This window comes from Gallinula chloropus (assembly GCF_964237585.1).
Source record: "Gallinula chloropus genome assembly, chromosome: 8".
NCBI lineage: Eukaryota > Metazoa > Chordata > Aves > Gruiformes > Rallidae > Gallinula > Gallinula chloropus.
This window is the reverse complement of record NC_140093.1, coordinates 10,520,726-10,664,904: the sequence shown is the minus strand read 5'-3', so window position 1 is coordinate 10,664,904 and position 144,179 is coordinate 10,520,726. Positions and strand designations below refer to the sequence as shown.

Sequence of the window (144,179 nt, the reverse complement as noted above, 5' to 3'; positions counted from 1 at the left end):
ATGGCTCCATCTGCTTGCTTTAGGCTTAGATGTGACACACCTGCTTTAGCATCTGCATGTGCATAAATTTTTAGTGTGATTTAAAAGGCAGAAATTTAAGATAGCCAACAACATTTGGCCAGTGAGTTCAGGCTGCCACAGTGTAATTGTGTGACACACCTCTGAAGACACTGAAGGGCAGCAGTACATCTCCAAGGAGGAGCTGATCCACATGCAGAGCTTCACAAACCACTGCTGTTTAGAGCTGCTTTGAATGAGCCCCAGCTGCCTCTACCTGGCCCCAGGCTACTGGGCTGAGGTCTGAGCCTCACACCAGTTCTGCAAGATAAAGATGTCCAGCTTTACTTAGGTTCTCACTGGTGTTTATGTTTCATTCTTTCATGCATTATTAAAGATCAGCCCACTACCTCCAGATTTCCCTCAGCATTAGAGAAGCTTGTTATTAAACATTACAGAAACATTTAAACCATTAATAGACTCTCTAAAGATATATCCCCTGAAGGGGGGATACTTTCCCTAGATCGTCACATTCAGTTCTTTTATATATAACTACTACTTAGATCATTTCCAGAACAGTAGTACCTGAGGGAACGAATAGAAATCAGGACTGAAAGTGTTAAGTATATCATACATAGACACAACATGGGATAGTACTTGTCAAACATTTACCATCTCAACAGGTAATTAAAAAACCCACCTCATTACACATCAAAAGGGACAGGAATCAACTAAAGTCACAAAGAAAGTAAATGGAGAGGCAAGACTATTACCAGAGTTGCTCAAAACCACCCTAGCAACTTGTTTGCCTTCCCCACTCAGTTTCCAACCTGCTGAACTTGACCTTAACTATAATTTCTTTGCAGACCTATCTTATTGATGCAAAAATATTAACAGTAAGTGGAGCCTGCACCACAGCTGCAGTCATCAGACATTCTCCTCAGCAGCTACAGAATGATTTGTCACTCCTGCATTCACATTCATTTAGGATCCTCAGATGCACAAACGTAGCCCAAACAGTAGTCACTCATTCACCATGTGATCCATAAATAGACTTGGGTTGGCAAGAAACAGGTCACCATGAAAATGCAATTCAGCAGACTGAACCAGCGCCTACTGCTAGCCCCAGAAACCAAAGTCACCCCGTCAACCTCAAATCAATGGATCTACAAGAATCACCTGCCACTGACTTGTACATTGTGAATGCACTTTTACTCATTATCTCATCTCCATTGTTTAGGACCCAACTCAAAGTCATTCTACAAATCTTAAGTACTCAATAGATATTTTTCTAGCACAACTCAGAGAAGGTCTCCTTACACATGGGGTTATTCCTCACACACTCAATGTCTATGCTAGATCAACTGAATATTGTTAGAGCTGCCATCTCAACTCTGCAGTGTTGATACACAGATGAGCTTTGAACTTACTTGTGTTACTTTATAAATGGCTATGTCAATTTAGAGCAAAAAATCACTATTCACATATTGCTTTAGTTAAGCTAATTTGCTACCAGAGATAGCTCAGATAACATTTGCCATCAATACATCACATTAGTTGCAGAGACAGTGTGGTAAATGGCTGCTGTTGTAGCCAAGTTAATAAGTTTATATCTTTTTATAATACATATGCACGTATAGACATACAGGCTTGTGTAAAACCACATAGTATGTACATTGTTATCCATAGTCACTAGACAGAGAGCTGTTTGGTACTACCAGAACAATCCCTATTACAAGAGGACAAAGCAATGGCAAGCCCAGAAGGATTCATCAAGGTACCTTCCAGCAGTGGTGTGGAGCACTGAAACAGCTCCCTGTACTTCTGATGCTCTTCTGGCATCTCCCACAGCCAACAGCTGGAACTGCTGGCTCCCAGGAGCTCCTACAGGGAAAGAGTGCTCCCAGCTGGCTTTTGCATTTAAAAGGGGGGGGTTTGGTCACAAAATGCCTTTTAATTGAAGCTTAATTAAAAGGAGCAATCTTGATTAAATTTACTTGAGTAAAGGCTTCCTCAGGTCTATGTTGGAAATGGAGACTAATACTCTGAACAGATGGGAATCCAGGTATCCTGATCAAAGATCATTTCACTCTGTGTAAACAAGGAGTGGGAAAGCATCTATAATACAAAAAAAAGCTGTGGGGAAAAGCCACATTGATTTCTAAATGCCAGTACAACAACTTACAGAGGTTGCTGTGTACATGGATGCAGACAGGCAGCATCAGTTCCCAAGATCTTTACTTGGATTTTGCAGACAAGAGACAGGCATTTGTTTCTTCACTCACCAAACACTCAAGGAGCCAGAAAACTGAAAACTGTGAAGCATATTGTTATTATGAGGCTACAGCCTGCATGGCTCTGCTGGCCAGGGTCCCTACTGACAGGGTGAGTTTGGAGTACTGGCTCCTTGATTTGGTCCAATCTTCTAACACTGCAGCAACTGGCATGAAAACCTTCCTACCAGGCTGCTATAGAGGAAAGAGATTTACACTTGTCATGTACATAAAGAAATGTGGACCCATCACACACACTGGTGACACTGTGCTCAGATGCAGACTATCAACAGCTATTTTAAGCAGAGGTACAAAGCATTTCCCAGACAGCTTTTATCATTTGGGCACTAATCTCAACAACTTTACCTTCTACTATTTTCCTTTTTTTCATGCACATGACACCTCCAGGTGATACCTGTCAGATTAATACTGTAGATTTGTTTTAGAAACACCTGATTTTAACTTGTGACTAATTCCAGCACCACTCTATATTGTATGCTAGGAAGATGGCAGTGTTTTCATGTGCCTGCTGTGTCAGCAAAGACACCTGGGGACCATTATAAGTGCCCTCTACAGCAGGTACCATCCAAAAGTTCAGAACACTTCATAAACACTAAAACCTTAAAGCATCCACAGTGAAATATTATCACCTCTGTTTCACAGATGGACACGCTGGGGTTGATCTGCCAGTGGACATGGTTCCTTCTATTTCTGCTTTTGCAGCTTACAGAGCACCCTAGCACAGGTCACTGCACCAAACACTTCCCTGGTGCAGGAAAGTCCTTCTCCCCACATTTCCTAAGACTTGCACCCATGTTAAATGATCCTGCATTTAACAGATATGGGAGTAGGAACATCAGGAAAGGGGCTTGACATTTCCTGCAATGACTTCCTTAAAGGCTGGTGGTCTACAAGACTTCTCCTGGAAGCCTGGTGTCCAGGACTGTGTTTAGCTTTCATTTGATGTATCCAGCTCTCAAAGTCAAAAAGGAAAGTTTAATTTGCAGTCCATAGGAGAGGCATGCATGTCTAAGCAGAAGTGCAGCAGTAAAACCCCTCCTGAATTCGTCTTTGAGGCTATCAAGCACTTTTCCTCATGTTAACCATCCTTGCAATGCTGCTAGTACCAAGCTAGAGACACAAGACATCTATTAACAGCCATTCTTCCCATAATTAAGTGAGGGGCTGTACAGAGACATGCAGTTACCAAAGAGAAGCACTTACCACATCTCAAAGCTTATTTATGCTCACCAGCTTATACCCAGATTTCCTTCTCTGCTACAAGCTGTTTAAAAAGTTACTAACTGAAAATGGAAAATGGCATTTTTTGAAGCATTAACAAAAAAAGGTCTCAACAGAAAGCTTCACATGCCCAGCACGTCAAGCCAACACACAGAGCAAGAGAACCGAAAAGCAGCATTTTCTTATTCAGTTTCCTAACACCCTCATGCCTCTGGATAGCCTTCCATCACTCCTTACATCCTCCTCCTGCCTACAAAACCTTTATAAGCCCCTCAAGCATTACCCCAAACATTGCTGCTTTGCTCTGGTGGGCCAGTAGCCTGCTGGAGCCTAGCATTCCCAGAGGTACACAGAACTAACCTGTAGCTTGCTGCCTTCCTTTTCCCAGGAAGACAGATGTTGAGTGTAGATGAAGCTATTAAGGAAGACAAACCAGGTTTCCATGGTTATGGGAGCCTGAGCTTCCCATCTCAGAGAAAATGCAATGCACGAACCACTGGTAGGAAGAAGCAGAAACAAGGCCAGACTTATGGGCAGCTGCGTGCTACAGCTCCCTGATATCTTACACACAGGCACCAGCCAAAAAAAAGCTTTTCTTGACAGCTTGGAGATCTGTGGGCTTAGCAGCAGCGCTTCATACCTGTTGTACTGCGCTCGTGCTGTGACAGCATTTGCAGGAGGTGTATGGACAGGCAGGGCTGTGCTCCCTGCTCACCTGGACAAGCATCGCTCCCCTCAAAGGGGGTCAGTGCTGCAGGATGAGGCACAGACTGCCGATTGATCTGAGCTGCCTGTCTCAGGAGCGAGATGAAGCAGGTGCAGGCTGCTCTCTGGGGCACGAATAAAGAGCTTGTGCACACAAAAGCCCTGGGAAGGTGGAATTTGCAGGTGTGAATTTACAAGTCTGCCCCATTAAGTTAGATGGTTTGGCTTCAGCATGCTGCAAAAATACACATACAAAGCCACAGCCCTCTCTCTCCTCTCCTTCAAACAAAGCAGAACACAGTTTCCTTCATGCTGTCCTGAAAGTGAAATGGTTTATGATCAAAAGCCCATGCTGCTTCAAACCGAAATACTGATGAGGCTGAAGAAGATGCTGATACAATGTGGAAGTGACAATTGCAGAGCCCCGGCAGATTTCTGAGGCAGTGACTCTCCAGGGCACAGAACATCACAGCCTCAATCCTACTTGAGATGCTGGAATAGCATCACAACCATGTTAATTCCCAGGCAAGTTTGTTCTTTCAGAGCAGAAAAAAAAAAAAAAAATTCAGTCTTATATTTTGGGATTTCAAACCAGAGAATCAGTTGATGACATTTCTCCCATCCCCCTCCTATATTCCTCTCTACAGCACCACTATAACTGCCTGTCCTGACATCAGCCTTTAAATCAGAGCTGCACAGGCATAGCCACACCTATCCCTGGTAATCAAACTCCTCCAAACACCACCTTGGAAACACGCAAATCCAGGGCTGGCAAATCCTACCTGAGCAGCAGCCACCCCAGACTGAGGTCCAGCACCTCTTCCCAGGGCAGGTAGCATGTACTCCCATCAGCAACAGGCACTGCCCACACACCCCTGCCAGCTTGTGTCATTCCCCAAAGCCACTGTCTCATCATGTAACACAGGGTACCAGCAGCTAATAAATGCTGGTACAGAGACACTTGTCCAATATGGAATCAGATCAAGATAAGCCAATTACTTTTCCACAGACAATGTCTGACCCTGATCTGCAATTAACAAATCAATTAAAATATTATTTTCCCTTCTGAAAAAAGCCAAACTGTCACCATCAATAAAGCTGCAGCCTAGTCCCTGGGACTTTCTGGAAGAGCATAAAATGAGGTTTGAAGGGAAGAAATTCAGAACCCAAGAACAATCATGGCATTTCTCCTTTATTTCAGGGCATCTTTGGTTGGTTTTGACCACTCAGGGATGACTTCACTTTCCAAAGAGTCACTTGTGGGACACTAATCTATTTGAAAAATGAGGAACTGTGGGGTGTAAAAGCATGCAATGCCAAGACAATGTTCAGATCCACATTAAAACTCCCAAGTGCCTGCCTAGCTAGAAAACAAGCTTTTACAGACCTATACTCTGTAGGAGAATGATTTTGTAATGTCTTTGACCACACCCTACCTTGTATTGCAGCACACCTGAGCAGCCTCATCATATCCACACAAAAAAAATTACTGGAGCTCAACATGTGCCCACCAAGGTGTCTTAGGCAAGGTGCTTGCTGAGGCAGACAGTTGAGGCTCTACCTAAAGTATATTTGCCTTAACAAGGGTTATTCCTAAATGCTTCTCACCAGTCCCCTCAAGGCTGTACATGGTTTGTTTAGCTCCTGTAAGGCACGTGAAAAGGATTCAGAATGTCTGCATATAAAACTTCTAGGCAATGCACACTCAGTGTAGGGGTTTGATCCTGTTCTTCCTCTGGTTACCTCAAGAATGGTCAGAAAGTCATTGCTAAAACTCTGTTGGCCAAATGCATCTAAGAGCAACTTGTGAGCTGCTCAAGCTGCACAGCAGCAAATACATAGTGTTGGGTTTTTTTACATTTGTCCAGCCTACCATTAACTGCCATGACTTGGGTGCTATTAAATCTCAACTGTTTGATCTTCTCACCCCTCAGTCCCTGAAACAAAAATGCAGTAATTCCTGCCCCTTGCAACCAAAACTTGATCCCTCTTCTCTGTGCATTCAAACCCAAGGACATTTTAACAACAGCTCACTGGTAGCTCCTTAGGACACTCAGACATATATGCTGGGATTTCTTTCCCCCTCTTAGGCAGATAGAAAAGGCAAGCCACGTACACAGAGCTCTTATGAACACTGCTGCTGTGAAGGGCTGTGGGTTCTCATATACAGTAAGAGAAAATATCCCTTCTACTGGTTACAACCCTCAACACAGCTTGGCTTTGGTCACTCCAGAACATCCAAAGGGCTCTGGATGCCATGCTGGTCCCACACCTCAATAAAACCTGGGCTGGGAAGAAACTGTCTTGAACTGGATGGATAGGGATACTAAAAGTCTGTGTCCCAGCCCACTGGGCACCCCTATTAATGCCTGGCACACTAGCAAGCAGGATGGCCTACAGATGAGTGAAGATTTGGGCTGTCATGCTTATTTCCTGAAATGATATGCAAAGACCCTGAAAGCCTCTAGTTCTATCAGATGCTTCTCAATATAACCCTGCCATGTAATATGCTAATAAGTAGTGGTTCAAAATAAATCAATATCCCAAGTAACCAAAGGAAGGGATTTCTTAATAGCAGAAACATCCATTAATGTGTTGTTGATTGAGCTTCAGAAAAGGCTTGGTAAATCCATAAATAGCTAAATGTAGGGTTTCATATTCCAAAATTAGCACAGGGATGAATTACAGAGGCAAGCTAACCTGTAGTGGTGACACCCAGCGGCTGGGAGGGCTGGCACCCTCTTTTCCATTCACACAGGGCAGCTTTTCTCCACAGCAGTCACGGTTTGTCTGACCAGGAATGCAGATGCAGGAGGAGGTAAGCCCTCCATAGCATGACCCTAAATCCAGCTCTCTCACCCAAGACTATGACAATTCTAAAGCCAGCCAGCATCCCCGTCTCCCACCTCTGCTGCAGAGGCTCCTAACCAGGTACCCCCTGAGCAATGGGGGCTGCCAACACTACAATAACATTCCCATGTCCATCCTGGGCTTCTGACTGGTTTCCAGATGGAATTTAACACTCAGCCAGTTTTGTTAGACTTTACAAGAAACAGCCTGTCACTGGGGCAGAATGCTTGAAGATAACCAGCCAGCAGGACAGATTTACACAAACTTAACAAATCATTTCTTCTGGCATACTTTGCTTTTTTGAAGGAAGTGCACACTATAAAACAGTCCTTATCTTGAGCCTTTATTGTCAAATGTGGAGAAGAGTCTTCCCACTTGTTCACTGCTTTTCAATACTATTCAAGCAGAGATTAGACAACAGCTGATATTGAGAACACTCACATAGATCTTTGAGAAACATCCATCTTCAATACAGAGCTATCAACCACTGAACAATTTGAATGTAGGGTAAAAGCAAAAAGCAAACCCACCCAGATGTATCTTAGTTTCTGAATGAAGTCTAGGCTTTCTAAGAAATTACTAAATTGCTACATTTCATAAAAACTGGGCTACCACGAAAGTTATATTCTCTTTTTACAAATTATATCCTCATATGTTGTCTATATATTTTGATACATCCTTTTCCATAAGACAGCAGCATCACATCTAGATATTTCTGTATGCTTCCATTACTACTAATTTCTTGGGACCCCCGGTCCTACCTACTGAAAAGCACATCCTAAAGTATGTGCCCTCACCTCAAACACAGAGCAGCTCACACCCATCTCTGGGAAAAACACACATTTAAGTCTGAATTGTGTAAACTATTTCCGTGGACTCCCCGATTTTCCAGCAGGTAACGTGTCTGAAGGCTGGCTTTGACGGCAGGATTATGCCTCAGAGCACAACCCCAATGCTCACCAACCCAAACAAAGGCATCACTTTGTCCTCAGTGCACTCTTCTATTGTGTCCTATTGCTATTCCTTCAGGGAAGCTGATGCTTGGAGGCAATCAAAAACTTTGCAGGTAGGGCACTGAACTTTGGTTTCTTAGAACCACAGTAGTCCTGTGAGAATGGTTAGGATGCTGGCAGGTGGAGCAAGAGAGTGAACACCATAGAGACCTAGCTTTCTCTTAACTGCAAAAACATTCATGCAAGATTAACAAATGCATCTTCTAATCTCTCTCGATACAGACAGAAATATGTACATATCTAGACCAATAGCAGGAAACATCTCAGTTGTTCAAAGCCCCTAAACCTTAGGAATTGTAAGTGTCAGAAGTGGACATAAATACTGTGCTGACTTTCTGCTGTTCCAAGCTGACCTTCCTGCTATTTCTTTATGTCAAAGGCAGGCAACAATGTCATCCTCAGAGGGAAATCATCTGCTTATGAAGCAGGTCCACAGATGCTCCCTCAACAAGCCCCCAGACTTTCTTCATTACCAGCAGCAAGAATCATTATTTTGATGCACACCACCCCACCCCCCAAAGCAAGAAAACCCCCTGCATTTTCAACAGTGATACAGTCTTATCAGGATTACTGCAGTGAAGTATCAGAGTCAAATAAGAACATTCTGCCATGTTCAGCTAACCCAAAATAGTTGAAGATTATTTTTAATAAGTTGAGCTGTCCTTCCCTACTAACACACTACTTCAACTTGTGGCACATATCCCCATTCTCTCCTTGAGAAAAAGTCCCTGGAGAATGACATCTCCCACAATGCAGTAAGTCCTCTCTCTTTCATTAAGGATACAGATTTTCTGATGTTCTAGCTCAGACTATCATGGAAAAGGTGTTTTATTGCTAACTGTGCTAGAAGGAGTTACCTAGCACTCTGACCTTGAGCAAATTGCTTCTACTCTGCTCCTCATTTTCCTTAGATAATTCCCTTGGCTTCCTTTTTGTAGCACTGATAGCCATGAACACAAAGAGCTATGCATCAACTTCATGTTGTATGTTACAGAGGCTGGCATTTCACCAGGCAGGCTGACCTAGGGAAGGAAAGAGGGGAGTCCAGCTTCCAGGCTCAGCTCCAGAAGCCCTGTTTCATTAAGAGAAAATACCAAAATCAACAAGAATGAAGCTTTCGGGCTTTTTTGGCAAAACTTTAAGTATCACATGAACATCTGTCACCTTCCCATCCTTAAGATGTTGAGCTAGATTTGAGCACAAATATTAAAACAAAGCAATTCAGTATTGCTGAACTGACTTCTGCCTTATCCCACAAATTTCTGACATTAATTTCTCTGAGCTTGTGCAAAAGCTAATATTGAGACACTTGAACTGCCCAGGAGATCGGTCTTCCAAGAGTTCTTAAATTCTATACCAGGCCTGAAAGGCTTTGGCTTTGCCAATATTTCTAATTGGCTGCTGGGAAAGTTGCTGAATATACGAGGTGAGCCAAGTTATCCCAGAAGCACTCCAGCACCATAAGGAGCTGACACTGCTTGTTCCTGGCTGGCCTTTGTAGCAAACTACAAAAATTGAACACTTTCAGAAAAGGATTTTGATTTCCTGGGGCTCCTCCCCTGTCGTGGTGAAATGGCTCCGTGATTCAGGCAGGCAGGATCAGGTACAGAGCGCTGCAGGCACCTTTGATACACACTGATACACACAACACATGCTTAAGAGCTTGAGATGTTGACCTGAGATGTACCAGTTCTGCTGACTGTGCCAGGACAGGTATCACAGCAGAAGTTACAGGGAACATGACAAGGCAAATACAGGAAAAAACACTCACTGTTACAGATGCTTATTAACTCGGGTCCCTTGTTCCTCAATGGTGAGCACACACTTTTACACAAGTACCTCTAACTAGTCACGTGTCCTCAGCAGAGTTTGGTAACACAGTCTCACTGAACTATCAAACAGTCCCAAATGCATCCACCAACCACAAAACCAAGCCAACTAGTACCTGAGATATCTCTAACATTAAAGCACAACTCCTAAACCCTGCTATTCAAAATTCCTAATCCCCTTCCCTCACAGAAAGGTGATTAAAACTAACTACACAGATCCACACGTGGTCCTTGCTATTTTCTTCCAGTGAAGATCCACAAGGAAAAGAAAGGAAACAATTATATGAAGAATAACATTCGTTGATGCCATTTCTCCATGTTGCCTTTCCTATTACTGCAAATATTTGTCTTTGAAGATCTTTTTCTGCATGAAAAATGAGATTTACCCTGCATGGAAGCTTTACAGACTATTACTCGGAAGCAACTACATTATTTCAAACTTAAAATAAGGTTGCTACAATAACTTTATAAAACATATGTAGATTTTAAAAACAAGAGGCAGATTATATGTGAGATTAATAATCTTTATAGAGCTATGAAAATGTTATCTGGCATTTAGAAGTATGGAATGTTTTATGTAAGGTCTCTTACACTGAAGGACTTGGATCCCACCAAAAAGTGCCTACCAACCAAGCTTTATCAGTAGGAAAAATATTAGAATTATCTTTTAGACAGAAGCCTAGCATATCCTGAGAAACAGTTCAAACAAGTGAACAAGTCCTTCAGCTACAGCTAATAGAAACGTTACACATGCAGGGTAAGATGTGAAGAGGGCAGTGATGCACACGGGCATTTGATCACATGCCCTTGTAACTTCATTTACCATTCAAGGTAATTTCCATCTTCTGGGTCTCACAGCAAACCAACTATAAAGCAGTTATGGGATCCAAATCTCCTGCCATCCCAATGAATGTGAGATTGTAAAGCAGGCATTGGAGTTGACAGCACAGGAGGAGAAAAAGCAGTCATGAAATGCCAGATGATTAGCAATTGTAACAAAAAAAGTAACAATTACATGGGCTGCTACTTCAGTCCCTTCATCTTTGTTTCTATAAGGATGTCCCTCTGGGACACAGCACACAGATCGGTCTATAAGATGCAGCACACAGTCACAGAAATAGTTCTCAAACCTCTTTTTCCCCAATCACCATCTTCACTAGGGATGAGGTTTGGGCCTTTGAGACATAGGAGGGATGTTACCATCTATCCACACCAAACTGCTGCCTAAACATACAGGCCTGACAACAGCTGAGTTGGGAAAAGCACAGAACAAGGCAACACACTGCAGAAGCAATCACATGGAAGAACAAGATCCACAACACAGAGGTTTCTTGATGTCCTTGCCTATCCTGCCAGATAGATCAGATGGGCTTCCATCCTTCTACAATCTTTGACAACTATACTTTTTTAGGATGCTGCAGCACTACTGTGTGTCTCCAGGCCTGACACTATGCTCTTCCTTCTGTTATTAAACACTGCTGCTCTATTTGTTGCTGAGGTGCTGAAAAACTATTAGCATCCACTCTAAAAATAACTGGTAAACTTCAACTTTGGTAGCCATCATCACAGCTGGCATGAGATGCATCTCTCCAGTTAAACTCATCCCTGATGCTTCAGAGAGCATCTTTGAGCCATGAACTTTAGGAAAAGGAAGAGAGGGAAACAGCACCCCACTAGGCTAGAGGTAAACAGATGCTTTCTCAGTAAAACAGCTCAAAACAAAGCATCTGTGCTCTGGTTTCAGCACTGTGTTACTTTACCATCACATTCAGGAGCACAGATAGGGTTTAAAAGTTATTTCAACCCATGAAAATTCAAAGATAGGATTTAATCCAGGAGTCCCCCTGGTCTGCACCATCCACTTATCACTGTCAAGACATCCTTCCAAAGCCCCTTAGGGTCTCTGAATCCAGCCACTCCCAAACTGCAAATGCCACCCAAGAAATGTCTCAGATCAGGGTAAGACACTAAAACCACATGAGGTTCCTAAACCAATTTTGACATAAGGTAATGAAAATACACCTCAACCACAGAGTGTGCAGATGAACACATACTGCCCAGGCACCAACCAACCTCCCACCTAACATAAGTTAGAGCCATGCTGACATACAATCCCCATGACAATAAATCCATTAACCAGAGGTTTCTGTACCCATTGTCCCACTGTAGAGTACAGATATAAGGGGCTGAACCCAGATGATTTTCAAGCTGGTCTCTTGGACTTAGTACAGCTATGTGAAACTCTGGCTCTCCATCCCCACACTTCTTTTTTGCCAGCTGGGGCTGAGCTGAGCGCCAAGGGGTTTCTTTTCCAGAGGAGCAAGAGATGATTTACTGCCTCATATAGCCATAGCTAGCCTCTCCAGGAACAGAGTTGACAGTCCAATAGGTCCTTCAGTGAAAAGTAAGGATCCAATACTAGACCCATTCAGTTTTATCTTGTATCAATGGAGCTCACTGCCCATGCTTTCCCTTTTCCAGATTGCTCTATCATCATATAGGGCCATAATTAGAGATATTCTGATTTCATTTTTCCCCTTAATGGGGTATATGGGCTTTTCAGTTCATTAGATGCAGGGAACTCAGCAGCCATTGGCACCTTGGTCACTATTTCTGTTACCCCTCAGCATCACTATAAATTTACATAGTTCACAGCTAATGGTGTCAGCTGGGGCTATTCTGGGACATGGGGTGAAAACACTGTGGTTCACAAATCAAGTCAACATAATCTGGTTTTAGTGATGCTTTTTGTAATCTACAAGATACCATTTCACATGACCTAGGCATGGCACTCAAGACAGTAACCACTGGCAAAAATACGGGCAGAACATTCGCAGCTGACACCTGCACAGAAATACTTGATATAGTCAATGGTGACACTTGCAATTTCATGACTAGTTCTGTTGAACAGTCCTGGGAAAAATCTACCACAAAGTTTTAGAGTTTAAAGTGAAGCATTACTGTTTGTTCTGTTTAAAAAGAAAGAATTAAAAAAATCAATGGAATTATTTTTTTTAATTCCATTTAAAGCATGTTACTTAAGACCAAAATACAGTATTTTTTAAAAGACAAATATTCACATTTTCCCAACAGCACTGATTCTCTTTTTACAGAAAAAGTTAAAACAGAAAGCTTGAAACAAATTTTCCACCATACCCCCACCCCCCAACTTAACCTCTGTACTTCCACAAATAGAAGAGCTAAAAGGTTGATTAAGGAAATACTACAAGAGCTAAAAACAACTATAAAGCTTTATGGTCCATATGTATGTGCACCTGGAAAAGCCTTAAAAGTATCACATGAAATCCATTAATCCAGAAAGAGTATTGTGATACCTCCATACAAAACCAGCCCACAGTGATAGAGTTTAGCTGAAAAACCACAAGTGTGGAGTCACCATTGTGTTGCTCAGAGCCTCAAGTGTTGACAAACTCTCATAGATCCAAGGCAGGACCTACCTGGACAATGACCTTAACATGCTTTAACTTTTGGTCAGCACTGAAGTGGTCAGGAAGTTGGATTAAATGATCATGGTAGGTCCCTTCCAATTGAAGACTTTCTATCAGTAATTCGAGAGTCCAGAAAGCCCTTAAGTGGTCCAAATGGTAAGAAAAAAGTACTGGGTTCAATAAAGTTTCAAGAAATTAGATTTTCTGCAAAATAAGAAGTCAGGTTTTTAGGCAGCTCGTTTGCTAACAGGAGGGAGAAGAGACACATGCTTACACTGGAACTCCTGTCAGGCAACAGAAAGCCCAGAAATATGGTCTATTACCTTTTGCTGGACCATTGACTACTACTCCAACAGAAGTCTTGACACTAAGGAGGACTGCTCACAAGCAGGTATTCCACAGGAGGCCAAGCCTTCACACATCTGAGGAGTCAGGGAGAAGGTCAAAGCACTAAGAGCCTCCTGGGTGTCCCAGCCAGGCTTCAAGCCCAAATGCAATTTATAGAATTGATATTAAGCTACAGAGGAGAAACAGAAGTGGGACATGTCCTTCCCCACATGGTCCTTCCCAGTGTTCTCCAAGCCAGCAGCTCACCACAGCCACTTTCAAGAGGAGATGAAAAGCTCCGTTCAGAGCATGCGCTGTTTGGTTTGGATGACCGAATTGCTGTGCAGCTTCTGGGTAATAACAATGACTTGAGGAAGACAAGAGCAGTAAAGTAGCTGAGCACCAGCCTCGTGCCTTTGATATTACTGAATACATACTCATGCTCCACGTGAGCATAAACTCACTGCAGTGGTGGTGATGCCAGCTTTAATGGTGCTGAGATTCAGCGAGACTCTTCTGGACTCGCTGTTCCTGAAAACCTTTAAATAAAAAAGGAACTGCCTGTGTTTTCATATGCATAGCAGCATGTCTATAACAGGCCATCAATCCAAAAATCCCTACCATTTGACTGACTTGCACAGGCACAGCACAGAGCTTTGCTTGCACTAGAAGCTCCCTGTTCATGCAAAGCTCAACATCGGCTCCAATACCTTGTTCTCAATTTCACAGACAGCAGAACGCAAAGCTAAATTCTGCACTAAGTTCTGCTGTTGTAAACCTTAGGGTGGTACCACAGAAGGGACAATTTAATCAAAACCAGTATTTTCTTACTATAAATAATTAAGAATTTAAACACATTCTGTTCTTTGTCTCTGTATACTGCCCACGGCTGCACGCTTACATCGCTTCAGTATGTCAGGCTTGTCCTCACTATTTCTGGGAACCTTCTAATCAAAGGAGGAGGAAAATTCAACCCTAGCTTTTTTTCTTTTAAATAAAAACACACCAAAGTCTTGCTATTCCTGGACGTTGATTTTTTGGGAGGCGAGTGCACTATAAATACAGTTTAGGTAGGAAAGCCTGAAATGCATGTTACTGAGAGATGAATCATGCAAATAAAATTGACAGGTAATTTTAGGTATCTGGTGCTATGTTCGGTAATAACGGCAGAGACATGTCTCAGCATAGAGCCCCTTGTTATAAGTGTATGTAATAGTAATTTTTAAGACGACTTCAATATTCTGACTTTTGAAGATACTACATAGCAATCTTAATAGCAGTTGCTAAGACAAAAGCTTCAGAAGTATGTAATTTGTGCCAATAAATACCTGCCTTCAGAGTGGCAGGAAGAAAGTCAAAGGTAAACAAGCCACAACTGTTTGCTATTTTAGCATCCCCTTGAACCAATATAAAGCAACTTCTTCAAACCTTTTAGTACTTCTTAAGTAGCGATAATTAAGGTCTAAAGGCACTTAACTAGAACTTACACCACATAATCAGTATGAAAACACAATGGAAATAAGTTAGGTAAGGTATCAAAGACCTGGGCTTTTCTTACTGAGCAAATGATGTATTTACCTACACAGGTGCAAATCCAGAGCAGCTCCACAGGCTTTACTTTAAATCTTATCTGGAAGAGGAGACTCAGGACACTATTTTTTCAACTTCTCTTCCGATTTCTCCCTCACTTCTCATATGGCAACAAAATGGCTACAATTTGCAGTATGTAATTTCTCCACCAGAACACACTAATAGGAATAAAAAATTTAAAAATTAACATCTGAGACTGCCTGTTAACCAATGCCATACGTTATCAAGTTACTGCATTGACAGTCTCAGAATATGAGGAGCACTGGTCAATAGAAAAGGGAGAATAGGAATTTAAGGCTAGTAAAAAGAAAAAAATCTCAAAAAGCCTGATGCAGCCTTCAAAGAGATCAAATATGCTGAAGATATAGCAGAAAGCAGGTATTGCTGAGGAAGCTTATTCTATTGTCAAGCAAGGTATGCTGCAATGGCTTGTTAGTATCAAACCAGCAAGTCCAAGACATCCTTTATGTACAAGTAATTTGTTTTTCCCTTCCATGTACTAGAAGGTGCTGGATTCTACATTTTCCCCTCATTTTGTTGGCATTGCTGCCTGTTTCCCTCTCATCGTATGCTGGAGCCACAAGCATTTCTAAGACTGAATCTGGGGATATTCTAGAGAGACAGTGAAATGGAAACTTTTGCATCATAGAAAGATCAGCATGTGCGAGGAGTCTCAAGTAAAGAGTGAATTCAGGCTGTACCAGAAATTCAGAATTTCTGAATTCAGACAGTTCCAGAAAACTAAGGTGAATCTCAAAACTATATTGCCTATGAATAAATTCTGGAAGTCAATAGCATTTGGTGGTTTGTGTTTGTTTCTTACCATTCTAGAGCTACAAGTGCAAGATATTCTTAACTGAAAGTCAGTCAAGTTCTGTACTTAGTAAAGCCCTCTCAAAATACACATTCAGATTGAAGCTCCAAGGGCTGTACTTAAAAGGCAGAAGTTTATTCTACTGCTGAATCTCATACAAGTTTGATCTTTCAAACTTCACAGCCACCTCATCTGTAATTTCCTCCTTGTTTCCCCAATAAATCGCAGCCCAATTCCAGCCACAACATCTGGATCCAGTTCTTTGTGACCCAAGTAACAATTAGCACTCAGATACAAGAAGGGGACACAAACCAGTATGTGAATGGGAGAAGGAAGAGGGAGGATACAGAATTCAGAACCAGATTTAGTTCCAAGTAACCAGGACTTCAAGTTCTCAGTAGGGTTATGTCAGAACCCAACATCAGCTCAAAGAGGACTCAAGGTTTCTAGTCCAACATTTGCTTGAGTAGGGACTATCACAACACTCGAGTGTACCCATCCCACCAATAGCCTTTGGCTGGCCAGGCTCAGAGACAAAAATAGAAGTGAGTGATGTTGCTTCATGTTGGAATAGGCATGGCGTAAGAGATTTAGCAACCAGATATGCTTCAATCTTCCTGAAGCTGGTCACCCTCTTTTGGAGATAGCATTAAAATCAAGGAAAGTGTTTTTGCATTAATAATACATTCTCAGTGACTGAGAATCAAGGCAACTTTCCCTCATTATACCAATAAAACATTCAGCACTTCTTGCTTTTCTTCCTAAATCCTCCAAGTAGCTACGTTCAGTAAATTAACCTTACCTATTGAAGGCTGACGGGGATAAAGCTGGTCTAAATCAGCTTCCAACAGAGGGATGAAGCACAAGAGGAAGAATCACAGCTCAAGAGAAACAATTTTCCAAATTAGAAATGCTAGTCCGTGCTTTCCTGATTTCTTGCTTTGCACATGCTATTAAAAATAGCAAGTAAAACGCCTTTACTTCTGAGAGCACCCATCCTGGTGCACGCACAGCCCTCCCTCGGCCCCGCCGTCCAAGACACGCTGCAGAATCGGTCCCTCCCCACTCTATTGAGCAAACAGCCATCATCTCAAGCCACAAGATCCCTACTGAAATATGACGACACCGTAAATAGTTTAACTCAATCTGAAGAAAAAAGCCATAGCTTTCAGTGTTTAGCCTGCATAAATATCAAATCATAAGGTTCATCCAAACCTGGGACCCGGGAGAAGAAACTCAATGAATTAGCGTGATGATTTGTACTCCTATTGAGTATAAAGAACACTTAGAAGAAGCAGGGATATAGGGGCTATAAAAAGGAAGCTTCCTTGTATCACTGACAGGAAAATAGCAAGGGGTTTTTTTCAATTATTTTAGTATAAGAGCATTATTAAAACCTTCATACTTTGAGTGAGAGCATTAATTGTTATGCCCATCAGTAATATTTTTCACTGTCAAAATGCCCTTTACCATGCTACTAAACACCAAGGTTTGCATGTTAAAAATTAATCATGTTACCTCATTTATAGGTCAAAAGACACAGACTAAAATAGTTTCTGTAATTCTCCCTAAATAACTAGCTTTTGCATATCAATTTGTATGGCATATTAGAAACATGCAATTCAGACAGAATTTGAATAACTGAGTAGCTACAAAGGGAAAGATAAGAGCAGATAAGAAAAATCTAGCAGTAAGCTAAGTCTTTTGAAAAAACCTGCTTAGAAATAATCAAGTTTCTTAATTTCTGGACCCCAAATGAACTAAGGATGAAACAGCTGCATGCAGGTCATTACTCATAGTACCCACAGATTGCTCTTCCAGGCACTATGCATAGAAACAGTATGTCAGAAACAACTTAATACATTTAAAAAATAATTTAAAGTTACTCCAGCATCTCATTCAATCTAAAAGCAACTTCCACAGCTCCCACGTAACTCATGGAAGTGGGGTGGAGAAATTTGTCTGCTTCTTGGGTATTTTAATAATAGCCAGATGACTAAGCCCTCCTCCCATTTTTATAACATTTAAGGCTATTACTATGGTCCCCAATTGTTTTAAACATATGGTGGGATTGTAGATAGGAAGAAATACAAGCTCAGCTACCTTCCCCTCCTCATTATGAGGCCATTAGAGCACAGATGTGCTCTGGGTTCCATTCCTAATTCCCCCAGCATCAGATAGGCTTGGGTCATCTTCTCATCCAGAAGTTGTGTATGACTGCAGTATTTCAGCAGCTGTCAACTGATGGTTAATAAAGGTATTGGACTGTTATCTGCTCTTGTATGTGGCAGCACATAGCCAAGGTTTGCTCTTTTGCTAGTCGCACACAACAACCTGAGCTCTCACTGCCTTTGAGCCTTGCCAGGACACAGCCGTATTTGTTGCATTTAACGTGATTTCTAATGTAAGAGGAACAGACATTTCCCTCTCTTTCTGAAAAGCATTAAGGAAAAGCATGCATGAGATGCCAGCTTAGTGCCTTGTGCTCCCCTCCTGCATCTTTCAGCAGAGGCTGAGTGAGGCACAGGAGAAAAGTAATCTTCACAGCCCCTGAAGTGCCTTAGTGATAAGGTGTTAAGGTCAGGCAACCAGTGTTCCCCTGCTATACAGAAAGCTGATACCCATATTGACATGCACAGCCTGAGGAGGGGGTACTTAAAAAAAAAAAAAAAGAGGCCATTGATACCATCAATACCATTGATACCAAAATACCATCCCCAAACATGCTTCTCTGTATAAGGCTTCAAGCAGACAGTGTGAGAACCATTGGCCTCGGTAGCACACCCTGGGTCCTGCACAGCACATCACTATGTAATGCAGAGAGCATGTAACTATCTTCTCTATGGAAAATGAGCTTCTTGGAGAAGCCTCTGACCACCTCGACAGAGATGTAAATATTCCCAAAGAAAGGAACGGTTTCATAACAAGAGTGACAGGGCAGTGACTTGATTTCCATTACAAAGTAGTAACCAAGGCATGCCTGACACAGTGTTTACCAAAGCAATCTACATTATTTCAACACACAAACATTTGTAAGTAGGTAATATGTGCTGCAGACTCACCTCTAACACACACAAAGTGTCAGGAAGATGCCTGATGGGATAGGATTTGACATGAGCTTCCCAAACATCTTCAGGACATGAACTACAGCTGAGATCACCAAGAGCTTTTCTTTGATCGTTGAAGAAAGCCACAAAGGTGGGAACAGTCCACAGCAATCTCCAGAACTGCATGTTCTCACTTGCCACCCTTTCTCACCTTGTCCACAAAGCCTGTCTGTGATCCTAGAATTCGTCAGCTCTTGTTGGGTTTTGATCACAAGTTCTTCAAGGTGAAGATTCTGTCCTTTACAGACACAGCACACAGAACTGTGCAGAGAAAGCTAGCCCACATCACTGAACGTGGCCATGGAGGCTTCAGAGCAGCACCAGTGGGGACGGACAGATCAAACCACCCCACCCGTCCCCATATCCACAAAACAGCAGGATGCAAAATGCTCAGACCTGTTTGTGAGTCCCAGAAAGGACAACTCTTCTGTGCCCACGGTAAATTGAACCTTACTACTGCTGTACAGGGCCTCACTGGAAAGCCTGGATGTTGCACGTCCATGAACAGCAGCATTGTAGCTTTCCTGCAAAAGCAGAAAGCCTGCGTCCAGCATTTGTGACTGGGAAGAGAACATGACTCAGATAGCACCACTGTAGCAGCATCTGCCTGGGACAGTCACTCTGCAGAGATGTCCTCTGCAGAAACGTCCCCAGAGCCCTGCTGCTTTGGGACAGAGAGCACCAAGAACTGGCTGGGACCTTGCAGAAGAGCTCAGCAGACAGCATGACCAACATTGGGACATCAAGTCCCCGCTCCCCACTACAGACAAGGTAAAAGTAGTAATGTCTTCTCTCCCTCACTGCCAGATAGGGGTTTTTGCCTGTGTCTTCAGGACTACAGACAAGTATATAGCACCTATGGAGGAAGGGAACCCTCCCTGCAGCAGGGCCAGGCTGCAGTCCCTCTCCGCTCCGTGTGGAAGCCCAGGGATACATTCCACACTGTGCAGCTTGACTCTTGCTTGGCCGATTTCTTTCCCAGCCTCCAAGTCTGAACATCACTGTGTGACGTTCCTTCCCCTGCTAAGTGTCTTTCTGACTGTGACTGAAGAATCTGGCACCCAACCAACTATTCTTTAACCTCCACATTAACTATTGTTAGCTTTGGCAAAGCCCAGCTCCTGGGATGCCTGGAGTGGTATCGCTTACTGCTGCAGCCTACAGGAACTGCTGTAGTGGCGAGATTCAGAGAACAGGGATCAGGTAGCAGATGCAAAACAGAGTCCTCACCCACAATGCCCTCCCTTCCCCCATTGCCTTAATGAGCTTTGGGAACAGCTACAACTTTCAAGCTTCTCATTGCTGGAAACTGTTTGGAGACAGTGAATGTGCAGAACAGACCAAGTCGAAGAAGCTGAAAGTTAGACAAGGCCAAACGTTACTTTTAGACCACCGAGATGCATTAATAACATTGCAGATCCATAGAGTGCTACAATTATTTATCTCTTAGAAGTCAAGAGGAGAGAAAGATGTTCATTTCTAACCATATTTGACTGTTGGAAGGGGGGACAGGCTGCACTCCTCCTCAGTCTACACCAGGACCCTCTTGCCTGCACTCTCACTGCAGCAGTCCTGACAACGGTAAAGTCCTTAGTCCTGCACCCCAATGCACAAAACCTCAAAAACTACTGTATGTCCTCTCCCCTCATTCTCATCAAGGAGTCCAACCAGTGTAATCATTTACAGCTGCTCTGAGCAGTGCCAGAGATGAGCCTTCAGCTTATTTGCCACCACCACCCACCTCCCCCTCCCAGCTTTTATTAAGAGGACTGCAGGCTTAGCAACGCATCAGCACCATCCACATTCAGGCAACCAAGTTGTCCTGGGATGGCAAATCTTAGATAGAAATGTCCACAGCAGTCACTAGGGATAGCCAAATTCAGGGACTAGAAGGTACATTTTCTTAAACAGACTTCATGTTGCTTAATATAGCACACACTCTTCTCCAGCATCTGCATAGCGCTGAGTTTGAAATGTTCTAAAATTTGCACCAAGGAAGACTGGAGGGGTGGGAGAAGGGCTACAGGAGGAAGCATTTAAAAATCTAAGGCATGACTCCAGAGAAGCATCGTATACAAGCAGCAATCTCTTAACACAGGACTTGCAATGCAGAGGCTTGGCTAGTATCGAAAACAGAATGTAAACAAGCCCTAGTAAGCCAATGCAGCTGCAAGTCCATCTAGGATTAGTCACAAAAGCTGAAGATGTGAAGGGTTTGGGCTGGCTCATACCTTCCCCTCTGGGTACACATCCTGCATTGCATCTATATACACAAAATTAGTCTGCTAGATCCATACACCACAGGCCTTTTCATGCTACTCCAACGTTAAGCAAGTTTCAAGAATTACTTCAGTGCCAATGCAACTGGATCCCTGCTGTGATGAGACTTCACCTGCCTTCTCATTTTCCCTTTGAGGTGCCAAAGTTGCTTGTGTATTCCCTCTAAGGTCATTGTTACTTCAGACCTGTCCCATTCTAGCACCGTGATTTTCACTGGTTTGATCTGAACAGTCATTTCCCTGCAAGGATAGAGGAAACCCAGAGAGCGTTTCATCCCCACCTCTACTCCATCAAGGAAAACCTCTAGTAAAACCAAACTGCTGAGAATTTCTTGCAAAAGACAAAGTAGTACTGACTCCAGGTTGTCTCACCCCTGATAACCCTTTCACCAAAGCCAAGAGCCTGGGAACATGGACTGCTGCAGAGCCTGTCTTGAAACTAATAAACCCAAGTACCAGCAGACTGAAAGGCTGCCTTGTGCAACTGCTCATCACCAACTTGGGCACCAACTGCATTATAACACTTGCTACCTGTTTGCACAAGGTAGGAATCTGGTGACCCTCTCCCATGCTCTGCTTTTGCCACCAGCTACCTGGACTCTTACTTTATTGCAGATGTTACCTTTCTGGCCTCCACACAACTCCTCCAGCTACATGATTTCCACCAGAAGTTCCACAAAAAGCCTTTTGCCGGCTTGTGTAGTGCATGACAAGGCACATAATGGGTTTTACTGAAGTCACAGTCTATTTGTTTCACATCAAGATGTGTACCAGTAGGACATTCAAAAAGGTAAAGGTGTCCCATCTCAGTTTAACTGTGAAAACTGTGAATAGCGAAATATATATATATGTATTTATATATCAAGGCTAATATGGCTGCTATGAGCTTTTAATCTAAGTCTCTGCAGATAGACTTTTTTAAAAAGGTACTTACCTGCCCTCAAGCCCTGGTAATTCTATTGATCACTGCCCACAAGGAACTGTACTTTATAGGACATACTGCCTCCATATGATTGAAATAGCTTCCTTCCTTAATCAGCATATAATCAGATATTCCCACACAGGAGAACTATAGCCCTGATTGACAAGATAGTTATAAAAATAAACCTGAGGTTTAAATATAGCTTGCTCGGCTCCCTGGAAGGTATGTAGTATTGTGTTATACAAGACTACCATCATTTTCCTTGAATTAATATGGTCCATATTCTCCCACTGCCTTGGTCTCTATCAATTAAACATCTACCAGATTGGTGGTGTACAGGAAAGCTGGCAGCTAGGGTTAGGCGAGAATGGCAAGTAGCCTCTCCTCTGCATGGACTGACTTACCATCAATATTTCATTGGCAATTAACGTGTACAGATTTTGAGTTCATGTACCAGTTGAATATGTGATGTCTGATGCAACTGTATAGGTAGATAGGTAAACAAACATGCAGGACTACACAGCTACGTATGGAAACAAAATATATATGCCCAACACGAAGGGATATATTTGGACAAGGTATGTGTCTCTGCATGCAAACACACAGGCTAGGCAGGCGATATTTAATGATTTCCTCTTTCTAGGGTGGATAGTTCAATAGCACAATACTCATTGCATTTCTCCCAATCTATCAGGGTGTTCTGATGTGTTAAATGTGCAACGTAATGAGGGCAGAGCTCTATAGTTCTGTTTGTTTCATTTTGGGGAAAAAAACGGGATTTCTTTTAAAAACCATTCTAATTATGAAACGCTTTTCATCTCTTAAAAGCCTCCCCATTGCTGACTGACTAGAAACACGGGACAGACCTCATATTTATTATGCAAATCCTCAGCATTAAGAAAACAAATCGCCAACTAACATCTGTCTCACGGCGAAGGAAAACAAATAAATTATAAAAATCCCGAACCAGCCCACCACCCTTCCCCTCACTCGCTACGCAACTGACCGAATACCACCCGCCGGAGCGGGGAGGGAAGCGCCTCCCGAGCCCGCTTCCCTGCCGGTGCTGCAATGTACCTACCACAGCGGCACGGCACGGCTGCTCCCGGCCCCGTGCCGCGCACCCAGCCCGGCCACTGCGGTCCTTTCTCCGCCGCTCCCCCCGCACACACCCCCCCTCCCGCGCTCCGACCCACCTTTCCCTTCCATCGCGGAGCCTTGCGAGTGCCGGGAAGTTGCCGGGAAGTTGCCGGAAGACGCGCTCCCTCCTCAGCAGAAAGCCCCGAGAGCCCGGCGGGCAGAGCCGGCCGCCGCTGCCTGCTCCGCGGTGGGGACGGCGCCGTCACAGCCTCGGAGCTGCAAGCAAGCAACCACCGGGGGAGACGGGGTGAGCCGCCGAGCCCCCCCCCACAACCCACGCCCCCGCCGCGGGGCGCGGAGGAAGCGGCGGGGAGCGGAGCGCGGCCGCGGGGGGAGCGCGTTACCTGGGCGCCGGCGGGAGCTGTCCCTGGCGGAGCGGTGCTGCGGGGGCGAGTGGCTCCGCGGCCCGCCGCGCTGCCTGGCGCCGCCCGCATGCGCGCCCCGCCCGCGCCCCGCCTCCGCGGCCCGCACCGCGGCACCGCCGGGCCCCCGGCTGCGGGCTCCGCGGGGCGCGGAGGAGGAGAGGAGCCCGCACGGCTGGGCCGGCCTGCCCGCGTCCCCGCTCCCCCGGGGGGCTGCCCAGCGAGGGGGAGCGCTGGGTTATGCAACGCGGGAGCAAGCACCCGCTTATTTATTGCGGGAGTCCTCCTGGAGCCCTCCTTCCCTCCCGAGCTGGGCACATAAATCGCCTCCTGGGGACGCGGAGGTGGCATCCGTGCAGCACAACACAAAACACATCCCGGCTGCTGCATACACACCGGCTGCTTTCAGCAGGTGATGGGCACAGCACACATGGTCCCCAGACCCCAACACAAACTGGCCAGGGTCAGAGGGATCGCTCCACTCACCCTGTAGCCTCCCTGTATCTTCTTGGCCAGCCTGAGGCCACACCACCTGCAGACCCAGAGAGGATCTCTTAAGGAGATGCCCAGTCCCAGGTTCAGGCCTTCTCTGGATATGTTGTTTCAGGATTAATTATGCTGATTCATAAAACATCCACCTCATGGCCAGTTTGTGCTCTCCTGCTTTTACATCCAGCCACTGGATTTTGTTTTCCCTTTGCTTACAAAAAAAGATCAGTCCCCTGCCAATGAGGGGTTGATAAAACATTCATACCAGGATCAAGGCACTTCAGAAAACACAGATTAAGGTACTTAAGTTTGTCTCTGTAAGGAAGTTTCCACACACTGGAATTATTCCTGTAGCTCTTAAGTTTCTTCAGATTTTTCAGCTTTGGTATGAAGGGGATGTAAAACCCAGTTCTGTGCTTAATTTTTATGCTTTGTAGCACATGCAGGGGGATAGATGGCTCCAACACTCAACAGGCTTCTAAGCAGAGAAACAATAATTCCCCACTCACCCTGTTTCTTTGTATATCCTGGTGTTTAAATCCACCTTCCCACCTGCAGCCCAGTACTGGCAAACCAGCAGTGGATACATGGGCTGAGCTACTGTAATCCATCCTGCAGATGCTGCCTACAGGTTTCCCCATCCCAAAGCACAACCCTGAATTTGGTTATGGACGTGAACGTGGTGCACATGATCTCATCTTAGTACATGATCCAAGCAGTCCTGAGCAGGTTGAGATGGTCTATTAGTGCAAGAAAATATCTCAAAATTAGCTAGAAACAGCCCAGCTGGATGAAGGACCACCATGTAAAACTCACAAGGTAACTGGTTCATACCCATTTACTAAGTCCTACATTATCATGATAAATAACATTAGTTTCATTTTCTCAGGACTGAACATTTGGGTATTGAGGTATTCAGCTTTGAGTCAGAATGCCCAACTGACCAGACTTTCAAGGTCAACCTGTGTGCTTTTCCTGAAAAGCAATGAAACAGTAACTCTTTCAAGGTCTATCAGTCCTTGCAAATGCCCCAAAATGCAATCAGAATATACACCAGAGCACTCAATAACCCCTCAGCAAATTCTTTTTAGAAAGTCTTGGATAGAAGTTATCAAATGCCAAATATTAAAACCAGTCAAGCTCTCAGAGAACATTAGAACATTGCTGTCCTCTAAGTTCAAAAACAACTTTCAACAGGAAGAAGTGAGGGCAAAGAAACAACCTAACTTTTTATGTTTCCTTTCCAGATCATTAAACCATCACAAGACCTTAAGATGCATGTTCTTGAAATAAAAGGGCAGCTTGAGGAAAGAAGACAGAAGCCCCTTCCTGTGTAGAACACAGGTGAAGCCCCTTCAAAGTTCCTTTCCTGTACACAAAGAAACAAGTTAATGGGAACAAATCCAGTGGATATTTTCCATCCCTTGCCAGTTACAAGCTGTGTTTCAAGCTATTTATCAGTAGTAACATTGTAACATTGCCTGTGCTCTACTCTACACTTCAACTGTACAACCTGCATTAAGGTATCAAGCAAGCTGGATCAGCTCAAATTAGACCTCTGTTCTTCCTCTAGCCCCTCGGGAAAGTCAGATCCATGCCTGCTGCAGCTTTGCAAGTAACAAGCATAAAATAAAGATACACACATTAGTGACATCTCAGTAACGCATCAAGTTGATCTCCAAACCACAGTACGACAAAGCACTGCAGCACTCAGGAGATGCAGATGTGCTGAGCCTGGACTCTCTCCCAACCACACCTTTGAGCCAAAGTGGAAGAAGAGCTTTTGAAACACCATCCTGTACCAAGTCCACAGGGGTGCCAGCTGTGCTTCACCCACTTCTCAGCTGTTTGCTTTGTACATCCAAAGCTTTTGTAGTCACTTGGAATCATGGTACAAATAAGAAGATGGCTCAGTCCAAGCACAAAACAGCTTGTGCAGATCTTCTTAATGTTTCAGTGTGTCCTTGGGTCCCATCATGGCAAGACCTTCACTTGGGAAAGGCAGAGTTATTCACTCTTGATGTTAATCCTGAATGGTTTCCATAGGGCTGCCAACACCATTGTTTTATCAGCAAGACTCACTGATGAAGACATGCTCACACCACCAGACCAATTCACTTTAACAGCAGATCCTAGAGCTATCCCTCTCCCCAGCAGAAACAGGACAGGACCTATGGAAGTAAGGCTTCTACTCAGCAGAGAAGAGCTCAGCCTGAACAGGTGAGAAGGGGCACAGCAAGGGCTCCATTTGGCTGCTCTCACACGGTGCTCCAGAGATGGAAATAGTACACAGGTCTCCAGTTCCCGAGGAACCTACTACTTCCCCCATTGACAGGGGATGCTGGGCAGAACCTTCTGCCTGTTGCAGTCAGTGCTGCCTGACCCCTTTCTGCAACCTGCCTCTGGAAGCAACTGGCTAAGGAGTAACCCTGCACACAGGCATGTTTGAGCCAGGCAGCCATTTTGGCATTGCTGCAGACAGTAAGCCCACGTGATGATCATACATGGTCTCCCAGCTGCTGCTGCTCCTGCCCATCTGCTACCCTGGCACAGTGCCTCCTTCTCTATAGGGAACCTCCATTCACGAGGGCAGAGGCACCAGCCAGTCTGCAAGGTCACGCACATAGCCACACGTGTGCTGCCATGTCCACAGGGAACACTTCTGCGTGAGGCTGGATGTGCCAGGAGGCAGAATCCCACCAGTGGTGGTATTTCATCTGCTCAATACCATGTTATGGTAAAAACCATCCAAAAACCAAACCCTGACACAGGGGCACTGGTATCTCAAGGGCCAAGGGACATAGCCTCTGTCCCAAGCTCTACACAAAGCTGGTCACAAGCCAGCTTTAGCTCTTTACTTTGATTTCCAGGGATTATGAATCTAGGTGCCAACGGCTCAGCCTGTTCCCAAACTGCCCAGAAGCCAACTTCAGTGCCCAGATTAGGAAACTTCCCAGCTAGAGACAGAGATGGTCTCACAAAGAAAAAGATACTTGTCCTTCCCAGAGCTGCAGACAAAGTTGTTTAAAGAAAGTTGTTTCAATCAGAAAGGAGCTGCACTGAGTTCTGACCAAAGGGGAATAATAACTACTAACCTTGATGTTCAATATGAATCTAACCTTGAAAGCAGCTACAACAGGGAAGACTCAGTCAAGTCTCAGTCAAGTCCGTTTTTTGGACTCTGGTATCTCTTCCCAAAAAACAATGGGCATCACTAACTGCCTTCATCAGCCAACAGAACAGACTCCTTTAGGACAGAAGAAAAAGACAGCTCTGTACCACACCAGGTTCAGAAGATGTCCATGTGCCACGAGCTGTGCTCTGATAAGCACAAGCCAAAGCAGCAGGTTCCAAGGAAGTAGGCCATGACACAGCAGCAGCAGGAAGGACCTCTAACACTACCAAAGAAGGAAAGAACACAGCAAGAGAAAGGAGGAGTAAATGGGGGGTGTAAACATACACTAGAAGTTTTAATGACATAGGTAAGGTAAAACACAAAGAACATTATACAAGCTGTAATCCATCAGCGAGGATGATGTACGTGGCTTCTGATTATGAACAAGAAAAATAATAGCTGTGACATCATCAGCTGATGTCACTGCCTCGCATCATCCAAGTAGTTGTAGAAGCATAGCATAAGTGCATTGGGAGCTGGTGTGTGGAACAAAGACCCAAGCAAGCCATGAACTTTGAGCAAGGACAGTCAGTTTAACTACCTAAAATTATGATTTCAGCATTTGATCAAGTCAGCCAACTTAATATCAATAAAGGAAAAAGCACTAACAAAGTCACAAAACAAGGGAGTAGCTTCACAATTACTTGCAGCCAATGTAAGAAAGTACTATGGAAGGAAATCAGGAAGAGAGGTAACTATCCTTGGGTTCACTCAGAGGAAGGTCCTTCTGAGCACCAGCTTTTTCTGCTGCTGGTCTTCATACCAATCTGTATACACAAATTAACACTAACAAGAGTCTTACTGTTGACTTTAGTGGTGGTTGGATCTGACCCCAACAGCTCAACTTCAAATTTTGGTTTTCTATGGGGTACTGAGCACCCTGAACTCCTCAAAGTCCAGGAAGCTGAACTCAGTCCTTGCAGGAAAATGCTTTGTGTTTTCAGGGCTGGCTCTTGGATCCTCCGAGCCCCACCACACACTGCTGGTTATTAATTTAGTAAGTAGCTTTTGTCATTCCTCTAACAAGTGGGAGCAGGGAAGGTGCCTGAAGTCAGGTTGTTAGACCATTATAAAAGCTTAAGGCTTTCATGTAAAATGAAAATATTAAAATAAGCTGCTGAATGGAGCTACTTAAGCACCATCCCCTTTTTGACTTGATTAAAAAGGTAATTACATGCATTCAGAATGCTTTACACAAGAAAAAACACTTTACAGGGCAGAGACAGGAAGGAGCTTCCTGCTGGCAGCTCAGCCCTCCTAAGAGCCAGGTGCTCAAATGCTCACAGAGAATGGACTATTTATCTTACAATCCTATTTGCCTATGCCTACTTCCTACCATAAAAAAAGCCTATTAGCTCATCACTAGTCTAAAGCCATCAAGGCTGAATAACATTCATACTCTTTGTCTATTACAAGAAATCCCAGCGTTGACCTCTGCTGAGGCCCACATCCCAGGAGGCAATGTCTTTGCCTTATTCCTACCATGTAAGAGCCACTTCTAGAGCACTGAACTCTGCCCTCAGACCCCAATCCCATGAGATGCCCACTGAGGTGGCTATTTAGTACCATCTGATACCCACCAACATCCTAAGCATGTGACAGACTCCTCCAGTGCCCCTGAGGAAGGGGACAGGCAGAGCCTTGAGCAAAGAGTCATCTCCTCTCCAGCTCCAACATTTTTTTCCACTTGCCTACATTTACCATGTTCACTTTAATGATATGATTTCCAGAACATTAAAAAATAACAAATGCAATAAAACCTGCAGAGAGAAGACCATTAACAGCAGGGCATTCATAGTGCAACTTGCCGGTGCCTCAGGGTATTGGATCTCTCTGTGATAACCCAAGCTGAAACTCAGTTTTTCCAAACATGAGTGACAGGTAAATGCTGCTTGATAGTAGCAACGCTGACAGCCATTTGACCAGAACAGTTCATAGCCTGCATTCTCTATCCTTCATTATATTTGCCAAATATTATTTGCCAAAAAGAAGGGAAAAACAAACAAAAGTGAGATAAAACCCTGGTAAAAGCAAAAAAAAAAAAATATATATATATATATATTCACATGCTTAACTCAAGAACTCATGTGTTTTGCTAGGAGAAACTGAGTAAAAAGCTGGCTCAGTCCTCCACCAAAAGTTAAATCCACAGGGACAGCATCCATAGAGCACCTTCATCCCTGACAAACAGCTGCAAGCTAAATAGACAGCTCACCATGCTTGTAGGAGAAACTTGATGCCCAAAGTGAATATTTTAAGTCCTACCTTGCCTGGGTGAAGTCTGACCCCTAAACCCATTTTAACCCACACCCGTTTCCAGTAGCTCTATAGTACAAAGACAGGATGATGCTTTTTCCTCCAGTGTCTTTTGAGTGGTAAATAAACTATGTGGTGACAAAACTAACCCTTGGGACAACCTAGCTTGAGCTGCAAGGACACTTCCCTTGGAGGCAGAGAAGTCTGCCACAAATGGGAACTTAGGAGTCAAGCCCAGTTATGCAGGATGGCTCTAATTTAACGTTCAGGGAACCCCAGGTTCCAACCAGCACAGCATCCAGAAATGGATTGACCTGCCACCTACCCCCAAATCTGCCAGACACTGGGGACAGGAGGTCTTCAATGGTGTGTGTAATAAGGCTGCCAAGATACTGCCTGCCTCTGCTCTTCTCCACTGAGGTTTTGCTTATAGGAAAGCTCAGTTGGTTTGTTTGCTTTGATTATATACATAAATAGAAACTTCTTTAAGCCTCACTTTCCTTGATTGATAGGATCTCATTGAATCCATCCCAGAAGTCTGGGCTGCAACCAGCCCAAGCAGTATGAAAATCAGCATGCCTGCCCTGAAAGGATGAACACCATTTGGAGGCTCATGCTTGCTCCTTCCTTGGCAGCATAGCCAAGAGGAACAGAGGACTTCAGCTGCATCACCCATCCGCACAACAGAACCACACACCTTTAACTCAAGGCTTGCAAAGGAGCTCACCTCTACCTGGTGAATACAACCCTCCTTCTTGCCATAAGTGGAGCAGACAGACCAACCTATAGTATTTTCTAAACATTGCAGTGGCATCTTCCAAGTGACAGCAAAGTATAGATGTAGGGCATAGCAGAGATTCAAGGAAGAATCCATATAGCCAGCAAGTTACTTAAATCCTGTTTGCTCTACAGCAGTTCTCCATCTCTGGTCTCATTACAGACCTTTCAGTAAATGAAGCAAGACTGAGATTATGGGCAGCATTTGTGACCTGCTGCCAGTTAGATGTTCAAATGGACTGCAGCAAGCACAGCACTGAGTTGGAAGAACCACATGCTCCTGTGCAGATTCTTCCTTTATTCTCCAGAGACCAGCAGATGTTAGGTATAAAAGGTTGGTTTTCCCATCATGGAGATCTGTCCAGGTTGGGGTTCAGAGGACTTTAAGAACCAAGTCCAGAAAGCACTCAATTTACCATGCAGATGGGATCAGAAAGCCTTGGGTTTCTCATGCATCCTCACCCTTGAAGATCTTGCTCTGTCCCAGAAGCTCTGGAACTGCTGCACTTTTTAGCTGTGCCAGTGCTGCACACACCTGCCACACAGACCAGGGGGCTGGCCATGGCAGCCAGCTGGGAGCGTGTGTCAAAGAGCACAGTCCTGCCACTAGCTATCCCAGCCATGCCCAAAACTGATCTCCATGTGCTTCAAGAGTGTCAGAATGGCATCACCACTGCCCTTTCCCTGGACCTCATTTTCTTCTTCGTATAAAAATCAGTTTTTCATCCCCTGCATTTCTAGAGCCATTTTCTTAGCTGGCTGATGAGGCAAGAGTGCATTTGTTTCTTAATCAAAATGGTTATCTTTTAAAATTAAAGTACCAGAAGCAAGCAGCAGCTCTAGCAAGCAGTGCTAAGAGGACACTCCTCTCTTCTCAGAGGAGCAGCTGCACAGAAAATGAATGGTGGGAAGAAAACAGCTCCTTGGGCAGTTTTACAGTGTTTGCTGCATTAGTGATTGGCTTTGCAGAAACACCAACTCCAAGAGATGTTTTCCTGAGCTAGTGAAAAGACCACCTTGGAAGCAACATTCTGGATAGACAGGAGGAGCCTGATATCACCCCCATCTGGAGGGGGGGGGAGCATTCCAGTAATGGAAAAGACTCCAGAGAGGGTTTGTGTGGTGTGGGAGAGGCAACCTTACACAGTAGCATTAAACAGCTGTGACCTAAGAGTCCAGTGACATGTCCAAGGCAAGAGACACACGGGTTGAGGGCCTGATGGCAACATCCATTGTGACTGGAAAAGCAGGGAACAGGAATGGACTGAAGGTGAGAGTGAAGAGCTTTTCTATAGACTGAGCAAACATAGAATGGCATGGGTTGAAAGGGACCTCAGGGATCATAGAATTCCAACCCCCCTGCAACAGGCAGAGACACCAACCTCCAGGCCTGGATCTACACAAGGTTGCCCAGGGCCCCATCCAACCTGGCCTTGCATGGAAGTCTTCAGGATGCACCTATTTCCTCTTGTTTGCAGACTGAGAAGAGGTGACAAAGCATCCACAAAGGCATTTTGGATGAGATTGGTCAAGTAACAAATGAAGGGAGGAGAGAAAGGGCCCAAGGACAGAGTGATGTGTGACGCTTCAGGCTGGAAAAGACCAAGGGAAAGAGCAGCATCCTCCAAGCAGATTAGTTGAAAACAATCTAGGGAAGGATGAGGAGGAACATTTCCCAGATAAGAGTAAGGATATCAGGAGACAGAAGGGCTGACTTTGATAAAAGCACTTTGCAAGTCAAGGTGCAGAGATGGGCTGTATTTAGAGAAACATGTGGGGGCTTGAATAGCAAGTTTGTTTTGTAAGGAAGAGCTGCCAGAAGAGAGGGTGGACTGAAGAGGAAGAATAACAGCATGGATAGGAATAGACACAGAGAGTCTTGGAGACAGCAGAAGGTGCCTATGCTCACATCCAGGAGACAATGACAAGAAAGGAGAGCACATCGCCTTGCATTGCTTTTTAAACTTAGAAGAGGCAAAGAGATTTTGGTCACAAATTAAGGCAGAGGAGGAATGTTTGGACTGACTCAGAGTGGCATGAAGCCAGCTGTGACTGAATCCCATTCTAGAAAGCAAGACAGAGAAGTAAAACTATTTAGTCAGCAGTGTAGCAAAACTGTAGAACTTCAGCACAATCAGCATGGTGATATGGTTTGAGACCCTCCAGGTAACAGGAGCAGAGGAAGCCAAGGCTGAAGCGTACCAGGACCTTGACTCAACAAGCTCCACTTTGCAGTGGGATGAGATGGCAAGAGGTTCAGGGCCACAGATCGGCTGTAGAAATCAAAAGCACAGACAGTAAAGTAACAAGATGCAACGTCAAGGCTGAGAGCAGCAGAAACACCAAGTGATAAGATGTGCAGCCAACTGGCAGCATCAAAAATAAAGCCAGTAGCAACAGCAAGTGGGAAAAGCAATGGAGTTGTTTTCCAGTGGGATGATGTTTTCCTGCCAGCATCAAGAAAGCACCAACTGGCAATGGCTCCAAACTAAAAGCATTTGCTGGAAACACTTAGTTTGATCCTGAAAATTCCTCACATCACAGGAGCAACAAAAATGCAACCTCAGTGTAGGGCTCAGGGTGTCACTTTGGAGGGGACAGAACCAGGTAGGAGTTACGTTGAACTGAAGCATCCTGGGCCAGCACGTGCAGACTCCTTCCCAAGGCAGTCCTCCAGTCTGTGAGCTCCAGCTAAGCTGTCTCTCCCATTCCCTGGCTGCAGCCCTCCCACACACACAAAGCATCGCGATTCTGGCATCTGCACACAGACACGAGCCACGCTTGCCACATGGAGGAAAGCTCTCATCTCCCTGCCCAGCACCCAGGCTTGCCACTGCCACCCACTGTTCCTCCCCTCCCTGCTGTAACCACTCTCTTCTCCCTTGTTTTCTTCATTCCTCCTTCCCTAGCTTTAGGCTTCTCACTTCTGCTCATCCCCACGCTAAGATGAGCCTCTCCCCAGGCAGGCAGAGCCTTCGGTCTGTCTCGCAGCTGCCCCTTGCTCTGGCAGGAGAGGGCTTACAGCCAAGGTGGTGTTTCCTCTCCTAGATCACGACGTTGGAGCTGTAAGCCCTCAGCGCCGTGGCAGTGACCATTAATGCTGTCCTTAAGCCCCAGCAGGTTCCGAGGCCACACGTGGCTGCGTAGGAACCTCTGCCCTCTCCTGGTTGGAACGAGAAGCGTCGGGCTCTGTGCTTCCCCCAGCCCCGGCGCTGCCACACAGCGGGAGCGCTCCCCACAAGCCCGGGCTGCCATCCCAGCCTTACTCTCACAGTCCTTGCGCAGTTGCGAGCCTGCACAGGAGACACGTTTTACACCTCTAAGCACATCAGCATTGCTTAAATGCCTTTCCAATAGATCACGTATGCGCTGTAGTAAGAGCCCTAAGTAAACTCTGGCACAGCTGTGCCCAGAGCTGCTCCCAGTGCACCCATCATCCTCAACCCATATCCCAAATCCTAAGGCACTATCCTTGAACAAGGCTCTGCTTAGCTAGGGTCAGGTTCATAGAGTAAACTATTTTATATTCCCTCAAGCAGTGTTTATTCCTGTGTGGACGTGCTCATGTGGGTCTCAATAAGGTCTTCACTCATTTGAGATTTGGGGAAGCTGGACACACTGAATGCCACTTTTTTCTGTAGAATCTGGAGCTCCAGGTGTCAGGAAGTCTGAATCACTACCTTTGGATCAAGTTAGATACCATGAACACAGCCCCTCTTTAGGCACTTCTACAAACACATACCTAAGCAACCTCATTCCCAGCCCACGCTGGAGAAGCCTTTCCCAGAGATGGGATCAGGACACAGATCACTTCACTCAGCCTGCCCATAGCAGGAGGTGAGGAGCTCTGTCACTATCCGACAGGCAGGTTAACACCATCTGCTGATCTCAACGGACTGAAGCATTTCCTTTGCCATCCCTATTTGTTTATATTGGTGTCACATATCACTTGCCTCCCTTTGCAAGAACACAAAGAAAGTAAATGCAGGAATCCGTGTCACCCCAAGCCACTCAATAACTGACTTCTCACTTACAAACAGTGAGAAACAACAGGAGACTTCAGCTGCAATGCCAGGGGCAACACAGCACTACCGCATACATTTATTTAAATGCATTACAGATACTGCCACACACGAGGAGTTCCCAGGATACAGATGCGCAAGGGGGCAATCACCCATTATTTCTGCCTGATCCCAGCCCTGCAATCCCCAGCCTGATTAAATTGCTGAGGGTAGGATTATTGGTAAAATAATCAGATGCAGTGTCTAATCTGGATAACCCAGCATTACCGGGCCCCACAACACAGGATTTCACTGACCACCCTGCCAGGGTGTTCCAGAGCATTACATCTCATTTCCACCACTTAAAGGATTCAAACCAAGGGGCTGAGGCAGAGGGGAAAGCTAAGGAACAGATTCACAACTGCAGTCAATGCAATAGTTTGCTTAACTGCTGTGGTTCTAAGAGCCCCCAGATGGAGCACAGGCATTCACAGCAATCACTTATGTGAGCATCTCATTGTGTATTTCGAAGCTCCACTACATGCATCTTTGGGTTCTTTTTCATTTTGTTTGAGGGTTTTTTTTAATGAAGTCTCAAGATCTTAACCCATCTATTAGAAGCAGGTAGGTGCAGATTTGTCTGTCTCAAACTGTGGCACTGTCCAATGAGCTTTTCAGTCTGGATAATTTCCTTGGCCTTAGCTCTGCCAAACAACATACATGCTTGTAGACAGCCATGAGGCCACACGAGAGGGACATCTTGAGGAGACCCTTGATAATCCTTACATCCGGATCTTGTCCTTATCTTGCTCTTGGAGGACTTCAATATCATAACAGAAGAATTGTCAAAATCATTTGCCCAATCGTTTGCATGTGATCCTTCACTCCCACCCTTGCATCTCCTCAGCTGAGACCTTCCTCCCCATGTTTCTACAAGCTTGTCATTCTGGACCAGAAGGTAGGAGTTCAGTGATGCTTTGAAAAGAAGGTCCAGCATTGGGCATCTGAACCTTGGCCAGCTGCTGCATTGCACAGCAAGCAGGGATTTGTTCAGCAGCAAAATGGTCGGGAAGGGGACAAAGCCAGAAAAGGCACCTGATCTTTCACCAAGTCCTCCATTGTTCCCAGGCAGCATGAGAGGGTATTTTAAAATCTCTTCTACAGACCTGCACAGCCTGAACTCCTGTTCTGCTCAAAAAAAGTGAAACACTTAGAGGCTTTCATCACCTTATCAAAGTCCCTAGTGGCCTGCCCTCCCATGAAGAGTTTGATCTTCTTTAGGAAGAGGATAAAGCTGCTTTTCAGTGAAGTATTGTGCTGTTTTTGTGAGAACATCAGACACCTCCAGGTGTCCCTCAAACATGTATCTATCAATAGTTGCAGCTCAGATTTTTTCCAAGCAGCTCACAGAAAATAGACTGTAGGCATCTGACTTCTGTTTGAAGGGCACGTTAGAAATGCGATTCACAGAAGAGATGTCTAGATTACATTTCTGATCTGCATAACTATGTGGCTCCAGCTTATCTCCAATTACAAGGGCAAACAGGGAGAAGAGGACTGGGAAGGAAGAAGTGGAGCTGAGAACAGATGAAAATGTTGCTGGCTGCCATCAGTTCATACTCACTGCCAAAATCAAGGTCATACGATACTATCTTCCAGCATTGTTAAAAATCTCGAAGGTAGAAGGGCACTATCATATCAGGAATATACATGGCTTCATGAAACAATCTGATCTGCCACCATAGATGATGACTCGTTGCCCAGGAAAACCAAATCCTTCAACAGTTAGGAAAATCCATAAGATCTGGAGCATCACTGCATCTCCATTTGGAAACCAACATCCCTCATATGCTAACCATCAGGGACAGGAAACAGGAACAGCAGCTGGATGGGGCCAGCCACTGGGAAGTGGGCACAGTTACAGTGAGTCCCTTCATCCTGCAGTTATACACATGAGGTAAAACAAGAGCAGATGAAGAAACACCCTTCCTGTTAGATTTTTAGATTCATTCAGAGCTTGGATGCCAGAAAGAAAGAAACTCCTATTCTACCACCTGTGATGGAAACTGGTAGGTAAGAGAAATAACTTTAAGGTACCCTAAAATGTCTAGAAACAGCTGCTAGAACCTCAGGAGAGGAGAATACAGCAGAAAGGAGGGGGTGGCTTTTCTTTTCATACTCTCGTTAAAACTCTGAAGGTGAGAACTCTGACATCCACCTGTTTCCACTGATGTGCTAATCAGGCTCTGCAGAGCACAATGAAAATGCAGCCACCACCTGTGGCTGAGACCTGCTTGAACTTCTTACTTCAGGATGAACAGAACCAGCCTCTCCAGCAATTGGTGCATTTACTTCTGATTTACTTTCAGAGTTCTGTTCAGTTGCTACTGCAGCATTTCCAGCAGGGATAAACCAAAGTCAGTGTGCTGACACACTCCTCAGGTAAGGATCTAACCAAGCTACTGAATTTGCTTGACCAAGAGAGCTTGGCTGTCCTCCCAGCTGGGGCAACCTCCTGGCTTCACAGCAAGCTCCCCAGTAAGGCTAAGTGCATCTCAGCCCACTGCACCTAGAGACAGCAGAAACAGAGCTCTTCATCCATACCTGCACCCAAATGTGGGGTGTTCAGGTGAGCACACCACAGGACAGATATAAACCACACAGACAACAGGGCTTGGGAAGCTTATGCTCCTTCAACTCAGTGTTGAGCAACACACCCTTCTTAGCAATTTGACACATAAGTCAAGGGAACACTTCAGCTTTCCTCCATAACACCTTATAAGGGTTCACAACCGCTGATAAATCCCTCCTGGCATCCAACTTACTAGTGATAGCAGTAAAAGCTGATCATGTGCCAGGATCTGTCCTTTCTTTACAGTCTGACCACATACTCCCAGCAGATGAACGCATGCAGGCACTGCTGCCTGAGGCAGTGTTATCACACATCTTCGGATGACCTGAGCATTTCCAAGGCTCTTTGCCTTCAAGAACAAGCAGATCTCTCCTGCCTAGCTCTTCCCAAACCAAACTCCTCCAGAGAACACATCCACAAGTCAGTCACACTAACAACCTCTCCTTGCTTTGTTGTCTTGGATTGTTTCCTAGGGAAAGAGCAGGCAGCAGGACACTTGCTGCTTCAAGTGCCTGTACCATTGCATTGCCTCAGGCTCTCAAGGCTCTCTCTATGCTCTTGGCATACACAAGCAAACCCCAGCCTTTCATCTTACTCGGCTTAAAAGTTTGGTTGCAGCCTCACTATTATCTCTGGATGATGGAAAGAAAAACTTGAGAAAGGTGAGAGTGCACACACCCCAAAATGAGGGAACACTTTTTCCACCATTTCACAGATCAGGGCCTGCCCAAATCTCCTTGGGGAGCCAAACCCAGGACATGGAGTTGCTTCCTACTGTACACACAGGTTTACATAGTCCCTTGTAAAAGATCACTTACTTCTTAATGCATCACTGACCATCCTCTGACTGCAGTCCCCATCCAACATCCTCTCCAAGCAGAAACAACCTTTCCTGTGTCCCCCTTTCCTCCTTTATAACCTTCTCTGCCAAATGGCTGTTAACGTACATCCCTCTCACCTGGGCTGCTGCTTTACCAGCCCTGCTGAGCAGCAAAATAGCTGTGCTGGGCCCAGCTGGGCCGTGTAAGCCTTCCACTCACAGCAACGGCCAGGTGTGCCATGGAGGTCAGCACTACTGTACAAAGAAATCAGAAAACTAAGGGGTTTTTCTCCTTCTCCTGTCCCACTTCTCCATGTGGTGCAGAGGGGAAGGAGGTCAGTACTGCTGGGAAGCTCAGTCATCACTGTTATTACTCCAGCTTGCAGATGGAGTATGAAGGTGATCCCAGACCCTCAGGGCCCACCTGTCCTGACAGTGGTCTCCCTCCATGTATCAGCTGTGTGCTAACAGCAAACCAACTGGGGTTTATCATGAGTAAGTTCCATGTCTAGCAACCTGCAACCCTGAGGACAGGCACATCCTGTCAAGTTGGTGCAAGGCTCAGGTGCTCAGCTACTTGAGCACTTGGTCCCAGACTCAGGCTGAGCAGCTGGTTAGCAAATGACGATGTTGGATGGGGTGTGGGGGTGCACAGGAGCTGTGCAGAAGGATATAACACCCATGCACTACTTGTCCCTTGAAGCCAAGTCAGGGAGGTGTGTGCTCGTTTTGGTCCCTGTCAGGATAAGGATTGGTGGACACTAAGGAGATGAGGGTGGTAGAACCCAGCTAGCTGTGTCCTGATGTGCTTGGAGATAGTCCACCTGCCCTCGACTGTGTGGGCAACTCACACTTGTTCCAAAAAGAGGTGTTTCTTTCTTAACTCCAGTTTCAGCAACTGTTTGTGTTTCTTCCTTAAGATAGGCAAACCACAAAAAAGCCCAACAGAAAATATTGGGAATCATTTAGAAAATAGAGCAGTCAATCTTGTTTCTTTGCTGATTTGAGCAGGCGTGCTCTCTGGTGAGCGTTAACGTTTGCATAAGGAACATTAGAGCTGCACTTAGTGGTTTCAGCCGCTGCATTTCCCACTATTGATTGCTACTGTTCAAGCCCAGTTCTAATGCATGTCAGCAGACATAAGCTAGGAGGCAGCTATGTCCCCACTGGGAGCAATGATATATTATCACTCTCTTCAAATGAACCTGGAGAAATACTAAATATATATTTAACAGAAATTCCTCACTCTAACTGTCTGCAAAGGAATGTCAGTGGTTGCAGAAGTGCAAATCAACATAATGTCTCTGTGACTAGACTGAAAATCAGCTACTGAAAGTGAGTTAATGCGTGCAAGAGAGTATTTCCCAAACACATTCATTAATTTGTGTTGCTGTTCTAGCCTCACACCCCCTCCCTCAGGCTGGCAAACATGAACATTCGCTGAAGTACTGCGTGTAAAATTGAAAACACCGAATATTTTCCCCATCATCACCCTGACCCTCAAAATAATGTTTTATCTTGCCAGAGGTGTGAAAAGACAAGGCCACAGGCAGACACCACCAGGTTTCTCCAGTAAGAACTGGGAGGCTGCAATCCTGCTGTGAGCCATTATTCAGCTTTCTAAGCAGAGTGGGTATTTCCAAACTGGTGAATGCTGTGCAGTTAAGATACCTGAGCCAGCTCTGACGGAGCTCTTCCCAGGAGCAGGAGCTGTATGTGATCTAATCAGCATTGCTGAAGGAAAGAGCACATCGACTCCTGTACTGAGCTGCCTTGCCTGTGAGTGCTGGGCTGGGCTGGTGCGGGGCTGTGCCATGCAGGTGCATCAGCTCTGCCCACTGAATACCACCCACCATCAAACACCTAGGCCTTATTCCCAAGCCAAGCCAGGGACTCTGGGAAGGGGAGACACAATGCATCCCCTCTCCTCCCGGCTGGCGATGGCCCTTGGCTGTACTGCAGCTGGCCAGAGCAATTCAGGCTCCCAGGGTGCCTTGCTGATGCATTTGCTGGAGAGTGGTAACTATTGAAGGGGAAATGGCACTTGGATTGGAAGGACCTTTTTGCAGTCAGGTCATAGGAGTACACATAGTTACATGTGGCCCTAGACAGCTGCTGGGGAGATGGCATCGTGCCACTAAAAAAGCAGTTAAGGGACCAGGTCTGTGCCAGCAAGGACCAGCGGTGCAGGAGGTGAATGACTTAGATGTTCAACTACTTCGCTCAGTTCTTTGTGATAAGTAAATCCTGCCCCCAGTCAATAAACCTCAGCAATTCATAACGCCCCAGCTTTGTTCAAAGATTCACTTCGTTCTTCAAGGCATATGAAGCCATCTGGCCAGAGTCATATTTCATGCCTGAAATAAAAGGTGAGCACCTGACAGGGTTTGGCCACTGGGACAGCTGGACTCCAAACAGACACAATCATCCAGACCAGCATAGGGTTTTTTTTCTCCATGAGGAAAAAACTTCCAGGAGGTGTTTTTCAAGGGAGAGGAAATATTTTTCTGAGTGTATTTTTTAGGTGTCCACAATTGTGTGGGCTTACATCAGAGATCAAGTAGGATAATTGTGCTTTGCCTTGAGAAGGGAAGCAACAAGATCTGAGCCAATTCTCATCTTTCTTAGCACAGCCTGTTTCCCAAGAAACACAATGACTCCTGCTCATGCCATGCAGCTCTGAAGCTGATTTCAGAGGTGAGCAAAATAATCATCATTGCTCTTTTGTGCAGTTCCAGCACTGCCCAGAGAAACACTGGTCTGGGCTTCCTACAGACCTTTGTCTCCTGCAGTAGGGTTCAAACTCACTCAGCTTCCTCAAGGACAGAGCCATGGTGTCCCTCCTACTGTAAGAACAGAGGAGGAAGTCTACAGGAATGCATGAAGGATGTAAAGGCTACAGCTAGGAGCCCGCCTGGCTTTCACATGTGGAGAGCTCACTCTCTTCCCAGCACTGATTTCCTTTATTCATTAACATTTCATTAAGATTGGGCTAGGAGACAGGCCATGTCCTTTGAGAGGGGCCTGGCCTGGAAGCACACCCATGTCTGTTATGTTCCAGCATTTAGCAGAGTTCATAAATCGTCTCCCATCAGCATCTGTTTGTCTACTCCTGTTCTGGGTGATTTCAGGGGAAGATACAAGTTCTTTTCAACCACAAACCATGGCAGGCTATGAAGAGATAAAGCAGGCTGCTGGCTTACATTGATCACATCTCTCTCCTCCAGAAATCACCATAAATATTCCTTATCTTTTGTTATTCTTATTATTTTATTTCTTGAGCTGCTATCCAGAAATGGCTTTCAAATAAGCACCATCTGCATTCAGTCAGTAGCACAGCGTAAAGTTGTGCAGCTGCAGGTGCCCACGTTAAGGTAGAGCATCCCCAGCCAGATCCCACCAGCCCGAGTGCACTGACACTGCCCACACACCCTGCAGCCCCCTCCAGCCCTCCACACACTCACACTGCTGTGTTTCCACCTGCTCAACGAGCTGGGGTTTTCTCTGTAGCTTGCTTTTACTTGGGAGAGCACGATTTCTGTGCGTGCTGGACCAGTATGCCCTGGCTGCCCTGGGTAGCACTGTGTATCAGAGCGACAAGCCAGTGCCTCTGAATTATTTACTCCAACTCACATGAACTTGTGTTTCTCTTCCTTTTTTGCACAGTCACCATGATGTTTGCCGCTCCATGAGTAAGCCGGAGAGACAGATGACACAGGCGATGAGGTTGCTCTAGGTGATTGTAACAAAATATGACAAGGCATTTATCCAGCTCCTTTCAGCAGTATTTTATTTCATTGTAATTCATTACTGCGTAGCAGAACACCTCTGGAGAGCTTATGTAAAGATGCTTTGGAGAGGGGCATGGGGCTGGATGCAACAGAGAAACAGGCTGGAGAAACCAGCTGAGCATCATTCGCTTTCCTGGAGGGTGGGTTTCACCTTCTGCCTTCAGTGGGTTTGAACGCTGAATAGAGCCATGCCTTGGGGAAAGAGCAAGAGAGGAACTAGCTGTGTACTACTGACCTGGTAACAGAGGCCGTGGTGGACACAACAGCCCATCAGTCACAAAAAGCTGGTGCGTTTAAGAACTGTTGCATTCAGTTTTTAGAGTTTCTTTTAACTGATGGGCTTGTGCTTTTCCTGGAGGCTTTCCATAATGACCTCCCACCAGCATTTCTTCTATTTTAGTTGGAGGCAAAGATGATGTTAGTGCAACCAGTTCAAGTACTGAGCAACATAACACCTGTATGTACCTGCAGCAGCACAGGGGTTAAAGATGACACTTGCCAATCTCAATTTTGTCACCAGTTAACAAAATAATGCAATGAATATAGCACTGTGTACATCAACCAAGACTAGCCAGAACCTTTGGCAAATAGAAGGTACCTCTTCAGGAAGCTAAAAGAAGGTTGCAGCTTTGAATTTTTTCTTGCTACAGCCCTTCGCCTGTTACAGGGCATTAAGAAGTGCAGGGCTGGAAGTGGACTAGACATTCTCTGGAGCCTAAACATCAAAAACACTGGTGGGAAAGGGTAGACTTTGCAGAGGCCTCCCTGCAGAAAGGGTTTTCTCCTCCATGAGGTTTCAGATCAGCCAAGTGGAGTTTTCTCTTGATGTGGCAGTTGTGGGAAGCTGTCCCCTGACTTGCCATCATCTGTGGATTCAGCCACAGCTTGTAGCCTGCAACTACAACCAGCCAAGGTCTCTGAAGAGCACGCTGACTGCAGATAGCAGACTTGCCCTGCAAGGATGGCCAAGGCCAGGAAAGGCAGGTGGCTGGTTTGCACAGTAGAACTGTGGCCTTCTCTCTCTGATCAGCTGAGGCCCTCAGAAGTGGCTGTTAACATGGTGTATGAGAGCCTTGGCACGCAGGAAGTAGGAGAAGCACACAAGGTCACTAGCCCTTCATGAAAAAAGCCCATTCCTTTCGTCACACAGTTGTGCTGTGAATTGGATGAACAGATCATAAAACCTTCTTCTCATCTTGCTGATGTCATGGTGAAACCACGACACAGGGCGCAAAGCAATTGGGAGCCCTGGAGATAGGGCCATTAATGAATGAAGTGTCTAACATTCTTAGTCAAAGCTATGATTTGTACCCACTGAAGTGGACTAAAGCAGCTCATATATCTCCTCTCCATCTCTCCAAAAGCAATCTGAAACCAAGGGGTCAGAGGGGCTGAGAATCAGAGAGAAAAGTGGTTGGTTAGGCTCAGTTTTAACTTTGTAATAGAGCTTGCTTGACTTCAGAATCGCTTTTGTCTTCTCTGTACCTAGCAAGACCTCAGTCATGTCTTCCACGTTGATATTCCTAACACACAAAAATTGAGAGGGAGAGACAGGGCCGAGTCAGTTTAAAGAGAGCCTGGTGTCCCCGATATGCACCCACATCTCTCTGCTCAGCAAATCAGGCTGTCTGGAGACTGAATGAGAGCATGTTCCTCTACCACAGAAGGTCAGCAAGATAAAAATAACCCCCAAAAGCCTACATTCAGCTTGGAAGCACAGTGCTGAGCCAGGGACAATGATAATAGGAAAACACAATAGTTCCTCAGAGCAGCCCTAAAATAATAGATTATAAACGGGCAAAGGGGGAGGAGAAGGGATGGAGTGCTATTTTATCACTATTCTAAAAGCATTCAGAGGAAATAAATTTGGATCCATCTGACAGTTCTCAAAAGCCGAAATGTGCTAAATATAATGCTGAGCTTCCCTAAATAAAAAACATGTCAGCAAGAGTCTCTGGGCCAGCAACTTTTTAATATCTGTGCTTTTTTGCCCCCCTTCCCTTGCTTAGCCTTTGCCCCATGATGGTTATTTGCCTTTCTGGAGAGCCTAATCAGGAGCTATTAGAGACAGTCACTCTCTAAGCTGTATAATGTTAAAAGTCCATTAGCTCACCCTAAGCAAGGCTGGCAGGAGGGAGATGATGTACTTGCTGAAGTTGAACGAGCTATTTGCATGCTGAATATCTGTAATCACTGAGCAATGCCAGGAGAACCGGAACGCTATCGCACGCAGCTGCCCAGCCACCTCCCGAACACACTCGCTTTAACACCAAGCAACGTGGCCAAACCTACCCAGCACTGAACCTGCAGAAGGGGACAGATGGATGTTTTTCAGCAATTCCAGGCACCAACTAGGCAGGCTTTAAAAAAAAAATAATTAGAGAGAAAAACTATAATAAGTAGAGAAACAGCAGCCCATCCTGCCCTTCCCCTCAGCCCCGCTCCCTCCCATTATGCATGGTTGCTTGTACTACACACGGGTTAATGAAATATGACAGCTGTCTGCTTACTTTGGGTTTGATTGCAATCAGCTCGATCCAGCTAAGTGCAGACACTTAGTTTCAAGCATATTTTCAAGCCCCAGTGGACGTACCGGAATTTGGGTCCTGCCCTGTGACCCTCCAGCCCCAGCCATCACCTCCCAAGTACTTTTGGTCCCACCACCCGCCTGCCTTGTGCATTCACTGCTGCGCAGCGAGCAGGTTGGCCAGACACTTGAATAAACCCTCTTTACAGAAATGATTGCAGAGCCTGCAGCTGAGTGGAGCTGGGTCTAAGCACCAGTCACAGCCTCTGGAGAGCAGAGCAATGTGACCTTCAGGAATCTCTGGCCTTCTAAGGCTGTTAGAATAGTCTTTTTTCCCTGTATGCCCAGATTTACCAGAAAATTAAACCCAACCGGTTGGAGACTGCTAGCTACTGGTGGATGTTTGGCACCGGGACAGCATCTTGTGTGAAGTCAGTGACCCTGTATTTGTTTTAGAGCACCGTACCCACAGAGAGTTTGGGGATCATTTCACGTGGCCCATAACACTGGCCAACAGAAGTTGAGCTGAGAGCACATCTCACGCCAGGTGACTGCTCTTTTAGTGCCTGTTTTAGTCACTAACGTCTTAATTTGTAGCAGACACAAGCCTGTCTCACAGCATATGGTACCCTCCATGACGAGACCAAGAAGTGGAAGGCAGAGCTTGGATGTCCCTGTCGAGCCCAGAGCCACCATAGCTGAAAAACAAGGTTGCTCTCCACTGAAACAAGTCAATCAGGGACAGTCTAAGAATGTAGATCAAAATTAGATCTATTTCTCACAGTGAGAGGAGGACAGAAAAAGCAGACCATTAAAAACCAGCTCTTCCAACAGCTTTTGGGGGCTGGCTTCTATTCTGGGCATTGGATAGTTAAACTCCTGCTGAATTTTGCTGAACCTCCTGCAAAGAGTGACTGGTGCTCAGCTCTAGTTTTCTCATTAGAACACCAACCTATCTGCAGGCTAGAGTATCGGAAAATGTAGAGAAACTGATTTATCACAGCCAGCTAGAAGTGACTGAGGCTTCACATAACATGCTTGAAGGAGCAGAGATGGCAGGCTCTCACAAAACTCTTGGGCTGTTGTTCCCTTCTGCTCTAATTTGAGTACTCCCCCAACACAGCACAGTACCCCACCACCACTGGCTGGTGGTTGTGCCAGCTTTGCAGCAGCTCACGTGTCCCCCAAAGAAGTGATGGGTTCTTTGGAGTCTCCCAGAAGTGACAACTGGAACCGGTCAAATTAGCTGCTCCTCACCTTGTGCTACTGGCCAGAAGCCCTATGGAAAAAGCAAAGGCAAAATCTTGGTCCAAGAGTAGGACCTACACATTTTGCAAGTCTATCCCAGCATATACTTGAAGAGAGGACAATGGAAGAGGAAAAAAACACAGCCTTCAGTGTTCTCTGATACACAAAGCACACATCCCCTCTCTGGGCAACCTGCTTCTTTAAGTTAGCTACATTCTGTGGAAAGGAGCAAATGCCAGACCAAGATTCAAAACCAACAGGAGATTTAGGATTCTGCTGCCCTGGAAGACAGCCAGTCCAGGCAGAAGATACAGCGTTCTCTCAGACCTACCTGGGCAATTGCTTTCCAGTCCAGTAAATGGCCAAGCATCCTCTCCCCTCCTCCCAGAAAACCCCAAACCCACACACATTTTCCTCAAAATGCAGGAAGAACAAGATGGATACTTTTCAAAATGTTTTTTAATTAAAACCAAAAAAAAGGAGCACACACCAGAGCTTGACATGGGCTAGCCAAACTGCTGGTCATCAGGATGTTGACAGGAAGGCTGTGTTTCTGCATAACCCAGGAGCACTGGCACAGACAATGGGACTCCCAGGAAAATAACTCTGCCTGCCAGGCCACTGCTGCTTTGTGCTGAGCAGATCTCTCTCATGTGGTGATGGAAAACTTCATCCTGGAGCCCAGACTCTTTTTTCCAACAGACAGAAGTCCTGGAGACTGGGGAAAAGACCATTTTAACGAGTCTGCATTTTCCAAACACTTCTGGAGAGGATTCCCAGGCGGTTCTCTTGCCTCCCCTGGCAGGTTACACTGGTTTAAATGGAGACTCATCTTTGGCAATAGCCCCACTGGCAGCACCTGGTTCTGCTTCTGCTGAAGTCAATACGTGTCCTTTCCCAGACCATAACTGCAGCTGCACCGGGGCTCACGATCACTAGCCAATTGTGCTTTAAAGTTAAATCCTCATCTGCTCCACCTAGCCAGCAACTTCTGAGAGCTTCTTCAGGCTCATGTGTGTACCAGTAAATTCAAGTGAATGTGAACATCTTGGCTATGGCAATGGGCTGAAGTTTTCAAATATGCCCAAGAGATGAAGGAGCCAAAGTTTCATTTTAAAACATGACTTGGGCACTAGATCAGGTATTGAAACCTCCCTAACACCTAATAAAGCAGTTTCCAAAGCTGCTGGTGTGTTGCTCCACCAGCCTGGTTTCTTTAACAGAAAGGCTGGGCTAAAAAAGTGACACGTTTTTCATACACAATTTTTATCTGTTAAAATTTACTAGATATGCGCCTCATTTGCCTCAAATATTTAAAAAATACTTCAACCTGCTCTAATAATCACATTTTAAAACATGCATCAAGTTTGGATCAGAACAGCTTCTCTGGGATAATCGCTAAGCCCAAATTGCTGATTTAAGGCCTAAATATCAGTCACTGGCCAGCCAGCCACAAAAAGCCACTCCATCCTTGAACTCTTTAAAGTTATTTTTTGGCTCAGACTAACCCTTGTTACCATACATCTTACCCTACACACAAAAGGAAAGCGTATGTGTTTTTCAAGGCTACTCTTGCACCACAAGTTTACGTACAAACACAACTTCTGCAAACGTTGAGACCAAAGTAAGATCTCGTAGGTCCCAGGGTAAGTCAGAAAAGTCCACAGGAGTCAAGGGAATGGTAACTGCCATACAGGGATCAGGCATAATACATGCATTACAGAAGCAAGGTAGCTCCTTTGCTCGAGGTCTGGCTGATTCACTTTGCACATACCACTGCTTTAGCATTACATCCTTATCTAATGGTAAACCTGTTTCAACAACATGCAATACATATTAATGCAATATGCACTGCAACACACGATACGCACCCAAAGAAATATGCCAATGCAAAAGTCTGACTTCTCACACATAGCAGGGCTAACAAGGAAGAGCCTTTTACAGAAAGACAATCAAGAAATCACCTGAAACCATGAGCCCCGAGGGGCCTCAAGCAATCTGCAATACTGAGACCTAATAACAGATGCTATTTCATGAAAGAAACACAAACAGTGGGACTGAGGTAATGGCAGAGATTTCATTAGTGCAATTAACATTTATAATGGTATGTTCTTTAATAGAATTTAAATAAGGCTTTGAATAATTACACACACTAAAACTAACATTCCATAACCTTATTCCGCATGGAAAAGCAGCAGAAACAACCCTCTGGACTGTACAAGGTCCAATTATGAACAATTACATTCAAAAAGTAGATCAAAACAGAAACAATGCTTTCCCCAAAAAGCTGCATCATCATCTTTGAAGTCAACTTTCTCCCCTAGTGTGAGAAGTGTGAAGAACAGATGAACTGGGGTTCAGCCCAGTAGATTTGGCCTCATCAAATTACCAGTAGTGCTTTCCAACCCAGAGTCACTCCTCATTTCTTTAGGGTGATGGAAGCTCATGGAAAAAGAAGTGAATTTCTGAAGCAATGGGAAGTGAGTTCTCCCTTCCCCAGGCCCAAAAATGTACATAAATTATGGAAGCTTGAAGAAAAAAAAAAAAGTCTACATTACACTGTGGCATTTGCATCTACAATTCATGTTCTCCTTTATAAACTACTCACAGACAACGGGGCTGGGTGGGTGAAAAAAATCAAAGCAGCATATGAAATAGTAATATACTGTTTCAAAATCTGCACCGTCCTGCAGAACCAGGAATTATAATTTATTCAGATTGTTCTCAACAGATCCAATCTATGCTGGATATGTAAAAAACAAGAGACTAAGTTATCAAGGAAAACCAAACACAAAAAAAAACCCTGCACATGGCAAGAGTTTCTTAAAAATAAAACAAAAGGAAAAAAAAAATCCCAAAAAACTTAGATGAAAACTCAGAAAAATTTATCATCAATTCTGAAGTGGGGCCTTGTGACATCATCTGGGTTAATGAAGACAGAGATGGACTTCCCAGGGTTCTCAGTCACTAGCTGTTGCAACTTTTTGGCTAATCGGTCATCAGGCTGGTTGGTGTCCCCTCCATCTGACTGTGGGGAGGGGATGCTGGTGGTGCTGCCCCGCCGCTGGAGCTCTAATGTTAGTCGGTTGGCTGCTTTGACATGCTCGATGGCAGTTCGAAGGTGTTCGGCGGGGTCTGAGCGGACTGAGGACAGCTTCCGTGCGTGCAGCATGACGGTTTCTTCAGAGAGGTGCTCCAGCATGTTGCACTGGGGGATGAAATAGTTAGGGCACATCTTGTTAACCAAGCAGTGCTGGAGATCATCAATGAGGCCCAGGAGGAAATGGGCTGCGTAGTCCTCCTGGGCCAAATAGCTGGCTGGTAACCTGTCGCAAGCCCACAGCATCATGCTCCGCAAGTGATATGGACTAATGGCTTTGGGGCGGGACAACAATTTGATGATGATAGCTTTGCAGGCCTGATAGGCTTGCATGAGGCTGCTGGAGATACACTTTTTCAGCTGCACTTCACTTCTGGCAAACGACAGCCTCCACTCATTGTCCTTCTTCCCCTTGTAAGAACACGCAGGCACTAAGTAAAACCCACTTATGACTTCCTCCTCTGTGATCTTCCCATCCCAGAAGTGGTTCTCCATCAGCCAGCTCTGGGCCACAGCTGGCCAACCTTTGAAGGACACCACAGGGACGATGTCGTACAGCATGCGGCTGCTGCCCACTCCCAAAATGATGGATATGATAGTCCCATTCTTTTCTACCTTCTCCACCTTTGGCATCCCTCGCTGAGGCTTTTTCTGGATCTCGGAGAGGACAATGCTAATGGAGTCGTAGAACCAGTCTGCAACTTTTGTCGGAGAGAAGAAATAATTGGTAGCTCCATTGATATGGTCCACGATCGTGCAGCAGTCCTTCCACTTGCTGATAGTTCCTTCATCGAACAGGCGCAGGCTCAGCCAAGAGTGGCACAAAGCTGAGTGGCGCATGTCCAGTGTGACTGGTTGGTTGCGGTCATGCAGCTTCAGTGCAGGCACAAGCAGGGTGAAGTCCATGTCATAGTCTGTGCCTCGTGCATAAACATTCAGCTCATCAAGGTCAATGTCCACCACACCTTCCCGCACACCACCTGACAGCAGCAGGTACTCGTTGGCTACAGGCAGCTTCTGGTCAAGTTTCTGAACCATGCCTGCAAAAGAGAGAAAGAGAAGTCCTTTCAAGAGAAGGCAAACAGATCTGGGACACAGAATTTCACCAGGATTAAATCCCGTTCCATGTCTGGCAGGAAAAAAAAGCAACTAGAGGTATCTATCCCTGTTCATGTAACAGAAATGTCTGGCAGGCCCAGCATTCACCCAACCTTTATTCCCACCTGACACAGGGCAGGACCTTTCCTGCACTCCTGGGAATTGGTGAAGTCTGTCCTAATTGGAAAAAAAGCAGAAGTCTGTGGTAAAACACAGCAAAGCTACTTCCAGGACTAAATTTGACTTCTTGAACACCTTCTAAACCAGTTTTCCACCATATTGTTGCTCATTTCCATGGCATCCAAATGCTACTCCAACACTTCAAAAGGAAAATAGAATATTAATTGACTCACTATTCTTATTTTCTCTCTGGTGTAAGAGAAAAGCTGGGTCCACATCAGGGGGTTGGTTTGTGTGTGAGGGAAGGAACAGCTACAAACGCCAGTTCAAGCAGATCTGATTTGACAATCTGCTTTACATTTACTGATGAACGAGGCAACACAAATGAAGGCAATACATCCTCCTCCTATGGGGCAATGGAGAGAGGTTGAACTATCAGGCACTTACAGAAGCCAGCTCTGAAATTGGTTCTCCAAGCTCTGATGATATCATGCCATCAAATATCTGACCACTTCCACAGACAGATTTCTATTTTCCTCACCAAAACCAGATGCTCCCCTTCACCCTGCACTTCCTGCACAGGTTGCACAAAGCCAATTTTTTACCGTGTATTCTGCATATACCTCTGTACCCTGCCCACAGAACACCAACAGCAGACTGAGAAGGAACTCCACACAGTAGCTGAGATATTAGCACCTTGTTCAGTGTTCAAATCAGGCTTAAAATTGAACTCTGCACTTGGACTGCTCTGTAGTCTGCTTCTGCTATCTGGGCTGTTTCACTCCTTGTGTTAGTCTTGTGGCTAAATGCTCTCGATCCCTCCAGCCTGCATTCAGCCCTCACACCCAGGCCACAAGAGAACTAAGGCCAGTGACTCTGTACAGAGAAGCTGAATCTCTTACAAGTACTGCAAAAGGGGTACATCATTATTTCTTACAAACACAAATGCACTAGGTTTTGTTAGCATGTGCTGCTTTACCTTTTGAAAGGCACTGCAGTTTGCCTACATCAAGAGTGGTCAGGCCGTGACCTTCTATTACTGGGAGGCCAGTCTTAGAGAGACAACAGTGGGAATAACTAGCCAGAGCCGTGAGGAGGTGAGCCAGAGAGCTGGCACTCATACTCTCAGACCAGGAACCACAGACAGATGCATTAGGAGTTTTTCTTCACTAAAGTGCTAAGCCAAATGATCAGCACCCGAGCCTGAGCACCCATTCTGGCATAGCCCCAGGTACTGCAGAGCCTTTCCTGACGTAATGCATCCCCATGGGATAGCAACTACTCCTGAACTGAGTGGGTCCCCTTAGCAGAGTGCAGCAGCAGCACCCCAAGGCGCTGAGTGCTGCAATCAGCAGAGTGGAACTGCAGTGCTTTTGGAGGGGGTCACCCACCCTTTCCTGCATGCTAGGACAGGGCAAGGAAACACTGTCTGCATGCACACAGGTAAGCCATGACTAGAGCAGAATCTAAAGCCATACTAACACCGATTCCTTGGAAGAGCCAAGGGGACTGTAGGAAGAGTACTGTGTGGGAGAAGGAATGCATCTTGGGGCAATACTCAGGGTAACTGTGCAATCCCCTGTGTGAAATTCCTTGTTAAATACACTTTGTTTCATTACTTCCAAGAACACTGGACCCAGCCCATTTTGCTGCACTAAGCTGGGATGATTTTCCTGCCAGGGATGAAAGGGCATAACCCTTTCCATTTCATGCAGCTCCAAAGGCTGCAAGAGAAGGAAACAATTCTGGAGGAGTGCTAAGAAATTCTTCCTGCTAACTCTTGAACTAATCCCATTCTGTGATCTTGCCACATGCTGCCCCATTCATCCCTAAACCTTCTGTCAACCAAAAGATGTTTTCTGATGCTTAGATACACATTGATCTACATTACCCTGAGCCACGAAGTAGCAATGCCTGCACAGGCTTCTCCATCCCTGAGGTCAAGTAAGTGGCAGTCACTCCTTCACTGCACCCAGAAGGAGGGGATTTCTCATGTGTACCTAAATTGGAAACAGCACTGACACACTGCTTCCAAATCCTGTCCTTGAACCAGTGCAAGCAGCCATGGTGCTTGACATCTTGGTTGCGAGTAGAGTCTGGATCAATCACATCATAGGGACAGGGAGCAGTTGCACTTTTCCATGCACATAAGTCAGATCCAACCCTTATGGTGGGGCAGCACAGCTATTCAGGGTATGTAAGTGTCCTGCTGGACACTACCCTACAGAAGAAACTGCCCAAACCTATAGAATTCAATAAAGGATGTATTTTTCTAAATATTTTATTTTCTAAATATTTTTAAACTTGAAGGATGAAAAATGACCTGTGAAGTTCTGCAGTGCACCCTTCACACCAAAACTTCTATCCTATGGTACAGTCAGAGCCTTTGATTTGGAAAAATCAAGCAATGTTCTTTTTCAAAGCCAGAGACTGTCCACTACGGAATCTACTGTGGGATGAGTTGGTCTCCTTGGCTTGAACAGATCAGATCCTCCATCCTTATGTGTGAGCAACAGAGTTGACAGTCTGACTCCATTCAATCAACAGCAAGTGGCACTCAAGCCCTGCTTTCTAAATGCCCTGTGCTCATCAGCCTGGAAAACAACAGTGTGCCTGTATGATCAACCTCCAGAGTCAGAGGAGAGCAGGAGCCACTCCTGCAATACCAGTTCTACATCATCTTACATCACTCCTGCCTTCACTAACACAGCGCCAAGCTTGGTCTGGACAAAGCCTGCACAGCCTGCTCTACTGGCAGAGGGGTGACAAAGTGCCAGCTAGCAAAGAGAAGGCTTCTGCATGGAAAACCTTTTAAGAAGTACCAGCCTATAGAGTCAGGGACACAGCTCTCCAAGCACTGGCACGTAGGTACTCGAAATTCTTTTCCCCACAGCAGAGGAAGAAAAAAAGAGCACCAATTTCAAGCATCCTTGGAATAGGAAAAGCTCTCTGCAAGCAGGACACACTTTAAACTTCCTCTAGAAAGAAAACGTTTTGCGTGCTCACCATTAAGTCTAGTTTGGGGCTGAAGACTCCTGAAAGCAAAAGGTCCCATACACTGCCAGTAAGTTACTTTATATTCCTCCTATGCTGGACAAGGAAAACCAAGAAAGTTTAAATCCAAACCCTTGAGCTCTGCCTTGTGCAGAATTTCCTCTTCGAGGCCTTGGACCAGCAACATCTGCAGCTCTGCCACAGAGCTAGAGAAGGAATTTTTGCTAACGGATCATCGCAGCATTGCTGATCCAATTTAAACTGTGGAGCAGGGGGTTGAGATGAGGGCCCCTTGAGGAAAATATATTTAGAACAGGCAAGGAGTGCTCTATAAATAGTTGAGATGGCCAAATTCAGGATTTGCTAAGGCTTTAGGAGTTTGCAATGCGTTCAAACTGCCCCCACCCCCCCATTCATAAATCTACTTGACATGTGAAGGGATTTCAAGGAATCCCATTAGGCAACATTGTATGGCATACAGTACCCTGGCACAAAGCTTTCATCCCAAGTTTTAACAGCCCAAACACAAACTGACAGAACCATGTGTAAGTACCACAGAAGTAGGCACTCCAGCTCTGAAAGAATCTAAGTGCAAATAGAAAGAAGAAACATATCGATAGGTACTTGACCCAAGTACCTAAGATAATAGCATCAGTGTGCCATTTGAGTCCTCTTCTTTTCATTCCAGTACCAGGACCATCTGGGAGGAAGAAGGAATAAGGATTACAGATAATCTTGTGAAATTTCTAGAAGCCCTGTGGAGTTGTCTGTATAGACCAAAACCAGAACTTGTAGTGGGAAAACACATAAAATATTATCTTGGCTGAAGGACTAGCTCTCATAGCATCAGAGTAGGTCCACAGATATTTAAGAGGTCTCTTACTGCTACTAGGCAGGACACACAACTTGCAGTCATATCTTGTGTGACATGTTCTTTTGGAAATCTTGTTTGATGCTTTGCTAAGCGAGAGATCGGCGTTCACTTACCACTTCTGTCTAAAGCAAGAACTTGAACTTCTGTTTTCCTACCTGTGTGACTAGTTTAAGACCTTTCCAAGCTTTAAAACCTGACATCACAACAGGTAACTATGCTTACATGAGAGACACAGGGAATGTGAGAACCAGAAGCTGCACCTGTAAGCCCAGCTTGCTGGTTAGCTGACCCAACAGGGGTGAGCAAATGAGTTCTACAGACAGAATTTCATTCCATTGTTGTTCCTTCAGTGGCAGGAAAATAGGATTTATTTCCACTCCAAGCATTGTGATACAAAGAGAATAAAGACAAAGAAAAGAGATTTTGCTTTTATGCAACATCTAGATGCATCCTTGAATGAACTGGGACTGTGACGCACATGACACAGAGACTGTTCTTCCCACTAAACAAAAGCAATGCAGTGCTGCTCTCCATCCATTACAGAGTTTCAGATGAACTGATTGCATGACGACTGCAGTGCACACTGAGATCTGCTGCTGTTCCACCAGAAGCTCTGTGTAAGTAAGGAGCAACCTACAAGACTTTGAAGAAACTGACTGCAAGGAAAAAATGACACAAACCCTTTCTGCTAACACATGCTTTTCCTAATTTGGCATTTCTTCCTGAAGCTCTCCTTCCCAATGGTTAGATACAAAACAATTGCTACCAAAAGAAAATGTGAGCAAAGAAAGATGCCATTCCATTAGTCTAACCTGGTCTCATAAAACCGAACGGGGGAATGCTCAGGGCAGTCACTGAATTAAGGGACCCTTGCACTGCATGGGAACTAGAGAGAGGTCAAAGTAGCAGCGGGGTGCTCAGAAAGGCTCCGCAAAGGAGGATCTGCAAAACCTTGCGTGCAGAAGCGTATCATGGGAGTTATTCTGGGAGCCAAGCCAGACCCAGGCACTAGCTCTGTACTGCTCCTGTTCTCCAACTTAGATCCCAGCATCAGCAGTAGCAAATGCCTTGCTCACACTTCATACCAGCCTGCTGGGGAGGAGACAATCCATGCAGTGCACAGACTTGATTTTCTTCCTTGACCCCTGACTCACCCACTCCTCCTGCACAGCCTGCAAGGCTCCATGGAAGCTGCTGGGACCACGAGTTTCTGTAAAAGTCTTTACAGACTTTCTGTGCCAGGAAGGGTTTGCAAGCTGGCTCAGAAAGCTAATGTAGCCCCTTGCAGATCATCTTCAATCTAAGATTGCACATGTATTTATATGTCACCAGCACAGAAGGCAAGCAAGAGGCTACTAAACCACAGATACTTTGGCCAGGCTGCTGAAGACCTTTAGGGCCACAATGATGCCTAGAGGTATGTAAATGATGCACACAAGCTTGTCTGTGGGGTATACAGCCAGGAGCCTGCCCTGTGTCTCCAGAAGAAAAAAAGCCCAGGTCGATGGCAAGGGGCTGGCTGCAGCCCACAGGCAGCTGTGCAGTGCAGTTCAGCAAGTAAAAGTGATGCTGCCTGCTGCTCCTCATTACCGAGCCTTTCTGCTCCCCTCTCGACTTTACCATCTAATCTGATTTGAGAAGCAACACAAGCCTGCGTAACATCAGCTGTTAAAAACAGCTGCAGCGTGGAGTAAGCATTGAGCCCCACACTGCAGTTCAGAAGATGCCAGAGAAACCTCTCCAACCCTGCTCAAAGACCCAAAGAACTGTGGGTTCAGTCTAAGGACAGAGTGCTGTCTGTAAGTAATCAGAACTGGGACACTTGGATGCTTTACACACTTCAACACATGCTCATGGACAGAAGTGAAAGGAGAACTGGACAGAATTAGAAATATCGTTCTCCCCACTCCTCTGTCTCCCTCACACACCATGAGAAAGCCTATAAAATTTGAGATTTTTCTGTAGAGAAATCCAACACCTGAACTGGCATTCCCATTGATATCTTATTCCCCCTGTTCCTTCTTACTTTGCGGGTAACGATGTCCACAAAATAAGAGGTTTAGATGCTCATTTCCTCAATCAATACCAATGATGTGATGTTCTGGCACTGATCATCAGCTGACCTTGCATTTAAAGTGTCTAAACACCTCCAAACCATTAGCTTGTGCTCTAGCAGAAGCTTCCTGTTACTTGCAGCCAGCCTCGTACAGTCCTGACTATTGTCTTAAGCAACATATTTTAGCAATTGTACTGAAAGAAAGTGAGCATCACACTGCTGCTATTGCACCCCCAGCGCCTGGGAAGAAACAGAAAGTCCCCGTTGACATCAGTAGGGCTGTATGTTTAAATTCTTCCATTCCCAACCAGGGCCCAGGGGCAAGTGAACTCCCATGCAGGGAAGGTCTCCAGAGGGGTTTCATGAAGCACCCATGTTTCTGAGGAGACCAGAAATGCTGGGAATTGCTTTTGATTCAACAGATCTGATTTCCCTTCATTGGTTCAGCACTTCCAGCAAGAAGCAGCGTAAAGCCTTTGTAGGGAAGCTTGTCCTGTAGCACTACATGCCCCAGCTCCAGGCATTTTTTTCTGGGATATGCAGAAATGTGCCAGTGGGAAACTAACTGCACTTTTAGGGGATGCAGAGCCTGAGCCCAGGATCTAAGACAAGCTCAGCCCACCCAGGTTTGAAGGAAGTTGATGTAGCTGCTGTCCAAGGCAGGGATAGTGCCCATTCATCTTACTGGGGCAGCCAAAACCCACTATTCTGGTTGTATGCCCCCATCATTGCCTTCTGGCAGCCTAGGGAGCAGACATAGAGAAAGGTTCTTCCTTGTAAAGGTGATCTGTGATCACACACATATACCACTGCCTTCCTCTGTTCTACTGCTGTATCCTTCCACAGGATCCAGAATAGTCAGGGCTGTCGAGTTTTCCTCCCAGTTCTACCCAGTTTGAAGTGGATGCCTTTTCTTTCTTCTTTATAAAATCATTACCCTCCTGTAAACCCCAGAAGCTACGGAAGTCTGACCTTGTGGATGCTCAGAAAGTGGCTGGAATTACTCAGAGGGCACTAACCACATGCCGGATGTCATTAGCAGAGAAACAATTTGTAAGCTCAGGATAAATCTCAGGATCCTCTTCTTTGCTCCGGTAATTCTTACCCTTGGCTGCTGAGAGAAAAACATGAAACCCCAGCGAGGCAAAGAAGAAAAAGCTTTTGTGTTTTTTTCGTAGAGGCGCTAGACAGTCGCTCTGCAGTTCCTTGGCAATTCTGCTGCAAACAGCAGATCCTGCAGAAGAGGAAAGTTGTTCAAAGGAAAGATCCCGGCAGAGGCCTCTCCGCTGCGCCCGAGTGACGTGTGCTGAATTTCAGGGGCTGCTTTAAGGCAGGATGGGAGGCCGGCTCTGATGCAGCTGGGTTGCACTGATTCTTCTGTTTCCCTTGGTAATTGCAAATCTATTTATGAGCGGCACAAGTTTTTGTTACGCAGAAGAACTGAGAGAGTCAGCTCTTTAGGAGAGTCTTGAGTTACAAAGCACATTTTGAGAGGGCTGGTGGCGGAAGCAGGCAGGGGGTGGGAAGGGAGTGGGGAGACTGAACCCTGTGATACCAGTTCGGTCAAACCTGGGAGGCAAGCGAAGGATGCTGCTCTTTGCAGACTGATACACCAGTGTCCTACTGATGCTGCTCCTTTTAGAAATCTTGTGATATTGTGACAGAACACACTGCAGGGACCCAGCACCCCCCTTGTAAAAGAAACCAGCTTCTTTTTCCAAAGTCTTCTTTAAAAACAAAGTAGTGTCCCAGTTTTTTTTTTCCAGTTCCCAGGTGCCCTGGTGGAAGGCACCCAGCTAGCTGAAAGCCTGTATGCCAATGCAGAGGGGCATTTCATGATGCAAGGGGGAAAAAAAAAAAAGAAGAGAGATGGAAGAAGAGGGGAGAAGAGAGGAGAAAAAGCCCAGGCTCACAGTGTGTGCCTGTACAGCAAGACAGTGTTGCCACAAACACCCAAACCCACCCTGGCACCAAAACCAGCAGTGTTGTTACTGCAGTGACTTGCCTGGCTAAAATACCCATGTCACAGAGAGCACAGTGTCAGGGCTGGACTGTGAACTGGCATTTTCAGAGGGAGGCCCTGCACTCCTGTGCAACTCTGCTGTGGGCTGTAAAGAGTTTTAAGAGCCACCCTCCAAACTGTTACTGGGTTTCCAGCTTGCCAGTCTGCTTATCCAGTGGACTTATTCCAGAGTTAGAGTAGCCAAACCGAGATAAGAGGGTCTGGAAGCTGAAAGCCTACAAACAATATGAAGTGCAAGTCGAGAGGTGCTTTAGGGTCTGAAGAATATGTGAGATGAAGTCTGAGAGCAGCTGACAAGCAGAACAGAAGGAAAAAGGGGCAGAAAGTGTGCTTATAAGAACAGCCTGCTGCTACACCCTGCTTAGCACTGTACACTGTATCCAGACGGTGTCCATATTTTTAAGTGTGCATAAATCAAAAATTCCCTTTGGAAACGGCACAAGGTGCCATTTATCCTGGAACTGCAACCCCAGAGATAAAATCTGGCAAGGGATAGACTGCTTTATCAGTTTACCCTCTGGGTCCAAGAGCACATATTCGGCAAGGGCTACCCATGGTTTAGATGGGCCATTTCTGCTCACACCCTTCCAGAGCACTGCTAAGTATTCAGCAAGGTGTTCCATTGAGGGAGACTCATCAGGACTCTCCTGGATCTGCTTACAAGGTAACAACAGCAGACACAAAACAGGTCAAGCTTCTTGAGTGCAAACCAGCAGTTTCTTGCAGGAGAGGCTTTGCTGCCCTTGTTTTCCTAGGCCCTGCACTGTTCTGTGCTCTTTACAAGAGCAAAACAAGGAAGTAAAGAAACTCCCCTAACTATGACACCTTCCACAGACCACTCAAGATTTTGCACAACTTTGTCAGCTTTCCTCCACACTGAAAAGTCCAACTTACTTAAACTTTGTATACCCTATTATCCTTCTCAGCACTTATGTGGCCCCTAGTATTGCTACACCATACATGAAATGAGGTGGTCAACACTGCATGTCACATGAAAAGGTGACTTCTGTGTGGATTTCTTCACAGTCCTCTTGGAAATACCTCAGCAGCCCTGCTTGCTAATCTAGCCCCACGCCTCTGCTGGTTTGCTCACTGTAATGGAGTCCTCCTCCCCAGAATTTCGTTTCACCTTCAGGACATTCTCCCTAAAGAAGCCAGAACCAATCTCACTGCTTTACAAAGGGCGTTGATGATGCTGGAAAAGAACAGTGGAAATAGGACAGAAGGTGGTTTTGGAGGCTGTACAGGAGAAAAAGGTTCCCAGCCTCCCTCAAGCTCTCATCCCAATCTGACTAGTCAGCGCCAGGTGCCTCTCACAGAAGACACGTGGCATCTCTCCAGTGATGAGCAAAGCCATTCCCTTCCAGACCTGGGAACACATTCTCCTCTCGCTCCAAGTCAGCCAGAGAAGCACGTGTACATGTCAGACAGAACTTGACTCCAAGGTTGCAAAAGCACTTTGGGCTCCTCTGGGGTGGTTTTCTGTTGTTCACCTGTCCTGAAAGGGCTAAGCTGCCCTTTCATGTTCATATGCCAACAGAGGGTTATGCCATCACACCTTCACGTCCTGTAAAGAACACAAGCATACTTTGAGTTGTTCTGTCAAGCCTCCTTCTAGCAGTTATCCAACATGCTGGAAGTTGTCTCCTCAGCTGTTCCTTTGCAGAGTTGTTTTATGCAAAATCAAGTCACAGCCAGAGCAAATCACAGCACTATTCCATATGAACTGGGCCTGAAACGACCACTGCCCATCCTCAGTGCCTGTCTGTTCTCTTACAACAGCTCTACCTCACCTCCTGCAAAACAGCAGAATTGTCCTTGACTCAAAAATTCTCCACTAAATCATCCAGCAAAGATAAAACTTACACATGGAGTATACAGAGGAACAAACAGCCATCAAATGGTTGATGGATAACCACAGCTGTAATTCAATCTAATGTTCTTGATTTTCCCTTAAAATCCATCAAACTTGGCTCCTGGGGTCAGTGACATGATCAGAATGGCATCCCCCTTGATCACACTCATTCTCTTCATGTACCATGACTAAATCTATTTAGTGTTACACCATGGGGAAGGTCAGAAAAAAGGAGAGTGAAGGATAATTCCAGGAAACCAGCCAAGCCCCAAAAGTGTCTTGGATGCAGGAAATCTGTTCTCTAAGTGCGGAAGGAAAGCAGATGTCTTCAGAAGCCTTTCTGAGGGATCTGGTGGAGATGAAGACATGAAGTGAATCCTCTCTCCATCACCCAGAATTCACTGGACTCCATCCACACAGTCCTGGCCAACCCCTCTGACAGATCCTATATCCAAACAGTGGGGGAAGCGAAGACAGATAGGCCAAATATGGCTGAGACACCCAGTGCCAAAACCACAGATGAGCATGGAGTGGACTAGCAAGGTGAGGCAGGGAATGGATTAAACACTACAGCTGTGTCTGGGATCACCAAGCTAAGAGAAAGCTTTCCTGCCATTCTAAACAATTTGTTAGCCATCACCAACAACATTGCCAAAGCTTTGTGGAGCCAGATCAAAACAAATATGTTTCATATAGGTGACAAGGTCCCGTGTACAGCATAAGCTGTATGAAAAATACTGGTTGGCTTCAACATTCATGCAGAATTCCCCTTCATCCACACTGCCAGGGCAGAAGTTAATAGCCCAGCTTTCCTGCTAGCAGAAAACAGCAGCTCTGAAGCACTTCCTGAAGTGAGTGGCAACACTTGGCAGAAATTTCAAGGGCATTCCTTCTCCCTTTCCATGGGAGACAGATAAGAGGAAAACCTAAGCCCCCCAAACCTGCCTGGCCATGTCCCATTGTTCCTACCTCCTGCCCCTCCTGCTTCGTCTTGCAGAGGTCATATTTGACAGCGCAGAAAAGCCAGCAGAAGTTTCTAACAGGGACTGTTAGTCCCTAAATTCTCGGATTTCATAGCCATTTATGTGCAGCTGAGTTCTGTCATCTGTTAAAGAGCATAGCAGGAAGCACTGTGTGGATTTGATCTCCATCAAGCGCCAAGTCCACGGCCCCAGCAGCTGTCAAGGATCTCTTATCCCTGCAGCACAAGCAGTGGCCAGGAAGCACAGAGGCTGAAACAATCAGAGTAAGAGCCAAAGGGAAAAGCAGTCACCACTACAGCAGAGCAGAACCTGGCCCTCCTTGAATGAAGGCACACAGTAAAATGCCACTGGCACTCCAGCACAGAGCTCCAAAGGTGGAATACACTGTGATCTTAAGGAAGCAAGAGGTCACATAGCCAGGTGGCCCTACAAGATCCAGGTATTGCAACTACTCTCCTTCCCATATAAGGTGCACAAATTGGCTGGTGGGAGGGAGGAGCTGGTGGAGCTCTGAGGCTGGGGCTGGCAGTGTTCACAGATTGCTAATGCTCTGTAAACATCTGCAGTGGGACGAGGGCTGTATTTTGGGAATAGTTCTCTGTTACCAGGAACAGGGCTTGAAATGCTAGTAGCCATTCAGGCATGAAGTACTCATGGCCCTTTGCACGGGACTGTCACCCCACTTTGCCTGCTGGGCTCACTCAGGAGAAATTCCAGGAGAGCAGCCCCACACCTGTCACAAAGTGGTTTTGTGCTTACCTGGCATGAAACAAAGCCTCTCACACACATTTATTTAGAGCAGACCTACTGATCCCTCAGCTCATCGGGATGATGGTTGCATTATGAAGTGAAGGAGAGAAGAGAAAGCAAAATTGTTGCTGATCAAATACAAAGTTCACCAAGTACATTCCAGGAAGACATTCCCTCCAATAGCCTTGTCCCAAAGTCCTTTCTCATCTAAAAATCTAGTGGAGTATAGACATAAACAAAATTTGGGTCCAGGGAACTTTCAGAAACTTCCACAAAAAAACATGTGGAGCTAAATCTCAGTCTCATTTTGCGAAGGAAAGCTGATGACTATCAAAGCTCACTCTTCAAATCTCATTTCCTATCAGGGCTGCTTCACTCTGAAAAGCTCAGGGGAGCAGGATCCTGTCCACCAATCCCCCCAGCGTTTAGGAGGCAGTATGTCCAGCCCAAATATCCATGAGACAGGTCATGAAATCATAGCAGTATCTTCAACTTTCATTTCCTCCAGGTATTTTTGCAAGAAGGACAGAGGAAAGACAGCTACCTCTGGAAATTCAAACCCTCTAACATAGTAAGTTCAGTTACTTCATTTAGCTTTCCTCTGGAAATGTGAGAACTAGAACTGCTGTTTACACTTTGCTTTATTTCATAGAGAACTTCATATCACTCCAGTAATAAACCTTAAGGAAAAATAAGTGTACTGGTAGATTTTGTCCTAGCACGTGTGCTGCATTTGAAGTTTCTCTCAAAAATTAAACTACCTTACATAGTGCATAATCTTGAATTTTAAACCTACAAATTCCCTAATACACCTGCAGCAATAATGAAAAATGCTGAAAAGCTTTGCTCACAAGTGCTGATGAAGCTGGGCTTAGAAGAGGCAGGTACATGGAGAATACAGACTCTCCAAATCAATCCCGTAATTAGAAATCTCACCTCTCTTTTATAGAAGTTGCTGTGAAAACACTTTATACAAAGTTTCCTTGGGGATGCTCAGGTCCTGCAGGGCTTGCTATCCCTTGCACGAAAACACTTCCCAGCACAGCAGGAAGGGATACTGTTTGAATACAGCCCTGCTACACAGAAAGCAACAACTAACAGAGTCCTCACTGGTTGCCCACTGACAGCTGCCCCCCTGCCCTATGATTAATGGACAAAGAAGAATACAGACCTCCTAAATTTGCTAACGTAGCCTACAGAATTAATTGCACGAGGTAGAGGTGGGAATATGAGGGTGTGACCTGGCCCTTTAACAGGGATGTTCAACCCTGAAGTCAGACAAAGCTGATGCCCAGAAGACATCTGTGCACAATCCTACTTATTTGCTCCTGGCTGCACTTGGCGAAAGGGCTGGAAGAGCCAGAGAAATACTGATTTGCTGCTCAAGCCGATCAGCACCACAAGTCACACAGTGAGCTGCACTGCCTTTCTGGCTGGGGTTGTTCTGCTTGTGCCCACATAGACCTACCTTGTTTGGATGGCTGGGACCAGACCTGAGGCCCCAGCGAGTTCTTCTACCCAAGTACTCGCTCCTCAGCTCTCCCTTGCTCACAAACCAACCCACCAGGACTTCTGCAATCAGGCAAAAAGACCTCTCAGTTTTGCTTCCCACCATGGAGGGAAGGTGTCGTGCTGAATGGGTGTTGGAGGCCTTCCAAGCTAGGCTCAGACATCAGCCAGCCCTCATCCACAGGCACAGCCCAGAGGAGGGCAAACGCATGTTGATTCCCAAGGAGGTGACATTTGCTTTGCCCAGACATGTGACTGGCATTCTCTGCCCACAGACAGGGGCACCACTAGAAGAACCAAGTAGAGTAGAATTGGCTGCTAAACCGCAACTCCCTGCCCCAACCTATATTCTGAATACTCAGAAATTAAGCAAGAAATATTCCGCTGAACTTTGGGTTTGAGGAGGAAGCAGCATTTTACCCTTTCCCAGAAAGATGACTTATGAAATGATGCTGCTACTAAAACATCTCTTTGCTTTCCTGAGCTTAAGACATTCTACATCGCTGCTGGTTCTTTAGAACACAATGCTGAGCTTCAAATCTTATTTTAAAGTTTGCTGCCAGTTACCCAGCCACCAGCAACAAAGCAGGAAACACTCCCCCTTGCTACGGGCTTACTCATTGCTCTTCCACGTATGAGATCCCAACAGAAGTTGACAAAACCTCAAGCTAAACCGGTACATGCAATCATCTCTTCTGTCAGCAGATGGCACGAACGCATCAGTGTCTGGGCTGCAGAGCTCAGCGGGCCTGTGGGATTTGTGAGCAGAGAGAAAGGAGACCGTTCAAAACAAAAGGCGATAGTTTCCACCCTGCAGTACGGGCATGGGAAGAAGCCACAGGCGGGCATACAACCGGCTTTCCCTACCACCTGCTAGGGTTTACAGCGAGGAGGACGAAGCCAGCTCTGACACAATTACTGCTACGAGAGGAAAGAGACCTCCAGTTCCAACTGATCTTCTATCAAACATTATGGTACATAATTTTCACCTAGTGTACGTTAGAAGTCCTCTGATATTATACATTGTATGGGGTGGGAGCAAGAGGTAAATTTAAGAGGGGATAAGCCACAAGACAGACACCAAAACTGTCTACAAATCCTATTTAATGCCAGACTTCCAGCTTGTGATGACTGAAGGGAAAGGCCAGCATTTTGTCCAAGCCATCTGTACAGTGCTCCTTTTGTGTTATTCCTCTTTGAGTATTTACACCACTTTACAGAGCGGCGTAACCGAGCAGGCAGCGCGCATCGTGGCTTCAAAGCACAACTGTGTTTATACAAGTGCTGCTAAGAATTTATTGCTAACGCATTCTAACGAGTCATGGAAACATCAGTGCTCTGAAAGAATCACTGCAGGCACGTTTAGTTCGAAATTCAGATTCTCTGTTTCTTCATTGAAAAGCAAGCACACACCTGGCACAGGCAGAGGAGCAGTTCCTGTGTTCAGGGGAAGCAGGTGCTCTGGTTTGAGGACACTGTCCTCTGCTGATTTGGACTGACCACAGAGGCGGCGAAATCAGTGCCTATCTAATCAGTTTCCCTTACTTATCTTCATCCTCGGAACAGACCGAATACAACACAAGGAGTCTAGAAGCATTTCAAATTAAGTGCAGAGAGAGTTATCTAGGAATTCACATATATCCATGCTATATATTTGTGGAACAGGATTGGGTTTTTGGAGCTGTTTCAGGGCAGTAAATGGAGACCCTACCTGGAGATGGGGAGGGAAAGAAAACATTAAGGAAAAGGAAAAAAAAAGACAAAAATACTGCCCAGTGTTATGGTAAAGTGGTATTTTTTATGTTTTGATCCAGCGTATAAATTTCTGAACTAACTAAATTTGAAGTGGACCTAAATCACAGAGACAATTGGAAGCTAAATCTAGCTTCTTACTCAAAGAAATTGTATTCCTATTTTGTCAGTGTGACTCCTCAGAGATTCAGGATACAGACCCTCTGCTGTGAGCAACGTGCTGTAGAATAGCTAAGAGGTTACACCATGACTCCACTGGTAGTACTGAGATCCATCAAACTGTCCGTGTGTCAGCTGAGTTACAGGCAAGCAAAGGAACAAGCCCAGAGTATTGCACTTAATGCAGCCTTAGAGGCGTGTGCTCTAACACAGACAGTTGTGAACATCTGGCAAGGCATAACACATCTGGGATGAGGGAACATCAAATGAAAAAAAACCCCAACAAGTATCCTTTGAGTTTACAGAAACAGCAAATGAGCTGGCACAAGGAATGTGTCAGCACCGCTGGTGCCGCATGCACTGTAGGACCACACCAAGCAACAGCACTCAGCTCTCAGGGGATGCTGGCTATCTCCTACAAACACTTCTGGAGGTGCATTTAGGTAGCTGTTGTCACACCCACACCTTAGGTGTAAGCCAGCAGAAACCTTAACAGATGACACACCTTTTTCTCATTACAGACATACCCCAGAGGAATTCTGACCCTGGCAATACTGCTCAGAGGGTCTCATGGGAAATACTGCTGGGATATCTCTCTTGCTGGCTCAAGCCATTCATATCCAGAAATACCCCACCAGCAAGCACATCTGAAGCTCCAGAACTGGTTTCCAGGTATTGGAACACAACGCCCAGAGTGGACTCCATACGTGTATGTTCACTGGTGCAGGATGCAGGGTGTCCTGTCATGTTCTTGTTTCCCCAACCCATCCTCAGCCAGGAATCTGAAAATAACCCTGAATCTCCACACCCATTTTCCCATTCCATCCCAGTTAAAAGGAAAGGTGTGGTGTGTAGGGCAAGACTGCGCAGCTCCAGCAGTTCAGTTATGCAAGGGGGCTGGGTGGCAGGGTAGTTTACAGACCACAGGAGGAAATCCTCTCCTCTAGGGAAGTCAGGGTAGCAGGGACAGACACACATAAGCAAAATAGCATGGGAACCACAGGAAGTGAATGTGGCAACCAGAGCTCACATGGCCACAAAGCTTGCAGATTCCATGAGGAATGATTGTTGAATCAAAAGGAAAGCAGGCTGGGCTTACATCAGAAGACATACATGGGTTTTAAGCAGTGAACAGAACCACTCATGAGCTCCCTGATTTAGGTGCTCACTCGACCAAGGGCCAGATGAGCTGGGCATGCAGCAGAGAGGAGCCACAGACTCTGCAATCCGGAGTCATGCTTTTGAAAGCCCGAGGTGTTTCAGCTGAGAGGCTTGAGACCAGAGTTTGCATAACAGAAGAAACAAGAAAGAAATGTGGAAACAAGTGAAGCAAAGAATGCTCAAGGCAGAGAGGAAATGCAGGAATTGGGCTTCAGGGGCGCTTGTGTTGCTAAAACTCAATCTCTTGATTGCATGAAGGATGAACACTGGGAGATGACTGGCTCTCTTGCCTGCTTGAGATGCTCAGTGCATACAGAGTTCTGGTTTAGTGAGCCCCCAAACCACTGCTGCATTCCCCACACCAGTGGCTTAAGTGACAGCAGCCTCTCTCCCTTACTTCCCCTTCTGCTCAGCTGAGCTGAACTGAACACAGGGCCACCACGCCAGCTCTGTATCCCTGGCAAATCGAAACATGCCTGCTAGATCAGAGACTGCTCTGCCAACCCTTGTGTTCAAAACTGTAACAGGAGCTCCTGTGTGGACTTGGCCCATAGAAACACGGAAGAACATCTACCTTTATCCCCCGGCTACAAGCTACCAAACTGCTTTACTAGACTTCCTTCCCCTGCTCAGAAACAAAGCTGGGATTCCCATAGCATCCTCCACTGGCTCCTGAAGCATCACTCTTGATTAAAAACAGAAACAAAAAAATGCAGTTATACGCTGGCCTCATTGCAGGGCACTCCCCTGGTATTTTGCCCCCTGCCCTGGAGAACAGCAGGGGCATGCCCCTACCGCTTGAGACTTGCACCAGCTCAGGTGTAAACCACATTGGCCCCTGACTGCCTGGGGCAGAGCTGGTGTGTGTGAGGGAGCAGAGCAAGCCCCTCTGCTGCTGTGAGTGGTATGACATGCCAGCAGCCTCCTGGGTAATAGGGGAAGACATTTTTTTACCTCCTCTCTGTTGCTGCAAATGTCTGTCTCCACACACCGTCCCACTGACTGCGCTATGGTCACTCCTGCACCCCTGCAAGGGCACTCACACACACAGACACACACACACGTGCCATGCAGGTGAGGTCTGGGACAGCCAGCCACACACTGCGGGCTGCATGCGTGCTCTTCCCGGTTTACTGTCTTTCAGAAGCTGTTAAGTTGAAAGGGGGAAAAAAGAATCAATAGATAGAGGAGTTGCAATCTCTTGTGGGTATCTGAAGAGCCTGGCTTTCAGCTATTTTCAGCAAGTTAGCACGGGGCTCTTACACGCTTACTTCTGCTCTCTGTGAGGTGAAAGCAGAACCACCGCCAGCTCCCTGACTCACACAAACACAGGGAGGGAAACATAAAACAAGCCGCCTGCTTGCTCTTTCCCAGGGCTTATTCACACCCTTCGTAACTACTTGATCTCCTGCACCAGCGCATCCCCAGGGCTGGGGCTGGTCTTAAAAACCTCTTGCTTGCTGCGTGTGAGCCAGATCTCAAACCTGACAGTGAACAGAGAGAGGAAAACGGAGCCCTGCCTGTGCTTTTGAGGCAACAGCCCCTGCCAGCTGGACAGTGACCACTGTTACATTTCCTTACAAATCTTTTTCTGCTCTGACAAGAAAAAGATCCATTCTTACCCATCACCATCATGTACCAACCTAATAGATGCCTACAGACCTGTGCCTCCCAAAGCCTCTAAATCCCAAGTCATAGATGAGTGTTTGAATTGTGTTCAGGTCCTGGCACTAAGCAAAGATGTGCTGGAGATGCTTGATAAGTTTGTGATGCTCAGCTTTTGGCCATATTGCTAAGTCTCACTTGTTTTCTGCATCCATCTTTTTGCTGAAGACCTCTGTCTCTGGAGTCCTAAGATGGGGCAAAAGTCTCAGCTTAATTTTTTTTTTTAAATAGTAATTCCCATCTATCACAGCTGCAAATAACAGAAAATATACCAAAGGGGATGAGACTCAAAGACTTAAAGAGCTGAAAAAAACAGAACAGAAAAATATACCAAGAGCTTTTCTTTTTAGAGTCCAACTCATAGCTTCTGAGTGCCTCCAGTTTAGCAAACATCTCACTGCTCTTCCCGCTGAGTTTCCCTCAGCTAGTATCAGCTCTTCTACAAATTTACTGGGTAAAACAATGGCAATGTAAAGCAAAACCTGGGCCTCATACAGGAAGGTGGAGAGATGGCACTGCTAAGAAAGGGATAGAAGGATCCTATGTATTGTTTCCCAGGACAGTGATACCTTGGGAAAACACTCCAGTAAGAGATCTGCTTGTTGCCCTAGGGATGGCACAGGGAGGGCAAATTCCTCCCAGAGCAGACAGCCCCTGTCTCTGGAGGACAGGGATACAGTGACTCACCTCCCAGCACCTAATGGTCCCTGCCTCACTGTGATCTCCTGGGTGTCCACTCTCACACCAGCAACCCTGCTGGATTTTCTAATATCCTTTCACACAACTTCCACCCTGCCAAACCCTCTGCAGTCCTAAAGTAAAGCAGCAGCAACATACACTTGTACTGGAGGAGCTAGAAATGCCACAGAGAGCAGGTGTGAAGGGTTCCATTGCAGTGACCGCCACATCTGCCAGGTCCTGCAGCACAGCACAGCCTGAGTGCCTCTGCCAGGGACAGTAGTAAGCAGCTTCCAGGGGCCTGGAGAGCCCTCCCTCACTCACCAGCATTACTGCTAGTTTCCTTGCTTGCTTCCCTGTGTAGCATGAGTGTGTAGTTCCCACCAGAGTGCCCTGCATACCCCCCGGGGCATCTGGCAAGAAGCATTCAGGCAGAGCAGAGTGCTGTGACTTGGTGCAAAGAGGGACAAAAGCTCAAGTTGAGCTTAGCAGTTATTCTAAGGCAACACACACCACCATATCCAAACACCATCTCCCTGCCTTCCTTTCCAGCTACCGTCATAGGTCTTACAACCCTGTTCCATGACAAACAAGGCTCTGTGCAGGGCTCTGAACACCTCCATGCTTCTCCACCTGCAGCTCAATGTCCCAGAACATCCTCTGAGATGCTGACCAAAGGAAGAGGACAAGCCCATCAGCACCCTGCTTCACTCAGCTCTCAGCCTAGCAGACTTCTGCTAGCAGAAACCCTCTGCAATGCCACGCTCTAACACCAACAGCTGCAGCCTTCATCACAGCTTGAGGATTATCCTCCTCTGACCTCCCTCCAGCTCCTCTCTGTGATCTGCCCACCTCACTCCACAGGCTGGCACGAGGCCAGGCTCCCCCGCCTCCAATCTCCGTTACTCCATCTGCCCTAGTCCTGGCCTTTTTCAGCACTCAACTGATGCATCAGCGCCACAGTCGCTCAGCCCAGAGTCTCCCACCCTTCAGACCCTCTCACAAAAGGCTTCCCCAAGGGCTCAGAGCCTGCGACAAAACAAAATTTTGAACACAATGCTCCCTGAGACCACTCATTTCCCACCCCCACCCCCACTTCTGTGTGTACATGGGGAGCCAAGAGCCTCACTGCCTCGCTATTTCTGGATGTGGGCAGACCCTCCTCTGCCTTTGCCATTGAAGATGTCTGACATAGCAGACAGGCCAGCTCCTGGCATTTGGTTACCTTCCAGGCTCTCTGTTTAGCTCCCATCCAGTGATAACAGATCCCTGCCAAGAAACTTAGTTGTCAAGGAGACCTCTTTCAAACAACAGTTTGGGAGAAACTACGTTAATATCTGGGGTAGCACATCTCCAAGGTAGAGCACTCAGGTTAACTGCCTGCTAGCTCTACTTCAGTTTATTTTAACTGAGGCTCAGAGACAGAGGAGAAAGCTAAAAGGGAGCTGGCAGCGTAACCAAGCCCTGGAGTTCATAATTTCACACACATACAAGATGCTTTGGAGGCAATGCAGAGGTCACCAAAAAGGGCCGTGCTCCTCCTGGTGCCATGACACAGTCTTCCCCTCACTCTCCTGCACTGATTTTATAATCCAAATTCAACCTAAACCACAAAGAAACCGATCCCAGCCTTTCACTGCTACGGACTGTGTCTCCTCTGGGAACCATGTATTTCGGGCAGCAACATTTAACCTAGAAACAGATGAAAGCAGAAGCACCTATACAGAGAGAGCACAAGACCAGACAGGTGGGTTGGGATCGGTGCTCAGCAGAGGGCTGGCAGGCGCTTCCTAATGAAAGATGTAGCCGAAGGGCACGCAAAGTTTCACTCTGTGGATGCAACTCTCTGGCTCCTGCTGCACAGTTTCCTCTCGGTCCTAGTAGAGGACAGATCTCCCAGGCAATAAGAGCTGGGTTTTTATTTGCCTCTGCCTTCAGCAATAACAACTTCTGTTTTCTGTTTCCTTCTTCAGAGTCTGGGTTAACTAGGAGGGAGAAATCCGCCGTTCCCACCCCTCTTACAGAACAAATACAGCTACCTCACAGAGGTATTACTAGCTACCAAATACTTCCCCAACAGTGAAAAAGCAGCCAGAAATTAGCAGCCAGAAACAAAGAATGCATGTGGGTCACAGAGAAGAGTTACCCTGCATGTAAGCTTCAGCCAGAAATGAAGCCAGTGCAGGAAAGCAAGGTATTTGCAAAACTACCAGGCATCAGCTGATGGATTTCTAATTGCCTGCAATGACAGCCCCTGACAGCAGAAAGCTAATCTTTCATCTCTCCAGAGGAGTTTCAAAGGTAGGAGACATTTCCTGGCACGGGGAAAAAGCTGAGCTGGGAATTCAGGTTGTGAGGCACACAGCAGAGCAGGAGCCATTTTAAAGCCCACAAACACTGAGCACCACACAGGGCTGCTGTTTGGGGCTGCCTCTTCCACACAAAACACGTAGAAATAGAAACTGGCAAGACATGAAAGTTAGAGATGGTGAACCTGTGGCAGAGACATTCAAAGGTAATGATGATCTGATGTTACAGCTTCAAGCAGTGATTTAAGACTCCCTAATTAATGATTTGCTCTGCACTAGCCATGAATGAGAGGGGAAATACCAAGGGTTATGGCTTCATTCTCAAGACAAAGCAAGTCTGAAAATTCACTGGATGTAGAGCAACAAAACTCAGCAGAGAACTCAGAGTGTGAAGTTGAGAGTTTCATTCTCATTCCAACTTTTTGCTCAGTCTCCTACCATCACAGAGACCGAGACAGTTAAGCTTCTCATGCAGTCTGTCTTGTAGATGAAACTCAGCACCCATTTACCACATGACAAGGTCTTCACTGAAGAACCTTCCACTATAGGAGAAGAAAGTATTAGCAGGTAAATTGGTAAATCCTTTTTTCTTAGATACATTTATCCAAGATCCAAGAGCTGAATGCATTCTTTTCAAACCAAAGAGTACCATAAATTTTAAGCCAACAATTTCTTTTTCTTTTGGGAAAGATTGGTCACTACATCTTCATGCTTTCCCCCCAGTAATGCATGTGTAGGATCCTTGTCAAATTCCATGAACTCCACAAGTTTCACATGGAGAACCACTTCATGCCCTCAGCAACACGGTGAATGAATGCATGGTGACTCCCTTAACCCAAGTGGCATGCTCTTATTCTAGGAAAATGGGTTCACAGCCCAACACCAAAGAACATCGTCTCCACAGATGGTCCACTGAAGGTTCCAGAATTCGTATTGATTGGAGAGAGAAAATAGAGTGGAGAAAACAATTCCAAAAATGTGACTCCAATGAAATGATGGGTCTTAGGAAAAAAAATGGAAGAGGTAAAGTTTGTCCTCCTCTCTGCTAAATTTTGTGTTTGTTAATTATCAAACAAATCTACAGAGCAGTACAGAAGACAGAGATCCATTATGAGCAGGATTTAAACATTCTGAAATTTGACTTCCTTTTGAGTTGAAATAAAGGCCATAAAAACCTCTGAAATTATTCACAAGAGGAGGAATCTAAAAATATTTCAGATAGTTGGGTACAGGAACAGCAAATAGAAAATATGCAAAACATGTTAAAAACCCACAAGTGCTCTGTTCCAGAAAAGAAACATCAAATCTTGTTATTTTTCCTTTACAATGGAAAATTGAGGCACAGCACTTTTGTGAGTTACTCTCTTCAGATGGAAAATGATCAAAGGTTTTTGCAACAGCTCTGCTTATCAGGTGTTTGAAACAGCTCCACTCACGGCCTTTGCCCTCCCAAACAGGATGCTCTTTTGACTGAAAGGTCAAACTGCTGGCCATGAGCAGAAGAGGCAAGCTTTTCACTCTTGTAAACCAGTAGAGGACACGTGCGTGGCTTCCTCTTCCCTCGCTTTTACACAAGGGAGATGTCGTGCCCATGCAGATGGACAGGGGTGGGATCCCATCCAGCAACACCGGAAACCCACAGCCAGGCTTGGCTGCCCCAACACAGACGGGACAAAGGCGAACAAGCTGGAACCCAGCCTGGAGCACTCTGCCAAGCTGTTTGCCAGGGGGAAATCCCAAAAGGCTATGGCCTGGAGCCAAGGATGTGGGGAGAGAGAATTAAAGAAGTCCATCTGGTGTTGACCAAAATTCCTTCTCCTCTAATTCTTATGCAGTGTCCTCAGGACTGATGGGAAGTAGCTGCAGGTCTTTCTGTGAAACAGGTGTCAGGACAAGAAGGGGATCTCCTTTGGAAAAACCCAGGAGAATGGAGCAGAAATATTTGTGAGACCATCTGACCCTCAACACAAGCCACTTCTTGCTTTCATGCTAGTAAAACCACACAAAACACTGTTTCCACGTGAACAAACATGCCTTGTACGTCTAAGTGACACATAACATTAGCAAGGAGCACCACATAAGGACTTATGCAAGATTTTGTGCTGAGATGCAACACCAGGCAGCTGCTCTAGGACCACAAAACAGGATTGGATTTTCCACAGAGCAGGAAAGGACCCAGGAAATCTGAATCATTTCTAACCCTGGAAAGTGCAACAAAAACTGTTTGGTATCCATAGCTCACACCACAGCTTGGCCCTCTCTGCTCAAAAATGCCCTAGAGATACTCAAACAGAAAGAAATGAGAGAGGGAGACCAACCAAAACCAATTAGCAGACTCCAGCCAGAAGGCAGAATTATCCTAACCATCACTGGCATGCTGAATTTCAGCTGCAGATGAAGGCTGCAAACTTTGTCAGTACAGGAAAATCAGCTTCAGGCCAATCTCAAATCACACAGTTAGGTTTACTAAATAAACATCACACACCACAGCTAGGCTTTTCTCTTACCAGCCTTAACAGGGGATTTTCAGGCTTGGGTTATTTTTTTTATATTTGTGGTTTCCTAAAGATTCCAGAGGAGGCACTGACTTTCTTAGTGAATTTAGAGCCTCCAGTAAGCTTGTTTCTCCCAATCACCCTTCACAAGCCCTGAAGGAGTCGAATATTCTTCGTGTTTTAAGTTGAGTTGGGCTGAATGAGTAAAATGACAATAAGCAAAGTATCAACATGTCCTCAGGGCTCAAAGATCCAGAGGATGGGGACAGAAAAGCAGAGCTGAAAAGGATGCAGCATATGCATCCCCAGCACTCCCCAGATCACTTCCATGAGATACCTCTGGCCCTTCTTTACACAGTCAGTTATCCCTGCTCACGTACGTATACAGGCAGATACCAATCACCTTCCTTGGGATGCAGAGCAAGTAGTAATCCCAGAATAGCTCTACTGACATCCAAGAGCGTTCTCCAAGAGTGAGGCACAACTCAGTGAGAGCAAGGACGCCAAACATAGCCTATAGCAAGACTGTAGCTTTCCTTCCCTGGATCAATTTATTAATTTCTTCTGTGCTGGTGATTATGAAGAGGGAAAGGGGATGGGGAGACAGAGACAAGGCCCTTGTGTGCAATGAAATTAAATGCACAGCAGCAGCCATCATTAATGATGCATTATAGAATAACAAAGGGAGCCTGGTTGATTGACAGTCCCTAACAAGTTGTGTATAATAAACACTTCTCTCTAGACAGAACATTCCTGATTATGGGATATGTTCCCCCTCATGTTACTGATGGATCCATTGTGATAGACGTACCCCACTTCAAAGGGGAGAGACACCCAAAACAAAAGGAGGACTGACTGGAAGATGCTTGACTGAAGGAGCCACGAGGCCACCTCATTTGAGGTCTGTGCAGAGCAAAATGCGCAAGGCTGAGAAGTCATTCAGGAAGATAAATGGCTGCAGAACAAGTGCGAAGATCAGGGGCAAATATTATCCAGCAATACCAAAATAAACCCTTCAAATGCCACAACAGATGCTCTTAATTTAGATTCCTCAGAACAGGAGCTGAGCTATACGTCCATGATTTTCTCTAAACGGAGGAGGATTAGTGCAAGTCCTTGGTTGCTCGCGTCAGCTTCTACGTATAGCACAGACCAGTAACACCACTATGGACGTTAAACATCTCTTGCTCCTCAGGACTGAATCCAGAACGAAGGACAGAAGCTCAAGAGAAGCAGAGGGAGCATTCCCAACCCAGAAATGTTCTCCTTCAGAAAAGCACCCGAGCAAGCATCCCAATCCTGCTTATCTCCAGACAGTGCTACAAGCCAGAGGTTAGGCTCTGTAGCAGAGGGTGTAAACTCCGTGTTTCCCTGAGAGCGATTGAAAGGGAAAGGCAGGAAATTTGCAGCTCTGTAATTAATGCCAGTTAGAAGTCAGAACAGAGAATGACATCACCACAGTTAATTACAACTAGGGGGAAGGGTAAGACTAATCATTATCTTCACCCTGTGATCCATATCTGGCTTGCTCCAACTGTGCTCCTGGCCAGACTTCCCAGGAAGAGCGTGTTTCCCATGCTCGGAGGTTTGTTCCTGGCTCTGCTCGTGCCCAGCACGTGTGAGGCCAGACCCCACATATTTCATATGGATGTTAAAAGAGGAGAGTAGTTAGGAGTGTGACCAGGGACAGGTCACAGGGCTGCCCATGGGTGTTGCAGCCAGACACCCAGCCCCTTAAAGCTTCTGCTGTAAGAAGATCCTGTAAGGCACTGGGGAGCAGCCAGGCCTGATCCCTCTTCCCCATCCTGCTTTTAACTGCCCAAATCCCTTTTTCCACACCCACCCCAAAGCTGGCATTACTCCAGTATCCAGAAATAAGTAGACATCTGGCACCAAATGCAAGTGAAGCACTTCTGCACTTCTTGTGCCAAGGCAATTCTCCCCAAGCTGTCGCCTTTGGTGGCCTGGGAGCTGCTATTTCCACATCCACACACAGGACGGGTGTCGGGGCTCTACAGCCCATTGCCATTGCTGGCTAGATGGGTGTCTCAGAGGAAAAAAAAACCAGAAATTGCATAGGGAAGGTTTGCTCTCATCTGCCAGCAAGGCCTAGGAAGACACTACTGACAGATCTTGTTCTGATGCTATCAGCATACTGGGGTAAGCCCACGAAAGGAACACTATTTCAGCACAGGAAAATGGTAGGTCCTCCTCTGAAAAACAATTGTAGTGGTGCACAAGCTCAATAAGACTTCAGGTGACCAAATTTTCAGCCAAGGGCTTCAGCTGCCCCATTCAGCCATTGTGGTTGATCCTCACCCTCTGAATTGGTGGCATTTGGTTCTCCCACCGTCATACAAAAGGACAGAAGGTTGACAACTGGACTGCAGAAATGCAACACCACAGCCAAAAACTCCCCTGAAACAGGAACCAAAACAAGGCAACCAGCATAATGGAGCTTGTGCTTTCCACCACCTTGAAGAGACATGCATCCACTCTGCCATGCAAAGGAAATGATTTGTGAAGCTGTTTCAGAGAAATGGCACAACAGCAGTGGGAGCTGTCAGTTCCAAGGAAAACTAAACGAGGTTAAAAGTTAACTGGCATTTACAGACAGAAAAAGAAAAGCTATGTCCAGAGGAAAGGGAAGGGGAAGTTGCATAGTCTTGGTTCTGTTAAGAAGATTGTTCTCTACAGAAAATGTGACGTTAGTATCTGCAGCCAGTAGTTTGGCTCTGAAGGAAAGCAACAGGGTCAATGCAGAAGCAAAGAAAGTAGCCAGTTTTGGACAAGCTCTTCAGGGTTAATCTAGTGCAGCAAGTTAAACCTGACAGCATAAAGAAAAAAATCCCACCATTTCAGTTTCTACTTTGTGTCTCAATACAGGTGGTGTTAGTAACACAAACAAATTATTTTTGAATTCCTTTCTGAATCTCTGTATACACCCAGCACTCCAGAACACCTACCAAAGATATTTAAAAATTACATTGAAAGATTGTCAGAGACCCCACATATCTCTAAGCCAGTGAAAATTTCTCGGTAGCATTTAGATATGCTTCAGTAAGGCCATAAAGATTAAAAACATGATGGAAATCTACAGAATAGCTTCAAAGTAAGACATCAATCAGTTTATACAGAAAACAGCAGTAGCAGACCTGTAATACCTAACTGTTTGTCTGCAAAGGTTCATTACAAATTCCTTTTTAAAATCTCTCTCACATCCTCCTCCCCTTTCCCTATCCTTGCTTTCAGAAAGACCATAGGAATCCCCTGGATTAAGGGGGAACTCACAGTCCAGTAGCATGCAATATTCAATCAGTCCTAAGGCTATTACGGCACAGTGCTCCCATGCAGAGATAAGCAATGGTTTAGAAAAATATCTGAGCAGTTCCAAACATCAAGATGATTTCACACCCCGATGGAAAATATGCAGGCTAATATTGCAGCAGTCATTATGGCATTCAGCGTACAGTCATGCTAAAATCCACAGAAGAATACAGCTACATTCCTTCATAGGATTAGAAGACTAATCCATATACCACTGAAACCAGGAAGGTTTTTTCCATTAAGTGGGAACTAGATTGGATCCTATAAAACATTAACTCTGCAAGCTTTCATGAGACAGGAGGGTGCAGAGCAGCTCCAGCCGATGCTGAGATACACAAGCACACTAGCAATTTGTAACACAAACTGCAGTGTAAGCTTATTTCGCACTAGATGGGAAGAACTGGTTACAGAATGGGGTCAGCAGTGAGGTTACATAGCTGGGCATTGCAAATAATAAATAAATAGGAATAAATAAATGAGCTTGTGACTAGCTAGAGAATAAAGCTAAGGTAAAACCAATAACACCTCTGTTGCATGTACCAGAAAGGCTCTGCATGCAGCTTTGGAGAACAGAGTCACCTTTTAATGGGAAAGTTTTGAGAAAGGAGTTTAGATGAAACATACAAGTAGTCCTGAAGGAATGTAACAGTTCTTCTTAATGAAAGAGCTTTAAGTTGCACATTTTTGTAGCGCATAGGCTAGCATTGTATTCTGTCTGAGCACACAGGCTCCCTGAAGTCACAGAAACACAGTAAGGTAACCTAACACATAACTTTGACCTTAAAATTCAACCCAGCCATCTGTCTCTGTCTCATCTGCTGTTGGAGAGGAAGAGGCTGATCTATGTGCATTTGAAACTCTCACCCAAAGCCCCAGGGCGGGTGATAAGACGATAGGAATCAGAGCAAGGGCTGGAGAAAAGAGGTGCATGCATCAGAAATAAAACTGGAATGGAAAGCCAGCAACATCAGTGTGCTGTGTGAAGAGTCTGTGGCAGGAGGCAAAGGGCCAGCACTGAGCACTGTCAGGATGCCTTCACCTAGCAGTCCAGGCCAAAAGGTGTACAAGTACCACAGGTAACAGGTTGCAGACTGGCAATTCCAACATGGGAAGTGTCTCTCCAACCTAAGTTTTGTGGGATGGACACCAAATCCTGAACTCCCTCTAGAAAGAAGCCGTTTCAACAGAGATCCAAAGCATCTAGTGAAGAGCTGACAGTATTACTGTCTACTAAGAAATATCAGCTAGACTTGATGACAAATAATTAGCAGAGAGGACAGCGGGTAGCAGAGAGGAAGGTAGAAAAATACACAACCGGTCATGTTTGGTCATAACATTTGTCCCAGCAAGATAAACTTTGTGAATTACATGCTTTGGATTAAAATCCTTAAGAAAGCCTGTGCCCCACAGTCTGGGTCAGAGCACATCCCTAGCTGGTCCTAAAGAGAACCTGTGGTGTACAAGCCACCCATCCAGACCATAAAACACTAAGCAGCATCACCTTCCTAATAGCATAACTCTTGAGTTTCATGTCCAGGCCCCTTGAAATAGAAGGGCTGAGCAGGGGATTGGATAATACACTTTATATTCTACTTCTATGAACGAGGATGGTAAGATGGCAGAAACACAATATGTTTACCTCTTTAACACACTTTGAGATCCTTGAAGTCAAAGTGCCACAGACAAGGGCTCAGCAAACCAAGGAGGAACGAGAAGGTATCAAGCTGCAAAATACAATGGCAGGTTCTCTGATGTGCCTCACACAGGTGAAGAAAAACAAAACAGCTGATCTGTCTGCACAATTGAACTGCTGTGCCATTTATTTTTAAACACCCTCATTGCTCATGATACTTGCGTCTGCCTTTCCTCGCTCACCCACACTGGAGCAGCTGCCCTACTTGTGTGAAAAGGGAAGTTCTGAGCTCCAGTGCTCATTAGGACGATGCCTCACGCAAGCAGGCTCCAGCTGGGATGCCTGTGTGACAGGTCTCTGCGTCAAAGGCAAAAATGACAGGGGTGGGGGGAGAGATCGTGACAAAGCAACAGTCAGTGTTCAACAACAGGAGAAAAATAACCCTGGGTCAGTTCACCTACCACAGACTGTCTGGCAGGGACACAGAGTAGAAACTTCAGGAGAAAGTGTAAAAAGGCAGAGTAGCCTACAGCAATACTTCCTCTGATACGCCTTCCCCAGCTTCCAGCAGCATGTGGCTTGGAAATGTCTACATGCAGACTCATAATTGCTACATAGCCCCTGACAGGCAAATCCTCTATGAATTTACAGATGGGTTTAAAAGGAGTTTTGCATTTTGGCCTTCATGTGTCACGGAGCAACCAGTTCTACGCTGTAACTATGGGTCATGGGAAATGCTTGCATTGCAGTGGCCACCTGGTAAGTGTATTGGTGCCTGTAATTCTCCTGCAACATGGAAAGCAGACAGAATTTGTATCATAGTCACCTTTTCCACCCCAGTCATTGCCATTTCTGTCAGGGGGAAAAAGGAGGTTAACACAAAAAAGGAGACTCCTCTTAAAATGCAGGAGCAAATGCCACGGGTCAGGAGTTCATTATTTTAAGCTGCTTCTTTCCTAGAGCATTATCTCAACAGCTTGGGCTGCTCTATGGCTGCTTTAGATGGAAGAGAGAGATTATGTTCTGGCCCAGGCCTGATGATCAAAAAAACCAAACTTCTCTCCCAGCCAATGGCAGGTCTCAGCAGAGTGCTTCTGTAAGTGACACCAGTATTATCAGGCCAGACAAATCCCATTGCATAACAGAGAACGGGACAAAGAGAGGAAGGCACCAGGGCACACGCATCCCTTCCAGCATGGCTGGCTAATAAATCCTGCTACAGGGAAAGAACTGACAAACTTAGTCTGTCTGGGTTGTGCACTGCTAAATTAAACTTGATATATGGGGTATTAGTAAGAAGAGCTGTAATAGAAGCATGCTGTCAGGACTAAAATGAAGATATGGGGATTTGTTAGCAGAAAATAATTTCTCTGACCATCCCACCCTGCAGATAGCTATGCATCAGTCAGCTTAAAGCTGTGAAAACCTCAGAGCAGAAGTAACTGCCCGAGTCCACCGCTCTGCCTCTAAAACCAGCTATCTGGTTGCTTCAGGAGAGGATGGAAGACCAAAGCAGGACATGACAATTCTGTGGCTCCCTACTCAGTGTCTGGGACTCTCTGCTTTCTGGTGGGCAGCAGCTACTCACGTTCCTGAGAAACCATCTGACTTGAGTCTCTGGGAATCTGCTTGCAAGCTCCCAAAGGGTTCTCCCACCTAGAGTGAAATTTGCCCTAATAGGGCATACATAGAATTTTTATTTTTCATCTTTGTTAAAACAGAATCATAGATTTCTCAGGCTGCATTTCCCTGGCTCCTGACTGAGCCTACCTGTGCAGAAGGACTGTCCTTGAACAGCTTGGGCCAAGCAAAGGGACTCTATAGACTCAAAGCCACTCTCAAAGTAGAAATAACCCATCCTGTGCACAGAGCTAGCCAAATAGTAAGCAGGGTGCTGAGATGTCCCTCACACTGCCTCGTGTGAAGAACAAAACTCACACCTGAGAACACACGGAGCCTTAGGGAATGGTGTCAGATTCCAGCCTTCAGCCTGCAGGGCTACAGCAGGGCCAGGCAGTGGCTCCCAGGACACCACTGCAACCTCTGCTTTGCTCTTCTAAGCAGCACCACAGGGTTCCTACACAAAACTTTGTCTTGAAAGCCAGGGTGAAGAAAGAGCGGTGTTGCGTAGAGATTTCCTTTCTATAGAGCCAACAGCATTGTGGGTTATTAGAAGCAATTTTTCCATCCAGGACATTTAAGGGTCATGGCTGGCAATTCAAGAGAAGGACAGAGGAGAAAAATACTTGGCAAGCTATGTTTTCTAACCTTTCCTTTCAAGTGTCCTATAAGTCCCAGCACACACTGGAGTCCATCCTCACTAGTGTTGCATACAAATCTTAACTACCACCTCAGTACTGGCTAGAGATTGACAGAGGAAAGAACAAGCCTGGCTTGTTTCAAGACAAATCGTCAGTGCAGGTTGCATTCTTGGTGTTCCTGTCAACTTTGAAGACCCCCCACATAATCTGCTAACCAAATCCATGTTGGATCTTCCTCTGCCTTTGGGATAGAATATTGCATGCCATACAATCATGTTGCACAATGTTTGTGTAGTGAGAAAAACTGCTTTACTGAAAGAAATCAAGTAACTTATACGAGCTACCTTGCAGTGTAGAAACCTCTTCTCCACGCAGGTGACTGGGCAATATTATAACCTCTGCTGCTAGGCAATGCTGTAAGCTCCCCTAAATACAGCTGTAAGGTCTGCTCCCATCAAGTGCCCTGACAAAGGAGTAATGCTGGCTTAGTTTTGCATTTTCATGTTCCCATTTACTCCAGATAAGCAATGTGTTTCAAGGACAAGGAGAGCTCATGATGTCAGCTCCTATGATCAAACCTTTCCCAGACACCTCGTTAAAGTCTACCAGCTTGAAATCCTACTCATTGTAGGAATTCCTACTCATTGTAGGAATTCAGTGGTAGACTACTCACTGTGTTCTTTGCTCTGCTCTGTTTTCTCTAAATAGAGAATGTTAATGTTAAACCTAAAACTAACCCAGCCTAGGGAATGTGCTGCAATCTATTATGAGAGAGATGCCACTCCTGTTTAACCACTTAATGCATTTATTATAAAGGAACTTACTTTGACCTTAATTGCTTTCCTCCCTGCTTGCCTCTGCTTATGGCCTTGCACTGAAATGAAGCAAACACACTGCTGGAGTAGCTGCTTTCAGAATCACATCAGCTTGTGGTACTGTCATGTATTTAATGACAGAGCAGCTCCATCCCTAACCTCACAAGGTTTCCTTGCAGCATTACTCTCCCACTCAGCTCCTCACTTCACCCACGGACTAGTACACACATGCCATTCTTGGGGGCTGCCTCCTGTCAGTTAAAGCCATGGCTTTGTGTTCCTTTCCCTTCCCTTGCTGAGCTCTTGCATGTATCACACCCTTTTGTGCTGGCACCAAGCAGTCATCTGGTGTTCAGAGGCACTTGTTGCCTCCTCTGGAGCTTAGTGATGTAGAAGTGATGTTTTTTTCCTCCTATTCCTTTACTAAGGGTGAATCTGCCTCCAAAACCTCTTTCCCTCATGGTGGTCCATGTCATAAAAGAGAGAAGGGGGACAAAAACACTGGGTGGAGAAACATAGCGTTCTTTATGGTGACTTTTTTTTTCCAGTCCTGCACTCAGAAGGTCCTGTCCCTTCCCTTCACATTATACCAAACACTGCAGTTCAGGGAGCTGTTTGGGGGAACCTCTACTCCTTTCACACCTCTGTTGCATAACACGTGTTATACAAACCCTATGACTTCTAGCCATGAATTAGAGAATCCCATCGCTTTCACTCACATCATCACACTCCAGTGCTACCTACAATAACAAAGTCCCTATTTCTCCTACAATGTATGGGTTCATCCAACTTGCACAGTGGGAGACAAACTGAAAGGCCAGAGAAATTTCTGTTTCTATAAGGCTGTATGGGAGATGTTTTCAGGGACTGTGTATCTGCAGCTCTCAGCTGTGATGAGGCCCATAATCACTAGGCATGCATTCACAAAAAGACATCAGCCGTTTCACTCAGTGCCCTGGAACTTATCTCTCATCTTGAATGCTTCTGCTCAGCTCAGCCTTGGTTTCCATCCCATTCACTAATACAAGATACCTCTGTGTCCGTCACACCCCTGAGAGACTTTTCCTGTCCAACCCAGTCAGCTCTGCAAATCCCTACCAGCAGGCTCCTGGCTCACAGCTTTCACATCATTGCACAAAGCCATCTTTCTTCTCTCTAGCAGCTGCCTGTTTGTTACCTTTGGTTAAGGCAGAGCCATTCCTGCTCTGAACAAACATCCCAGGTTTAGAGAAATATGCTGTCTTCCAGATGGCCATTTCTCTGACAGCTCCTTACTGGCTAACGGAGAATGTCATGGAAGGACACACAGGAGGCTCGAAATCCACAGCTTAAGAATACCCCCCATCAACCTTACCAGTGTCACTGGGTGCCACATCCATTGGTTTATGCCTTAAGACACTTCTGAGGGCCTGGGAAAACTCTTAAAGGACCATCTGCCCCTGCATTCTGTTGCTGAGCTCATAAAAGGGTTGTTGACCACATTTTATTAGAGATCAACATATCGCCCCCTGGCATTTTTTCCCATGTGGTGACTGCACAGCTTTGTTTCCAGATATGATACTTAGAGGGAAACCTAATATTCATGCACACACCTGCTGACACAACAGGAGGACTCCGAGACAGTAGATGTGTGCTCCCCAATCTCTTGCTTACATCAAGCATCCCAGGCTGAAGATAAAGCTCAACACGCCCAGCCAGGAGCAGGCGCCACTTAAACCCATTAGAGTGGTCTTGGCTGTGACTAAGCAGCACAATGAGATTAGGCAGGAGGAGCAGGGGGGGATGGGGAAGACCCCACAGCTCTGTGCTTACAGCCACCAGATTTTAAGCATTGCACGTAACAGGAGCGACACATGGATGGGAGGTGGCCATGCTGTGGGGCCAGGGAACAAGATGATTTTGCTTTTTCTACAGGGCTGCTGTTTAGTTTGCTGCAGCCCAGGCCATGGTCTTGTACTGGCAGTGAAGGGCTCACCCAGGAGACCAGAGTGCAGCATCTGGGCCAGTACAGCAGAGGCACCTACCCTGGGGCGGAGGAGAAAGCATGGCTATCATGGGGATTTGCCTCCTCTTTGAAAGGGGCACAAAGAGATTCTGAGTCTCCTGGATTTAAATCCTGGCAGAGGTCAGTGCCAGCTTCTTTTCAATATCCCCTAAGAAGGTCAACACGATAAAAGCGCACCCCCTCAGTCCTCAACAATCAGCGATTAGCAAGCATTTGAACAGCAGCAAGAGGTACTCCTCTCCCCCAGTTTTATTGCCCAGCAAGTCTGTGAGTGGGTTCAAAGGAACAGATGTCTTCATTGTGCCTTCCCCCGCCTTTTGCTCACAGGAAGAGGTGGGGCAGAGAGAAATTAATTTCCTCCAAATTGTGTTCTTAGCATACTGTATCCTCTCCACTATTCAATGGTCAGAGAGCGAGGGAGGGAACTGCGAACTTCTCATACTGCAGCAAGTTGAGTGTGATTAAAAACTTTCAGACTTTGCATACACAGAACAGTTTCTTCATCTGATTAACACCCACACTTCCATTTCAAAGCTTTGTGGTAAAAGTAAATAAAAGCTTGGTAAATACATTTTACTTCATGTTTGCCTCCACCTGGGCTTGGGTTGGTGTTTACTGAGTGGTCTTTAACCCACCCAGACACACCTCAGAGTCTGCAATATGCAGCAGTTTACTGTTTATCACCAAAGCATGCATGCAGTTCTGAGTGAAACTCAAGGGACCACAAAGTCCTCTATCATGAAAGAGAATCTGGTAGCAACACAAAGGTGCTATTTATCCAGCCTCTGCTGCGAGCTCTTCTGTCAGCACTGCCAAAAGCTACAAGGGATGCAATTCATGATCAGCAAGTGTTGCCATTGAAAGTCGGCATTATGAGCCCAGTCGATTTGCCACTTGGTGCCGCCTTTTGCTCACATACAGGCAAGGGTAGGGAAGAGCCTTCCTGGCAAAAATTACAAGCATCTTGGCAAGATTTTGCTGACAGAGCCTGCCCTTACTAACCTGAAAGGACATCAAGCCTCCTGCTTTGAAAGCACCAGCCCCTGCACTTTGAGCTGCGTGGAAATCTTCAGTGGCTGGGTAGAGAACAGAAGACACAACATCAAACAAAAGAAACCAGAGAGGCACAGCTGGGACCCCAATTCCTTATTTAATAATTACATAGAAAGAGACAAGCTAGGCTGTACAAACACAGTGCCCTCCCCAAGCAGCAGGACTCTATATGCACAGAGCATGGAGACCACCAACCACTGTTTAAAGGACCACCATCTCCTTGGAATACCAAGGTTAGACCCAATAGCATACAATAGAGCAAGCATGCCACACTTGACCTCTCCTAAATTACCATGTTTACCAGGGGCATTGAGTAGAGACTGCTTTGCTTACTGACACAGCAGATCTGGTTTGTAGACTGCAGTCTGGAACCAAGCAACAATAGGGAGTTAGCCTGATTTCTAAGGGAAAGCAGGTAGGGCTGCTGAACCACAGAAGGAGCTCCCAGAGGACAGATATGGAGAGCAACTGCTGTACCAAGCTTTCCCATGGGAACAGAATGACAACCCTGCGCTTCTCATCCCCACGCCCTCCTGACTCAAGTTGCAGAAACAAACCACAGCTCTTCCTATAGTTAGTTCTCTTTATTAAGCCAGGATGTACTATAGATTTCATCAGAAGACTCTGACAGAGCTTAAGTTTCTCTGGGCAAAGAAGGGGAGACAATCCCCACCACCACCTGCAGACATCTCTTCCCTTTGATGCATCCACGAGCAAGGCTACTAGCACCACGTGCCCTGGCTGCTGGGTGCAGATGGTACCCTGCAATCACTTTGCATAAATGTGATTTTTGACAGTCATAGATGCACCACTGTAGACTCCACATTCTCCAGTGCCAAGACTTGCTACTCTGTGTTCATCATAAATGCCCTCCCTGTAGTAATTACCATGTCTGCTTCAGTTGCTCATCAGTCGGGCTTAATAATTCCCTATTATGGGTTACAGAACAGCCAATTTCTGTTCTTTGAGCTGCATTCCCCAGGCACCAGCAGCAGCACACTTCACTTGGACTTCACCCACGTGTAAAAGTTTACCCTGATTTAGGGTTAAAGTGCTCCCATTTACAACATCAGCAGTAAAGTCCAAAGAGGTGCAGCCGCGCTAAACCTTATTGACCGAATTTGATCAAGCCCTTCTGCTCCTTTTCTGCACTTCTCAGGCTACACACAAGCAAGTTTTAAACAAACAAATATACACTTACGTAGCTGAACTTTCAGCTAGCTGCCCAGTGCCATCTCTGGCATGAATCTGTGTATACATCTAGCCTCAAAAAAGCTCATTCCACTGGCTTTCTGGGAGACTGCCAAGTATGACTGCAAAGGGGAAAACAGGTGAGCTAATCACATTCCTATTTATGAAAACAGAACTTCCTCCATCTCAGCAGAAGGTGGAAGGAAATACATTTGGCCAAGAAGACCCCAGTGATCTCTATCCTGAAGGTATTTGACAGTAAATAAACAGAGTAGAAGAAGTAGCATGTAGTTTGGGCACAGGCTGTGTAAGCACCTCCATCTATTAACCAAGCCTATTGCAATCACATTTCTCTGTTCCTTTCATGCTGGGGCTGGCAGCACCCAGTTTTAGACACACATCTCCAGTGCCTCATGGCACAAGATCTCTGTGCACACCCCTCATCCCATCAGCCTGTTAGACCTTTGCTAAATCAGAGGGAGCCGTACCTGGCATGGCTGCAATTACAGACACAGACAGCAGAGCCAGCCCAGCATTTCCAGCAAGTTATTTCTTCTTCCAACCCGATAGCCAGCTGAGAGTTCTGGAAGATATTTTGGCACCACTTTTAGCTGAATCATCTAGTAATATAAGCCACATCTGTTCTACACACATGATCTGGAAAGCATCTTTTCTTTAGCAATTTCACAGGAGGAGAAGGTAAAATTGATAGCAGCTTGGCTTGTGGCCTTGAGCACACAGCAGACCAAGGGAATCAGCTTTTCTAGTCCAGACTGCAAGAGCTAAATCAATCCAGTTTATTCTCTGTAACTCACTAAACCAGCTCAATTATTGCTAGAGACAGTGAGCAAAACCCTGCCAAGCTCTTCAACAGGGGAACTTCCAGAAAGAAATAAGACAAACCCTGAAAGGAGATCAGCAGGGATTTTTGCTGAGATGCAAAAAGGAGCAATCAAACAACCAAGCAACTGCAAACAGTCCGATGGGTAAAACAACTCAATGAAAGTGAAAGTTAACAAAGCAGCAGAAGGCAGAGGACTGCTGAAAATGCTTCTGCTGCTTGTATCTTAAAAACACCTTCAAAGTAAATATCACCGTTTTCCATTAATCTTTGCAGAGTTGTGTACTATAGGGCTCTGTCCCCTACCTCCTGGAGATACCAGGAATATCAACCAAAAGCCTCTGTTTCAACATAAAATGCTGTATTTTATTATTATTGCCAACCATTGACCTGACACCTGTGGGGTGGCCTTGCTGGATGTGTATCAGATGAAACAGTACTGCTCATTCATTCCCTGACAAGACCTCACCAGACAGCATGGGTGCCTCTCTGGCCATGTCACCAGGAGCTACATGAAGATGTCTGTCAAGAGAAGATTCTTCTGGGGAGGAAATCTTGGGTAGCAAAGCCTGACATTTGGAAATCTGGCATGTACAACCATCCACCACCTAGCTGGTGGTAATACCATGATATCTCCTGATATCCAGAAGAAAATACTAAGAGGTGGAGGAACATGAGCTCCTTGCAGAGTGCTCAGTGCCACCAGGCACACTACACCACTTCAGATCAGTGACTGAGTTCTCAGCTCTTCACATGGCAGATTAAAACTCCCTGTTGCATCAGGACAGAAAACCAAAGATAAAGTAACAGCTTTGCTTTGCTCACCCACGCTCCTTCTTAAAGAAAAGCTGCAAAGAGTTAAATAGAGACTGACCATAGCTTAAGCTTTGTCCTCATCAACCTTGGCTGCATGCTTTCAATACCAATGAAGAGTGAGAAGAAAAATAAAGTGAGAACAGGCAGATAAGGGAATTTTGCAACGATCGAAGCCAAGCGCTACTGTCTTATGCTGTCCTTGAAACAGGCAGAGAACTTTGCAGAGAGCACTAGAAGCACAAAAGTGCTATGTCTAGGAGCGTTTTTGTTGCAAAGGCCACATTATGACCTGAATAATAAAAAATTCCTCCTTCTTTTTCTCTTGGGCACTAAAAACAACTAAGCAGACTTAGAAACAAAGTGTCAAAACTTCCATTTTCTTTCCTTCTCCCACCATTTCAGTACCTCTTAGATCTGGTCTTCCCTCATGGTTAGCAAGCACAAAGAAGGGCATTTTTTTTTAACAGATACAGTGCCAAGGTATGGAGAGAACTGAGTCAGTCTGGACAGGAAACAAAATGTGCTGTGAACTGCTGTGGACAAAATGATCAAAATTACCCCAAAAATCATCTTAAAAACAAAATGGGGAGTGGGGGAGGGAGGAGGGAAGTAGGGCAAACACCTTTCTAGGCAGGACATACCACAACTGGTTTCAGAGTTAAGCTGCAAATGAGAATCTCCAGTAGCATTTTTAAGCTCAGTTCAAGGCAGCAAAGTTTCACATTAACAAGACTGTGATGATTTGGTCAGGCCCTCTGCTATGTGCATCTGTCTTCTTGATGCTTCACTGTCACGGGCAGAGACCTCAGTTTGTCTCACTACTTGGAAAAGTGGACTTTACAAACCTACAAACCTGTCAAAAAGTGCAGGAACCATTGCTCCATTTACCACAGATACTCTTTATAAAGCATCTTGTATAAATTAAGATGCTGGGGACAGGAAAAGCTGAATCAAATACTGAAGAAACACTGTACATTACACTGATTTAGAAGCGGAAAAAGTCCAATCCCATCCTCAAAGCCTACTGAGGAAAGAACTGCATCAGAACATGTGTGAAAGGAAACAAATGCTTTTCTGTTACAAATCAGAGCTAAAGCACCAGAAAACCCTGAACTCCCTCCCCGTTTCCAAATAAATCTTTTCTGGATGTCTACTGCTGTTAGTTCAAGATTCTTTCTGTAACAGAACATGCTGGAAACTAGTTTTATTTTCTCTTAAAAACATAAAAATAAAAATAAATCTCCCCAAAAGCCTCCAAACTTACCCTCTCTCCAGGAATTAGAAATTTGTACAAAGTGTCCTTGACCTGAAAAAAACCAAAATTTAGAAGAATCCTACTCAGCAGCAAAGAGAGGGTGGACAAAAAAACAGTCTATATGGGCATTATATGCCTTTTGATACAGTATATGCCTTTTGATACAGTACCACACACATAACTCAGCTTGCACATTCATACCCAACCAGTGTGCCCCAATCAGCCATCCTTCCTGCAGTTACATACCATGGCTATTTATGGCCAGAGACACTGGGTTTCAAAGTAGCCCAATGCAAAATTTGCATCATTGAAGCGAAACAAGACACTCCTTTGAAGTAACCCTGCTGGCCTAGGAGATGAGGAGTCCTGAATTATCACCATTTTATTACTAGAAGGGAAAGAGCTTTGCTTTTATAGTAAACTCACCATGCAGCTTGGGCAGAGAGCGATGGCACCTCCAGATGGATGGAGAAAAAGAGGGGGGGTGGGAGGATGGGAGAGAGGGTGAAGCTTGAGTGCAAACCCATCCTGTCTATGCAATGGAAACAACGGGCCTATTTTTACCATAGGCTGAGGCTGGACAAGGAAATATGCACCTCCTTGGTCTGTATAGACAGATACCACCTGGGAAGAGGAAGGTCTCCCTGTACAGCAGAACATGCTTGTGGTGTGTCAGGCTGGTGGCCACTTCAGGGACTCACAGCACTTCCCTACCAAGGCAGGCTGTAGTCTGGGTTAGTTAGCTCTGTGTCTACCTCACTCAGGAGTGCTTCTTCAGAGTGCTTCTGGCAACTGATAGGTAAGGAGAATATGGGTGATGGGAAGAACAAGTCATAAACCTCAAGGCTGTATAAATATAAAAAGCAGCAAAGTGTACTCTGTGGCCACAGTAAGTCCCTTAGGGATCCTGAGATGCTTCTGGACAGAGAGCTGGAAAGCACAGGATACTTCTTCCTCCTTTAGACAGCTAACAGGATCCATCCCTTCCCACCACTTAAAATTCAATCCTGTAAGAGACTGCCGACTCCTCTGTACATCGGAAGCAACGGGGGAAGTGAACAAAGCCGCTTTACTTTCCTCTAATCTTTCTCCCTTGTGTGCCTGCACCAGATGGTGCTGAGCTGCAGGTTGGAGGGAGATGATAAACCCGGGGGGGGGGAAAAAATGGTTATATTAGGTTATAAAACAGCTGACCTTCAAATATGATGTCAGCTCCTGTTTAATTGATGGGACGGGTCCAGACAGACAGACGCATGCACACTGGGATGCCCATATTCAGCACCTTCCTTTCTAATACAGGAAGAAGCCACATGGCAGTGCCATCTAAATGGGCTGCTCAAACTTTGCAGGTATGAGAATAAGCAGAGAAAGAGTCAGTGTCTGCTGCTGTTGAGACAGGCTGATCCACTTTGGGAAAGTGTTCCTGATGGAAGTGCTTTTCCTTAAATCCCTTGCCCAGTATCACCAGTCTGATGATAACCAGGCTCTCCCACTGTAAGCAAAGTGAAATAACCCCAGAGTTAGAGACAGATCTTCCAGAAGAGTAAAATTATCAAAACCAAGGCATTTTTAAGCTTTTGGATATTCTGGTCCAGAGCTTTGCTTCTAGCTGCCATCACTGCAAACACGGCTACAAACAGTAGCTTTAAGCACCATGTTGAGGACTTGGCTTATCCTGCTTGGTCAAGTACAAGCTCTGAAAAGCTCTACCACAGCATACTGTACAATTCTGCAGCCTTTCTTCTGATAAGCTGATCTCAAAGATTTCCCACCAGCCTAGTGCTGGATGACTATTTTGTATGATGCCCAACTTTGGGATAAAGCAAGCAAAACACACTAACTAGTACTCCCGTTGGAGGAAGGGAAAGCCCCGTGCCAGGCTACTGCAAGGAAGGTGGAGCTGCATGAAATGTACAGGCCAGAGAGTGGGAAGCCCAGGGTGATTCTCTGCTTCTCCTGCAAACACATGCAATGCAAAGGCAGCATCTCCCTCTCATTGGCAAGGAAGTCATCTCCTGCCCACCTGCCACAGCTGCCTTTGCAAGCAGCTGAAAAGGGCTTTCAAGGCTATTAAGTGGTTTGAGAAACATTAGATTCTGATTTAGTGCTTTTAGTGCTCTCCAGGTAAAGGTGACAGACAACAGCCTTGGCTAGAAGAGTGTGCATCTCATGCCATACTCAAGGAACAGCCTGCGTTGTACACAGAGTCACAGGGCTCCATGGCCACGTTTCGCCTGTCTCAAGGGAAATCTATACTGAGGCTGCTGGTAGCAAGGGACAAAGCCACACTGAGTGACAACACGGAACAGTTCAGTATTTATTAGAGAAGTGCAAAAATGAAGTAGTTTGCTGTAAGCAGCCCAGTGCTCAAATACTGAATTTCAGTTTTCTTGCTGCTTCAAAGAGGCTTCAGTTGGGGAGGAACAAAGGCAAGAGCAGAGCCACTCGATCACTTGTGTCCCAGGGGAGTGTCTGCACCCAGACGCCAATACAAACATCTCTCCTGCACATCAGAGCCGTACCAGGTCTGCTTGGCTCTGGTCTCCAGAGCCAGGCAGATGCCTGGATGCTGGCCAGCACACAGGCCCCTCACCACACCACCGCCTGCTTGTCCTGGGAGCAGCTCTGTTGACTTCTGCTTGTCTTTCTCAGAAACCAAAGGTTGTCACAGGCTGCTGGCAGGAGAAGTGCCTTCCTAAGAACTCAGAAATTTTGCACAGAGCTTGGAATTGGGACAGCAGTGATTTAACACCTACCATTAAAAGCAGTTTAAAATTTAATGGCCAGAGCATAATAAATCCTATCCAGACATTTGCAGCTTGCAAGCCAGGCCATCAGCAGGGCAAAAATAGATTTGCTGCAAGGCAACCAGGAACAATTTTAAGTGTATTTTATAGAGAACACAAGCCCTGGATTGTCTCAAACCGCAGCTTTGTCCAGTGCCTAGATGAGAAGACACAGGGTCAGGAAAGGAGGTACTCAAGCAATCAATATTTGCCAGTTAAATTAGATGGGACCAAGAAATTAGGAATAAAGGAGAGCACTGCTGAACTGGCATGCAAAACTGAAGCATTACCTCTATTGAAGCAAAGCAGAACCCTAAAAATAACCTTACAATTTCCTCCGGAATCACACTAGGTTCTCATTTGGGTCCAGGTTGCTTCTTGGAACAAATTGCCCAGGGAAATGGTGGAGTCAATGTCCCTCGGGGTGTTTAAGAGAAGGTTGGATGAGGTACTTAGGGACATGATTTAGGAAGTAATATAGGTAGTAGGGGGACAGTTGGACTAAATGATCTTGGAGGTCTTTTCCAACCTTAATGATTCCATGATTCTTGTACTGCACTTAGCATCTCAAATAGTTTGGATCACTGCCTAGTTATCAAGCATGTCACTAAATAGCTGCACGTGTAGGAAATTCCATGATAACAGAGCTTGGATGACTCCAAGATGCAGTGCTGGGATCTTTCACAGATGCTGGTCACCATGGCTGTTTTCCATAGCAAGGACACACACTGGACTGCCTGCCTTTGTCAGCAGGTTTTCAAAGCAAACAGGATGACTTTTTACTACCCCCCAGAAGCAAAGACAGGGACTAAGGAGTCGATTCCTTCACCCCTTGTTACCATACCTGCAAGAAAACAAACCCATGGACTAGGGTGGCCTCGGTGTTCGAGACACACGGGACAGAGCTGGGGACAAAGCTGAGCAGGCAGTAGGGCCCGTATGACCAGCCTAGCTCCTATCTAAAGACAGGGTTGCTTTAGCATGGAGGGGACATCAAAAGAGACGTATGCATCAGCAACAGCAGCTCCATCCTCCCACAGACTTTCTCCTCTTACCTCCTTACATCAATAGCCCCTGTAATTTGGGTCAATACACCACTAACTGCAGTCTCTTCAGTAACCCAGTCACTGAAGTTTTAATGCCTTAAAAACAGTGATTGGGAGAGGGTGAGGGGTGAAGCTGTACTGTGCCAGGGAAGGGAAGAGGCCTCTCTCCAGCTCTCTGATGTTGGCTCCTGCTGTTCTAATGGAACCTTACCCAGGAAAATAAATCTTTAGTTAAAGAATGCTGCAAACAACTACAATGGGGCTTTATTGTGGCAATACCAACCCCACTGAAGCTTCTAAAGCTCTTGGTTGAACAGAGGGTGAGCAGCAGCAAGCCCACACTGTGCTGAAATTCCTAAAATTCCCCAGAGCAGGCAGGCATGCTCAGAGCAGGCGACTCAGTGGTTATTAGCTGAGAGTTCAGGTTCAGATGTGCCATGGGACGGAGGTCAGGGCACAGATACAGCTTCTTGTCTCTCCTGGGCTTTCATTTTAAAATCTTCAAGCATTCTCAGCATAGCATCCCTGTGTCCTCTCCCCACCCAGTATTGCATAAAGCAGCATTGACATTGTTGTTACAGCCTGAGTAAGTGCTGTAAGGTCTCTGGGGCTGGGGTGCAGGAGATCCACACTGCAGCAGCCTCCTGGGAGGTCTCATGAAAACAGCAGCGAGCAGCTTCTACCCTACCCCCCCTGATAACCACTACATCAGTGTGAGGGAGGAGGATGGCATTAATGCAGCAGGAATCAACAAGCCTGCTTGTTTCTTATTCCAAAGCGAAGACAAAGGTGGGGTTTGTTCAGCCAGGCAGTACAGCCAAGCCTTGCAATGATGGCAGGAAAAAAATGTGGGTATTTTTGATTTTGGTTTGGACCAAGTCCCTTGAAACAGGATAGGCATAGGAGTATTTTATCTAAAAAAAATTTAAAATGGGAAATGCAGAAGAAAAATACTCATAAGTGCTCTACACCTATCCATAACACTGTTCCCCTGGAGACAAAGGGGACTAGGAGAAGGGGAAAAAACGGGGGGGAAATGCAATGCTTCAAGCTTATTTCATCCTAACTTCAGAACAGGAAGGAGTCACTGAACCTTTCTGAGTTTTAGAACAGGAGAGAAATGGAAACAAACATTTGAATTTTGGGTATAATTTAGAAAAAAAATATGGCAAACTAACATTAAAAAAGCAGAGCTGAAATGTAGCAGGAAATCTGGACATAAACCGATAAACTATAAAAGCACAGGAACACATATAGCGATTGGAGAAAATGAACTGTGAAGGTAGAGATTTAATTCCTATTATTTGGCAGAAGTTCTCTGACATATCAGTCAAACCACGCAATGCTTTTTTTTTTTTTAAGCTATTCATTTGCAGTGTTTAATAGGAACATTTTCAGCCTTCGACTCTGAGCTGTACTTGGCAGCTGTAGTGCTAATCATCTGTTAAAATATCTTGCTCCTTCAGCTGACCAACTCCCTTAAAATGTCTTGTGGCACAAACCGATGTGCTGTTTGACCAGGAAATTAGTTGTCTTGGAGACATCTTCACATACAACAGCAGCTCAGTCAGTCACTTTGAGTGACGCTACCTAGCAATCTGCACATTAACTTCAAACAGAAAATGAGGATATCAAAGCCACTGGAAGAAAAATCATCACCTGCAAGAAACATGCTGTTCTTCTCCCATGCACTGCTAGCTGAAGGGAAAGCTGTAGCAAGATGAGAGTTTTGATCTCAAAATGAGCTGCTACCTCCTGGAGTAATTAGGTCACTAAGAGGCTAATGGTGTTCCTGTTCATATAACCATTTGTATGAAAATTATAATCTATGCTGCTCTTTCAGAATCGCTTTCAGGTCAAACCTGCAGGTATCACGTCAGAAAAAGGAAGTTGGCAAAAGGTTGGCTAAAGAGGCAATCCAGAAGTGCCACCATCTCGTTATGACTAAACCTCCTGGATCAGAAAGAAGGTTACAGCTACAAAGCAGGCAGGCAGCTCTACAGCACAAGGCATCAGTTTAAAAAGACTACCCAACATTTATTTCCAAGGTAAACCACTAAATCCAGGTTATTATGTGACCTGATAAAAAAAAAAGAAAGATGCTTATCTTCTAGTCACCCTAATGGAATGGCAAAAAGAGATGCTATTCTCACAAATAAAAAGTAGAGTAAGTCCTGCCTAGCTCAAAGATACAGGCAGAGATGCATCAAACTCCCCCTCACCAGCTCTACACACACACACACAAAATGCAGAGGCAGAAAGTGAGTGAAAGGCCAGACAAATGAGATTCATGCCTGTGCATGTATTACACCCTGTTTGGGATTCAGAATTGTGAACAATAGGACATAATATCTTTAATTGCCTTCAAAACACATCTCTTCACTGGCAGTAGGCCTACTGTTGGGCTTTTTCCTACCCCAAAGGACAGATTGGTGCTCTAGCAGGTGCTGGATCTGGTGAATCATGGATCAAAGCCACCCACCAAGCATCCTCAGTCCTCTGCAGCACATGGTCTGATGATCCAGCATAGTCAGAACTGACAGATGTTTTTATCTCCTGAGCCTTGAAGTCCACTGGGGATGGTGTTCCCCCAAGGCCTTATGCAAGCACAGAAGGATGTACTCTTAAGGCATCAACATCTTTGCTAACTCAGTAGCTTCTGAAACCACAGATCTGTTGACTGTGGGTCTGAATATTTGCAGCACAGAACACACAGGCAAGTCTCCTGCATAATTTTCTTGCTAGTAGCACATATGACTTGGAAGTTGTCCAGTTCCTGTGCAAACAGGGGTACATGCAAGGCTTAAAAACTTCAGGAAGAAAGACACTGTCCCTGTATAGAACGTTCCTGCCAACAGCTCCAGTTAAGGGGAAGAAGAAAAGCCGTGTCCCAGCTGTAATGAAACGTTCCCCTGGGCAGCAGGAAGAGTAGCTCTGCTCACAGAGTATTTGCATCTCAGCTGAATTAGTTAATGTGTGTTGAATGCTCTGGAAATTGTGAAGTGGTATATAAACACTAAGGATTGTTATTTATTATTGTCTTGGTGCACAACAGCGGAAACCAGTGCCATTTGCAGACGGGAATTAAGAACAACAGGAGGTCTATCAACATGCTGTGGGTCTGGGGATTCTGTTCATTTGTCTCCCCCACTCCCGTCTCCCTCAGACAGAAATGTCTTCCACAGGACTCCTACAATCCTCCCCAGGCAGGGCTGGCCTTGGGTCAGTGAAGCCAGTCACTGGGGAACAGCTCTGTTGAGAGGGAAAGAAACCCCCACCTGCACACCAAGGTTCTATCACTTCTCACCAGCTCTCTCCTGCACTCCAAAGCATGGTCATCGTTGCCTTGCACAGCAAGTATTTTGCCCCAAACAAATAATTTAGGTGGAAAGTAAGACAGAAAATTGAATAAATTAAAGGCACATACACGTTTCAAGGGAGAGAAAGAGAGAAAGAGTTAGTTTAAAAAAATGTTGAGAACCCAGTGGCATACACTAGCACAATAGAGCGATTCATATATGCCAGCGATGTCTTACAAGATTTGTCTCAGTGTAAGAGCAGATTTTGAGATGCCAATTCCTTTACCTGCATTGTTAAGAAGCAGCTTTGATAAAAAGATGATTCTAAACCTCCTGTCTGGAACTTATGTGAAGTGGTAAGAGGGATTGTCTAGTTTTTAAAGCAACTCAAGAGTGTCTCTTATGTTTCCAGAGCCAGAATTTAGCTTTAAGAAGATCAAAATCACTTCTTTTTTTAACTTTGATTTTCCAGAATAACTTAACTCTCAGCTCTGATAGTGTGCAAATAGTTTTGCACATTCACACAGCACATATTGATCCCTCCCCAAGATAATGAAAATAACTGCACAGACATAGTCATTGTTTGATACTACAAGCCTTTGCAAAGTGGTTATTTTCAGGAAAACATAGTTGCCTCAACTGCATGCTTTGCACATTCACAACATTCACAGGATAATGGGAAAGATTTGGGGTACAGGATCAAGATCTTACAGACAATGCAGCACATAAAGCAAGCCTCTGACAGATGCTCATTCAAACTGCAATAGTTCCTTTTTCTCAACACTGCACTTAGATGTGCATTGCAGTTTGCATATGGGAAAAAAAACAGCAGGTATTTGATTCAGAAGGTGCAGCTTGTTTAGAGACATGCTGCATACACAAGACAGTGTTGCATTCCTTTTATTTTCTTCTAGTTTCTGATTGCTTAGCACATAGTTGCCCTACTGTCTATGAAATACAGACATTTCAGCAACTCAGGCTTGGAGGGCATAATATCTAGGGGCCAATATCAATACCTGATCTGCCATTCAGCACACTGTATGCAACTTTCAAAAGGCAAATTTCAGAGACAGAAGGCAACAGAGCCCCTGAAGTGTTGTTACAGTGACATTCCCTCTTCTGTTTGCAGAGCTGCAAATTGTTTTATGAATACCATTCAAACAAAAGTTTAAAATAAACAGCAATTCACTGTCCATGCTGGAACAGGAACAAGCTCTGCTGGCTGTGTCACAAGGAAAAAACCACTGGTGAGTAGCTGTACAGCCATTCCCATGTAAAGATCCACATCCATACTCAGGCTTCAGCATCATATGTAACAAAGAGCAGTGGGTTTAGACACCGCTGAATCAATATAACCACACTGCTCTCAACACTGGCAAGGAAGAAGTGTATTTAGAAGGAGATTAGGGTATTTCCCCCCCTCCTCTCAGGACAAGCCTTATTTCATTTGAATACAGTCAGCTCCTTTGTTTGCTCTCAACTCCAGATTCCTCAGTGCACCAGGGGATGCTGTACCACCACATTCAAGAGTGGCAATGTACAAAAAAAGTTTACACAAGTTGGTTGCAAAGTACCCACAAGAGCTTGCAAGCTCCTGCAAAATGCCCTCTAGAACAGGTTCCTGTCGCACTGAGCTAGGGACAGAGATTAGAGTTATCAGCTTTGACACTCAGCAGGAATGTGTCACAAAGGATTAAATCATTATATCATGAAGTGTCAGCAAACGCAGCCTTCCTGCTGTTCTACCACTAAGTTATACATTAATTAGTGAGGTACAAAACAAACATGAAATATCTCCAAGCATCTGCCTGTGGATCAGTCCCAGCCAGAGCTATTAGCACAGGATTCATTTCCAAGAGGAGTCACTCAAAGCATCATCGGCTCTTCAAGAGATGCATTAAAATGCAGAGTATAAGTGCTGAAGGGAAAAGCACAGAAGCTAATTGCAGTGTTTGTCTTGGCATTTTTGATAGCTGTTTAATACAAACCCTTCCTCGCAACCTCAGCACCTGATTTTCTAAACAAGGTCATATATGCACCACTGATTAAAAACATCCTTCCCTGAGAGAGGTGTGGAGCGCTGTCGAAAGATCCTACAACAGGAACAGGAAATAGAAGAAACAGACATTTTAAAACAGCAAAAACACGTCCCTAACAAACTATGCAGCAAAGCAAGAACCTACTTTATTTCTACATGGTAACTGCCAGTGTTCCCTTCCCTGCTCAGCTGTTCTGGACCAAATCTTTTACAAATCTCAGTGAGTGGAAGATATTCTGCCATGGTCTGACTGCAAGCCATAGTAGAGAAGATCTAAGCAAGCCAACAATATCCCACAGATAAACCTCTACATCTCATACAAATCGTGACCTTAGAAAGGCATTTAAAAAATAAAAATTTTAAAAAAAAAGTTCTCTGCCAGTTCCTTATGGCTATCCCAGCAGGATTCCTCCCTTTGGCCATGTCTTGTACTTTCCCTTGCTATCTGTCCCAGACTGCTGCCCTGTCCTGTTTGGCATTGCCTGACTCTGCCAAATTACATCAGCATGCGGACTGTGGCCAGGCTGCATTCTTTAAACTAATTCATCCCAACTTTGTTTTGGGATTCCTTCAGTATAAAATAAGATTACTTGCTACAACTGCCTAACTGGGTCAGGTTGTAAGCTCTCTCACAGAGGATGAACTGCAGTTGATCTCGAGGCCACTACATCAACACCCAATGACAGAGCAACTATTTGCCTTCACTGTTTAAATACTTTCTGATGCTAGACTCTCAGAAAAAGACTGCCTTTCCCAGTTCAGTCTCAGAGGATTGCATCCTATCATGAAGAACAGCAATACCATGAGGTCCCACTACCCCAGTAGCACCTCACTTTCACACATTGCTGAAGCACAGGAGGAGACCTGCTGGTAGCACCAAGGTCCCACTGCATATTATTATATTCAGAAACTTGTGCAGGTCTGTGTAAATTTGGGGAGAGCTCAGAGTGGAACATAGATCTAGGGCGTCCTCACTCAGTGTTTTACCTGCAGAGTGATTTTCTAAGGGTGAAATGTTCCTCCTGTTCTACAAGCTGAAGTCACACAGTGCTGTACAAACTTCTGCCCTCAGCCCTAAACATCAGTGGGTGGAAGTAGCTACTGATGCTGTTTCAAAGACACAGATATTATGAACCTTAAAGTACTTAATCACCCCCACTCAGTGATATGCGAATTGTACTTTCAACACCAGCATGCTCACAACAAAATGCATTAATAACCTTCTAATTAAATGCTATAAATTAGATTTAAAATCATACTGTTTAACAGGTGAAATATAACACATTAACAGGATTGTTGCAGCTTCCTTAGCATCAAGTGTTTATTAAAAGCTCAAAAGTCAAATTCACTGGGGAGAAGGGAATGTATCTTCCTCAAACTAAATGCTACATCACACGTTGAATCCCTTACAACCAAAGTCACTGCAATGGTGCTCTGAAAGAACCACAGGAAGTTTATCTAATGCAGAAGTACATGATTCAGGGACTTGTCAGGTTGGCTGAAGTACTAAGGCACAGATTAATCTGCTCAGTCCAGGACAATTTCTATTTGCAGTAAAAGGGAATGCAACAGAATGGTTGAAATGAAAGCAAGCAGTGGAGTTCTCTTTATTAAGGAAAGCAAAATCCATAGCAGCATCTGTCAATTGGAACATTCAGCTGCTGCTGAAAGATTTATTTTGAATGTCTCATAAGCTGCCTTCCAGTTGCATTAGCAAAGAAAGAAGCCAACCCTCTTATTTTTGTTAGTCAGACGGACAGGTTTGTGCTAACTGAAGTCACAAACCTTCACCAGATATAAAATCCATAGTTAAGGTGGGGAACATATGCAGTATGATTGCAAGTTCCAATAAAGCTTCCTGAACTCACATCACACTACTAGTGATCAGAACAAGACTTGGACAAATAATTCAAGACACCCACCCCAAGCTCATTTTTCAGCTCTCTCACCCTTGTTCCCGTGCAGGCACACTCCTCATTTCTCAGTAAGAAGTTTCTGCAAGTACAACATCCCAATCTGCCTTTGGCTTTAGCTCCTGTGCTTTTCCAAGGAAAAAAGCAGGGCAGATACCTTACTTCATTTCCCCAGAACTCCATCTACTCTACTGTTTGTTTCATACCTCAAAGACAGGCAAATTAGAGAAAGTCTCAATGTAAATATAACATGTTGCACAGCAGAATGGACCATTACCCTCGGGGAATTTTATCTCCTTGTTCAGATGATAGAAGGGAAAGCTAGTGATGGGCAGAATTAATGGTTCCCTTTTAGGATATGAAACTCAACCCATCCCAGCTGTAAGCTGCTACGGGAAAACCTGCCTCAGAAGGTATGTGACCCCACAGAAGCCATTCAACTCTTAAGCCTCTCTTTTCATAAGAAATGAGCTACAGTCCTTGCTTCTCAAGTTAGTTTCATCCACTAGCATCACCCAGCCATAGGCAACCGACTCAGCGGCAGGTCATTTTTCTTAGACTCAAAGAGAGTGGAGAGGTCTATGCTAAAGCCTCTACCTGGAGCTACCATCGCAGGGTCTCACACAGACATGGGTGGAGGCACAGTCGCCATCTCCATCACTGTTCACAGTGTCACAACTGAATCAGCCCTGGCAACTGAAGCCCCTCGACTAGAGGTGAAAGCTCATCTCTTGGCCTTAACCACACTTCTTCCTGGCACGTTTTCACCTAACCAATCCTACTGAGTGCCAACAGCTGCTGTCCGATCTGGGCAGAGAAGGGAACACAGGAATGGGTTTGAGAGATGTGCCTGCAAAAGCCATCTTTGCAGCAAAAAGACTGGGACACGCACTGGGGCAAGAATATACATGTCAAGGTCCAAGAAAAGATGCAAGAGTTTTAGCTGTACAGGAGATGATTAAAGCCAGCAGAAACCTGGCATGTATCAAATAGTAATTAAGAAACACAATCTCAACTATCAAAAATACTTGCACAGCTTGGAGAAAGTCCAGGCAGGACAATTACATTCTGAGTCTCCTCTACACTGGACTCTGCCTATGGGATGCTCTGGGTCTCTTGAGTACACATCCATCCTATAAATCACCAAAGCTATAATAAAACATTTCCTCCAGTCTTCCTGAGCAATTCTGTATTTGCCTTTAATTTAACTTCACCTACAAAAATAGCCAGCTGCCTAAAAGAAAGTCGAACAACTGGTTTCTGACTAGAATTGTTCCAAATGTTTTAGCATTCATGCAGTCATGTGGAAGAAAAAAGGAAAAGTCAAAAACCCAACAACTCATGTATCCTGGTTACCATCCTCCACTATAATTATAAAATTGCCCTTAAAACATAATTGCATAATTGGGCTTGGCAAGTATTCACCCAAATCTTTTACAAATATTTCCACAGACTGAAGGAACAGGCGGTGGGCAGTCTGACAAGCCTGCCATGAGAATTTGTGCCCTTAGGACATGTTCCTAGCTATTACACTAAATACTCTGCATCACAGCCTAATGTTTCAAAACAGTAGTTGAGCAAGTGAAGTACCAGCATCTTAAAACAAATTGAGAAAAAGATTTTCAAGCTATTTTCACTGCACACATACAGCAGCAATCCCTTTGAACAAAGAGACAGAGGAAGCTACGGATCCTTTTTAACTAGTTACACAGAAAGAATCCCCAGTTAGATGGAACTGGTTGACTTCTGGTAGCTGTAACCAAAGAGGAGCTACCAATGCCTTGCTAGGTTACCTTAGCATCACAGCACCCTGTCCCATAAGAAAAAAACCAACACAAAACCCCCACAACCTCAAATGCAAATACGGAAACATGAAGGGAGAGAGGAGACCCAACAGAAGCCAGAAATGGAATCTGCAATACAGTAAGGTTGTTTTTTAAAAGCTGTACATTATGCATTCAGCAGCACAGGGAATGCCAGCAGGGAGCCTTTATTAACATAGGCCTCGGAGTACAGTGCGCTCCTATCATGATTGGCCTCTCTTGAGAAAAGGCACACACACACAAAAGACTTAACCCTAGAGAGATCACTCCAATCCTGTTGCTATTTCATCAGCTCGACACCACACCAGAAACCAGAGAATGTCTGTCATGTATCACAGACAAACAGGTAACATGTGCAACAACGCCTGAAATCTAACCTACAATAGAAGCTTTCATCAGCAAGGGAGGGAAAGGGAGAAAAAATGCTGCACAAACCCACACAACAGTCACATTACCAAAGTTGTAGCATGGGACAGAGGAGAACCATGAAATGGTCCTGTTTTACAAGATGCTAATAAAAACCAGCTGTTGCCAGGACACCTGTGGTCCCAGCACAGCATTCTGCACCTCCACAGCACACATTTTAGGGGGCTATCAGACCAAGAAACAGCTGGGAGCCTTGCTACTGATGCAGAGGCCCAGCAGCATAACTCACTCCATTTGGAAAGTTGGTGTTGGCAGCAGAAATCCTTTGCTGATGCCAGCTCTGCCTCCACGATGAGACTTGCCTCTATCACAAACACTTGTTAGCACACCCAGCTCAACACGGGCCAGACACCAAAGAAAAGGGAAATGCTCTCAGAATAGGCTCACCACCCCTCCTGTATCAGGTGCTGATACAAGCTCTCTAAGGTCTTGTCAACAGCTCCAAGTCACAGCTGGCTGCATATCCTCAAAGTAATAGCCTGTGCTGGTGGGCAGCTCTGGTCCTCTCAGATGCAACAACTGAAGGGACAAAAAGATACGCTAGAGACCTTTTTAAAAAAAAAAAAGTACTTTAGCAGCAGTTTAAACAGGTCCTTCCCCTGATTTGGGGGAGAGAGGGCAATGAGAGTAAAGATGATGGCATGAAATGTTCTGATCATTCCTCTTCTGACTCTACAGAGCAGAAAAAAATCTCATGATAGGAAAGGGAAACAAAATACCAACCTGAAGAGCTTGAAAACTGCTCTAGAAGGCTGAATGCCAGTCTGTGCCTAGGGTGGCGCAAAAAGCTCTGTATCATCTGTATTTATTCATATTTCCTTGCTCTTTTCTTCTCTTGTTAAAAAGTAAAACACAAAAGTCAGTATCCCTAATAGCATGATCTCATTTCAGGCAGCAATAGCACTAGAAATTTCAAGGGGCTGTTTAATATGCAATGTTCTACTTCCCAAGAGCATAATAGATGGCTGTTTTTAAGCCTAGCACATCTGTATGTTACAACACTTTTCTATTTAGATGCTGAACAAAAAGAGACAGGTAGTGTTTATTAAAGAAGTTTCCTGGAGGTACTTGCACTGCAGAAGAATGTTCTCTAGGCCAGGGACGCCTAAAAGGTTTTCTAATACAAGCGCTATGCACCTCTCATCACAATAGCAAGTGCTTTAAAAATTGAAGTATCATTGACTATAACATTATTACTCAATAAAAATAGTTCTTTATCACTCTCTAAGTGCAAAAAAAACCCACCCAAAACTGAGTCACAGGGAGAGTAAGTAATTAGCTCCTTTCCTGACTGGCGGGCAAAGGCTTGGTCCCCCAGTCACTCCCAGGCAGCCAAATGCCCTGAACACAAGACTTCACTCGTTTTCTTGATTAATCCTGTCTTTCTCTCCTTTGAGGCTCAGTTATAACGGTGTCAAAGAGAGAAGTAATGATCAGGCACAGCTGCACCCAAGAAGTTGTCCAGCAAAGACACCAGAAGATGCCTGTTGTTTCAGTGGAAGGTGTTAGCAAGGCCCATGTGGTCTTAGTGGCTACAAATGGGGTGCCCAGGAATCACCCACCTTCAGAACATACTCACCTCCCCCACCAGACAGATAGGTCACTTACAGCCCTATACTAATGCTCAGGCCACAAGATTGTAGACAAAGGCATAACGAGCAGAACCTCTCCCTAATTTTATCATAGCCCAACTCTTGAGATCTCACAGAATGCAGCTGCTAATAGCCAGGGCAAAACAACACAGACAAAAAAGAGTTAATATAAACAGAGAGAAAAGATCTGACCTAGAGGGCGAGCCATGCAGAGTACAAACATCTGAGGATCTGCACAAAGTCTCCTCTCCTATCATTCATCCACCAATTACGCACCAATGTAATTAAATCAGGAAAGCTACGTTTAATTTTCCTATCATCGCCCGATGAGATAAGAGCAGTACGTATGGGAGGGATCAGGCACAGGGGAAAGAGCTATTTATTAATAAGTTAAATCCTTTTAGATTTAAGAGCCTCTCTGGCTAGGAAGGGTCTGATCCACAAACACAACTTCTGGGTCTAATATATCTCCATTTCTATCCTGGGCTTGGTCCTTAACTCTCTTCTTGGCTTTCAAGTCTCATTAAAATAGACAGACATAACTTAAACAGAAATATACCTTTTGTTTAAATCCCATTTTTAGTCTATACATTTAAATCCAAAGAACACTCATCTCCTAGCCATTATATTAACAAAGACAGCCACATTAATTTATGATTGTTTCTAAACAGCCTAAGGCTCCCTGTTCTCATGACCAGCAAGGCATTAGGGTCCATTTGCAGAGACAGAAGGCATGCTCCAGCCTGTTCTGTCTTGCTTCTATTGCCTTCTCCTGCATGAGGCAGGAAGAAAATGCTGTGGTGGTCCCTATCCCCTGCAAAGACTTAAGTAATGCTTAAGCAGGATCATACAAAGCTTTCTGTACCTGCTAGCCAAACACACAGAACTGCTGCTCTGGCTGTTTTCTCTCCACTCTGCTTCATCCCATCCAGCTCTGCTTCCTCAGGCAGTTATTTAAAGCCCCAATTGAAAAATGTATCAGATCATAATAGTGGATGACTTCCTCAGGATCAGGTTTCAGCAACAAAAATCCTACAGGCTTTGATGTAACCATGGCTTCACCACAACATTTTCTTTTTTTTTAAACAGGAAGGGAAAAATATTTATAACAGCAACTATAAATATACATGTTACTGACTTTTCAACTTGTTGTCCTTTTTCTTAAGCCAAATTTAGCCTGCTATATCCTGCCCAGCCCTTGATGAAAAAGCAATCCACACTCAAAACTCTGCAGACCCCACAGCAGACAATCATACATACACAGGTATCCTACTGGATAACCAGATGGACAGGTAGGTTCTTGTTTAGTGAGTGTAGGTATGTCCATGAACACAGAGGAAGTATTCTATTATAGCCACCACCCCTGACACCAAAAATAATTATTATTGCAATAGGCTTTGTGCTTCTGAACAAGTGATGTGGTTTATTCACTGTACATGTAGACCATACACTCGGTTTGTGCCAAGTATGCTTCGAGGGTGTATGTGCACCTCTTAGCTACAAAGAATCATTCACTGGCCACACCTGCTGTTTACCCATGTCCTTATTTTACGTACAGGAGTGTTTGTGAGACTGATTCAAGCCTGGATGACTGATTTTAAGGTCCAACCTGCATGTTAAAGAGCATCCTTTCGTATCCTGAAGGCTCTCGTTCGTGTGAGGGATTTCTTAGTCAAAACAAAGTAAATATTTATCGGAAACTGACTACCTAGAGGATCAGAGTTGTTAGTCATTCCCCTGGTAATCTTAAGAAGCCTTAGTCATGCCGGAGCCTAGGTGATTTCTGCAAGGAACAGCACGTTTCACCCGGGTTTAAGGATCCCTGCCCGCGATTCAAAGTTTCACGCAGATGAGGACTCCCTGGCCACAATCTGACTTGCTCCACTCGCAGCAAGTTTTGCAACCTAAGCAAGAAACGCAATTCAGAGGATGCTCCTGTACGAGCATCGGCCGGTCTAATAACCAAAATAAGCGGTCCAGAAAAACAAACAAACAAAAAATCTCTGCCTCCTACAGCTTTGATAGTTGGGGGAAAAACAATGAAGGGTCGGGCTCGGCTCGCCTCCTGCCCTGCTCGCTCGGCGTTTCTCGGGCACCGGCCAGCTCTGCGATCCAGCCTTTTCTCTGTGCTTGTAAATACATCGCTGCTAAAGGCTATGTGGATAGGAAAAAATAGTTTCCTGGGGTGAGACGTGCCCTGCGGCTAAAGACTCCCAGCCCGGCGCGCCCGCGGCGCGGGGAAAGGGTCCGCCGGTGCCGCACCGCCGGGGAGCGGTGCCCCGGGGTCCCCGGCCGGCATCGCCGCTGCCCCCGCCCCGCGCGGTCCCTGCCCTACCCAGCATGGAGAAGATGAAGTCCTTGGCCGTGTGGATCTCCAGGGCTCGCTGATCGTCGTACTCCCTCTGGTCATGCTTGGTGAATTCCTGGATGAGTTTATTCAATTCCTCCACCCTGGCTCCCGATCGGAAATCCAGCTCCGGGAAGGGCGGCTTGCTGGTGGTGCCGGCGGACCCTGCCTTGCTGGCGAGAGGCGCCGCCATCTTCATGCAAAGGAAAGGGAAAAAAAAAAAAAAGGAAAGAAAGGGAGAGGCGGAAAAAAAAAGAGAAAAAAAAAAAAAAAAAGGAGGGGTTAGTAATGTTGCAATGGAAGAATGCGAGCGGCGCCGCAGCGCAGCGGCGAGCCCGGGCGCGGGGGCTGCCTGCCTGCCAGCGCCGAGCGGGGCCCGGGAAGCGCGGAGCGCCGCTGGGCGCCGCGATCAACAAGCGGCCGCGCCGGCTGAGCCCCCGCCCGCGGCACCGCGGAGCCGCCCGTCCGCCGCCGCGCTGGGGGGGGGGCCGGGCCGGAGCCGAGCGGCGCGGTGCCGCCTGCTGCCGGGGGGCTGCGGGGGGGCTTGTTGCTCTGCCGGCGTCACGGCGGGCGGGGGCTGAGGCTGGAGCCAGAGCTCTGGCTCCGGATAAAATCCCTCTTTTTTTAAAATTAGATTTAATTTTAAACTTCAGCAAAAGCCTTGTCCTGCAAGTGGATTAATAACGGGGTGGGAACTCTGCTCCTCCCACATGTTCCTGAGGCATTCTGCCTTTATTCCTTTCTTGCTCCATAAGGCATCCTGAAGATTGTTTTATACACACACACACATATATATATGAAATAATGTTATCGTATGTTTTAGAAGCAATGAGCAGGACAAAGTATCCTAATTGAAACACTTAACACCAACCCTGCCTAGAAGCTCCTGGGAGCTACATAGACAAAGGGTAGGAAGGAAAATGGGATCTCAGAAGACTTGGCTGAGGTCAAGCAGCCAGTGCAAGGAGCCCAGACCTCTGATCTCTATCCATTCCCCCATCAACAAGACTACATGCTTTTCTTCTGTATGTATTTTTAATGCCTTATAACTTTTCAACCTGCAGTGTTTTCCTCCTTTTACCCTAATCTTCAGTTCCTTGTCCCATCTTGAACATATAGAGCACAATCCATTATTTACCTTAGTACATCCACTGGAAGAACTGTCTGTCTTCCTGCCGAGGCAGTGTACAAATATATTGTGTTAACCTTCGACAGGCCATTTCAGATGCTATGGCATTGATGCAAACTGCTTGGATATGTATTATCTCAGGATTCTTGGCAGGAAACAAAGCTTTCAGCTCAGTCCCAGACTACAGTAAAGTGTGTCCACCAAAATTAAGCATGAGGCATTCAGAGAAAAAACAGTAAGGTGAAACTAAGCTCAGTGTGCAGAGGTTACAGGCTGATTTCTCTGATGTGTAGTAAACACAGATGCTAGTGTTAAGACCTGAGCTCAGGGATGTGGCTTGGTTCCTCTGGACCACTAATCTTGATCAGAAATGAGAGTTCAGCCCTTGCAGTGGGACCTTATCTGCAACAAGAATGACAATCAAGGGTAGGTTTGGACGCTGGAACAAAAACCACAGCCTATTCAAAGGAGAACGGAGGATGCCTCTGGCTTTGTCCTGTAACTACTTACACAGCTTCTGAGGGCACTGATCTGCTCATTATCTAAGAAATGATGTCCCCAAGGTAAAGGTAGGAGTGCGTGTGTGTGCATGCACATGCCCTCTGCTGGGTACACAGGCCCCATTGTGTCCAGGTGCTGCTCAGAGCCGGCTGCCACACGCGTCGGCTTCACTCGGCGGCATTGTTCTTGGGGACACTGTCACATGAACCTCCGGCCTGCACCATATCTGACTGTGCCCAAGCACCCTTCTTTCATCTCCCTTCCCACCAAAGCCTACGAATAAAGACAGGTGACTGACGGCATTCACATAATGCGGGAGGTGACTTGCAGAAGAGCAGTGAGCTGGTGGCCTGCCCGGCAGGATTAGTGCTGCTCACCCAGCCCAGCCCGTGCCCTGCCTGAGCCTTCGGGACCTCTCTCCTCCTGCCCCTCTCCGGCCCCGAGCGCCCTGGTGCCAGGGCTCTGCCGTGCCTTTTTCTCTGGGGTGACAATTCAGACAGGCGGACAGCTCCCTCTTGTGATAACACCGCTCCCACGGAAGTCACAGTAGTTCCCCGACCCCAAACCACTCTCAAGACCTTCTGTTTTGCCCTGTCCGCCTTTGAAGATCTGTAATTCCCTGTGTCCCTGACAGAACCGTTTCTAGCTGTGCGGGTATCCTTGCTTCACTTTTGCGTGGTGCAAATGCTAGCGGCTACGATGCGTGCATCACTGGCACCACTTGGCATGCCAGCTGGACCTTTTGATACCAGCTACACGTTTCATCCCTCAACCTTTTGTCTCATCTTTTCAGGATGATGTTCCCCACAGCCTTCATGGACTGTGTAGCTCTCTTTCCTAACCATATCGTATTTGCCGCCATGTACTTCGATACTGAGACTTCCAGTAGTTATTTCACAAACATTTTGTCTCAGGTTTTGGCCATCAGTGGGTCTCCAAATGATCACGCCGGCTCTCCACCCGCATCAATCAGACTTACACTACCATTTTTCTCTCTCTTCATTTAAAATGTTTAAATCCCATTCAGTAAGAGCCTTGTGGCTAGCTCTGATTGCCTGAATTCACTAAACACTTATTGGAAACATAAAGTCCTTCAGAAACTGCTAATGCCAGAAGATTTCAGTTTGATTGCCTCTTTAAGGGCACCTCTGCTTGAAGTTACCGTCACCTTCATATCTGCAGAAAGTCTTCGTGAGATCAGGGTGTTAACTGCTGTGACATGCTTCTTGCTTATCCGGAGTTTGTTTTATTCCTGGAACCATGCATTATTCAGAAATTGCTTAGAAACAAAGAATGTGCTTTATTTAGTGTCTGAGCAAAACCCAACACCAAAAGCAGCATCAAACAAACAGTTTTAATTTTCTTCAAGAGTCTCTGACAGGCACCGCACCTCTCTGCCCCACTTCAGCACTAAGAGAACTTCTCCTGCATGAAAAGCAGTTGTACTTGCAAAAGGAGTATTTTTACTACCTTCTTTGGAAATCTTTGCATGGGCTTGGGTTCCTCAGTAGCAAATGGGATCTGCTGCACTGTCACATGTTTGCTAATACCCTTGCAACTGCATCAGCTTGCAATTTTACCTCATCACATCACTGCAATTTAAGATCTCCGAATAAATACACAGTTAATTCAAGTCTTACGTAAATCAAGCGCTGGGGATTACTTGAGCAAATAAACAAGAATGAGATTGCAAGTACTGTTGACCAGGTTTTCTACCAAATCTTTTTTCTTTCTGAAATGGAACTCTCTGTGGAAACATTACAGCATGCACAAAGCTCCTCCTATGAGCATGATTTGGGGCCTAGGAGGAATCTCTGGCTTCCGCCATCCTGAGCCCCAGACTTACTGATGAGGACATTCACCTTATTTGGGAACGGGATTGAACACCCCAAATACTAAACAGCTTCTTACCTGTGCTGGAATGTGTGCCCTCCCTCTCACATGCACTCCTCCTTTCTCCCATGTGTTTTCTCTTTCCTTCAAAAAGTGTCTTCCTCATTTTCTCCTGTAAAACAGACTTCCCCTCCTTTCTCTCCTGCAGAATAGACATCCTCTTTTCTGCTCAGCGCCACTTCCAGCATTTAGAAATAGAACAGGCCACAGAGAAATGAAGCGAAAGAGAAGAAATAACTGTTCTCACTTCTGTAGCATGACCTGAGACCTCAAGATGCTTTTCACACTTGAATAGACTGTCTCAAAACCCTGCTGGATAGCAAGTGAGTATTAACACTACCATCCTAACACTGGCAAAACAGTTCTGCAGTAGCCATGAAGAGCAGCTGGCCCGGGATACCGAGGGAGAAAGACCAGGCAACCCAGGGCCTGATGCTCAGTACATCTCATTTAGATGCTGCAGACTGGTAGGGGGAATTAATTGGATCAAGATGCAGAAATAAGATGGAGCCTCACACATCATCTTCAGATATTTCACTGCAGCTGGTGATTAGAGTACGATGACAATGAGCTAGATTCATCCCTCATTTCACTGAAACTATACCCAGATTTTCTGAGGCTAAAAGCAGACTCAAGAAACATCTTCCCTTTTTGTACTTAGCACTGAAGCAGCTGTAGCTCAAAGTTTCATGTGGCAAGGGGCTTCACCAGGAACAAAATTACTACACAGGAAGTGCTCTATTTTTCCAATCTGTTGGCCACAATTTCTACTTCATGTTATTGTGGCACCTTCCAAGCTATTCAAGGGCTCTTTGTTCCGTGCATTGCAGAAAGCTGGTCCTGGACTATAGAACAGGCTGTCTGTGCAGATAAGAAGAGTGACACAGAGCAGGCAAGTGAGCCGTGCACAAGGAGGGATTTGCTCAGTGGCAGACCAAGGATCCTGCTGTGCCATCCTCCTCCCTCTCCTTCACCAGCTCTGCACCCAACTCTGTTCTTCCCACTGATAGCTGAACCCAGGATGAGATTTCTCTCTTTTCCCTTTTCTCCTCCCTGCAGTCTTTCTCTGCATGACTTTAATTCCCAGATCTGTGAGAGCCCCAGGAGGAAGGAGCCCAGAGTAGCATTTCACATTGATCAGGACCTCACTCTCATTAGGCAGCCCTGGTGATATCCTTAAGTACATCCGCTGCTTTGCTGCTTTTCAGGACTTTCCCTCCAATACCAGTCCCTAGTCTGGTTCTAGAGTGAGGCATTTTGGTACTCCCAGACAGGATTGGAATGTCACACCATGCCATGACATCACCAAAGCATTCTTTGTGCTTCTTTGCATCAGGACATCCCCTCATTCTGGTGTCAGAAACTTCGCACCTATTTCACACACCCCATAAACATTTTTCAAAACAGCAGCTACAGGTAGCTGACTTCAGGCTCCACAAGGCTGGGATCACCAAAGCCCAAGTTTAGTGTAGATTGAGGGCAAAGAAAGTCTCTCAGATGAAGTTTAGACTCATGATCTTTCCCTGGCTCTGCTATTCAAGTTGCACATTTTAAAGAGGAAAGAATGTAAAGTCACACAGCCCCAACCAGAGCACCCCCAGACTCTGGAGGTCTGGAGCTGGCAAGGCATTTTGCCCCTGCTCTGTACCCAGGGCTCCCCCTTGCTTTCCCCATTTAGAGAGATAAGCCAGTTCCACTCTGGCCCACAGAGCTCATTAATTTCACCACCTGGAGCTGTCTCCACATGGGGACATGTGTGGTACCAGCTGCGAAGTTTGCCAGCCAAAGCAGCATGGATTATACTCAACTCTGTGCCTCTCCAAAGACCTGGTGTCCCCCAGATATTTCCCAGAGACCATGAGAAGCTCTGCCTGCCCTTGTTCCATATCCAGTCACCAGAGACATTGCCTAAGCTAGTGTTTGTAAATAAAAACCTGTGTGATTTCCAGGCAGTTTCCATTCACAAAGGATGATGCCAGATCAGCGCCCAGCACACACTGCAGGCTCGGGATAGTTTTTGGAAGGGGCATGTTGCCTCTTTGACAGACTTAAACCTTTCTTCTGGATTAAAAGAAAAAATGCCTCCCCCTGTGAAGAGTTGTGAGCTCCCACATCCTGTCAGCAGAACACAGCACCCAGCCATCCACATGGCAGTGGAGCTGTGCTCATTAAAATCTTTTGAAACAATGGCACTGCATCTGTTGTGTCCAGCCTCAAAGTACCCATGCTCAGGATGCTTAAAACGTTTTCTAAAAGAATAGCAGATGCTCAGTGCATATCCCAAGCTAGAAATATGTCTAGCTCATATATCCACCAAGGCTTCTGAAGTGAGGTTCTAAGAAGCAGCCTCTTGATTCTCAACCAGCTTCTGACACTATTGAAAGACTCCAGCCAGATTATTTAGTATTCTTGCCTCAGTGTCCTTTTTTTTTGTTTTGTTTTGTTTTGTGAAAGTATCCTAGTGATCTGTTTATCTCATTGTTGTTAAGTGTAATTAGATTGTACACAGGCACCTTTGAATTTGATCTGATAAACTTCATAGTCTGTAAGTGGGTTGGCTCAGGGCCTCTGTAAACAATGTCTGGAAATATTTCTGCTGCTCATTGACCGAGCTCAGGTCAATTTTCTGTCATTAGTTTTGGTTTTTTAATTGGGATTATCTTAAGTAGTAAAATTTGGATTCAGATCTGAGCAGTTGAGCATTGCAGTGCTGCACTGGAGCTAATGCAGGGGGATAACCAGAACCTGAAATCCCTGCTCTACAGGCAAATTCCTCCCACATGGAGCGGATACAGTTTTGGTGTTCACATTTGGTTCCATATATAATAAATACATTCTGGTGGGGCAGATTGGGGAATGCAAACATCAAGACACACTCTCTTACTCATATACATGCATTATGTATGGTTTGACTACACTTGTTGCTGTTGTTCACTTGTAGCTAACTAATGGCAGTAATATCAAAACCCACAAGTGGGAATCAGGGCTCTATTGTACTGGAAACCTGATATAAACATAATGAAGAACTGGTCACTAGCACTGTTTCATTTCAGTGTGTGCTCAGCCAGCAACTCTCTCCCTACCCAGGAGCTTACAAAAACTACCAATGGGTCTGTGCCTGCCGTGATGTATATAGATCTAGGATGAGAAGAACCAGTTACACCATTTCTTCTGCGGCAACCCTCTGCTCACAAGGCGGCTACCAGCACCTGTTTCATCCCCACATGACCTTCTGCAAGTCCTGAGATTTCCACACGGTGCTTTTCATGCAGACTCTGTTGAATAACAACTGCCCTTGTGATTCAGACGTACCTGCTACTTCCTTGGAGCCTCATAACGCACCAATCCCTGCATCATTTGGTATTTAAAATCCCACACTGAGTTCACCGGTGACTCAGTTCTCCAGACCATTGGGTAGCAGTTGTAGCTGCAAAAGATGGATATTTTCCCAAGTTTGAATACAAGAAAGGCTCCAGCCTCCAGGCTCTTCCCTATGTCCCTGGAGAATACACTTCTTACAAGTTGTCATAAACCGGTGGGGAAAAGGAGGTTTGCAGGAAACGCTACAATTCCCTGTGGCAGCATCCACACAAAGAGAAAACACAGTCCCTTGAGCATGTGTTCAAAGCCAGTGGTCCCTTTCCTCTGCCTTCCCCCACATTGGGCTTCCTGTTAGAATATCCTAATCTGTAACTGATTGTCAAACTGCTGACTTCTATATCAATTTCCCTTTCATTAGCATGAAGATCTAAGAGCTTGCTGAGTGTCTTTCTATAAAAATACATTAATATAAAATGAAATTCAGGAGACCTGAGCTCTCTACTGCGTTTAACAGTCCTACTTCACTAAAAACCTGTCTGCAACTGATGGCAAAAAGAATGTCCCCTGGCCACTGCAGACAGATTTTTGTGTTGCTGAGAAGCAGCATTCAGCCCAGCTCTGGCTGGTAGATAGGTTCATATCTGAGGAAGGGATAAACAAAGGCAACAAGAATATATAATGAAAAAAAAAAATCTCCTGCAATGCTTGTGACAGACTGCACATGTGTCAGATTAAAAATGTCAGTGGTTTATAATAAGGAGTTTGTGTCCTGAACAGGGGACTTGTCTGTCTGCCAAGATAGACAATTGCAAATGAAAATTAATGAAAAAATGGGAGGTGGGGAGGAAGGAAAGTTATGGAAAATTGGGGGAATTGTGCTTTTCAGAAAAGAAAGAGGTTAGTGAGCCAGGACTTGGCCAGAACTGCAACATGCATTGATGTGTGTTTCTAGCTTTCCTTAACTTATAAATCTAATAACAAAAAATTATTTGCTGCTTCCAGTGCTGGGCATGCTGTTTTCTGCTTGCTGGAATGATCTGTATTTACTCTTAAGTGTTTTGTGCTAGCAGCTGCCATACAAATATCTGAAATACAAATGAGTCCCTGGGAAATAAAAACCATCCTCTACTCAGAGATTCTCAAACACCTTTGGTCAGGTGGACTTGCCATGTGTGTATGGGTATGCAATGTGTGTATGGGTATACAATGTGTGCATGGGTATGCAATGTGTGCATGGGTATGCAATGTTGGGATAGCTGCCACAGAAGGACCTTTGTAACATTTTCTTGAGTTATTTTTTTGTGAAATACCAACAATATGCTTTGGTGCTAGAATCCCTCTGTGACTCCTACTCTGAAAGCCTGGCATGTCACCTGGGAAGAAAGTCACTGTGTTTCCTCTTCCCTCCTCAGGTCTTTTGCATACACAGGCAAATCCTGACATTGCTGCTGTCATCTTTCTTCCATTTTCCCTGCTGTGACTTTGGAAGAGGCGAGTGAGGATAGATGCTTAGACATTTCCTATGACTTCTGTTGTTCACTTGCATTTGACAGCCTTAGGTGCACTGCTTAAACTCAGGGGAACTCTGGCACAGAGCACTAGTGTCAGGCACTGTCCAGCATGTGCCCCATCAGGTGGTGGGATAACAAATCCATTGAAAAGCATACAACTACACTAAGCAAGGTCTCTTCCTTCAAGGTTCCATAAGATCAGAGCAAAAGCAGTTAGCAGAAGCAGAAAAAGGAACAGAAATGCCCATCAGAAATGGAAAAGTCCTAAAGCATGTATTGCATAGCCTGTTGATTTTGGAAGAGGAGCTTAGCATCACCCCTAAATACACCGACTGCATGACAGCACCCCACCATGCTCTCAATCTGAGAACTCCTCAGAAGCTTAGAGCATGGTAACTGTGAGACTGGACCTGTAGCAAAGGAGTGCACAAGTAAGACAGTATCCATGCCCATGAGGTGGGACCGAGGGTGCAGAGCAGGCTCCAGGAGTACTGGGGGAGAAAAAACCAGGCTGTGTATGGCACTGTCTGCTCAGAAGGGGCTGTAATGACTGTGAAAGACCAGGCTGCTGAGCTGGAGGAAGTAAACAAAGAATTGAGGAGTTATTGATGCGTGGCATATGCAGTCATGGTTTCTTGCATGCAAGCTTCCAGGGTATGATCAAACTCCATTTTCAATTTACAGTGCTAGTCCATGAAGCTGTATTCCAAAGCTCTTTGCACCTCCCTAGAACTGCAGAGTTTGGGTGCAAACAAGGGTCTGCCAGCAGAAACTCCGTGCAGGATCAAAACATGGGCTTTTTTCTGCTTTCTTGGCTATGTGACACGTTTTCATGGGGTTATGAGGATGGTCTCCTGTGATTTCCTGCTGTCTCTTTTCCCAGAAACCCAATCACTAGTCTCGGATGTCTATTTTTGCTTTTCTTACTCTAATGAGTATGCATTATAAACAGAGGTGCAGAGCATAATAGAACCCCCTGGAAGTATTTGTAAATAAAAGGCTTTTAGAAACCTTTTATAGGGAAACCCTATAGACATTAAAAGATAGTGAACACTTTTCTATAGGCATTGTTTTTCCACTAGTCTATACAATTCAATAGTGAATTATATTCCTGCTATCAAATCCCAAAGGATGATTCAGAAAACCATTAGAAAGGATCTAATTCTCTGTAATTTCTTCAGTAATTAAGATAAAAGCCTTTCACTGTCTCCTCTGTTACAGTTCATGGGATTTTTCCACAGGAAAATAAATGATCAGTTTAAATTCTCCTTGGTTACTTAAGCAAAGCAAAGCCAGTAAATGTTGGAGGTTTATTCAGATAAAATTTCCTTTCATTTCTGTGGGAAATTTACTTAATTTGGGGAGACAGTGAGGGCCAAGGATTAGAGTCCCTGTTTGTGATTTTTCTAACAGAACATCAAACTCCACCTTCTGCCAGAGCCAGACAACTTCCGTACTTTTGCCGCTTCTTCGCTCTGGGCTGGCAGGGAATCTCTGCTTGGTGGGAGCTCTGCACACAGCAGCAGGTCCCACTCCATTAGCACATGGAAGCTCAGTGTTGTGAGGAGCTCAGAGCTCTGAGGACCGTGGCATGTCTGGAGAGCTGCAGAGTGCTAATTGAAACACTGCCAGTGTTTTTCCCACTGAGTGCTTGGAAAGCCGTCTGAGAACCAAGTCAGCTCTGTGCCTACCTATATCTTGTCCAGGAAGCAGAGAAAATGTTTCTGGAATGTTGTACTGAGCTTCTGAGACAACCAAATGTTTCTTTGCCCCTTGTCTCCACATTGGCTGCCTCAGGAGAGGCACTGATGACCTCTGCAGAAAGCTCACTGCAAAGCTTTAGGAAGAGGTCACACTGTGAGAGAAGAAGGGGTCATAAAAGCCATGGTGACATATGGAAGAGCTTAAAGGCAGAAATCACTCCTGTGCCATGCTTTGTTGGAGTTTCCCTTGTGAGGCTGTGACCTGTACTTTGGTCTACATAAAGCTGAAGGTCAGGCCTCTGTAAAATCCAGACCTTGCTGACAACAATAAGAGCTTTTTCATTGACTTTCCTGGGTCTCTGGTATGAGAGATTTGTCCACAGCCCTGTCATAAGCCCACTCCAGGTAGTGCCCTCTCTGCCCACCCTAATGGGTTTTCCTCCAGCCTCCTCCATTCCACCCTTCTCCACCACTCTTTGAGGCTGGCAGGGAACAGCCCACAGTAAAATGACAACAACAATAGCTGCTTCTGTGTAGCATTTTAATACCACTGGCCTTTCACATGCAGCTTACAGCTAGCTCTTCCTTGGAGGTGCCAGAGACAAAGCTAGGTACAGAATACAGCACTTTGGATTTAGTTGTCTTCACTGGTTCTTCTACCTGTATCTTTCCCTGTCTCACTGCCACCCAGACACAGTGTGAAGTAAACTATTCCTGTTTCCAGGAGCTGGAGGTGGCAGACCCCAGCTGATGATGCAAGTAGGTCATTAGGGACAAGGAGGGCTGTGGCAGCCTGCAGAAAATGGCTTGTCAAAAATGTTCATCACTTCTGCTCCCCAGGGTCTTTCAGAGGTGTTGGCTACACTCATCAGTAACATGACTTCCTGCTGGAATTATTGCATAAATTAGGCATATGAAAAATGTCTTCCTGCTCTCTCCACTTCAAACAGATCCTTCCTCTCAGGGCATAGTTCCCTCTTCATCTTTATTCGAGAATGATTTATTTCTTCTGGTGGCACATTGCAAAATTCCCTGGCCTAGCATTGACACCAATGACCTATTTTGCCTCCCTGTACCAACGTGTGACTTTGATTACATCATTGTCCTAGCCACTCTAAATCCCAACCACTTAGCAGCAAACTTAAAGTAGGTCACAATAAGTTCAGAAACAAATGGCTTACAAAGCTAAATCTTCACTCCAACACGTCAATGCCCACACTGTACAAGGCAGTAAACCATAAATCCTCATAGCACCACTACAGAATGTCACTGTAATGCTCCAGAGACCAAAGAACAGAGGACTCTCTGAATTAGCTCTTTCTGCTTTTATTAATTTTAACGGATTTTGCTTGATGCTACATGAAATTACCCTAACTCATGAATGGTGCTCCTTCTTCATGTGACACTGGGAAGGTGAGGGAAAGGACATGACTGGAAGATTTTTCATTTTAGTCCAGACTAAATTGTTCTATGACCTGAAGCAAGCCACCATACTTGCACCCTTATGTGCCAGGCAGAAACATTACTTGCTATGCAGGTGAGTTGAGTGCTGCTGACCCTAATTCATCAAGTCCCTTAACAATCTGGCTACCTTTGAGCTCTTGTGGATGTCCTTCAGGGAACCTTGCTGTGCTGTTGACCACAGTGAACTTTATGATGCTCTGAGCCCTCCGTTGAACTGGAGGATTCAGAAATCCCATCATAGCCAACGACCACCAGCAGCATTTTCTTCTCTATGTTAATTTTGATTAGGAGTTGGCACACAGCTACAAAGTCCTCATTTCACAATTAATATTTTTCCACGTTCAGAGTGACAGAAGTCAGACTGCACTGATGTGTTTTTTCCAGAATTTCCAGGGCCTTGTTGTAGCTGGCTCTACAAATACCCATTCAGCTGTACCCAGCCCATCACAAGTCATTTCCTGCTATTTTTATGGACAGGTACTTTGTTCCTATGTGACAGTGAGTTCCCCTGCCCAAAGGTGATGTTTGCCTTTGTGCAGTGTAAATGTACAGGAGTTCCCACAGTATTTTTTGGTGCTGTTTTTGCTGCATACAAGCCTTTCAGCAGCTCCTTTACATGAATGAATTTCATCCACACACAAAAAAATTAACACCACTAGTTTCAAGATTTTGAGCTGAAAAGCACTGTGTAAGTGCCTAGGGTTATTTTCAATTAACAATATCTAATTCCAAGCACACCATGAATCACATTTTTCTTCTGTCTTTAGAGTCAACATATTAATCCTTTGAAACAAAAATGGCTGCATTTTAATGAGAGTTTAAAAGGGCGAAAGTTCTGCTCTAGTACACTGAGCATAATAGATTATTTTTGTGATGTATATCTTCCATCCACTCACTTTAATTTTCAGAATGATATCTGGAGAGCGGTCTGTTTTATCTCTGGTCTCTTCTCATTCACTCCACTTAGCTTTCAGTGTGTGTATCACAGTCAATTTCAAGTTGGTATTTGTTGTTCCTTACGGGCAATAATGTTACAGTAGCACCAAAAAGATTACAGTGTCCTCCTCTCCAGGTTGGCTTCCACAACATATCTCAGATAAATAGTCATTTTAATTGGGTTTTTCCACATTACTCCCTGGCATTAGAACATAAAGAATCCCTTGTTAGATGGAGTCCTCAGCTGACAACATGGGGTATTAGCACGAGAAAGCCTTCCGCTGCCTGGCACAGACTCCGTGCCTGGCACAGGTCTGCAGTGGGTTGGCCCGTGTCTGTCCTCCTTCAGCGTGGTTTGGAGGGGCAGAGACAACTTTGTCCACCAGTGAAACACAGTTAGGCAGCAGGCAGTGCTAGCAGTAGAGGTAGGAGAGAAGTTGCAAACTAAGAAGGACATTTCCTATCCCATTCATGCAAGACATCAAACCTGGCACCTTGTCCATGTGCCATACCTGTATATGGTTGTACATACCTCCTCTCCAGCATGATTTTGTCCCTTTCATAGCCTGGTTCCCTGCTGCTTTGGATGAATATGAGCCAGCAGTATGCCCAGGTGGCCAAGAAGGCAACAGTGTCCTAGCTTATATGACTAGATATCACCAACATGTTCCCACCTTCTATCACATACTTCTCATGTGGTTGTACCCTGAACCAAGGACATGGCAGGAAACCAGCCTCAGACTTAGAACTTTCTTTGTCACAGTGCAGAGATGCTTTTATACAGACATAACAAAAGCTCTGCTAAAACACCAGCTTCAAAATCAGGAGGTGCACTAGAACATACTTAGATACCTCAGCATTGTAGTTGTAAATTGTAGTGTGTTTTTATGGCTTCCATTAGACTAATCTATGGCTACTATACCCTATGTATGCAGGAAATCAAATGAGTTCCTCATCTACAGAGTTCTGAACTGAAGCAGGTTAAATGGGTGGATAAAACCAGCCAGTGGCTGTGAGCCCAGTGTGACAGCAAGTCAGCGCAGATGTTTGCAGTTTCCACTGATGTGCAGAAAGCTACTGTCTGCCTCCAAATAGTGTCTTGAGCTGGGCAACACTGGCTGCTTCATTTGGTGGGAAAAGGGAGATTTGAAGAAGCCTGTATAATGTTACTCCAAGGTTTAAAGAAAGAGCCTACCTTTCTGCAGAAAATCAGAGCAAGTGAACCAGCCATCTCACACCGCTCCTTTGATCGCTCCAATCAGGGCACGTAAACAACATGTTGCTAGAAAAGAAGAAAATGAAGACTTTAAGTATGCAGAAAAAGACTCTAGCAGATGCTTATGGAAGAGCAAAACAGAGACACAGGAACAGTTTGCAAAATGTTGTGGATAAAACTAAAGTAAATCAAACCTTCAGCCAGGCCAGGCATATTATAAGCAGAAGTTATTGAGCCATCGCCACCCACTGCATTGTGTGTAACAGGCAAGCAGAGATGGGCAGATCCATAATGCAGAGGTGTTATGGAGATGGATAGATAGCTGGCTGACCAACATTTTGGCTGTAATACACAGTGGTTTGTGACCATGACACTGACTAATCTGTGTATGCCTTCCTATCTCTGCTCAGCAGGTAATTTAGCTCCTGACTCCTTGAGCTATCCTGTTCTTCCTTTCTCAGTTCTGCTCAGTTATTGTTAATGGACTGTGACTTTTTAGTTTGCTTTGCTTTAAGTCTATTTACTCTATTTCCAGCAGGAAAGCTGCAATAGAAACTGTGCCTCACAGCATGTTGGGGAGTTGACACTGATGACTGTGTATTAAAGCCAAAAGGTTTGCCAGACAGTGAGTTGCCTGTCCATCTCCATAACACCAGCACAAGTTATTGTAAAATTTGGGTAGGTGTCACTGGTCCTCCCCCTATAGCTCCCTACATCAAAAATGCCAGGGCTAGGTTAAACATCATTTTCTAGCTGTCAGGTTTCTCTAACTACATCAGCTTGCCTTTTCCAACTAGCCTACGTTGTGTTGGGCCATTCCACTGCAGTGTAGCTTCCTCAAGCAGATCTATGTGAGCCTGACAAAATAAAGACTTTTCAAACTTGTTTATCTGTCTACTTAGAAGTCCACCACCCCAGAAGGGAATGTAGTCAGCCACTATACACTCATACAGTGAAAGAAAGAGAAAAAGAGGCCTCCAGATTTAAAATATAATTTTGAGTGTGCAAATCCTTGCAGATGCTAGAACTTGTACCTGCTCAGTTATCAAAATTTAGGATGGATGGAAGTGTAGCTAATAATGACAAGGCAGACAATGACAACACAAAAGCACCTGTCAATTTTATTCATACCCAGGAGCCCTCAGATGTTCCATGGTTATATGTGAGCTAAGAGCACATCCTCCATCAACAATCTGCTGAAAGATTTAGTACACTTTGGATTATAGATTAATTTATAGAGATGCATTACAAAGGACACAAAAAAACCCAATCACATCCCTTCTTCTGTTAGAATTGCATACGTGCACAGTCCTCTCCCAGACTGGTTCGTGGCAGTGTCTCCCTGCTGCCCTGCTGGGTCAAGTCCTCCTGCAATTTCCTTTCTCTGCCACATTCACTTATCCTGGCTGCAATTGCTCTGGAAGCAACTGATGTCACTTGTGTCCTAATCAACTCAGGACAGGAGAGAAGCAGCAGGCAGGAAAGGACAATGCTACCAGTGTTAGTACACTTTACTGCAATGATGGCTGGATTCTCATGCCTCATTTAGACAGAAGCAAATGAAAATTAATTTGCTAATGGCAATTAACCCTATAGGCATAACAGAGATCTTGCAAAACCTGATCCTGATACGACTTTGAGAGATTTCAGATGCAATTTTCACTGAGTTCAATAGACTTTCTCTGGATTTAGCAAGGAAGATCAGCCCTTGCTTTCAGCATGCTGTTTAAAATATACATGAGAATTCTTCTCTCTATTGTGGCAGAACAAAAGCCACTCTCACAGCTATAGCTGGAGAGGCTTTGGGGCAAATTGCATGTCAGCGTGTTACCTCAACTGACTGATTTTTCTGCTGCACAGATGAGCAACTAGGAGTCATCAACTTCAGCTCATCACAGGAATCAGAGCACCTGTCCTCTTGCACTCTGTGCTTTGCATGAGATGAAAAAAACAACTAGATCAGTGCTTGTGAAGCAAAGCAGCCAAGTGTAGCACTGAAACTGTTTTGCAACACCCTTGGCCTAGCCTGGCCTGGCAGGTTACTGTTGACCCAGATTTGCCCCTCTGCCAATGCAGGTAATGAGCATCAGCTCAGTGCTCCTCCTATCTCCTAACCAGCATCTCCCCTAAGAGCAGAGACGGCTGGGTCTTAATAAGTGGGTAAGTGGTTTTATTACTTTAGTGGGGTGAAAGATAAACTAGAAGGAAGACAAGACTCCAGAGCATCACTTCCAGGCTGCATTTCAGCGTATCAAGCATTTAGCAGCAATACTGATCCCCACACTCAAACCAGTACTACTGCTGCTACCCATTCCCTTACTGCAATGAACTCCCTTGGTTATACAAGGCTCTGAGACTTTGGTGAGTGGTCCACCCGTGAATAAAGTTTCATTCTTTAGCCATTTTCTTCTTCACAAAGCCAGATCGGTTCCCTATTCTGGTTCTTAGCACGGACCTCAGCAACAGTTACACTGATAGAACCAAGTAGGTAGGTGGGGTGCAATGTTAAGCATAAGAATACCCTCAATCGTTGCCTTTGCCACATCTTCAGAGTATGAAACCCTGCCTCATAATGAGATCTCAAGGGATGTAGTTCACCTGTACACAGACAGCTAGCACAAGAGAGGGTCTGATTTGTTCTTAAATAGAGCTCATGTCAGAAATCTTTTATGCTAGTGCACGAGGGCTGGATATGAATACAAACCCTACTGTGTCAGATGCTATACCAACAAAAAAAAGGGGGGGGGGGGGATGAAAAAAAGGAGGATCTCTGCCTCAGAGAGCCCTCACAGAAGTATAAGTCTGTAAAGAAACACAGAAACACAGCAATATTGGCCAGCATGACAGATGGAGAGTCCTACACCCACATTCACCCAGCATCACATTCCTGCTGGTGTTGCAGGAAAGGACACTTCCAAAGATGTGAAAATCACAAGTTTATTTTCTTTTTCTCCCTTCATGTGGAAGGCCTATAGAAATCTCAGATTTGTATTGTGTCACGGGCTGATTGGCATGGTCTCAGCAGACCCTTCAACCTATCTAAACCTTTTGTTGTGAGTCTCAGGGCATCAGGGACATAGTAGACATTGTCCCACAGTCTCACCGTATTTGAGTCTGATTACCCTTGACTAAGCTGGATTACTCTTCAGACATTTTCCTCATCTCTTCTGAAAGCCAAATACAGAAAGCTACAGAAACAGAGCCAGGCTTTGGCCACAGCCAGTGAAAACACACACATACACACAGAGTGAAAGACCTGGGAAGTTTTCCAGAGTCCAAAAGGCTGGTATTTGCTGTGCCATATTTCTAACTGTCATGAAATGTTTCAGTTTTATTGCAGTGCAGAAGTAAGTGTTGGGATTATGGAGCTAATGATGTATTTATTCACAGGTCTATCACCCATAAATAAAATATAGCCTTTCCTTAGACTACAGACACCAAACTTCATAGAAAAACTTAGTTCTGCTGCAAACAAATTTAGCCCAGCGGTTTCCTGCTCCAAACAAATTATGTATTTTTACACCTTGGAAACGTAGCTGTAGTGTCACTAATGTCAATCAGATATAGCTCTCAGAAGGCTGTGGTGCTTCAGATGCCAAAAGTAGGGTTTAGATTAACTTCAGAGAGACTTGGAAAGGTTTCCTGGCAAAATTAAATCACATGTTATTTAGGGAGAGCACACTTTGGACTTGATCTAACACGCACTGAAGACCTCGGGGTAAATCCATTCACTGAATTCAGTCTGTGGATAGGTTCTGCCACAGCAGAACCCAGGATGAAGTAACAGGGTGTTTTTATGATCGAGAGAGCATAACAGAAAGGGATACATGGGACTCCTGGCAAAGCCCTGCAGGCAGGACGTAGGTGAGATTGGAGCTGTTTGGAGATGAAAACTGGCTTGTAACCAATAGCCCTGAGCAATGCAGCAGCCATTTCCTACAGCCTCCTGGACAGTTTCCAGGACTCTACCCTTGCTCTGGGCCTTTGCCCTTGTTCTGTTGATGATGTAGTGTATGACCTCAAGGACTGCTAGTTACTGAGATTTTGAAAGGTGGTCTGCAAGATGGTAGGTTGCAGAGAAAAGTGGAAAAGCCATTCTTGATTCATTCTGGGTGGAAGTGCTGGTAACCCAAAACCAGTGTCCCCCTCTGGGTAACCCTGAACCTTTTTGTGAAGTCAAATCAAAGTTCATACTTGGACACCTACTTAAATCATCTGAATTACAAGAGGTGCTGCTCCCACAGACAGCCAAAGAGTAATGGATTTAAGAAGGTACATGTCAGTACATCTTGGGTGAGCAGAAATGCCTGCTCTGAGACAGGCTATGGTGAAGTGTGAATTCGGTGCAGAAGCATTGTCATTTAAGTCCTTCAACCATCAAGAAGGCTCCCCCTTTCTTTTTCTGATTAGGCAATAAGATGAAACACAGGGCTCAAGGGCAGCTGTTATTCACAGCTGTATCTTGTGTATCTCTGCATTCAGAAGCAATTTTATAATCTGTCAAGAGAAATAGGTCCAGGTAAATTTCAAAGCTGTGGGGGAGCATGCAGCCATAAAGCATATGGCAAGATGACTCCCAGCACAACAGCCTGGGTGCTGTCCTAAGAATAAGGAGTTGAGTACTGGGGACTGGCTGGTCAGGAGCCCCACTTTGTTCCCTGTAACAGGACCCATATCAATCATGCTACAACACTGGCTGTGGAGATTTAATTCTGGGAATATCCCCCACAAGTCTGACCGAATGAGGCAGAGCAAAGTCTGTGCGTGGCTTTGGCAGCTGCCTGCACATTAGAGGTGCTCCTTCCCCAGGTGGCCATGTGATTTCCCATTCCCTGAGTTAGAGAAACAAATACTCCACTGAATTCAAACATGCTGTTTTAAGGAAAGGCAGTGTCTGACATGCATAATTTGTAAATAGACATCATATTGCCATTGCATAGGCAACACTATCAATTTCTCCTCTGTATAAATCATTTCTTCAGCATTTCAACAGTCACTTCCATATTTTTTTTTATACTTAAAGCCCAGGATGAATCAGTGTCAGCATAAAATTTAAAAAAAAAAAAAGGTATTCCCAATAGAAATTAAGACATAAGTGATCATCTAGTTTACAAACTTCTATCTAATGAGACAGACACTGGTTACAGTTGTGTTCCTGTGGTCACCAGGAATCTGTCAACAGATCTTCACTTTCATGCAGGTATTTTATTTAACTTACTTTTTTTTTTTTCACTTTCTCCTTTACTCACCCTGTACTAGACTGTGATTTTGCACAGTGGATATCTCATATTTAAAACATACATCTGTGATTTTACTGTAAAGCCATGCAGAACTGTTATTTCTATGGCTCACCCATTAAAATTTCACAGATGGGAAACTCAAGCACTAGACTCATGCACGCCTGAGCTATAAACAAACTCTCTGGATTTGAAAGGCCCTGATTTTCACAGTCACTTTCCTCAGACAGGCTTTCGGTTTAAAACAACCGTACTTGAGAAATGGAAACTAGGTTGTAAATTAGTGGTTTGAGATATGCCAGCTCTGTTCTTCTTTGATTCCATTTTTCCTGGGCTAGAGGATCATTGACACAAAGTGGCCTTGAATTTAGATCGAGAGCTCGTTTCAGCACGTCGCTTAAGCCTGCTGCTCATGTGAAAGGGTAATGTGTTTTAGGGATGCAGAGTAATCCAAAACTTAGGCAAAGGTTGAAAAGCACCCCTTTTGGGGGGAACAGCTCCTATTCCAGATAGCAAGGTGAGCTCCATGGCTCACACACCTCGCTCCAAATACTGCTTATTTCCCAGCCAAGCTCCTTTCCTTCCCTGCTCTCTTCCTCACTGCTTCTCCTACCTCCAGAAAGGTATGTCCACTTACCAACAGCACCCCACACTCCTGCCCCATTATGCATGAGCAAGGATTTTCTGGTTGCCTCTTCCATTAAGAAACAGTGAAAATCTCCTCCCTGTGCCCTAGAAACAGTGAGTCCCTGCTGGCCTTACAAGCTGCCATGGTATTGAGTAGCATGAGCCCTGCTGACTCTGTGGTGACAGAACTCTTCAGAGATCCCCTAAGGCCTTTCCTGCTGTCCCCTCTATGCTAATAAGATATCTGGACTCCTCTAGCTCTAAGTGGATCATTTCCTCTCTCATTTGTCTCATCCCACAGAACCCTGGAGGTCTGCTTACATTTATTTTCGGCTCTGAAGCCAATTTCCGTGTTTCAGTTTGATTTACCCTCATTCCCAGACAATTATTTTCTCCTTCTTGGGAGGGGTGGGGGCAGTTCTTGGATCAAATAAAACCAACATGTTGTTACTGGTGTCAGTTTTGTTGTAATCATTTTGCTCCTCACTCACTGGGACACTGGAGAGCCTGCCTCCATCAGTAAACTGTCAACAGACCGAAAGGGTACCTAACTGTGCAGACAGGTGCTGGGAGGACAGCTCGTGCAGCTCAGCACTGGTTTGTAGGCTTCTACAGAGCTTGAGCTGGACAATGCATTTCAAGCCTCTGCAAAGCCAGCATCCCTCCCTGCCTTTGAGCAGGGAGCAGACAGTGTGGCCAGGCAAGGAGCACCTGAAAAGCCACAAAAGGTGATTCCCCAGGGAGTGCAGGTGGTACTGAGACACATTCCTCACAGAGTCAGACTCAATGATCTCTTGAGGTCCCTTCCAAGGCCTACAACTCTGATTCTCTGAGTACAATTTAATGCCCCCTGAGTAAAAAAATATCCTGTCTCCTGCCTAATCTGGCTCCTCTGACAACCTAGCATAGTGACTAGTTTAGTGAATTTCCAGACCACTCCCATAGCCCCACAGGAAGGGTTTCTCCTTTGGAGAACTCAGCTTCTAGCCTTTCGTCCTGAGGACACTGGAAGTCCTTTGCTGCTGGTTGCACTTGGGTAATAGGAATTGCAGAGTGCTGCAAAGCCTTGGCAAAGGACATGTGTTTGTCAGGGTGGAATTGCCTGGGGGTGGGCAGTCAGGACAGACCAGCACAACTTTCTCTCTGTGTCCTCCCTGCAGGACCAACAGAAGTTCACTGGATGCGGGCACAAGGAATGATAGATCAATGGGGAGACACAAACATGCTTCTAGGGCAGCTACTGAGCCATTGGAGGGTGCATCTTCAAGCCTTGCTCCCTTTGCACTGACAGCAATGCAACTTGGACAGACACAGATGTTATCCCTCACCCTTAGAGGGTGATACTTTGGATTCGTGCAGTGGCCTGGCAAGGACATTACAAGGCTTATTTACTGGTGGGGTTAATATGCTTTTCTCCCACAGGTGGAAGGCACAATTCAGGCCCTGCAGACAGAAATACTGGGCAGAATATTATTCCCTACATCCAGCTGTAATTGAAGGAGCAAGGGAGAGCTGCTCTCTCCCCGGGCTTCAGGACAGGGATTATGGTGTCTAAGGAACCATGAAGGAGAAACTCTCTTGACAGTATTTCTTGTCTTCTCTGCAGCCTGTTCTTGCCACTGCCCTGAGAAGTGTAAATCACGTTTTGTTGTAAATCTGGTCCCAGTACATCTGTCATGTCTGGGTGGCCGTGTTGGCTACGCTGTCTGTAAATCCACTGAGAATAATGTATTTGTGCTGTGGGATGACATCCCATAATGAGATTGTGATATTCCATAGCCCAAGATTTGCTATTTGTGACAAAGACAGCTTTCATGAACAGCAAGGCTGCTGGGAGACCTGCTGGACTTCGGGGACATTCACAAGCTGGGGACCCTTCCAACCTACTCAGCCACAACTCAGATACAGGGGAGATACTGCTAGTGCTTTTTAGGTCAGTCACTAAACACCATTTGCTATATATCTGGCCATATATTTGCATTCAAAACACCACACAGTACCAAATAACTAAATGTAGAAAAGCACAGTCAAGAACAGCACATATTTACCAGCCAGCCTACCACAACTGCACTTAATATAGCAAGTAGAATAGTAAAAAAATTAATTCCCATGTCTAGAACAACTCCATTTATTCTCCTCAGAGATTTAGAAAATTAATCCTTTGTATAATGAAATCCTGCTTTTTTCTTTGCTCCCAGTTGTAGCTTATTTATGGAAAGCTTAAAAAAAATGTCTTCATCCTTATTTGTGGAAATACACATATGCCACATCCTTCCCTTCTGTGCTGTGAGCAGAAGTTGTATATGTGCGTATTGATGTACAAATCTGCATGTAGATTCATGCCACTCTAACCCTCTTAGCTAGTAAAACAACTCACACCTAACTTGTTTCCTCTGTCTTAATGGGAATTAATCACTCTGGACTTTAAGTAAAGTAGGTGAATTAATATATTTATCTCCTTTTATAAAAACAGCCTCAGAAATCCTGTCTTGTTCAAGGCCAGACAGTAGGAGAAAAATTGTTAAAACACAGTCTGTGTATAGAACCCAGCAGAATTAGGAACTCAGTCTAAGCCTATTGAATCTCAGCCAAGTTTCTCCAGCAGTTGTCTCTACCATTATTTAATGCATAGTCCTTTTAAATGACTGTTTTATCCTACTAGACTTGTTCTTCACTTACATCAACATATGTACAAACAAGGAGAAGAGTTTCATGTAAGTTAATAAAATTAAAATAAGCCAGAATATAATGCAAACTCAAAATCCCTATCCATGCACAGCCCAGGGCAAGGGAAGTGTGTGAAGCAATGGCTAGGTTACTGGAAGTGAAAACCTTCTTACTTGTCTGAAATGGAAGCTGAGTTAAAGTCACTCTGCAGCTAATGCTGCCTGCTCTCAGTGGTGCAGGGCATGCTCCTAGCCCCAATTCCCACAGCTCAATCACTGACATCCCATTTTGCAGGTGGGAAAAAATTTGAAAAAGCACAGAGAAACATTCTGCCTGGGGTCATCCCACGTGTCTGTGGCAATGCAGGACGTGCCTCAGTGTCTTTCATGCCTGTCCTGTCAGTCCCTGCAGGTGAAGCTGCCTCCACTCACCCAACGCTGGGCACTGCATATTCACATGTATTAGCAAACACATTTCTGTCACTTATTTGCTCTGCTGGCCACCTCCACATGTCCCCTAGCTTACCCATCTGCAGTCCTGGCCAGCTGTTAAGAGAGGTGCCTACACATGAATCGGTACATCTTTGAAAGCTGCCACCTCACGGGACTGTCCTACAGATGTGGACGCTGGGAGGAGTGGACAGGGTTTCGCTGACATCAGCAGTGTTGTGTCTCCTGAGCCACAGTGCGTGCTTGGCTCGCTGTCTATAGCCTCAATCAGGCAAAGGGCCTGTAAAGTGGCGTAAAAGAAGCATTGATGGGATTTAACATAAAAGGTAGAATCAGGCCACTAAAGCTGACCATTTAAATCCAGCAGGTCACTGATTCTTTTGTGCTGATCTGAACTGGCATAATCAAAACCTGGCTGGGTTCCACTTGCAGTCTCTCCATCACACATTACTTACCATCTGAATTTCCCTGCATTCAGAGAACACTCCCACCCCCTCCTGCCCTGCTCTCTGAAGGAACAGTTAGTTTGAATAACAAGATCCCTTTTTAACAAGATTCTCTCAGAAATCCCAAATGCCAGAGTCTGCACATCAGCATGGACAATCTCAGTCACTCACACACAGAGATCCATGATTTTTCCCATCTCTGGTATGTTGATGCTGTTTACAAATTAATACTTACAAAAAATTTTAGCATAGTGTGACTGCAGTGACAGCCAGGCATTAACTGCAGAAGTCATATTCCAGAGATACTACAGCCAAGGGGTGAGCTTGCCTGTAAACAAGAGGCTTGTAGAGCCCATGGGCATGGTTTCAAGGCAGTGTTTGCATGAGAAGCCCCGTAGGTTTTGTGAAGAAAGTAATAAAAGGAAGGGCTTTTTCTGTGACCCATATTTCAGGTTTATTATTACCAAATAAATCACTAAAAACACTAATAGCAAATCTATTGGTGGAGTCTGGAAAAGTGCTGTTCCACTGGTATCTTCATTTCTACCATGCCTGTCCAGATATTTGCCTGGAGCTGGTTTCTGCTGCCTCAGAAGAGGCAGTGCAATTGTGCTGGTGTACGTTAGGCAACAGAGACCCTCCAGTGAGGTTGGTTCTCCTCAGCATTTGCAAAACAGAAGAAAATCAGGGGAAGATCTTAGAATATAATCCTCGAAGACAATCTCCAAAACCCTAGGATGCTGCTCAGGACCTCATGGAGTACTTTAAGCATCTGCTTTCCACCCATGCCCACTGATTTCCCTATCTGATCAACGCAGTAGCCTGAAAACTTAGTAGCAGGTATCTTTGAAAACTGGCAGTCTCTCCTCTATAAATGGTTAGCACAAATGAAGCAATGTTCAGGGAAGAATAAATCAGATTTCACTAGACTACCCCAGGTATTCACCTTCATGTGTTCTGATCTCCATGTAGATAACTCAGCATGTGGTTGCAGAAGCTACCCCGGTTGGAGACAGTGGGAACAATGGGAAGAGAAGGCAATGGGCGATAGCCAGAATGCCACAGAAGGCAATTTGGGATGATAAGTAAATTAGCTGGGTGCCCTGTAATATCGCCAGTGGCAAAACAGAACTGACAAATTCATTGCTGCACTAGTAACAGCAGTAAGCTGGTTGTGATAACTGCATGTGCACATCTCAAAACTAGTTCCCCACACTGTTTGTAGTACCAGAAAAAGAGTGTTTTACCAAGGGGATATAAGCCTCTGACATCTCTGATATTTTCTCCACTACTGTAAGCACCTGTGATACTCGTCCTTAAAGACATTTCTCCCTGCAGAGGAATGTCATGTGGCAAGCAGCACCAAATGATTTGGCCGGTCTCAGAGCAGGGCAGCACAGAATAGGCAGCTCTGAGTCTCTTAAAAAATCCCGGCCAACCACCCTGGGACTTGTGCCTGCTTGCATCAGCACTTAATTCACCCTGCAAAAAGGCTTAATGACTGGCTGGATTTGTTCTTAGTACAACTCACTTGACTTTAGCAGAGTTTCCCTTGCAATGAACTTGTCCTGACACACTCACATTGTGCAGTCAGGCAGAGCTGCAGAGGCTCTGGCTGGCAGGCTGTAATCAAACCCCACTTCAAGTAGCCCAGCCGTCCCGCTGCCAGGGGCTTGGTGCAAGGAGACAGGCAGCATGCCAAAGCCATCTCCTGCAGGACTGTATTCTTCCCTCTTATTTGGTCATATTGATGCTGACAAATGTATTTTGAATCTTTAATTTCTACTGTTTAGATCTACTTTGTCACTGTTCAAAGCCCAGGGTGGCTTCTAATTAACTATCCAGATCACCACCCATGGAGCCGGACACTGAGTGTCCTTCAGTGTTTGCTGTGGTCCCAGCCAGCACCAGGGCTGCGGTGAAGGAGTTTGTGGTGCCTCCTCTCTGGGTGTCATTTGCACCAGTGGCTTTGGGAGGCACTAGTGCTCTCTGCTGCGGGGTCAAACTATGCTGCAGGTCCTGCGTGTACAGTTCCTGCCTTAGCAAAGCCAAAGGGACAAAAGCAGTTTGTCAAGCAGATGCAGAGCAAGAGATGTAAAATCATCTACTTCTCTAGAAAATTCCAGCATGAGGGGAAAAAAAATAATTGACATAAACTCTTCTGGGATGAGCATGCTTATTTCCCAGAGCAGTGACTAGAATCATTAGCCGTTTGTACCTCAAATTCCTGTAGGATACTGCTGGGAACAAACAAATGTATACTGCATGATGTTATTATGCCTTGACACAGGAGATTCTCTGTAGAAACTGTTGGAAAGAGGCACAAATAGGCTGATAGGAATTTTCCTATCCTTGTACAATATTGGAAGAAATCACCTCACTCTGATTTGTTAGAGATGAGGAGTAAGACCACTTCACTTCCCTGTAGACATTACAATCAGAATTTCCTATGAATAAGGTTCTTCCTTTCCTCTGAAAAAATGACCAGCTCTCTCCTTACCCTTCAGAAAGGGAAGCTGGCCATGGCCAAAGTACAAAATGCTGGGCTTCACTTGTGGACTTTTGATATTTTCTTTTTTAAAAAGAGTATTTTTCACCAGAAGGTAAACACTTCAGTACACTGAAAATGCTTGTAGGAGTTTATACCTTCCCCCTGTCAAGAACAAACCTGCCTCTATTGCTTCTCCCTGCCACTCTTTGTCTTCTTTGTTTCCTAACAAGGATAACTCAGAGATGGTGTATCTCAAAGGTTACCTAGTTGCTGCAATTGAAGAGGGACTGGGTTTGGCCACTTTGGGGCTCCCTCCAGACTGCATTGCTTTTTCTGTGGCTAAGAAAATAAGATTTTGGGAAACACTGCTCCAACTTAACAAATTGTAGTGGGTGTCAAACCCATTCTTGAATTCTTGACAGCATTCTACAAATACTCTACCTTGCATGAACCACAAGTCTTGACTGAGACACCATTCAATCTGCTCTGCTATGTCTGATTTGCATTCAGATTTTCTGTGCTCTGCTTCTCATAAATGTACCAGAGTAGTCAGTGTGCATCCCAGGCTGGGGTACTGGAAGCTGTATCTTGGAGCTGGTGATTCAGAAAGATCCAGCAAAAAACTTTTTGGTCACTGGGCTGAGCTTAGATGTTTTCTGCTCTAGAGATGGCCTAATTGTGGGGGCATTTTCTCTTTTTATTATTTAAAATTAAATTTAGCTGGGAATGAATAGAATGACTTTATAGGTGGTAGAAATGTCACTCTCCCTTATTTTGCAGGTGTGAAAATGAAGCTCTATAGGAGGCTTTGTAATTATTCTTCTAGATAAATACAATTGGGATTTACAATTTTGTAAAGCTTGAAAGTTCTCAGTGTAACCACATCAAAGGCGAGTTCCTGTTCCAACATAATGCAGAACTGTGGCAGGAAATAGCAACGATAACACCTCAGACAAAGCACGTAATATCCCACTATGGACCGTGGCACTAAGACCCTGTCAAGCAAGTAAAATAATGACTTGGGAAACGTTTGAGGGAAATATGAACTAGTGAGATCACAAATCTGGAAATGTGTGATGGCAGAAGTAATCCTTGCAGGTGGGTTCTTAGCCTGAATGGAAACATGTAGCTCTCTGGGCAACAGCGAGCATAAAACCTAATGAATACCACCACTACCACCACCAAGGGCACTGGCTGGTGAGAGAGATCCTGGCTGCTACAGGTACAACATCCACAGATGGAGCAAAGGCTCTGGCTGGAAGAGAAAATGTCTTGCCACCTGCACTCTATGGACCTGAAAAAATGGAGATATGTTAATACCTAAAAAGGTTGTTTATGGGGTTATTGCTCCTGCCGCTGTTCTGGGAGTGGCCTTTCAGAGGATATGAACTCCAGGGCTGGCTGTTTCTCACGACAGTCCCGTAGCTCCGGCCAATTGCCTTCTGGCTGGTCCCAGCCCACTTACCAGGGGTTACACACCATTGTGCAACTGAGCGAGGTACCAATTTGATTACTACTGGACATCCTGGGGGGAAGACTTCACCAGTCCTTAAAATAAAATCATAGATAGTGGAGGCAACAAGTCTGCACTAGAACATTAAAAGCTAAATGAGAGGAACAGAGGAAGCTCTCCACCACCCTGTCTGTGTACTGCAGCATCGGCAGGCCTGGCTGAGGTTGGGATGGTCACATCCTGTATTTAAATTGTGGCTTGCTTTTGCTATCTCATTATTATGTAAAAGTCATTAATTGAAAGGCTTTAGAACAGGGGCTATTTGAGAGAGCTGACACGTCCCATTAGGGACCCAAGAGATAGAAGATTTCCTGACTACCCATGTGCCTCTTCTGCCAAAGGCTTATACAGCTCACACTTTCTTATGATTACAACTTTCTCTGAGAGAAAAATATGTTCTAACAAGCAGCCCTTAATCCTTCAACTGCTGCTACAAAGAAGCCTTAGAATAAGAGTTCCTGCAGTATAACACTTTTGAAATCTATGTGCCAGGAGTGATAAAAAACCTCCTTTATACTGGGAAAACAAATCTGTTTCAGTTGGGTGCACTCAGACATTCCTTCTGATTTGTTTAACATGCATCTTCTGTCCAGTCTGTCTGAACAGAGACCAACTTAATGAAGTCCAAAGATGTAAGCCTTTTAGATCTTTTTGTTATGTTGTGGGTGAAGCAAAAGCAAAACTGCTATGGGGTGGTGAGCACCAGAAAACAGAAATAATATCAATATGTGCCTTGATTTACTGTATAGCAGCCATATGGCAAAGTTTGTAGTTTCTGAATAGATATCAATTCTCTCAGAAGTTGCCACACAGGAAGTTCATGAGGAATCCTTACAGCAAAGAGACAGGTGGCCAAGAGTTGCCCCACCACACATGCTGCTGTCAAAATGGAAATACACTCATACCACAGCTGCCCCACAGCAAAGACCAGTTCCTGCCTGCCTCATCTGGCATCACTTCTTTTAGAAAAGAGCTGCTTTATCTGCTGTGCATTCCTCCTCTCTGATTTGGGTCATGTCCAGGGCAGAGAGGAACTTGTAGAAGCTGGCAGCGCTGAGTACCCTCCTCATCCTTAGGCAATGAGTTTTGTCATCTCTTCCTTCCCTGTTGGCATCATTTCTTTATAGGCAGTGAAACTTTGCTTATTGAGTCACCTCAAGGGTTGAACATCTTCATATTTGTAGAACAAGATAAACCCAACTTAATATATTAACATTTATTTGGCTGCAAAAATAAGCTCTTCACACCCAATGACCTGTGCTCTTCCCCACCCTCAAACAGAAGCCTCACCCAAAATACATGATGCCCATTGTCCTGTCAATCTACACAATCTTGTTGAACTGAGGGAAGATTTGATGGACAAGACAGGGCTGTCAATAATTCCTTTGGTTCCCGAATGGGCAGGTCTAGTGGAGACAGTCTCCTTGATATCTGCCGTGATGATACACTGGCAAAGAGTGGCTCTGTAAGGCAGAACAGGTCAGATCCTAAAGGTTCCGTAGGTCAGTCAGTGAATAAGCTGGAAAGCAGTGCATTTTATTGAGTCATGACAGATTGCACTTGTCAAACAAGGCTTTATTGCCACCCACAGACTGTGCGTCTCTCCTGGTTCCAGGCTTCACATCAGAAAAGGTGCAGTACAAAAGTACTTTGACAGATGGGCAGTGCCCAAAAGAACCTGCAGTCCTAACAGATGAAGATGAGAGAAAGAAAGGATTTTTGTCTCTATGCTATAGAGAGACAATGAAGCAAGTCTAAGTCCAAACTGTGCACTGCTGCTTAGGGCCTTGAACCAGAGGATAATGCTTGGTGTTGCTAAAAATCACCGTTTGGCCAGACAAGGGCAGCACCCTACAATATTGCCATGAGCTAGAACATCTCTCATCCTGACTTACCAGCTGTGTGCTCTGTGAGTATGGCTAGATTGCTTCCAGACTGAGATTGATGACCTGGATGAGGGAATAGAGTGTACAGTCAGCAAGTCTACTGACGACACAAAACTGGGAGGGGTGGCTGACACACCACAGGGCTGTCCTGCCATTCAGCAAGACTTAGGCTGGAGAGTTGGGCAGGGAGAAATTTAATGATATTTAACAAGGGCAAGTGTAGCCCTTATGGCTAAGGCAGCCAATGGCATCCTGGGGTATATTAGAAGGGGTGTGGTTAAGAGAGGTCCTTCTCCCCCTCTACTCTACCCTGGTGAGACAGCACCTGGAATATTGAGTCCAGTCCAGGGCCCCTCAGCTCAAGAAGGACATAGAACTTACTGAAAGAGTCCAGTGCAGGACCACCAAGATGATTAAGGGAGTGGAACAACTTCCTTTTGAGGAAAGGATGAGGGAACTGGGCCTCTTTAGGTTGGAGAAGAAGAGACAGAGGGGTGACCTTGTTAATGTTTATAAATATGTAAAGGGCCAGAGTCAGGAGGATGGAACCAGGCTCTTCTCAGTGATGGCCAGTGATAGGACAAGGGGCAACAGGTACAAGCTGGAGCAGAGAAAGTTCCATGTGAATATAAGGAGAAATCATTTCACTGTGAGGGTGACAGAGCCCTGGGACAGGCTGCCCAGAGAGGTTGTGGAGTGTCCTTCTCTGGAGACACTCAAACCCTGCCTGGATGTGTTCCTGTGTGATTTAGTCTAGGTGATCCTGCTCTGGCAGGAGGGTTGGACTAGATGGTCTTTCAAGGACCCTTCCAACTCCTAACATTCTATGATTCTGTGATTGCTGGTTGCACAGCCTGTCTGGCTCTCTTCCCTCCAGTTTATTTGAATTTCTTTGCATCAAAGTTAATATAGCCAAGCCTGCTTCTGGATGTACACTAGAACATCCAGCCATCAGTATGTAAATAGACTGTAAGAACTAGGATTTAACCCTGTGTTTTCTGCTCACTATCTAACTGAAGGTAAACTTTCAAGTTGGCCTCGGGTGAAAGAGCATTTATTTCCAAGTTGAAGAGCTGACAGTTGTAATCATTTCACCATCAACCTGTCTGAGGAAGATTAAAGTTCCCTACTGGCAATAGCTGGGAAATAAAACTGATGATTCTTTAGTAATTATTGCAATAATATTAGATAAATAGATTTCGTTGTTCAGTGTCACCTATCACTACATGAGTCACTCAAGGAATATAGATATATAAATGATATATATGATATGATATAAAAAGATGAAGAAACAACCTATCGTGGTTTTGCCTCAGCTGACAGCCGGGCACCACACGGGGAGGGGCAAGGGGAATTGAGGGAGGGGAAAGGGAGGGAGAAGAAAACCCAAGAAACCAATACCTCGTGGGTTGGGATAAGGATAGTTTACTGGAATAGCAGAAAAATAGATATAATAATAACAACAGGACTTTATAGCAAAATATGTGAAACTGGTGATATACAATGCAGTGTCTCACCGAACCACACAGCTCAGGCTGTACAGCTCAGAGCCATCGTGGAACTGGACTGTCCCCAAAACTGCACATCCTGTAGCTGCCTGCTCCTTCCTCCTGCCAGCCCCCCTTTTACGCTGAACATGATGTAATTGGCATGAAATACCCTCTTTAGCCAGTTCAGGTCGCCTGTCTTCTGTGTGCCCCCTCCCTTCTCGTTAGCAGGGAAATATGAACAACTGTAAAGTCCTTGATTGCTTGGCAACAACTAGAAGCATCAGTGTGTTATCAGCACTGCTCTCATCCAAACACAGCATGCCATCCTCTGCTTGAAAGAAATTAACTCCATCCTAGCCAAAACCAGGACACAACCTCAGAAAAAGTTTGTTTTCCTCAAAGTTTAAAACCCTTTCAGAAATCAGAGAGAACTTCCTAAATGGTATTTTATAGATTCTTTTTATATTCCTACTGAATCTTTTATACACCATCTTTCTTTCTTTCATATGTATCTCTCTTCCATACTGAGACTAGTTTTCAGCAAGAGCTGCTCCCATGCCTACCTGGAAACGTTAAAAATATTTAAGCTGTCTAAACTGCACCATTTTTACAATTTGAATGATTACAGGACCCCTGTACACCCCCTACTCTGCTTCACTAACCTGAGAACTTGACAGCCCCTAAGTTTTCATTTACACTATGTTCTCAGTCTTGTAATGCCAAAGGGTACCATTTAAGACAGTCATGCTACTGTGGAGGATTCCTTTCATCTTTGTACTTTCTACAGCTGCAATCTGAGGCAATCAAAGAACATGACTTAGGACATGTTGATGCAATGCAGTGTGATGCAGAGATTTTCAGCCTGCCACTGATTCATCCCATAGTGGAAACTGCTGTGACTCACAGGATTCATTAGAAAAAAAAGATTAACAACAGCTTCTAGATCTGAGACTTCATTACAGTAGTTCTGATCTTTCAGTGCCTTCAAAGTATCAGAGATTAAGTTAGGTAACTGGGAAGAGTTAAAATATTTTTATCTACGGACAAACATTTAAAAGGCACCCTTTTGCAGTTCATAGTCTAGGGTTGCCTAAAAGACTAACAGATACCTGTTAGAAATTGAAAGCATTCCATTTTAAGTGATCTGTACACTTCACTCCTGCCCAGCTTAAAATTACCCTGAAGAAGCTTGGTTTTCAGGGACCATCAGGAGCTCAGCACTTGAATGTCTTTAAATGGAGGCAGCCAGAACAACTACTTACTTTTGAGAATGTGACCAATTAAATATCAAACTCTGCTGTTGTCTTCAGTTACTAATGAAACTGAATGGTTTGGGACAACTTTTTCCATAGGATTATAAGCCTCAGGTTTGATTTTCATGCTGTACACCAACCAGAACATTGGTCATTTAAAAGAAACTCCCGCAACAAATTCTACTTGGCCTGCATTTTAAAATTCTAGGGACCTTTTCTTCATTAGAGACTAGTATTCTCTCCCTTTAAAAAGGGGGATTAGAGTTTGGTTGGGGTTATTGAAACTGCTTTTTGACACCATGCCTGTCCAACTGCAAGAAGAATCATAGTTCTATCCAGAATATAGTTTGGCCAGATCCCTATAACTGAATATTCTATTCTGTCTGCATGAAGTGCATGCAGAAAGCCCCAGACTAAGTTTATGTGAGCAAAGCCAAACTATTGCTAGGGATTAAACTAGGTCATTATGAGGAACTAGATCTGCTATCTTGGTTCCTCTTCACTATCAAGCTGCTGCCCCAATACCACTGAGCATGGACAGGTAGAAAAACGACAGCGTCCAGTTCAGGTCTGGATATACAGCCTCAGGAAAAGCATATTGGAACAGAGACCAGTGTGGGAGTAAGAAAGGAAAACAAGTGGCAAACATCAGGATCTGGAAATATGATTGCAGAGAAACTGCAAAGACAGAACCAGGGGAAATAAATAGATCCTGTAGAAAGAGCAAGAAAATGTGGGGCTAGAAGTCCAAGAAGTGAGGATGGGATCTGGGAGAGGAAGCTGGAGCTGGTAAGATGACAGGAGGGAGCAGCCTGGGGCAAAGCGAAGGGCAGGATGGTTCAGGCACACAGAAGGTGGAAGAAAGCACTGTGATCTGCTCCTAGAAAGCAGTGGTAAAGCAAAGAGATTTTCAGAACAAGTAGTGAAACAGGTGAAGTGTGAGGAACTAAATGCCACTGGTAGTGCCATGAAGCAACAAAGCTAAGGAGTCCTACTGCACCTGTAACTTTAAGGTATCGTTACAAACTTCAGGGAGAACTTCTCCTTTCAGCATGTTCCAACAGGAGTATAATTTATGACAGAAGAAAATGAATCCACCCCTTGCAGGACCACATTAAAAAAAACAAAACAAACCCAAAACAAACCAAAGAAACCTCACACCTTTATACAATTTATGGAATGCAAGACAGTAATTTCACAGTGTCTCATTCTCTGTAGGCATTATGCCATTAAAGTGCATCTTCACATATTACTTATCCAACAATATAACATTTTTCAATATTCTAAGCTTCTTCTACCTGGTCTCTTCCATTATCAATCTGTTCTTTGCAGCAGATTTCTTGAACCTCTGGCTCCAGACTAAAATAACATACTCTAAATCAGGGAAACTGCTTAGCTGACCATAGATCACACAGATGATTTGGCATTCCCCCAAATCAGATCACTCTTTCTTTTTATGATATTGAATTCTGCTGATTGTACACTGTAAACACCCAATATTTTGGAAAACTTCTCTTACCCTATCACCTTCCTTGAAGTACAGCCTGTATTTTGGCAACAGAAGTAAAACTATACTTGCCATAAGTGAATGTGCGTGCATATTACAAGAACTACAAATCTCTGTATCACTGTCATGTAGGCTTCCTTATCTATTATATCCATAAATCTGTGTCACCTACACACCTCATCAGTCATGATTTTATGGTGTCTTTCACATCACTGCTCAAAATGTTAAACAGCATACGCCCAAGAACTGAGCCTAAGCTACATACCACAACTGTGTAAGGAAACACACCCACACTGGGATAATCCCTTGCTTATACCTACCCTCTGGGGTTCAGCAAACAATAGAGCTGGAAGAGGAACTCTTCAAAAATTAAAACTTGCTCTCGGAAGAGTATTTTGCACAGCACATAGAACGTGGCTTTGCTGGAGGATTGTGTTCAAGCTCAACTGGCTGCCAAGCAGGAACCACATAAAATTGCCTATGCTTACAGTGGTTATTCAGGTATTCACAGCACGTGAATGATCATGCAAAGAAATATTAGATGTCAGACCTACAGAAGCAAGGTCTCTCTTAGGAGATATCCTTAGACATCTTCTACAGTCCAAGGCATCAGCAAGTCTTTAATTAAAGGACCACAGCACAGTGGATTAACCAGACATTATGTCAGAGAAGTCCTAATGGACACCCCATCCCCATGGCCTTAACCCTGTTTCATTTTAGGCAGACTTCTCAGTGTCTGAACGTCTCTAGAAATTGCAAAGGTGACATAAATGTATCAAGCAAGTAGACTACAGAAATTATTGTCTTTCCTCTATTACTGTCTGCAGTTATGATGCAAGAGGTTTGACTCCAGTCCATTTTGTTTCAGTCTACTAAAGAGAGAAAGTTAGTAAAATTCATCCTCGATGTTTTGAGGAAAAGAAGAGAGAACTGTGCTTAAAGATATGCAGGACTGTAGGAACAAAAATATTTGCCAGACTTTAAAGAGGTTTACCCTCAGTTTCACAGCATCCCAGGGCTGGAGTGTGCAAAATGTCCAAGAAAGCTCAAAATCACTTGAGGACTTGACTAGGCTCACTGAGATCAGTAACACATACCTGCCAAAAGGCATTCTGAAACATCTCATTGAACCAGGTCCAAATGGGAAAAAATTGGATACATTCCTATCCAGTCTCAAGAAATCAATCAATAGGCAAAGACCATGATTTAACCTTTGAAAACTACCCATGCTTTTCAGGCTTACCCAAACCTAATACCAAGTTTAAAATCTAGAGGCATAACTGAAATAATGATTATTTTCTCATTTTACTTATTTTAAATGCAGATACTAAAGCAGTTGACAACTTTGCACAAGTGTCAAGATGAAGTGGCTTGCAATGAAGAGCTAATTCAGAGGGTCCACAGACAGGAGCAGGTACCAGACTCCAGCCAGCTATGTGCTCGGCTGTGCTGTCACAGAGCATATCAAAGCTCACTCTTTTAAACACCAGGTGTGGCAAAGATGGAGTGTGGACTCAGGGAAGAAATCACTGCCATGGTGCCATGGTGCTTGCTCAACAACAGGCTTTCCCACAAGCTGAACTAACATAATAAATCAAAATCTGATCAGACACTGAAAACAAAACTAAAGAACGACTCCAGCACAAACAGAAAATTGCTGTGGTGTCACTGCAAAATCCCCTGATTGCATAAGCCTGGGAGGGGACTGTGTAACAGGTAAAACATTCTCAACCTGGAGAATCTCCTCCCATGAACAGACAGTGAACACGAGACATAGTGGTCCTACACACCATGGCTTCACCTGTGTACCAGCCTCCTCCTTGTCAGGGGGGGCACTGCACCACCAGCCCCCTGACCAGCTGCAGCATGAGCTCCTCAAGCATTAGCCCCAGAGCCCACTGGAAATGGCTGTGCCTAGCCCAGTGCAGAGGCATGGACATACATGTGGGGATCAGGATGTGGACTGGAGAGTGGAACCAGGGCCTGGAAGTTGGGATGGCAGTGGCTGGGGGGCAGGCCAGGACGTCTGCCTGCAGAGCCCGCAGCTGGGCAGGGCTGGGGCAAGGCCAGGGTGTCCCCAGCTGGGCTGAAACAGGCTGCTGGACCCATAGGCAGGGCTTGTGGATGAGGCTGATCAGGGCTGGTAAGACCACTTAGTGCAAGCAGTGCCCTGACATGCCTAGCACAGATTGTCTTGCTTTTAATTCAGGTCTCAAGTATCAAAACGTAACTCCCTACTTACCTCCAGCTTCTGTTCCCTGCGTCGCTGGCACGCACCTCAGCTCGCTGGCAGGCACAGAGTAATGTCCTTAGTGAGGGCAGCTGTGCCACTGGTCTGCCAAGGCAACTTCCCAAAGAAATTTGCTATCATCTCACCAAAAGCACACCTGCATTTATAAAATTGGCAGCACCTCAGCTACCTGTCTTCCAGGGAAAAGCCTCATCCTTCACTGCTCTTTCCAATGCACAGTTTTGTCTTTCCTAGGTGCTGACAAAATGCAGTTCGACCACCTTCATGTCTTAGGGATTGCTTATTTTCTTATGTACCCACAACCTCCATCCCTGCCATTGTTTAATTTTGGTGTTTTACAAATCAGAAGAGTGCTCTAGTTCCTGAGCCAACCAGGTAGTTTCACTCACATTTTCCTTCTTCAGACCTGCTAATTTTCTGTAAAATATTAAATACCTAATACTTCCTGTGCCAAAAAGACAGGCTGATTCATGCAGAATGTGGGAGACCAAAGTACAAGTGCTCACTCCACAGAAAAGACATTTAAGATAAAGGAAAGACCAGCTATCCTTTTCAGTCTGTGACCTCTGACAAACCCTGTCGTCTCATACTACTCCACCCTGCAAGCCCTAAAGCCAAAACCTGAACCTGGGAAAAGATTCTCAGAAATAAGGAGCAAACCCACGTGGTTTCACTGAGGGAATGCAACTAGAGTAACTGATTGCACCTGGTCCTTTGAATACAGCAGTCTGGAAACCTATTTCTAGTTGTCTGCATGCAAAGAAAGTCTAGAGCAAAGCCTTACAGCTTAAAGGATTTTTCTAAATATATTGTCATATTATTTTCTTCATTTTATACCTCTTTTGGATTTACATTTTAGCACAGGGCAATAGAAGAGCTACAGGATAAAATGGAAGCTATTTTCCATAGTAAAATCTTAACTGATTGGTATACTTTAGATTAGTTTATTTAGGTTTTGTTGGGTTTTTTTCATAAAGCTTTACCCACAGATTATTCTCTGTTATACTCCTTGTATGGCAGGCCTAGAATAAGGAGAATTTGCTAGGACTTTGGGGTGTCACATGCTCCATCTCTAAAAGGCTTATTCAAAACTACATAAAAGACTTACAGGTTTGCTTCTCTTGAAAGCCCTGCACTTCCAACATTAACAGTGTGAAGGGAACAGAAGCCTCTGCTTCTGTTTCCCAGCTTTACTCAGATGTTTTCTATCACTGTTAATTATCCCAAACTGAGCCTAGTATTAAGAAATTGTCTTCATAAACCTGAACTTGTGAGTTAAGCAGGTATTCTTGACTCTCAGATGGTGTTTCGTGTAATAAACAAGGGAGTGAAGCATTCTGTTTCTCAGAAAACCTAACCTGATGGTGACCAGGAAGCTCATAGCTTTAGTGCAGTGAAGAAAAAGCAGAGATGTGATCTTTGTGATCATTAATCCCTCAAAGTATTATCTCTGAAGCTTAACGTGATTTTTTGTCACTTACAGTCTTGTCCTGCTTATGGCACAGATGCACTATGTACCAACCAGGTAAATAGTATGTTCTTCCTTCTCTGGTTCAGCTGTCAAAGAAAGGTCTGCTCTGTATTGTGTTATTCCTGGTTAAAGCATATTTACAAGCACTTCTGAAGCATTCCTTGATGTGTGTGTGGAGGGAAGCTCTTTCCATGATGGGGATATATGCTGGGTTTTGCTGGGATAAAGTTAATGTTCTTCATAGTAGTTAGTACAAGGCTGTGGTTTGGATTTGTGCTGAAAACAGTATTGATAATATGGAGATGTTTCTGTTGTTGCTTATCAGTGCTTACACAGAGCCAAGGTCTTTTCTGCTCCTCACCCCACCCCACCAGCAGTAGGCTGAGGGTGCACAAGGAGTTGTGAGGGGATACAGCCAGCACAGCTGACCCCAGGTGACCAAAGGGATATTGCACAACATAGGAAATCATGCTTAGCATATAAATCTGGAGAAAGAAAAAGGAAAGGGACACACTCCAAACATATGTGTGTGTGATGCCTTTTGTCTTACCGAGTAACTGTTATGCGGGATGGAACCCTGTTTCCTGGAGGTGGGAAGTGGTGAATGAATGCCTTGATTTGCTTTGTTTGCATACACAGCTTTGCTTCACTTCTTAAACTGTCTTTATCTCAATCCATGAGTTTTCTTGCTTTTACTTTTCTAATTCTCTTCCCCATCTTACTGGGGGAGAGTGAGCAAGCAGCAGGATAGTGCTTTGTTGCTGGCTGAGTGTATGTCAGTAATTGTATTTAAAAGTCTTCACAACAAGAATCAGAGAGGGACCCAGACAGGTCATGATGCTTCCATTGTGATTGGACAAGGCTCAGCCCAACTTAATACAATTTTGAAGTTACTTAGGCTTTAAGCATGGTGTGAATTTTCAGAGTTCCTGTCCTCCTTTAATTATTGTATGATTCTGCAATTTGTATGCATTGTCATGGGCCTGCCCAACTGGGAAATGTTGGCTGATATAATGCCAAATGAATCAAAATATTGCCATTCATACAATTACACGTGTGGGCACACTATCCTGAAATAAGAGTAGAATATTCTGATATTATTTGTCTACTTTGGAAACTATAGCTTTACTGTTCAGTTTTCCTATGCATAGGAAAAGAGAGAAGAAGGAAGATTGTATGTGGCAGATATAGCTATTCTCATGAAGCATCATTGCAGGGGTCTAGTGAAAGTGTTTTTCAGCTTTGCATTGTTAACTATGCAGAGGATGCTTATTTCTGTAGAAGCTTCCAGATTTCTGGAGTCATATATGATTTTAGTATAATGGCAATATATTTTGTCTTTCTAAATCATGTTAATAGCCATTTGTCTCCTTACTCTTATCAGTGTAACACAAACCAGTGATGCTCAGCAAGAACTGGTTGTCTAATAAATCACTGATTTGTCTGGGAACTGCTTTGGCATCCCTGTTTCCAAGAACTATTTGCTTCCTAGGTTTGGTGTTCATTTCCCAGATCACATCCTCCAGTCAAGCTCACTCATCAGTGAGAGGCTGC

General features: G+C 45.0%; 1 protein-coding gene across 1 annotated transcript; it reads right to left on the bottom strand.

Moving 5' to 3' along the window:
• Window positions 1-48,490: 48,490 nt before the first annotated feature.
• MB21D2 (Mab-21 domain containing 2) lies at window positions 48,491-105,862 on the bottom strand (the record flags this gene model as incomplete). The annotated part of the gene is made up of 2 exons (XM_084267292.1): window positions 48,491-49,755; window positions 105,652-105,862. The coding sequence occupies 2 exons, from the start codon at window positions 105,860-105,862 to the stop codon at window positions 48,491-48,493; spliced, it is 1,476 nt and encodes a 491-aa protein (XP_084123418.1).
• Between the last annotated feature and the right edge of the window lie 38,317 nt (window positions 105,863-144,179).